At 54.4% G+C, this 108,834-nt stretch overlaps 4 protein-coding genes across 4 annotated transcripts; 2 read left to right on the top strand and 2 right to left on the bottom strand.

The window, feature by feature from the left end:
• Positions 1-10,420: 10,420 nt before the first annotated feature.
• On the bottom strand, positions 10,421-23,624 carry LOC150043321 (coiled-coil domain-containing protein 12-like). Its single transcript, XM_090323210.1, has 7 exons — positions 23,604-23,624; positions 23,529-23,536; positions 14,089-14,168; positions 13,082-13,143; positions 12,868-12,902; positions 10,896-10,972; positions 10,421-10,817 (listed from the first exon to the last, which is right to left on the bottom strand). Exons 1-7 carry the CDS (start codon positions 23,622-23,624, stop codon positions 10,735-10,737), a joined length of 366 nt encoding a protein of 121 aa, XP_090179336.1. The 3' UTR covers positions 10,421-10,734.
• A 2,992-nt stretch (positions 23,625-26,616) lies between these two features.
• Positions 26,617-69,288, top strand: Nbeal2 (neurobeachin like 2). The gene is made up of 54 exons (XM_090323504.1): positions 26,617-26,819; positions 36,240-36,328; positions 36,672-36,800; positions 36,891-36,972; positions 37,068-37,192; positions 37,379-37,461; positions 40,796-40,881; positions 40,981-41,254; positions 41,849-41,955; positions 42,322-42,402; positions 44,603-44,686; positions 45,458-45,556; positions 46,026-46,618; positions 46,699-46,831; positions 48,048-48,167; positions 48,279-48,600; positions 48,944-49,026; positions 49,115-49,207; positions 49,318-49,492; positions 49,588-49,721; positions 50,064-50,223; positions 50,434-50,536; positions 50,701-50,854; positions 50,960-51,118; positions 51,514-51,673; positions 51,873-51,958; positions 52,104-52,619; positions 54,873-55,051; positions 55,139-55,298; positions 56,258-56,395; positions 56,488-56,847; positions 56,945-57,094; positions 58,207-58,364; positions 58,458-58,582; positions 58,655-58,778; positions 58,976-59,136; positions 59,881-60,212; positions 65,206-65,301; positions 65,392-65,516; positions 65,597-65,737; positions 65,828-65,958; positions 66,051-66,160; positions 66,238-66,355; positions 66,440-66,537; positions 66,630-66,746; positions 66,833-66,922; positions 66,995-67,104; positions 67,192-67,364; positions 67,461-67,555; positions 67,648-67,764; positions 67,870-68,028; positions 68,595-68,743; positions 68,827-68,962; positions 69,066-69,288. The coding sequence occupies exons 1-54, from the start codon at positions 26,769-26,771 to the stop codon at positions 69,165-69,167; spliced, it is 8,235 nt and encodes a 2,744-aa protein (XP_090179630.1). The 5' UTR covers positions 26,617-26,768; the 3' UTR covers positions 69,168-69,288.
• A 5,749-nt stretch (positions 69,289-75,037) lies between these two features.
• Positions 75,038-88,102, top strand: Ccdc12 (coiled-coil domain containing 12). The gene is made up of 7 exons (XM_090323161.1): positions 75,038-75,176; positions 77,967-78,034; positions 84,387-84,466; positions 85,410-85,471; positions 85,647-85,681; positions 87,564-87,640; positions 87,719-88,102. The coding sequence occupies exons 1-7, from the start codon at positions 75,081-75,083 to the stop codon at positions 87,799-87,801; spliced, it is 501 nt and encodes a 166-aa protein (XP_090179287.1). The 5' UTR covers positions 75,038-75,080; the 3' UTR covers positions 87,802-88,102.
• Positions 88,103-92,530: 4,428 nt separating this feature from the next.
• Pth1r (parathyroid hormone 1 receptor) lies at positions 92,531-105,882 on the bottom strand. Its single transcript, XM_090323209.1, has 14 exons — positions 105,871-105,882; positions 104,724-104,904; positions 102,538-102,672; positions 100,532-100,642; positions 100,319-100,437; positions 100,117-100,211; positions 98,924-99,119; positions 98,343-98,496; positions 96,472-96,532; positions 96,144-96,210; positions 95,669-95,763; positions 94,099-94,240; positions 93,945-93,986; positions 92,531-93,053 (listed from the first exon to the last, which is right to left on the bottom strand). Exons 1-14 carry the CDS (start codon positions 105,880-105,882, stop codon positions 92,670-92,672), a joined length of 1,794 nt encoding a protein of 597 aa, XP_090179335.1. The 3' UTR covers positions 92,531-92,669.
• Between the last annotated feature and the right edge of the window lie 2,952 nt (positions 105,883-108,834).

Raw genomic sequence — 108,834 nt, 5'->3', positions numbered from 1 at the left:
AGGGACACAATACAAGCACGTGAACTCACAATCATGACACCACACACATGCACTCAAGATCAGGGCCACTACACACACATGGGCACTCATGATCAGGGACACCACACATGCACGTGTACTCACGATCAGGGACTCCACACGTGCACGTGCACTCATGATCAGGGTCACTGCACATGCAATTGCACTCACGATCACATACAGCACACACGCACGGGCACTCATGATCACGGACATGACACACGTACGTACACTCACGATCATGTACACCCCACACACGTGCACTCACGATCAGGGAAACCACATACACGTGCACTTATGATGAGTGACACCACACACGCACGTGCACTCACGATCATGCACACCACACATGCACGTGCACTCAGGATCAGGGACACACACATGCACATACACTCATGATCACATACACCACACATGCACAAGGATTCACGATCAGGTTCACAACACACTTACACTCACGATCAGAGACACCACAAATGCACGTGCACTCACGATCACGTACACCACACAGGCACGTGCACTCGAGATCAGGGACACCACACACACGTGCACTCGTGATCAGGGACATCACACATGCACGTGCATTCACAATCACGGACACACACGTACAGTGCACTCACAGTCACGGACACCACACATGTACGTGCATTCACAATCAGGGACACCACATATGCATGTTCTCTCACCATCAAGGACACCACACACACATCCGTGGACTCACGATCAGGGACACCACACACGCACCTGCACACGTGATCACATATGACACACACGCACGTGCACTCAGGATCAGGGACATATACATGCACGTACACTCACGATCACGTACACCACACATGCACAAGGATTCACGATCAGGTTCACAACACTCACACTTGCACTCACGATCAGAGACACCACAAATGCACGTGCACTCACAATCACATACACCACACATGCACGTGCACTCAAGATCAGGGACACCATACTCACACATGCACTCATGATCAGGGACACCACACATGCACATGCACTCACGATCAGGGACAGCACACACACGTGCACTCACGATCAGGACACCACACACACACGTGCACTCACGATTAGGGACACTACACATGCATGTTCCCTCACCATCAAGGACACCACACACACATCCATGGACTCATGATCAGGGACACTACACATGAAAGAGCACTCAGATACAGGGACACCACACACGCACGTGCTCTCACAATCAGGGAAACCACACACACACGTGCACTCACTAGCACGTACATCACACAGGCACGTGCACTCAAGATCAGGGACACCACACATGCACATGCACTCACGATCAGGGACACCACACATGCATGTGCACTCACGATCAGGGACAGCATATATGCACGTGCACTCACAATCACGGACACCACACATGCCCGTGCACTCACGATCAGGGACACCACACACACATGGACTCACGATCAGGGACACCACACACAAATGAGCACTCAGATACAGGGACACACGCGCGCACGTGCTCTCACAATCAGGGAAACCACACACACGTGCACTCACGATCAGGGATACCACACAGGCACGTGCACTCACGGTCATGGACACCACAAAGGCACGTGCACTCACAATCACGTACAACACACATGCACTCACGATCAGGGACATCACACACACGTGCACTCACAATCAGGGACACCGCACACCACTTGCACTCACGATCAGGCACACCACACACATGTACACTCACGATCACGGACACCACATATGCATCTGCACTCACAATCAGGGACACCGCACATCCACTTGCACTCACGATAAGGACACCACACACGCACATGCATTCACGATCAAGGACACCACACACACATGCACTCACGATCAGGGACACACACACACACACGTTCACTCACAATCAGGGACACCACACACACAGGTGGACTCACCATCAGGGACAACACGCCCGCAGGTGTACTCAAACAGGGCCACCACACACACGTGCACTCACAATCAGGGACACCACACATGCATGTTTACTCACTATCAGGAACACCACACACATGCACGTGCACTCACGATCAGAGAAACCACAAACGCACGTGTACTCATGATCACGGACACCACACATGCACGTGCACTCATGATCACGGAAACTACACATGCACCTGCACTCATGATAAGGGACACCACATATGAACAGGCAATCATGATCAGGGACAACACACACGCACCTGCACTCACGATCACGGACACACACATGCATATGCACTCATGATCACGTCCACCACACGTGCATGTGCACTCACAATCACGGACACCACACACACACACACACACACACACACATGCACTCACAATCAGGAACACAACACACACATGCACTCATGATCAGGGACACCACACACACACACAAGCACTCACCATCAGGGACACCATAATGCAAGTGCTCTCACGATCAGGTACAACACACACACGTGCACTCACGATCAGGGACACCACACACTCACGTGCACTCACAGTCACAGACATACACATGCACGTGCAATCGCAAACACAGACACCACACACGCACTTGCACTCACCATCACAGAAACCACACATGCACTTGCACTCACGATCACTGGCACACACATGCATGTGCAATCACGATCATGGACACCACACATGCACGTGCACTTACGATCACGGAGACTACACATGCACCTGGACTCACAATCAGGAAAACCACACATGACCAGGCAATCACGATCACGGATACCACAAATGAATGTGCACTCACAATCAGGGACACCACACACACACATGCACTCAGAGGGACACTACACACACACGTGCACTAACAATCAGGGATACCACACACACATGAACTTACGATCAGGGACACCACACACACACGTGCACCCACGATGAGGGAAACCACACACACACGTGCACTCAAATCAAGGACACCACACACACACACGTGGACCCACGATCAGGAACACCACACATGCACGAGCACTCAGATTCAGGGACACCACACATGCACCTGCACTCACAATCAGGGACAGCACACATACACATATGCACTCAAGATCAGGAATACCACACACACGCGGGCACTCATGATCACAGATACACACATGCACGTGCACTCACGATCTGGGACACCACACACACACTTGCACTCATGATCATGGACACACACATGCACGTGCACGCACAATCACGGACACCACACATGCCTGTGCACTCACAATCAGGGACACCACACACGCACGTGCACTAACAATCAGGGACACCACAGATGAACGCGCAATCACGATCAAGAACACCATACAGGCACGTGCACTCAAGATCAGGGACACCACACACACATGCGCACTCACTATCATGGACACACTGATGCACGTGCACTAATGATCAGGGGCACCACACACGCATGTGCACTCACAATCAGGGAAACCACACACGCACATACACTCACGATCACGGATACCACACACAAGTGCACTCACAATCTGGGACACCACACATACACGTGCACTCATAATCAGTTAAATGACACATGCATGTTCACTCGGGTACAGGGACATCACACATGAACATGCACTCACTATAACATACAACACATAAACATGTGCACTCACGATCAGGGACACCATACACACATGTGCACTCACGATCAGGGACACCACAGATGCAAGTATACTCACGATAAGAGACATCACACACGCACGTGCACTCATGATCATGGACACCACACATGCACCTGCCCGCACATACACATGCACATGCACTCATGATCATGTACACCACCCACATGTGCACTCACGATCAGGGACACCACACACACATGTGCACTCACAATCAGGGACATACACAAGCACGTGTACTCGCGAAAAGGGACACCACACACGTACGTGTACTCACGATCAAGGGCACCACACACGCACGTGTACTCACGATCAAGGGCACCAAACATGCATGTGCACTCACGATCATGGACACACAAACACACGTGCACTCACAATCACAGACACCACACACGCACATGCACTCACGATCAGAGACACCACACACACGTGCACTCACAATCATGTACACCACACATGCACGTGCACTCATGATCACATATAACACACATAGATGTGCACTCATGATCACATACAACACACACACACACGTGCACTCACGATCAGGGACACCACACACGAACGTGCATTCACGATCACGGACACCACACATAAATGTGCACTCACGTTCAGGGACACCACACATGCAAGTGCACTCAAAATCACGCACATACACATGTACATGCACTCACGATCACGTACACCACACATGCATGTGCACTCACGATTAACGACATACACAGGGAAATGCACTCATGATCAGGGACACCACAAATGCACGTGCACTCACGATTATGGATACCACACAGGCACGTGCACTCACGATCAGGGACACCACACACACATGCACTCACGATCACGGACACACACAAGAACGTGCACTCATGATCAGGGACACCACACATGCATGTACAGTCACGATCAGGGACACCAAACACACATGCACTCACGATCACGGACATCACACAGGAACGTACACTCACGATCAGGGACACCACACACGCACGTGCACTCACAATAATGGACACCACACACACGCACTCACAATCATGTACACCACACACACACGTGCACTCACGATCAGGGACACCACACACACGTGCACACACAATCAGGAACACCACAGAGGCCCGTGCGCTCACAATCAGGTACACCATGCAAACATTTGCACTCACGATCAGGGACACCACACACGCACGTGCACTCAAGATCACAGACACACACATGCATGTGCATTAATGATCACGGACACACATGTGCATGTGCACTCATGATCAGGGACACCACACATGCACGCGCACTCACAATCACAGACATACACATGCATGTGCCATCACGATCATGGACACCACACATGCACATGCACTCACGATCACGCAGACCACACATGCATGTGCACTCACGATCAGGGACACCACACACACACGTGTGTATACGATCAGGGACACCACACATGTACAAGCACTCACGATCAGGGACACCACACACACATGCACTCCCAATGAAGGACACAACACATGCACGTGCACTAACGTGTGTGACACCACACACACACGTGCACACATGATCACGTACACGCACGTACACGTGCGCTTACGATCAGGGACACCACACACGCAATTGCACTCACGATCAGGGACACCACACACGCACATGTACTCACGATCAGGGACACCACACACGCACATGTACTCACGATCAGGGACACCACACACACATGCACTCCCAATGAAGGACACAACACATGCACGTGCACTAACGTGTGTGACACCACACACACACGTGCACACATGATCACGGACACGCACGGACATGTGTGCTTACGATCAGGGACACCACACACGCAATTGCACTCACGATCAGGGACACCACACACGCACATGTACTCACGATCAGGGACACCACACACGCACATGTACTCACGATCAGGGACACCACACATGCATGCACAGACATTCACACACACTGATGCACGCACACACACAAAAAGGAGAAACAAGCTGTTTCAACGTGGCCTCTGGGAGCACAAAGGGGCCTCTGGGAAGACAGAGGCCTGTGGGAGTACACGGGGCCTCTGGGAGGACACGGGGCCTCTGGGAGGTCCCCTCGGCCCCCACTTCTGGCCTTGTCCCGGGCCCTCAGAGACCCCTGGCCTCCCCTCTCCCTTCTCGCCCACCGCCAACCTCCAGAGATGATGTGTGCACACAGATGTAACAAGAGTCAATACTGTATAACACACAAATGTACAATACTTATGTAATACACATACAAATATATGTAACAGTATAATCTAGACTAGACATCACGTATAATGTGCTGTATAAAAGAATATGTGATATAATACAAATTTAAATGTATACTAGAACATAATATAGATCAACCCATAGAATATATAATGTACATTGAATTAACGTAATAAATAATAGGTGGGGCAGGGAGAGTGGCCCAATGGTAGAGAGCTCGCCTAGCATGCTCTACGCCCTGGGTTTGAGTCCCTGATGCCATGAACATAGAAAAACCCAGGAGTGGCGCTAGGGCTCAGAGGCAGAGTGCTCACAAAGGACGGGGCTCAGGCCCTGAGGTCAAACCCCAGCGCGGCCACAAAAGGAAAGAAAGATGACGCAATATCGTATAGTATAAATTCATATACAATATGACAATATGTCAACAGGAAGGAAGCCACACACATAATGTAAAATAAATATATAACAATTAAAAACAACCATTTAAGAAAAATATCACAGCATATGATGATATGATGATGATGATGTGATGATGATGATGATGTGATGGTGATATGATGATATGATAGTGATGATGATATAGTGATGGTGATGATGATGGTGATGATAGAATGATGATGATGATGATGTAATGATGATATATGATGGTGATGATGATATGATGGTGATGATGATGATATGATGATGGTGATGATGATGATGATGGTAATGGTGAATAGTGATATGATGATGATGATGATGGTGATAATGATGATATATGATGATATGATGATGATGATGATATGATATGATGATATGATGATGATGATGGTGATATGATAATGATGATATGATGATGGTGATATGATGATGATGATATGATGATATGATGGTGATGATGATATACGATGATGGTGATATGACGATGATGATGATAATATGATGATATGATGGTGATGATGATGGTGATACGATGATGATGATGATAATATGATGATGATGATGGTGATGATGATGGTGATATGATGATGATGATAATATGATGATGATGATGGTGATATGATGATGATATGATGATGGTGATGATGGTGATGATGATATATGATGATGGTGATATGATGATTATGATATGATGGTGATGATGATATGATGATGGTGATGATGATGGTAATGGTGAATAGTGATATGATGATGATAATGATGATATATGATGATGGTGATGATGATGGTGATATGATGATGATATGATGATGGTGATGATGGTGATGATCATATATGATGATGGTGATATGATGATGATGGTGATATGATGATGATGATAATATGATGATGATGAAGATGATATGATGGTGATGATGGTGATGATGATATATGATGATGTGCCTCTGTTCACACTCTGCACCCCCATTCCCCTGCTCCACCCTCACCCTGGGCAGATTGACTTCTGCAGCCAGGCTCTGCTTCCCAGAGCCAAGGGGGCAGAGCAGGAGGCGGGGCGAGGCGGGGTAGTGGAGGCAGGGCAGAGGTGGGTGAGTCAGGCGGGGTGGGTGGGGCAGAGGCGGGGTGGGGTGGGGGCAGGGGCGGGGCGGGTGGAGGCAGGGCGGGGGCCAGTGGGTCTGGTTAGGTGGGAGAAGTTCGCCCTCTGCTGGTCACGGCTGGAACTGCGGCATCCGAGCCGCGGCGGGCGGGCGGCGACTCCACCGCGCCGCCTCGTGGACGGCCGCGGAATAGCAACGCCGCCACCGCTGCAGCTGGGGGAGGCCAGGGGCCTTTCTTTCTTTTTCTGCCAGTCCTGGTCTTGAACTCAGGGCCTGAGCACTGTCCTTGGGTTTTCTCAAGGCTAGAGCTCTACCACTTGAGCCTCAGCACCACTTGTGGCTTTTTGCTATGTAGGTGGGGTACTGAGGAATCGAACCCGGGTCTTCGTGCATGGTAGGCGAGCACTCTAGCACTAGGCCCCACTGCCTGGCTGCTGGGCTGGGAAGAGGCCTCACCCTCATCTGTCCAACTTCTCCTGGACTTGTTGACATCTGGGTTTCATTTTCTTAAATTGTACAAAGTGTCTTAGAAATGCTACAGGAAGGGAAAAGTTTGGAAAAAAACAATCAATTTCATGTTGTAGGCTGGAGATTCTTACCTGTCATCAAAACTCTGAGCAAGCTAGGATTCAAGGACAACATAGAAAAGCCCACAACACTCTTGTCTCTAACTAAAAGATGGGAAACGGAGCCCGCCATCATCCTTGAATGCCACATTTGTCGTGACAGAATAAGAAATGGCTTGTAATCCTAGCTACTCCAGAGGCTGAGCTCTGAGGATGGAGGTTCAAAGCCAGCCTGAGCACAGATCTTCAGGAAGGTGACTGCTGAAGATCTCAGTTCAAAACCTGACTGGGCAGGAAAGTCCAGGAGAGAGTCTAATGGACCAGCAAACAACTAGAAGTCGAGGTGTGAATGAACATTGGAGATCCCTAGTTTTGAGTGAGAAAGAAAACCAAGTAGGAATGCCAATGCAAGGCCCTTCCATGAGGGTCACAGGTGTGAGCCCGGCTTTATTTTTGAATGTAAAACGAAATGCCATTAAGTGACTCCGTCTTTATTATAGATTGTGCTATGAAGCTAATTTTTAAAGGTTTTTTTTTTTGCTAATTTAATATATTATAGGTTTTCTACTGCAAGTTTTGGGGTTTTTTTTTTTGTAGGTCATGGGGCTTGACAGGCCTGGGTGCTGTCCCTGAGCCCTTCAGCTCAAGGCTACTGCCCTAGCCTTGAGTCAAACCCCACTTCCCATTTTCTAGACGTGGATTGGAGATGAGTAGGTTGGCTTTGAACCTCGATCCTCAGATCTCAGCCTCTGGAGTAGCTAGGATTACAGGCGTGAGACTCCACACTCGGCTACTGTGAGTTTTTGTAAGCATCATAGACAGAAGAGACAATGAGGGCCTCCAGACACTAAATAGAACAATGACAGACTTTGAGATACGGCACCTGGAGGAGACTGTGCGACAAAGTCAAAGGAAACTCAAGTGTCACTTACGGACCAAGGAAAAAAGGGAAATGGATTTCATGACACAGCAATCACAAATTATCATCTTCTTCCTTGTGTAGATGTCTCACTAGAGAATGTTAAGACATGGAAATCCAGAGTTACTAGGGTACAGTGACCGAAAGGGTATTGATAATCTAGCTCCTGCTCTTGGGGGGTTGCTAGGGAAATGATGACAGTCGGGTTATCGGGACAGTGCAGAAGATACCTGGGGATAGAGGAAAATTATGTGGTCCTCCTTGAGTGGTGTGTGTGTGTTAGGAATTGTGGAAGGGATGAATTATGTACAAGGAGAATCGGATTCTGCTCCACCATCGCGAAACACCCACGGAGGATATGATCGACTGAGGCCATTTAGTGCACCCGTGCACACGTGAGACCCAGAGAGCCATCAGAGTGCCATTAGGTGCAGGAATGCACAGGCCTGTGTGGGGGGGGTGGGAGTTGGCACGGAGGTGTGTGTGTACACACACGAGGCATGTGGCCAAAGGCAGGACCGTGTGGCTTTTATTTCTGTCCTGGGGCCCGCTGGAGGCCTGAGTAACGGGAACGCTTAAAGAAAACCCGTAAATCCAGGCAGAACGGGACAGGCTGGCCGAGACTCGGCCCAGACACCCCGACCCAGCTCACGGCTGCTACAGCCAACACCCCCCTTCCTTCCCCACCCTAAACCCAGGAAGAATCCAGAACCCTAGCACACGCCTCCATCTATTCCAGGATGTCACTTGTGCCCATCCAAGCCCACCAGGAGGTGAGATACCCTATGCCACAGTATCTGTGGGTACTGGGCATCTTGAGAGCTTGGTTCCAAAATGCAGGTGTTGAGGGGGTGGCTGGGGAGGGTTTCTATGACACCCCCACACCTGGCCCACCCTGAAGTGCCTGGGACATCCTCAGGATATGCTGGGGTTTCCACTCATGGCTCATCTCCAGTGACTGGAGGAACGAGGGCCGTGGCCAGCGGGAGAGGGAAGGGGCTTCAAGTGCTGCCAGGAAGAGCAGGCGAAGGCGGAGACTCTTGTCTCTTGCTGCCATCTAGTGGCTAGAGGTGAGAACTGCAAGGGAATTTGATGTAGTTTATCCTTCATTTACTGGGTGGCGGGGCATGGGCATTGTCCCCGAGTTCTTTCTGGCCAGGCGGGCTTTGAACCGTGATCCTCACATCTCAGCCTCCTGAGTAAGTAGGTGGGAGCCACTGCTGGCAGCTGGTGAGATTTTGCCAGTCCTAGGGCTTGAAGTCAGGGTCTAGGCACTGTCCTTGGGCTTTCTCTGGGACAGTGCCCCAGCCCTGAATTCAAGCCCAGGACTAGCTCTCTACCACGTAGAGCTACAGTGCCACTTCTGGTTTTCTGGTGGTTCTCTGAGATGAGAGTCTCTCGGACTTTTTACGCCCCGGCTTGGCTTTGAACCATGATCCTCAGATCTCAGCCTCCCGAGGACCTAGAATGACAGACTCGAGACACCAGTGCTCGGCTCTTCTGTGGCTATCTCGTCTCGTTAGCCATTGCATCCTTGCAGCACCCCAGAAACCAGAACACAATTCACTGGTTTCTACCACACAGGTGGCTTTATTTTTCTCTAGGTCCAGAGATTAAAAAATATATATATACATATATCAGAGCATATACATATGTACAGATGTGCGTGTGCCCAGAGCTGTGGCCGGTTCTGGGTCACCGGGTATCTGGGGGTCCTCGGGAGAAGAGCTGACCTCGCTCCGGGAGGGTTCTTTCTTGCAGGGGCCGCTCAGTGCGGGATGAACGGAGGTAAGGGATGCACAGTTCCCGCTCCACGCGTGCGCACGACCTGCTTTCTACAGGCCTGCTCCCTGCTCGGATGGATGCAGCACAGAGCCCGGCTCAGTCGGAATCACAGGCCTCTTGTCCCGTGGTGGCATTCACTGCCGAAGCCAGGCTGTCCTCCTGGCCCTTTAGCCTCTCACCTGGAAGAGACAAGACAGACAGAGGTAAACAAGCGCCCTGGGCTCAGACCAAGGGCAGGACCACAGGGCGGCACTCACGGATGAGCTCAGCGATGGCTCTCTGCGTCCTCTTCTCGAGTTTCTCCAGTTTCTTGGCCACATCTCTCTTAAGGTCCCTGGAGCAGGAGGAGGGGAGGAGGCAGGCTGAAGGCTAGCCTGGGGGGGAGGGGGGCCTCGGCTCCCTCTCTGCACTGCTATCTGCCATTAGAGGTGCCACTTGCTGGCCCGGGAGTTTGGCCTAGTGGTGCAGTGCTTGCTTAGCTTGCACAAAGACCCAAGTTCGATTCCTCGGTACCACATACACAGAAAAGGCCAGAAGAGGGGCTGTGGCTCAAGGGGTAGAGGGCTAGTCTTGAGAAAGCCCAAGCAGAGTGCCCAGGCCCTGAGTTCAAACCCCAGGACTAGCAAAAAATAAAATAAAACAAAGGCCATTTTCCTGTTTGAGAGGTTACCTGCCTGCTCCCCTGTCCATCTGTCTGTCTCTTGAACCCCAGTTCCAGGCAGGGAGCAGGAGACAAGCATCACAGAACTGCCTCTCCAGAGGGGATACGTCAAGGTGTACAAGGGTTGGGACCGCCCCCATCAGAACCCCAGAGTCGCCATTCTGGGGTGACTGGCTCCTGTCCACTGTGGGTCACCCTCTCCTCAGGCCACAGGCTCAAGCTGGGTTATTCCACATTGCCCTCAGCCTGCTTGTCTGTGGCTCTGGAGTTTCTAGAACTCGCGCCTCAAGCTTGGTTTCACCAGAGTGGGTGCTTGGTCCCGGAAGCAGAGTGCGCAGAATCCTAGGGAGGAGAAAATGGCCCCTGGCTCTGGCCAAGGTCAGAGAGATGATGGCTTTCAGGTCCACAGCACCCTAGGCTTGGAGAAGGACCAGCCTTCCATCTCCACAGACAAATGGAGCCAGAGGGAGAGACAGAAGTAAGGTGGCTGAGCCTAGGCAAGGAAACGCAGTCACAGCCACGCCAGCACCTGCCCAGGTGTGGGGTTTCTAGTGAAGGAAATTAAATGGAGACGCCTGGTCTCAAGGTGAGCTGGGAGGGAGATTCTGCCAGTGAGAAAACAGTGGAGATTTGGGGTCTGGGTCAGGTTCTCCCAGTGTGTGTGTAGGGGTGAAGGTAAAGCCCCCCCACAGGTGATGGGTGGTGTCTGAATCTCTGGAGACAGGGGTGGGCACTTGGTTTGGTAGCTACTAGGCCTGTCAATGCAGTACCTGGACTGGGCGCTTCCTGTGCCCCTGCCCCAGATCTATTTACGTCTGAAGGACTTACGCCACTGTCACACCTCTCAGAGTTCAGTGCCGTGTCTGGTTTCCTGGTTGTTCTCTCATCACCATGGCGTCCCAATTCAGCTCTCCATGGGAGCTGAGTCTGCTTACGGGTATTATAGCTGTTGTTTCTGTCATCTCTGGCCTGTTTCCTGACTGTATCGAGCATGGTGTTCTGGCCGCTTGTGTTTGACACATGAGTTCACCACGCGGTCACTGGCCTTTTAATAAAGACTCCCAAGATTCGAACTGGCAAAGAGAGGCTTGTATATATCCCGTCAATTCTCGCCTTACAAGAGGGGTTGGTACTAAGGGACCGAACCCAGGGCTTCATGAGTGCTAAGCAAGGGCTCTCCACTAAACCACACTCTCAGCCCCGGAAGGGGTGTCTCCCCTCCCCGCTCCTGCATCGGTCCAGTGAAGGCTGCTATTCTACCTCTTGAGTCACACCTCCATATCTGTTTTGTTTTGTTTTTTGCCAGTCCTGGGACTTAACTCAGGGCCTGAGCCCTGTCCTGAAGTTTCTCAAGGTTAACACTCTACCACTTGAGCCACAGCGCCACTTCCAGCTTTTTTTCTGAGTATGTGGTACCGAGGAATCGAACCCAAGGCTTCATGCAAGCCAGGCCAGCACTCTACAGCTAGGCCACGCTCCTGGCCTGCTCAGCTCTTCTTTCCAATGCCTGGGACAGTTTTCCAATGGCCCGGCAGCCAGAGGCCTGTGCCTGGCATAGCCACACTTACCAATCAGGCTTCCGGGGTGCCAGGTTGGCCAGGTCCTGGGGAGGGAAAAAATATACCTGTCAGGGACAAGAGGGTCCCACTCCAGGGGAGATGGGGAGACAGGACAGAGCTGGGGCCGGGGAAGGGAGGGAGGGGGAGGAGGGACTCAAGGTGGAAAGGAAGAGAGAACGCGCAGAGGAAAAGGCCACCCCCCCCCCCCCCCAATAGCACTCACCACCTCTTCAACGACAGGCTCTGGCTTGGCGGCCTCCAGCTGCTCCTTCACCTTTTCTTCCACTAGAGGGCGCAAGAGGAACACGGGCTGAGGGGCTGACAGCCAGGTGACCCAGCCACAGGTGGTGGCAAGGTGGGTCTCTGGGTAGCCTCTGTGTAGGGAGATGTGACCTTCTCCCCACCTCTGCTACTGGGGGGCCCCACCAGTATCTTCCTGGTCTTGTTTCTTAGCCAGGGAGGCACATGGTGGCTCGCCATTTCTCTCCTAAGGTCTGCCTGGCCATCAATGTCACCGTGTCACCAGCCCAGGGGCCAAGTCACCTGGGAAGAGTGCGGCCCTCAAGTGAGGGAAGAGGAAGGAAGCAGGCCGAGAGCTGCATAAAGTTCTCTTTTTGCTTCTGTCAGTCCTGGGGCTTGAACTCTGGGCCTGGCTGCTGCCCTGAGCCTCTTTTGCTCAAGGCTAGTGCTCTACCACCTGAGCCACAGTGCCACTTCCCGCTTTTTCCGGTGGTTTAATGGAGAGATGAGACTCCTGGAGGGGCTGGCAATGTGGTTTAGTGGGTAGAGGGCTTGCCTAGAACGCATGAGGCCCTGGATTCAATGCCTCAGTACCACAGAAAGAGAAAAAAAATGGAGCTTGAATCTGGGCGTGGGGGCTCACACCTGTCATCCTGGCTACTCAGGAGGCTGAGGTCTGAGGAGCATGGTTCAAAGCCAGCCTGGGCACCAAAGTCCATGAGACTCTTATCTTAAAAAAAGAAAAAAAAAATGTCTCATGGACTTTCCTGCCTAAGCTGGCTTTGAACCGTGGAACCAGGATCCTCAGATCTCAGGCTCCTGAGTGGCTCCGATAACTGGGTCACCTGCACTTGCAGGGAGTCTTTTCCTGTCCCGATCCCCGGGCCTCTGCATCGTCCTCTGAGAAAGACAGCAGGCAGGCTGAGGTAGAAGGGGACCACTAGCTGTGATACAGATGTTGGAACTGGGGGTGGGGGGGCGTCCACTGACCTGCAACAGGTTTGGCCTGGGGCACCCTTCTCCATTTCAGGTCCTCATCTTCGGGGACATAATTGCGCAGCCTCAGTTCCCTGTGATTGGAGAACAAGGGGATGTGGAGGAGACCACGCCCCCTCCCAGGCTCCTCCCCTTCCCACCCCAACTCCTCCCTCACCTGCTGCTAAAGAGCCAGACTCACTGCTCATCCTCCCCACTCCGGCCCCAAGGCGCTGTCTGCAGGGGAATGGGGTTCCCCCAAAGCTGGGGGGTGGCTAAGAAAGGACATCAGTAACCATTCCCCTTTTCCACCCCACCACTCTTATTTGATATCTCCCCCTTTGGGCTCATCCTTCCACAAGAGGCAAAGGGGGGACAAGGAAACTGACGAGAGAGACGTTCTATCTGCGGATGGAGTGTGGTCTGCCCTTAGCTTAGACCTTTCTAGAAATTTCCTAGGTCAGAAGTTTGGCCTAGTGGTTAAAGTGCTTGCCTGGCATGCATGAAGACCCGGGTTCGATTCCTCGGTACCACATACATAGAAAAAAAAGCCGGAAGTGGTGCTGAGGCTCAAGTGGTAGAGCTCTAGCCTTGAGAAAGTCCAAGGACAGTGCTCAGGCCCTGAGCCCAAGCCCAGGACTGGCAAAAAAAAAAAAACCCACAAAAAAGTGGTGCTCTAGAGGCAAAAGCTTGAGCCTTCCCAGAAATGACTTGAGAAATCAGAAACCAGAGCTGGGCACTGGTGACTCACACCTGTAATCCAAGCTGTGCGGGAGGCTGGAATCTAGGGTCATGGTTTAAAGCCAGCCCAGACACCCAAGACTGCGAGATTCTTCTCTCCAACAAATCACCAAAAAGATGAAAGTGGAGCTGTGGCTCCAATGGTATAGTGCTAGCCTTGAGCCAAAAAGCTCAGGGGCCGGGCGCGGTGGCTCACGCCTGTCATCCTAGCGACTCGGGAGGCTGAGATCTGAGGATCGAGGTTCAAAGCCATCCTGGGCACCGAAGGACCTGAGACTCTTATCTCCTACTAACCTCTAGAAAAGGGGAAGGGGGGCTTGGTTCAAGGGTAGGGCAGTAGCCTTGAGCTGAAGAGCTCAGGGACAGGGCCCAGGCCCAGAGTTCAAGTCTAGGACTGGCACACAGAAAGAAACACAACCAGAAATCAGGAGCCTGAGAAGGAGCAAGAGGAAACTGACGGTGCTGAGTGAATCCGGCAGGTTCCTCAACTTCATCCAGTTCTGGGTACAGTGGCGGAGGGACTGCCCGCTGAATGTGGTGGCCCCGGGAGCTGTGTTCCGGGGCATTTAGGGGTTAGATATGCAGCCACCCAACTTTGACTCACCCTTCAGGATAAGCTCTGGGCTGGATGCCACCCTGCCTGGAACCAGAGACTTCAAGCTCTCTATGGCAGGAAGCGAGGGTGAAGATGACAAGAGGCCCTAACTTTTCCAGGATAAGGGGGCCTCATGCTCTGGACCCCGGCATTCCACCCTCCTGCTAGGATTTCCTGGCTTGTGCATCTGCTCTCTGTCCATCAAGTTATGAGATCTGGGGTTCTTTTTGGTTGGTCATGGGTCTTAAACTCCGGGCCTGGGTGTTGTCCCTGAGCTCTTCAGCTCAAAGCTAGTGCTCTACCATTTCTGGTTTTCTGGTGGTTCACTGTAGGTAAATCTCATGGTCTTTCTTGCCCAGACTGATGGTGAACTGAGATCCTCAGCTCTCAGCCCGCCCCGAGGAGCTAGAATGACAGGTGTGAGCCACCAGAGCCTGGATGAAGACAGGCCGTCTGACTCTTCGGTCAGGGCTTCTTGGCAAGGGAATGTCACAGGTGGGGACCATCTCACCCAAGTGGCGGGGGGACTAAGAGTAGCAGCTCTCTTGGGGTGCAGGCATTCCCTCGAGGCTGGTGAACAGAGGGAGCACTGAGCTGGGCTGGGAAACTGGAGATAAGGCCTAAGATAAATAAGGACCGGAACCGGGTCAGGTGGTGTGGTACAGGATGGGAGGCTGTGGTGACTCACTGGAAGAATGCAGGCGCCTCACACAAAAGGGTGCTGACGCTAAAGGGACAAAGACAGGGCAGGCCTGCTCTCAGGCACACCCGGGCTGAGGTCAGGTGCCTCTCTCCAACTCAGGGAGGCAAAAGCCGACCCAGTGCTGTCTTTCGTCCAACGACAGGCCAAATACTCTGGAAAGCCAACAGCCAATGGGGGTTTGTGCCAAGTGAATCCGTTTTAGAGGGCCTCCGTTTGTCCTCTGATAGAGTGCTTGCCTTGGTATCTTAAAGAGCTGGAAGTGGTGCTGTAGCTCAAGTGGTAGAGCTCTAGCCTTGAGAAAGCCCAAGGATGGGGTTTAGGCCCTGAGTTCAAACCCCAGGACTGGCAAAAAAAAAAAAACCAAAGTCTTCCCACCTGTGCCACGATTGGCTGACCACAGAGACAGAGGCTTCACAGACAAACTGAAAATCATGGGCTGATAAAGCCTAGGAAGTCCCACCACACAAAGAAAATCAGAGACTCTTATCTCCAATGCAGTAGCCAAAAAAAAAACCCCCAAAACAACAACAACAAAAAGCCAGAAGTGGAGACAGACAGGGTTCAAGTGGTAGAGACAGCACCAGCTTTCAGCTAAAAAGGTAAGGGATAGCTAGTACCCTGAGTTCAAGTCCCAAGTACAAACTAAACAAAACAAAAAACAAAACAAATTGGCTTATAAGAGCATTGTTACACAGGGGTGTCACTATCAGAGCTTTACCTGCCAAGATACAAGGAGGGACTGGGAATGTGGCTTAGTGGTTAGAGTACTTGCCTAGCATGCCTGAAGCCCTGGGGTTCCAGTCCTCCGTACCATATACACAGGAAAAGCTGGAAGTGGTGCTGTTGGCCAAATGGACAGTGCCCAGGCCCTGAATTCAAGCCCCAGGACTGGCAAAAAGAAAAAGAAAAAAGAAGATACACGGAAACAGTGCTACCCCTAATCGTGTCTCTTCACCTGCCACAGTCTCAGAACTAATTTGTCCACCATGATACTGAATTATGAGTTTACAGCAGTAAAGGTGGGTCAGTTAGGGCTGGAGTGTGAAAAAGATAAATGCCCTCAATCTGGAGGTCCCTAGCAAAATCAAGGATCTTGGCGGGGGGAGGAGTAGAAACAGCCTGGTACAGACTCCCCAGGCCAACAGGCTTCAACTGTGGACTTTGTTATCACATCAGAGGTTACTTCCAGAGAGAAGAGACTCTAGGTATCTTATCTACCCAGTGCAGGCAGCATCACACATCTGCCTAGGCTTTCCATTGATATGATGAAGCAAGGAGCTGCTGGATGCTGTAAAATTAACTCAGAGTAACTCAGACCTTACTTATCTTGCCCCCAGCCACTTACCCTGATTAAAAAGTCACTCAAGGACTGAGGTAGAGCACCTAGCTCATACAAAACCTACAATTCAATCCAAAGGGTCAATGTAAAGTAGCATACACCAGTAATCCCAGCTATTCAAGAGATAGATATCAAGGAAGACCAGAGAGGTAGGCAACTCAGTACTCAGATTATTCATTCATGCCTACAATTCCAGGTATACAGGAGATAAAAAAAGGTAAAGAAGGTTTTAGTCTTGCCCAGGCAAAAATATGAGACCTTATCTGAAAAGTAAAGTAAAGCAAAGAGGTAGAAGTATGACTTAAGTGGTAGAGTGCCTGCCTGGCAAGCAAGGGCTTAAATTCCAGTACTATCAGGGAAAATAAACAAACCACTACCACCAAAAACAAAACAAAACAAAACAAAACAAAACAAAACCCTGTTAAGAAGCAGGGTAAGACTGGGAGAAAAACATAGGAAGGAGTAACAATGTTCAAGAAGTAAGTTCTCTCTATATCACCCTAACAATAAAATAAACCTTTTTTTTTTTTTTTTTTGCCAGTCCTGGGCTTGAGCTCAGGGCCTGAGCACGGTCCTTGGACTTTCTCAAGGCTAGAGCTCTACCACTAGAGCCTCAGCACCACTTCCGGCTTTTTTCTATGTATATGGTACCAAGAAATCGAACCTGGGTCTTTCTGCATGCTAGGCAAAGCACTTTACCACTAGGCCAAACTCCCGGCCCAAAATAAACAAATTTTTAAAAGCAGAATGAGAACCAAGGGCCGGTGGCTCACGCCTGTCATCCTACATACTCAGGAGGCTGAGATCTGAGGATTGCAGTTCAAAGCCAGCCTAAGCACTAAAGTCCATGAGACTCTTATCTCCAATAAGCCACCAGAAAACTGGAAGTGGTGCTGTGGCTCAAAGTGGTAGAGGGCTATCCTGAAGCTGAAAAGCTCAGGGACAGTGCCCAGGCCCAGAGTTCAAGCCCCACAACTGACAAAAAAAGGAGGAGGAGGAGGAGGAGGAGGAGGAGGAGGAGGAGGAGGAGGAGAAGGAGGAGAAGGAGGAGAAGGAGGAGAAGGAGAAGAAGGAGAAGAAGGAGAAGAAGGAGAAGAAGGAGAAGAAGGAGAAGAAGGAGAAGAAGGAGAAGAAGGAGAAGGAGAAGGAGAAGGAGAAGAAGAAGAAGAAGAAGAAGAAGAAGAAGAAGAAGAAGAAGAAGAAGAAGAAGAAGAAGAAAGGAGCGGGCTGGGAGTTTGGTCTAGTGGTAGAGTGCTTGCCTAGCATACACAAAAACCCAGGTTCCATTCTTCAGTACCACATACATAGAAAAAGCTGAAAATGGTGCTGTGGCTCAAGTGGTAGAACTCGAGCCTTGGGGGGCGGGAGAAACAAGGACAGCACTCAGGCTCTGAATTCAAGCCCCAGGACTGGCAAAAGCAAGGTGTGGCGAGCAGGGAGTGTGGCCTATTGGTAGAGTGCTTGCCTAACATGCAGGAAGCCCTGGGTTCGCTTCCACAGTACCATATATACAGAAAAAGCCAAAAGTGGTACTGTATGGCTCTAGTGGCAGAGCGCTAGCCTTGAGCAAAAGGTATCCAAGGACAGTGCCCAGGTCCTGAGTTCAAGCTACAGGACTGGCAAAAAAAGAAAGAAAGGAAGGAAGGAAGAAGGGAGGAAGGAAGGGAGAGAGGGAGGGAGGGAGGAAGGGAGAGAGGGGGCGGGTGCACAGAGAAACTGGAAAAGGTGGGCTACCCTCATCAGTGCAAGGAGGGAAAAACGGGCTCTACAGGAGACAAAAATGTCTCCATATTGATCCTCCCTGAATTAATCACAAATAAAACTTATTCTATTTTAAGCATGCTCAGAACCCTTCCATTAGCGCATCGCGAAGACAAAGTCTATGCTGTAGCTGTTAAAAGATTTCAGAGGATCTGCCGATACCTGTATCTAGAAAGGAGTGGCTGGGCATGATAGCATACGCCTATAATCCCAAGAACAGTCATGACCTTTTTCGTTCCAGGAGCCTGGCTGAGCAGGACAGGCTGCTTGCAGCACAAAGCTAACCAGGAAACTACCCCAATTCAAAACCTGAGGTCTAGCCAGGCTTCAGCAGTTCATGTCTGTCATCCTAGCTACTGGGGAGGCTTAGCAGCCAGTCAGGGTAGGAAAGTGTGTGAGACTCTCTTACGTCTAACTAAAAAGTGTTGGCAAGCCAGGCACTGGTGGCTCATGTCTGTCATCCTAGCTACACATGAGGCTGAGATCTGAGGATCGGGGTTCAAAGCCAACCAAAAGTCCGTAAGTCTCTTATCTCCAATGAACCGCCAGAAAACAAAGTGGTGCCACGGCTCAAAGTGGTGGAGCACTAGCCTTGAGCTGCAGAGCTCAGGGACAGCACATAGGCCCGGGATTGAAGCCCCACAACCAACAGCAAAAGCAAACAAAAAAACCACAGACTGGATCGTTTTGACACCACAGCATAGTTAAAAGAAAAAAAAAATTAATCTAAGTGGCACTGGTAAACCAGGAACTATACTGGTTTTTGTTTTTGTTGTTTGTTTGATTTAAATCAGGAATCAGAGACATCTGGCTATTATGCACAAGACAAGGGCCTGATCCTAGCACCACCAAAGGAGAAAGGGAGGAAGGAAGGAAGGAGAGAGGGAGAGAGGGAGAGGGGGAGAGGGGGAGAGGGGGAAAAGGAGGGGGAGAGGGGGGAGGGGAGGGAGATGGAGGGAGGAGGAGGGAGAGGGAAAGGGAGGGAGGAAGAGGGAGAGGACCAACAGACAGAAGCTATATACCCAGTTTCTCACCAGCACCTCAGTAAGCACTTCAAGGTTGTATGCAAAAGTGTTAGCACATGCTGGGCACAGCAGGTTATTACCCTTGTTATCCTAGCTACTCTGGAAGCTGAGATCTGAGGATGACTGTTCAAAGCCAGCCCGGGACTACTAGATTCTTATCTCCAATTAATCATTAGAAAAGGGGATGTAGGGCTGTGGCTCAAGGGGTAGGGTGGTAGCCTTGAACTGAAGAGGTCAGGGACAGCGCCCAGGCGCAGAGTTCAAGCCCCAGGACCCACCAAAAAAAAAAAAAAAAAAAAGTATTACCACAAATTCTTAGCCCATAGTGCCAGCTTGTTACTGTGAGCAAGTAACAGGCCTGGGTGTTTCAATCTATAAATTAAGAGAAAAACCTTAGTTCCTCTGCTTATCAGGGCTATTATTCACAAGACTAGATAACTCAGGCTGGTGATACTTACTCAGTTCACTCTGAAAATGCTCCTCTTTACATTTTACCCCACATTTCAAATATACTGGGAAGAAGGGAAAAAAAGAAAAAAAGCAGCCCTACTCGCAACTTATTAAGAATTCTCTCTTTTAAGCCAGGCACTGGTGGCTCACACCTGTAATTCGAGCTACTCAAGAAGCTGAGACCTGAGGTTCACAGTTTAAAGCCAGCTGGGGCAGGAAAAATCCCTCACTCTTATCTTCACAAGACTCTTAGTTTCAATAAACCACCAGAAAACTGAAAGTAGAGTTGTGGTTCATAGTGGTCGAGAGGTAGGGCAGTTTGAGCTAAAGAGCTCAGGGATAGTGCCCCATACCCTGAATTCAAACTCCATCACAAACAGGCAGGCAGGCAGGCAGGCAGACACTCACACATGCGCACACAAGCACAGAATTCCTTTTTCTGCCAGTCTTGGGACTTGAACTCAGTGCCTAAGCACTGTCGTTGGGTTTTCTGAAGGCTAGAGCTCTACCAGTTGAGCCACAGCACCACATCTGGCATTTTCTATGTATGTGGTACCGAGGTATCCAACCCCAGTCTTTGTGCATGCTAGGCAAGCACTCTACCACTAGACCAAAATCCTGGCCCCAGAATTCCTCTTTCTTATTTGTTTGTTTGTTTTTGTCAATTGTGGGGCTTGAGCTCTGGGCTTGGGTGCTGTCTGCTAAGCTCTTCAGCTCAAGGCTACCACTCTGGGCCTGGGCGATGTCCCTAAGGTTTTCAGCTTACGGCACCTGCCCTACCCCTTGAGCCACAGCACCACTTCCAGTTTTCTAATGGTGAACTGAAGATGAGAATCTCAAGGACTTCAGTGCCTGGGCTGCCTTTTAAATCTCAGCTTCCTTTGCAGCTAGGATTACAGGCATGAGCCAGTGCACTGTGCCTGGCAGAATTCCTCTTTTTAAAGGTCAGTTCTTCTGAGAATCTGGCAAATCCATCCCATGGGGAATGGATGGTAAGAGCTGCCTTGTATTCAAACCCAACCCAATAATCTGGGCCTTAAAACTGTGGGAATAATTCCAAGGAACTAGCTACAGTTTAAAATGCAGAGCCTTTTAAAGGAAAGTGAACTAAGCAATCTGTAGGTAGAGGGGGAGGGGAGGAAATAGGTCAGAAGGAGGGAACAGTTGATACTTTGCAATAGAAGATGTACTTACTACCTGATGCATGTAAAGGTAACTCCACTGTATGTCACCTTTAAATTAAAAAAAAAAATTGGGGGGGGAGGCACAGCTTAGAGATTTCCTGAGCCAGGCAGTTTGATTGTAAATGTAGGATGGATTCACTCTAGAGGATGCCAAGAAACAAGAGCCCATGTGGCTGGCTTTATCATCCTTACATTATGCAAGGCAGCTATGCAGAAAAGAAAACTGAAACCAGCATGAGACTGGTTTGCTGTTTGTTGTTGTTGTTTGGGTTTGCTTTTTGTTTGCTTGTTTTTTACTTGAAAGTGGAATTTGTTTTCCTCTCACTTGGAACTGATCTAGAAATTTTATTTATTTAATTTTTGGTACTGGGTAGAGTGAAGGACACAGTTCTTGCACCTGAAACAACAAAACCTCCATCCTCTGTGGTCTCTGGAGTCATTTCCTACAGATTGTTTTATTGGATTCCAAAATAACGGTGAGAATGGGGTGTGTAGGAGTTGTTACTCCCCACTGGAGATAGAACAAACTTCCAGGTCTCAGCTGGGAGGCCCGGCTTAAGTGAAAGGGTGTCTGCTTTACCAAGTGCAAGGCCCAGAATTCAAACCTAAGGCTAATCTACCCACTCCCAGGTAAAGTTTTTTAAAAAAGGAGTTGGGTGGAGGACTGGGAATTTGGCTTGGTGGCCTGGCACGCATGAAGCATGAAGCCCTGGGTTTGATTCCTCAGTACCACATACACAGTAACAGCTGGAAGTGGCGCTGTGGCTCAAGTGGGAGAGCTCTAGCCTTGAACAAAACAAGCCCAGGGGGCCAGGAGTTTGGCCTAGTGGTTAAAGTGCTTGCCTAGCATGCATGAAGACCCGGGTTTGATTCCTCAGTACCACATACACAGTAACAGCTGGGAGTGGCGCTGTGGCTCAAGTGGGAGAGCTCTAGCCTTGAACAAAACAAGCCCAGGCCCTGAGTTCAAACCCCAGGACTGGCAAAAGGATGTGAGAGGGGATGGGGGGGGGGAGAGAAACCTGGGCTTAGAGATATGAAGCAGTTTGTTCCAAGCTCCATACTAAGTGACAGGGCCAAAGGTCCTGGGGCAACCCGAAAATTCTCCTTTCCTCTCCAGGACTCTGGACAACTCCATTGTGATGGACAGGAAACTCAGGAGAAATCAGTGAAGTGCCCTTCTCCTCCCGGGCAGCAGCACTCTGGGAAAGAAATAAGCCTCCTCTTCTCTCCCTGCAGTCCACCCTGACCCTTTTATTCGGATTCCTCCGTGCACACTCACCGGTCACGTCCAAGATGCCCAATGCACGCTGGCAGACGGGAAAAAAAAGTTCTGAAAATCCAACTTTTCTTTCGGGGGAACGGCCGGCGGGGCCAGCGGGGAAACGGAACCAATCTCGCCCACCCCAACCAGCATCCAGAAGACTGGAGGAGGACCAAGCACGCAACACCGCGGGGCCCGCGGCCGCGCGCATGCGCACCTCCCCCTTCACGGCCGGTAAACCCGGCGCCGCCGCTCCACGCGGGGCCCACCTTTCACGCATGCGCACTGAGGTGGCTTTCCTTCCCCTTCCCCCCTCCTTCATCTCCAGCCCTCCCGCCCGGGTCGCCGAACTCGGGCCTCGTGGCCTGCGTCTCTCACTTCCACGTTCCTTACCTTACGCCCTGTTTTCTCCCGTAGAGCCTTCAGCCGTTCTTTTCGCCGGAGCGCCTCCTCCTCTAGGCGGCCCACACCCGCCGCAGCGGCCGCCATCTTGCCCGCTGCTCCCTGTTTTCCTTTTCCCGGGTTCCGTAGGGCGCATGCCCGGAGGAGGAGGCGGGAGGAGAGATCTCACAACCAATGAAAAGACGAGAATGAGAGCCCGAGGCGCCCTGGCAGCCAATCGGTGATGACGTCTTCCGGGAGCGCCCGCCCCTCGGCCTTGAGCCTCCCGGCTGAGCAGCTGGCGAGGCGGCGTCCGGGAGGAGCGGGAGGACCGCGGCCGAGTGGAGGCCGGCCGGGCCGCGGGCAGGGGCGCTGTGGTGTGGGCTGAACGCGTTGGGCGCCGCCGGCCGCCGAGGTCGGAGCGGAGGGAGGAGCGCCCGAGGCGGGGGAGCCCCCCGAGAGGCCCCGCGCCGCCTTTCCCCGCCCGCCCGTCCTCCCCACTGCCCCCCGGCCGGCGTGGGAAATCCCTCGCCCCGCCTGGGCCTGTGGAGGTGGAGGCAGGGCCCTCCTCTGGGTGTCGTGGGGCCCCGGCCCCCACCCCGCCGCTCTTCGTCCCTCGGAAGCGCGGGCCAAGTCCTCCAGAGTGGGCGCGGTCAGCCGTCCACCACCTCCCAGGTGAGGGTTAGCCTGCCGAGTGCACCCCGCCCCCAGGACGCCGAGACCCTCCCCGCCTTCACCAGCCGGTTTTGAGAAGCGGAGCACCCACCCCTGTGGCTGAAGTCCATCGAGGGCCCCAAAGCCACCCCCCACTTCCATCCGGGGACTTGGTGCTGGCTCCCTCCCCACACCCTTCCTTCACCCTAGGAGGGCTTCCTGTAGGAGGCTGTCCCAAGTGAACCAATGAGCACACATTCCACACCTCCCTATCCCTTCAACTGCCCCCCCCTTGTCGCTACACATTTCCCTCCTTAGCCCAACTCTGCTGCCTACCTGCCCTGTGGCGAGGCCCTCTCCCCTCACCGTGGATCTGCAACCTGCCAGGGCCAGGTTATAGACAATGGGAGCTAGAATGAATGGGGAGGAAGGGAAAGCCAGATGGAAGGAGGTTACCCAAACCACAGGGGCAAGTCAGGTCAGGGATAGAATAAGAACTTTCCTCTTGACCACCCCAAGATGTAGGAGGCTTTGGGTTAATTTTTAGGACCAAGACACCGCTCTGGGGCTTGGCATGCTTCTTCCCCACCAGTAGAAGACTTAACCCCACCCCCACCGCAGTCATTCTGATCAGAGAGCCAGCCCCTCACTTCGAAAGTCATATCAAAGCCTGGCATAGTGGTTCAGGCCTGTAATCCTAGCTACTCAGGAGGCTGAGATGTGAGAATCAAGGTTCAAAGCCAGCCCCGGCACAAAAGGACCTGAGACTCTATCTCCAATTAACCTCCAGAAAACGGGAAGTGTGGATTGACTCAAGGGTAGGGTGGTAGCCTTGAGCTGAAGAGCTCAGGGACAGCGCCCTAGCCAAATTCAAGCCCCATGCCCCCCCCAAAAAAATATAATAAAGTAAGTGCTGGTATCTTTGGTGTCTATGTAGGATGTCTTGAGTGGAGCATCAAGGAGGGCTTCCTGAAGGAGGAGACTATCCCTTTGCCTCACTAAACCAAAGTCAACAGAAGTACACTGCTTTTCTGGAGCTATCTGGGGGTTTGTGGAGTTTGCCAAGTTGGCTAATTCTTTGCCACTCTGCCCTACCCATAGCAGGCTTTAAAGCCCCAGGCAGTCTGGTGTGGGTGACTCTGGCCTGTAATCCTAGCTACTCCGGAGGCTGAAATCTGAGGATCTTGATTCAAAACCAGCTCCCAGATAGTGCTTGGGCCCAGAGTTGAAGCCCCACAACAACAACAAAAACATAAGCCACAAGTGACAGAGCTCTGGCCTTGAGGAAAAAGTCCAAGGATCGTGCTCAAGCCCTGAGTTCAAGCCCCACGACTGCCCAAAACAAAACATAAGCCAGGTGAAATGGCTCACACTTATAATCCTAGCTACTCAGAAGGCTGAGATCTAAGGATAAAGGTTCAAAGCCAGCCTTGGCACAAAAGGACCTGAGACTCTACAGTTCACCACTAGAAAATGAAAAGCCGGCCTTGTTTCCAGGGTAGGGCAGTAACCCTGAGCTGAAGATCTCAAGGACAACAGGACAACCAGGCCCAGGGACAGGGCTGTAGTCTTGAGCTGAAGAGTTTAGGAACAGTGCCCAGGCCGAGTTCAAGGCCCATGACTCAAAAATAAAAAGAAAGAAAGCAGGGGCCAGGCATTTGGCCTAGTGGTAGAGTGCTTGCCTAGCATGCACAAAGACCCGGGTTCAATTCCTCGGTACCACATAACATAGAAAATGCCAGAAGTGGTGCTGTGGCTCAAGTGGTAGAGCTCTAGCCTTGAGAAAGTCCAAGGACAGTGCTCAGGCCCTGAGTTCAAGCCCCAGGACTGGCCACAAAACAAAACACCAACTTGTTCAAGGCTTTTGTCCATTCCCTCCCTAACTTGACATACCTCATGAAGACCTGTTGAAGGGGACCTGAAGTGTGGCCTAGTGGTAAAATGCTGGCCTAGCATGCACAAAGACCTATGTTGGATTCCTTGGTTCCACATACATAGAAAAAAGCCACAAGTGGTGCTGTGGCTCAGGTGGTGGAGCCCTGGCCTTGAGAAGTCCCCAGGCTTGCACTTGTTGCAGGCTCTTGTCCACCCCCACCGAACTTAACCCAGCAGTTGCAGACATACCCTCAAGTCAAGTCTGGAACCGCCAGGCCCCCCGCTTCTGCGTTCTTTCCCCCCCCCTCCCTGCACCCCAATAGCCCATGACTTAAATTCTAGAGGTGCCAGCGGTGGGGGCGGGGCGACCTCCCCAGGGCCTCTCTGACCCCAGGCTCCTCCCCCTCCTCCTCCTCCTCCTCCCTCTTGGCTCCCCGCCCTTTGCAAGGTCCCCGGGAGGCGGGGCTGTGAGCGGTGGTGGCAAGTGGCAGCCAGAAGTGCAGGAAGCCTGGGCGGTGGCCCCGGAGGAGGAGGAGGAGGAGGAGGGGCATGTAGACTTTAAGGTGGGGGGGGGCGCCCCGGGAGCGGCACGGATTTCCTCCAGCTCTACCACCGCCTCACTCCGCCCCATGGGCCTGGCCGGGGGCAACCGGCGGGCGGCGCGGAGGAGGAGGCGGCGGCGGCGACAGGTGGCGCACGGCGAGGCTGGAAGCGGGTCAGGCCATGGCCGCCTCAGAGCGGCTCTACGAGTTGTGGCTGCTTTACTACGCGCAGGTGAGTCCCGCCCCGCCCCGTGGCGCCCCCCCTGGGTCCCCCGGGACCCCGGTACCCGATCGATCGGGGGATCGATAGAGCCTTCGGTGTGTGTGTCACCCCCCCCCCAAAACCTGCCGAATGCCTCTGGCCCTTTATGCACTTTCTCCACCTGGGGATGAAGACACTCCTGGGAAAGGCTTCCAGTTGGGGAAACTGAGGCCAGGAGAGAGCCAAGCTGGGAGGAAAGCACTCAAGTAGGTGGTTCAGAGGTCCAGACAGGTGTATCTCTTCCTGCAGGTCTGACCCAGGTCACCTCCCCCTCCCCAAAGTGGGGGCAGGCAGTGTGTATGGGGTGGGGAGTCCTTGGGGTGAGTTACCACCAGTTCTTTTGAGGGGGGGGTCTTTTCCTCAAGTGCCCCCCCAAAGGTGAAGGGAGCCCTCTGACTAGTGGTTCTGATTTAGTGTTCCCTAACTGTGCCATGCGTTTCACCCCCACTTTCCTTCAGGGAGGGGTGGCAGGGTAACGCCTCCCTCCCCTGCCTGCCTCCCTGCACTTGCACCTGGCACCGGGCTGAGGTTCTGGCTCAGGTGTGCCCTAGGCACAATGGACTATTGTGTACCCCTCGAACAGCTTGACACCCCCCCCCCCCCCCCCCGCAAGTGCATGCTGCCCTCAGTGGCCCAGCTTAGCTGAAGCTGTCCTGGAGGCTTGAAGAGCAAGCCCCAAGGGCCACACGCAGCTTCTTTTTATCTCCTCGGGTTCTCAGAGGTCCCCCAGACCCCTGGGGAAGGCAGTGCCTGAAAATAAGAGTCCCTCTCCGTAGGACTCCAACAGTGGTGTTTGTATTTCTAAAGCTCTACTTCCCTCTCTGCGAAACTGACACTAGGAAAGGACCGGTCCAGAAAAGATTCCTGCTTGCTTCTCTGAACCAATCAAGTTCCCTCTCCTAGCCTCTCTGTTTGTACACCCAAGAGTTATTTCTTATGAATGAGCGAAATGATTGTGTGCGTTCCAGGATGCTGTCAGTTAGCTTCTTTGCTCAAGACTAGTGCTCTATTAGTTGAGCATCAGCTCCACGCCTGGCTTTTTTGCAGGTTGATTGTAGTTTAAAAGTCTCAAGGAGGTTCTGGAGTTTGGCCTAGTGGTAGAGTGCTTGTTTAGCATGCACAAATACCTGGGTTTGATTCCTCCGGTATCACATACATAGAAAAATCCAGAAATGGTGCTGTGGCTCAAGTGGTAGAGCTCTAGCCTTGAGAAAGCTCAAGGACAGTGCCCAGGCCCTGAGTTCAAGGCCCAGGGCTGGCAAAAAAAAAAAAAATGGTCTTAGGGAGGGGCCGGGAGTATGGCCTAATGGTAGATTACCTAGAATGCACAAAGCCTTGAATTCGAATTCTTGGTACCACACACAGAGGAAAAGTTGGAAGTGGTGCTGTGGCTCAAGTGGTAGAGCACCAGCTTGTGGACTTACTTTCTTGTCCAGGCGGGTTTCAAACTGTGATGGTCAGGTCTCAGCCTATGAGTAGCTGGGACGGCAGGCCTAAGCCACCAGCACCTGGGTCTGGATCTCTCAGTGGTCTTGGGTAATGGGTGCTTAGTTCTTTGTTTCTTCACCCTGTGACCCTGTGGTGCTACTGGTATTGTTGCTTCTTCCAGTAGCTGGTCACTCCCAACTCCCCGAGGTGTTTTGTCAGACACGGGGCTTGAACTCTGGGCGCTGTCCCTGAGCTCTTCAGCTCAAGGCTAGTGCTCTACCACTTGAACCACAGCGCCACTTCTGGTTTTGTAGTGGTTCATTGGAGATAAGAATCTCAGCGATAGGCTTTGAACACTGATCTTCAGATCTGAGCCTCCTGAGTAGCTAGGATTACGGGCGTGAGCCACCAGCGCTCTGCTTCCATGAGATACTTAGCACTGATTTCTGAGCCAGCTCATGTTATATTGTCATGTCTCTCCACCCCGTGCATATAAACACACACGCGCGCGCGCACACACACACACACACACACATTCACACTCCTCACCTCACAAGTCTAGTGCCACAGACTGGCCTTAGCCTGGGCAGCCAGGGGCAGCCTGGGACCAAGCCAACAAATCCAGGATGTGAGAGCAAACTAGGAGCTGGGTGGGGCCAAGCTGATTTAGAGAGAGGAAGCCAGACCTCTGGGTCCCTGTACTGCCTTCCTGCTTAGCTTACTGGTGCTAGGGGTACTAAGACTCCCTCCCCACCTGCTGTTCCACTTCCTGGGAGGGATGACAGGCAGGCATTGGGTCCCTGCTCAACCTCTCTTTACATGTATGCTTAGGACTAGGAGCTGTGAAGTAGCGCTGTGGCCCAAGGGGTAGGGCAGTAGCTTTGAGCTGAAGAGCTCAGGGACAGTGTCCAGGCCCAGAGTTCAAGTCCCACGACCAACCGAAAAAAGAATAGAGCTAAACTAATAGAGGACCCCCCCACACCCCATCAGTGGCTACCCAGCCAGTTACCCCTTGCCCCTCCCTTCAGCAGTGAAAGCTGACATCAGCTGGGAAACCTGTTTCACCAGTTGTGGGTCTGGGTGAGGAGAGAACAAGGTGTGTGTGTGTGTGTGTGTGTGTGTGTGTGTGTGTGTGCACTCACACACCACTTCCTGCCCTTCCCTTTTCCTTAGAGACCCTAGATGTAGGCTTGACTCAACCCTGTGGGCCCCTGCTTTACTAGGGCTTATGAGAGGGAAACAAAGGGAGGGATTCTCTAGGTATTTGTGGGGAAACCAAGTCAGGGGTCACTAAAGTCAAGAACAGGTTCTTTAGTCTTAAGAATAGGAAGCCCCTCAAGTGATGTTTACCTGCCATAACTTTGTGTGTGTGTGAGAGAGAGTACGTGTGTGTGTGTGTCCCTATGTACACACATGAATTCAGGCCCTAAGTGCATTTTTACCCAAGACTAGCTCTCTACCACATGAGTCACACTTTCAGGTTTTGGGTAGCTAATTGGAGACAAATATGTCATGCACTTTCTTGCCTGTGCTTGGCTTTTGAGCCAGGATCTTCAGATTATTTTTGTTGCTGTTGTTTGGCCAGTCATAGGGCTTGAACTCAGGGCCTGGGCACTGTCCTTAGGCTTTCTCAAGGCTAGCACTCTACCACTTGAGCCATAGCACCACTTCTGGCTTTTTCTATCGATGTGGTACTGAAGAATCGAACCCAGGGCTTTCTGGATGCTAGGCAAGCACTCTACCACTAGGCCACGCCCCCAGCCCCAGGATCCTCTGATCTTAAGCTTCCTGAGTAGCTAGGATGACAACCGTGAGCCACCAGTGCCTGGTCCTATTTCAACTTTCCTTTTTACATGTACAGCACCATTGCTTTCTTGTGTCTAATGCTTAGCAAGTGCTCCTCGGATGCTAGCTAGCTGAATGTCTGGATGAGGAGATGGGTGCCACCCTGGTGACCAATCAAGGAAGTCATCTCAGAGTAGGTGGAGTTGGAGGTGGGAGGGCAGAGGACAGTGGGAACTGCAGAAGTGAGCACATGGCCATGGGAAATGCAGGAACCTAGACAGGAATGGAGAGGGAGTGAGCCGAGGCTGAGCCAGCCCAGAAAATCTGCCGGATGGGTGGTAGCCCAACCACTGGGGCATCCCCAGAGAGGGTGTAGGGAGGGAATCAGGGGTACAAGGAGACCAGGGTGAGCCCCCGGCGAGCTGGCAGTTGGGCAGCATGTAAATATTAATGCAAAGTAGCTTGCAAATGAGCAGCCCCTTTATAGGTTGGTACTGTTGTACAGTCATTCTCTTTATGCCAGGGGAACACCAGGACCTGGCAATGGGGTTCACTCCGAATCAAAAGCAGGCTACAGGTGGAGAACCCAAGATGTACTTGTCTAGTGTATGCCACTGAGGTCTCAAGAATGTTCCAGAAGGCCAGGAACATCAAGCCCTCCAGCAAGCCCCTTATCCCTGAGTTCTGCAGCTTCAAGGAAACCTGGCTGGGCCCTCTGCTGGCCTCTAGGTTCTTAGCTAGGTTTTGGTTTTGTCCTGGGCCTCAGTTTTTCCTTCACCAAATGGACAAGTGGACAAAAATAGTAGTAGAATCACCTCTGACTGCCGGGTCCCCCTCAGACCTCAAAGTGGGGGCAAGTGGGGCTTCTTCCTCCTTGTCTCTGTTACTAAAGCAAGTGAATGGGAAAATGTATAAGGTGATAGGGAGATTGGAACACAGAGCTGAGGGTTGTGGGAGGAGCTGATAATCCTTCGGGTTGTTATGGCAACTGGGAAGCTGATGGGTAAGTGTAGGGTCCCCATGGAAACAAGGTCAGTTACCATGGGGACCCTGGGAGAAAAAAAAAATTCGTTTCCATAGCAATAGCACAAGGAGATGGTTAATCCCCAGGGGTTGATTATGGGGATCAGGAAGTCCACCCCTTATACTAGTGCTCTTCCTCCTCCAGGTAAAGGCCAGAGACTGACCACACAGGTCCCTGTCCTCCCTTAGCCCCTGGCAAAGTTCCTATCTTCCCATGAGCTGGGGTCTCTCAAGTCTGGCCTCTAGTCCTTGTGATGTAGGCATTGTCTTGCCTGTTCGCGGTGGGAGTTGGGGTACCTCAACTGTTTGAACAGATCCATCCCTTCTGTCCTATTCCTGTTTGCTTGTCCCTGCAGATGGAGCTCTCATTACCAAACAAGGCAGCTCGGACTTGAGAGGAATCCCTCAGCTCTCGAGCTATGATTGACTTCCCTTGCTGTTTGCAGCTCTTCCATGGGGTTCACTGGAAGCCCCCCCGCTACATTTCCTACCTAGGGTAGTCCATATGGGGAGGGCCCAGGAGGCCTCAGCTCTGCTACAGTGAGCAAAGGATGCCTGTTGCCTTTCTTTCTTTTTTGGCAGTGCTGGGGCTTGAACTCAGGACCTGGGTGCTGTCCCTGAGCTTTTCTGCTTAAGGCTAGGGCTCTATCACTTGAACCACAGCTCTACTTCTGGCTTTTTAGTGGTGAACTGGAGACAGGTGTCTCATATTTGTCTCTCTGGCTTGGCTTTCAACTGGGATCCTTAGATGTCAACTTCTGAGTAGCTAGGATTATAGGCATAAGCCTATAGTTAAGCCCAGCTTATTTTTCTTGTTGTTGTTCTTTTTTGGTGCTGCAGATGGAACCCAGAACGTCTTACATGCTAAGCTAGTGCTCTACCACTTGAGGCGCATTGCCAGCTCCAAAGGGATTTTTTTTTTAAATTAATTATCGTAAAGATGATACTTACATAAGTCAAGTGTAAAGAATGCATTTCTTGGGGCCAGGAGTTTGTCCTAGTGGTAGACTGTTTACTAGCATTCATGAAGACCTGGGTTCGATTCCTCAGTACCACATACACAGAAAAAGCCAGAAGTGGTGCTGTGGCTCAAGTGGTAGAGCTCCAGCCTTGAGTAAATCCGAGGACAGTGCTCAGGCCCTGAATTCAAGGCCCAGGACTGGCCACACGCGCGCACACACACACACACACACACACACACTAGTTCATTTTCCAAGGTAGTGTCCAAAGAGTCCTCTTGCTGCATTTGTTTACCCTTTCTCCCTCCACCTCCCTTTACACTCCCAAAGACATCTAAACAAATAAACAAACCAGACACAAAGAAAAGAAGGGGCTAGTGGTGGAGTGCTTGCCCCAAGACCCAGCTTTGATTCCTCGGTACCACATACATAGAAAACAAAAGACAGAAGAGATACTGTGGGTCAAGTTATAGAGCTCTAGCCTTGAGAAAGCCCAGGGACAGTGCTTAGGACCCAAGTTCAAGCCCCAGGACTGGCAAAAAAAAAAAAGAAAAAGAAAACATGGGGCTGGGAGTGTGGCCTAGTGATAGAGTGCTTACCTAGCATGCCTGAAGCCCTGAGTTTGATCCTGTAGTACCACATGCACAGAAAAAGCTGCAAGTGGTGCTGTGGCTCAAGTGGCATAATGCCAGCCTTGAGAAAGGCTCAAGGACAGTGCTCAGGTCCTGAGGTCAAAGCAAAAAGAAAAAAATGCAAAGAAAAGCAAACATGAACAGCCAAAAAAAAAAAAAAGAAGAAGAAGAAAGAAAGAGGAAAAAAAGAACCTTTTGTTTCCGTTTCTTGGAGTTCGTTTTGATAAATATTATTTTGTATGACCCATGGCACATGGGCATTGTACCTTTCTGTTCCTCTCCTAAAAGTATCCTCTAGCCCAGGGTCGGTGGCTCATGCCTATAATGCCTATTGAGGAGGCTGAGATCTGAGGATCGAGGTTCAAAGCCAGCCTGGGCACTGAAGTCTGTGAGACTCTTATCTCCATTTAACCACTAGAAAACTGGAACTGGTGCCGTGGCGTTCCTTTCCTTATTACAACAAAAGGAACTCAAAAGGAGATCAGGTTTATTTGGCTCCTGGTTTCAGGCCATGGTTAATTGGGCTCCATTGCTTTTAGGCCCATGGAAAGGCTGAAACATCATGGCAAAAAGGTATGCAGTTCACCCCATAACAGCCAGGAAGTAGAAGGGAAAGGGAAGGGGACGACCAGAAAAAAAAGGAAGGAGATACCAAGGCATTGGTGTGTTCCTGTAATCCTAGCTACTCAAGGTGGTTGAGGTCTGTGCTTCAAGAAAGTCAGGGCAGATAATCTTCCAGACTCATATCTTCAGTTTAACCAACAAAAATGCTAGACTGGATGTGGCTCAAATGGTAGAATGCCAGCCATGAGCAAAAGTGGTAGAGTGCTAGCCCTAGTACTGGCACACAAAAATATTAAAAAAAAAAAGGGGGGGGGGAGAAGGAGAGGGAGAGGAGCCCTCAGATCCAAAGCTTTACATCTGGGCTTTTTTTGCTGTTGGTCATGGAACTTGAACTCAGGGTCTGGCTCACATTCCACCACTTGAGCTACACTCCACTTCTGGGTTTTGTTTTGTTTTTCCCACTAGTCCTGGGGGTTGAACTCAGTGCCTGGATGCTGTCTTTGAGTTTTCTCAAGGCTAGCTACTCTACCACTTGAGGCACAGCACCACTTCTGGCCTTTTCTGTGTATGTGGTACCAAGGAATCAAACCTAGGGCTGCATGTATGCTAGGCAAGCACTCTACCAGTTGGCCTCACTTCTGGTTAATTAGAGATAAGAGTCTCGACCTTTCTTCCCTGGGTTAACTTTGAACCTCCATCCTTAGATCTCAGCCTCCCGAGTAGCTCAGATTACAGACATGAGCCACCAACGCCTGTCTTCTAAGACATTGTTACATTGGGGACATGAGCTTTTGGATGACATTCAAAATTGAAGGAAGCTATAACAGCTGGCTTCTGGTGTTTCAGGATCTGGGCATTTTGTTCTACTTACTGGCTTTAAAAGAGAGAGGTTGCCAGCAGCAGAAGAGGGTAGAGAGCTCAACACAGGTAAAACTGATTAACAATAACAACAGATAAGTCACAGCCTAGGAGTTTGGCCTAGTGGTAGAGTGCTTGCCTGGTATGCATGAAGACCCGGGTTCAATTCCTTAGTACCACATACATAGAAAAAGCTGGAAGTGGTGCTGTGACTCAAGTGGTAGAGCTAGTCTTGAGAAATCTTAATGACAGTGCCCAGGCCCTGAGTTCAAGCTCTAGGACTGGAGGGGAAAAAAAAGTGCTATTTTTACCTGAGGCAAGGAAAGGTTTGTGAAGTTTTCCCCTAAAGATAGGGAGGGACGCTTCATTTTGGGTCTTTGACTCTTGGGGCTTGAACTCTGGGCCTGGGCGCTGTCCCTGAGCTCTTCAGCTCAAGGCTAGCTCTCAACCACTTTGAGCCACAGTGCCACTTCTGGTTTTCTGATGGTTCATGGGAGATAAGTCTCATGGACTTTGGTACCTGGCTGGCCTTGAACCATAATCCTCAGATCTCAGCTTCCTGAGTAGCTTGGATGACAGGCGTGAGCCACTGGTGCCTGTCTCTACATGTGTTTTCTATGATGTCCTTTCTCAGTTTTTAGAGCACACTAATTTTTTCATGGGGCCAACAAGCAAGGTCAGATGGAGAAAGCTGCTTTTGCTCTTTTTTTTTTTTTTCCCTCCTTGTGTGCTAATACTTTATCTTATAAAGGAGTGCTAGGATTAAAACAAGCTAGTGCCAGATCTCTAAATATACTGTTTCTAAATTCATGGCTGGCATTCGCTTTATTTTTAATCACTCTGGTCTATCTTCAGTTTGGGTCTGCACCTAGATGACTAGAATTTCTTTCTGGGTTGCCTAAGCTTTGGGTTCCTGCTAAAATCTATAGTGCTTACCCCCAAGTTTGGCGGCCACTATGCACAGGTTTCTTTCTTTCTTTCTTTCTTTTCTTTGTTTGGCCAGTTCTGGGGCTTGAACTCAGGGCCTGGGCACAATCCTGAGCTTTCCTCAAGACTGGTGCTCTACCACTTGAGCCACAGCACCACTTTCAGCACACAGCACCACATACTGAGGAATAGAACCCAGGGCTTCATGCATGCTAGGCAAACACTCCACCACTAAGCCACACTGTCAGCCCTATGTATAGGTTTCTTGAAGGTTCACTGGGGTTCATAGCAGTCTGGCCCTGTAGTATGGGGATCCCTGGTAGCATAATTAAGTCATCCACGCCAGGTGTGACAGTGCCTCATCCTTAGCCACTCAGGAGGCTGAGATCTGAGGATCCATGGTTCAAAACCAACCCCAAGTAGGAAAGTCTATGAGACTCTATCTCCAATGAACCACCAGAAAACTGGCTCTGGGTGCTGGGCCTTCCCCCTCCCCCCTCCCCAACATCCCTGCGGTCTACCCGGAGGAAGCAGCCACCCTCCCCCACCGTGACTCTGCGCTTCCTGCCCCAACGCAGGGTGGGAGGATACAGTTTCCCTTTCACACCAAAGTTTCCTTAGTGACAACTCATATTTGGGCCCATCTGCTGCCCCCTCTTTGCTCATGGAACCATCTCTGGGGCCCGAGGTCCAGGTAAACCAGCACCACTTGGGTGGAGGTTCCCGAGACAAGGTGGGGTGGATCTGCTGGGATGCTGACCTGGGGAGGAACATGGAATGCCTGCCCAACCTCGCGCACGCTTGTCCTGGGATCCACGTTAGAGGTGGAAAGGATGGGAAGCATCTTAAAGATGGTGGCTGCCGAATGGGGAGAAGATGACAGACCCAGAACTCAAGTTCACGACTTTGGGAAGTGGGTGTTTGGGATCCTTCTTCACCTCAGCAGCCATGTGGATCGTAGTCACACCCCACTTAAGTCCCTCCCCTGTCTGTGTCAGTCCCTCAAAGTTAGGGAGCTGGATACAGAGACTGGGGATGGGGCTCAGAGAAGCAGATGGAGATGTTGTTGGAAAAGTGATAGATATGACCACAGCTCTCCCTCGCTGACCTTTCCAACTTCCTGTCCTTTCTCCTCCTGGCCCATCTTTCCCTCTCTTTCTCCACCCTTCATGGCTCTGTGTTTAACCTGCCCTTCTCCTTCTATGTCCCTGCAGAAGGACCTGGGCTACCTGCAGCAGTGGCTGAAAGCTTTTGTGGGGGCCTTTGAAAAGAGCATCTCACTGTCCTCCCTGGAACCACGAAGGTAAGGCCAAATCTGCAGAGAGGGGCAGGGCCATTGGGGGGGCTCACACCTGTCATCCTAGCTACTCAGGAGGCTGATCTGAGGATCAAGGTTCAAAGCCAGCCTGAGCAAGAAAGCCCTCGAGACTCTGATCTCCAATGAATCACCGGAAAACGAAGTGGTGCTGTGGTTCAAAGCGGTAGAGCACTAGCCTTGAGCTGAATTGTTCAGAGATAGCACACAGGCCCAGAGTTCAAGCCCCACGATTGACAAAGAGACAGAGACAGAGAACAGGGCCTGGGCCAGGGAGGTGAAAGGTGTGGGAGCTGTCCTCTGTACCCCAGCGATTCTTCCTCCCTTGCAGGCCCGAAGAGGTGGGTACAGAGGTCCCATTACTCCCTCTGGATGCCCTGCATGTGTTAGCTGAACAGCTGGAACAAGAGGATCTGGAGCAAGTCCTGTTGGTGCTCAAGCTCTTCATCATTCTCTGCAGGTACTCCCTTACTGTGTCCACTCCCCCGTGGGGCCTGGGATGAGTGGATGGCACCAGTGCATTCATCTGACCTCTCTTCATGCCTCCCAGGAACCTGGAGAATGTAGAGGCAGGCTGGGGGCAGGTACTGGTGCCCCGTGTGCTGGCATTGCTTACCAGACTGGTGGCTGAGGTGAGGTGGCTTTCTGGGGACAGATGGAGATTGGTAGTTGCCGGGTGACTATTAGCAAAACTAACCCTTCCTCTTTCCTCTCCCCACAACTGCAGCTCAAAGGACCTCCCGTCCCACAAGAGGCCCGTGGGACCCTGCTGGAGAATGTGGCCCAGCATGCCCTACTTCTCTGCGAGGGTCTCTTTGACCCCTACCAGACCTGGAGGCGACAGCATAGTGGGTGAGACCTAGCTTTCAGCCAAGGGACCCCTGAGGGAACTGAAGTGAGGATCAAATCCTATGGCTGAAGAGGTGGTGGTGGCGGGGACTGGGCCTGTGTATTGAGCATCAGGAATGATCTGGAAGAGCCAAGAGCCAGGCTGATGGAGTACCTGGCCTTAACCCTCTTCCCACCCTCACCCCTTAGGGAAGTCATCAGCGCCAAGGAGAAGAACAAATACAAGTTCCCTCCTGCAGTTTTGCCTCCTGAATTCAGCACTTTCTTCCAAGGTCAGTTGCTGTTGCCTCTTTCTCCATGCTCCTGCCCCACTAGGCCACGCCCACCAACCTAGGCCCCACCCTCCCGTTCCCTGAGCTATCCCCTGCTCTAGCCCCGCCCCCAAACCTAGGCCCCGCCATGGGGTTCCCTGAGCCATACCACTGGACAAGAACTAATCCGGTGGTGGCTGCAGGTCTCTGAGAGCCTTAGTTATTTTGGAATAGGAACATTCAAAAACGAAGCAGAGGGGCTAAGTGTGGCCTAGTGGTAGTGTGCTTGCCTAGCATGCATGAAGCCTGGGGTTCAATTCCTGGGCACCACATACGCAGAAGAAAAAAAAAAGCTGGAAGTAGTGCTGTGGCTCAAGTGGTAGAGTGCTAGCCTTGAGGGAAAACAAAAAAACAAAAAAAACAAACCAAGGCCAGTTCCCAGCCCCTGAGTTCAAGCCCAGGACTGGCAAAACAAAACAAACAACAAAAAAACCCAACCAAATAGGGGACTGAGGAGCAAAAAAGAGAAAGCAGAAGTTTGGGCAAAGTAATTTCTTTCCTAGGCTGCAATGAGGGCCTCTTTCAGGTGTATGGGGGGGGAGTGGGTGGAGCAGGGAGTCAGTAATGGCCTGCCCTCTGATTTCCCAATTTCCTTGTCCTCAAAGTCTCTACCCAGTCTCCACCCCGCCTCCTTAAGGCACTGAACTATATATACCAGCTATTAGCCATCTTTACCTGCTGGCTCTGTTCTAGCACAGCAGTGCCCAGAACACCTCCAGTCACTTGTCCTTGGTGTTTTCTTCTCCTGGAATCCCTCTCTCTCCTCTCATTAGAGGGACACTGCTGGTCAGGATATGAGATGAGCTCAGGGCAAGAAGAGGCCTTAGGCCGGGTGCAGTGGCTCACGCCTGTCATCCTAGCTACTCAGGGGGCTGAGATCTGAGGATCAAAGTTTAAAGCCAGCCCTGGGGACAAAAGAACCTAAGATTCTTATCTCCAATTAACCTCTAGAAAATGGGAAGTGGGCTTGGCTCAAGGCAGGGTGGTAGCCTTGAGATAAAATGCTCAGGAACAGCACCCAAGCTGAGTTCAAGCCCCACGACCCACAAAAATAAAATAAATGGTCTCAGCAGAGCTAGGCTGGGCTCTGGGTAAGCAGAGGCTTTGGGTATATTGTGTCTCAAGTCTCAAGTCTCTGGGATGCCCTTATAGCTGAAAACTTGAATGGGGTCAGCCATCCCAGATGGGAATTACCCTCTTGCCTCCATCCTCCATTTCCCAGACAATTTTTTTTTTTTTGGTCAGTTCTGGGGCTTGAACTCAGGGCCTGAGCACTGTCCCTATGTATGTGGTACCAAGGAATCGAACCTGGGTCTTCATGTATGCTAGGCAAGAACTCTACCACTAGGCCAAACCCCCAGCCCCTAGACAATTATTTTCATTTTTATTTACTTATTTTTCAGTCCTGGGACTTGAACTCAGGGCCTGGGCACTGTCCTTGTGCTTTCTCAAGGCCAGCCTACCACTTGAGCCACAGCACCATTTCTGTGTATGTGGTTTCAAGGAATGAAACCCAGGGTGATGTACGTACTTGACAAGCCCTCTACTGGTAGGCCATATCCTGGCCCAATTTTTATTTATGTTGCTCCTGTCATGGAGCTTGAACTCAGGGTCTGAGCACTGGTCCCGAGCTTTTTACCTGAAGGCTAGTGCTCTACCACTTCAGCCAAAAGCTCCACTACCAGATTTTTGGTGATTAATTGCAAATAAGAGTCTCACAGACTTGGGGCCAGGAATTTGGCCTAGAGGCACAAAGACCCAGGTTCGATTCCTCAGTACCACATACATAGAAAAAAAAGCCAGAAATGGTGCTGTGGCTCAAGTGGTAGATCTCTAGCCTTGAGAAAACCCAAGGACAGAGTGCTCAGGCCCAGAGTTCAAGCCCCAGGACTGGCAAAACAACAAAAAAAAAGTTTTACAAACTTTCTTGCCTAAGCTGGCTTCAAACCACGATCCTTACATTTCAGCCTCCTGCATAGGTAGGATTATAAGCCTGGTGTCAGGCACTTTTCTTTTTTCCTTCCTCCTTTTTTCCCTTCCCTCCTTCCTCCCCCTTCCCCTCTCTCTCTCTCTCTTTGCAATACGAGGGATTGAATTAGGGTCTTGTTCTTTATAGGCAAGTGTTCTAGCACTTGCACCATACTTCCCAGCCCTTTCATTTTTATTTTATTTTTTTCTAGTCTCACTAACTTTGCCTTGGCTAGCTGAAAACTTAATCCTGCCTCTGTCTCTCAAGTTGTGGGGACTGTAGGCATGAACTACCATGCCCAGCTTGAGCACTCTTCAAAACTTAAGTCGAACTCCTCCCCACAGCCTCTCTCTCTTTCTCTCTGCCACCATCCTCACTCCTGTCTCCATACCTAGCAGGAGCCTAGCTTACCCATCTTGGGGCACCTAACTCACACCCACGCCACTCCCCACATGTGACCCAGGGCTGGCTCTTCTGCTGTCTAGGTTTCAGTTCATTTTGGGGTGAAACGAGCCAGGTGGGCCTCCCACATGTGAGGCTGTGGAAACCCCTACAAATCCCCAGTGGGGTGCAGGAGAGGCCATCAGCATAGAAAAAAAAACTTAGGGTTCTCAGAGCATGGCAGGGGCACAGGGTGGCATCTGGCCGTTAAACTCTGGGTCGCCTTCGGAAAGCAAAGCTCCCACTTGCGGCTCAAGGATGTGGGGAGATGTGTAGGTTCCCAGGCCTGAGCCATGGGCCACACAAATTAGGCTATGTCCCAGCTCCTTTTTTTGGCCAGTCATGGGGTTTGAACTGTAGGCCAGGGCACTGTCCCTGAATGCTTCGGCTCCAGGCTAGCACTCTAGCATGTGTGTGGTGAGCCACAGCACCACTTGCAGGTTTCGAATGGTTCACTGGGGATAAGAGTCTCACAAACTGTTGTGCCAGGGTTGACTTTGAACTGTGATCCTCAGATCTCAGCCTCCTGAGTAGCTAGGATGACAGGCGGGAGCCAATGGTACCAGTCTCTCTTTTTCTGTTGTTGCTATTCCGGGGCTTGAACTGAGGGCCAGGGCACCGTCTCTTAGCTTTTTCTCCCCAAGTGGCACAGCTCTCCTTCCGGCTTTTTGTTTGTTTGTTTGTTTTGGCCGTTTAATGGACCTAAGAGTCTCACACACTAGCCCAGGCTAGTTTTGAACTACACTCCACAGATCTCAGCCTACTCTATAGCCAGGGTGACAGCCGCACCCGGCAGCTTGAGTCTTTTACTCGGCCCAGTCCCCAGTCCTTCGCCTCCTCATCTCTGTACCGTTAATGACCCTGTCCTGTTTTGCCACTACCCAGACAGCCTGCAGGCTGCCGACCGCCTGCCTGCCATGTTGCTGTTATGGCTTATCCATCTCTTTGGCGCTGTCCTGGCTGGAGGAAAGGTAAGTGGAGAGGTGAGCTAGGCCCATAGCTGTCTCAGGGCCTCACAGTCAGGGGATCCCCTTTGCCAGTGACCCCCTCTTTGCTCTTCTTACCTGCAGGAGAATGGGCAGTTGGCTGTGAGTGCTGGCACTGTGCAAGGCCTGCTGGGAGTGGTGTGGGGCTGGCCAGGCCGGGACTCTGGGCTAGTGCTCTCGGCACTGGAAGCACTGGTAGGCTCAGTTCACGTCCTCCATGCCAGCCGCACACCTCCCCGTGGGCCCGAGCTCCGGGCCCTGCTGGAAGGCTACTTCCACGTCCTCAACTCCGCCTGGCCACTTAGTCCAGGCTCAGGCCCCGAAGGAGCCCTCGTCATTCTGCGGGTCGGCATGTTGGGTGGGTATGGGCTTTCCCAGGCTCTTGGGGGAGGGAGCAATGACGTGGTGAGGCTCGCTGGGCGTGTCCTCCTAGCCACTCAGGAGGGTGTGATCTGAGGATCCTGGTTCAAAGCCAGTCCAGACCAAACAGTCCATGAGACTCTTATCTCAAACAAACCACTGTGGCTCCTCTGGTAGAGTGCCAGCTTCGAGTACATAGTTGCTCAGGGGCAGTGCTTGAACCATGAGTTCAAGCCGCAAGGCTGGTGCAGAGGCAGCAGTCAGGTTCTGAGTTCAAAAATGAATAAATAGGGGGATGGAGTTTTGGCCTCATGGTAGAGTGCTTGCCTAACATGTATGAAGTCCCGGGTTCGATTCCTCAGCACCACATACATAGAAAAAAACCAGAAGTGATGCTGTGGTTCAAGTGGTAGAGCTCTAACCTTGAGAAAGCCCAAGGACAGTGCTCAGGCCCTGAGTTCAAGCCCCAGGACTGGTCAAGAAAGAAAAAAAAAAAAAAAAGGAATGGCGAGGCTGGCCTAACTCCAGCCAGGAGACAGTTTAAGGCTGCCTGGAAGGGCTCGGGTACAGCCTGACTCTGAGCCTTAAACAGATGCTATTCCCCGGATGCTGGCGTGTGAGGACCGGCCAGTACTGCAGGCTACCTTCCTCAGCAACAATTGCTTCGAACACCTCGTCCGCCTTCTCCAGAACAGCAAGGTGGGTGAGGCAGGGGAGCCGAGTGGAGGCTGAGAAATCACGGGCCAGCCGTGAGTGGGGGGATGGGCGAGGCTTGGTCCCCTGGGTCTCTTTAACAGGGCTTGCCCTTGGTGCCCCCAACTCCAGAGGGGTTCAGCTGCTGTTGGATATGGTGCCTGCCCTCATCCATACCCGCCTCGGTTCACTGGCACAGAATCTGGGTACCTCCTCAGCCCTACTCAGTGCCTATGGGGGGCACTTTGCCTGTAATTCGGGGCACCACTGCCCTCTGAGGCAGAACCCTGGCAGCTGCCCCTAAGTCTTGCTCTAATCCTCCTATCTTCTCTACCCTGTGTTTCCTTCCCGCCCCCAACCCCCACCCCACAGCTGTACTTGCAGGCCCGGGCGCCCCCTGAAGGGGACAGTGACCTGGCTACCCGGTTACTGACTGAGCCCGATGTACAGAAGGTACCATTCTGGGGCTCCTGAGTCTGGCGCTCCCTCCTCCCAGTGTCTCAGAATCTTTCCTTTGCTATGGCAGGAGGTGAGGGGAAGATGAGGAGATTGAATGAAAGGCCTTCTCTGGCCTGGTGGCAAGTAGGGGAGAATCTCCCGAGCTGCCTCACTTCCCCCACCCCCTTCTTGAGCCCCCCCCTTCCTCGACATGGGGGGCAGGACACGCTCTGCTACCTGTGTGGTCTTAAAATTAAGCATGGGGTATGGCTGTGTCAAGCTGGAAAGAACCTTCGAATCTCTCACCCACCCACCTCTGTTCCTCCAAAGGGGAAACAAGCCTGGATACTCACGCAGGGAGGAAAGACGCTGCTTTTCCTGTGGATTCCTTTTTTTACCAGTCCTGGGGCTTGAACTCAGGGCTCATGCCCTGTCCCTGAGCCTTTTTGTGCTCCAGATTAGCCTTCTACCATTGGAGCCACTGTGCCACCTCTGTCTTTTTCTGAGTAGCTTATTGGAGATGAGAATCTCATGGAATTTCCTGCCTCGGCTGGCTTCAAACCTCCTCCTCAGATCTCAGCCTCCTGAGTAGTGAGGATGACAGATGTGAGCCACTAGTACCAAGCTTATTTATTTGTATTGATATATTGTGGCAGTACTGGGGCTTGAACTCATGTCCTCTTGCTCTCCCTATGCTTTTTTATTTTTTCCTCAAGGCTGGTACTCTACCATTTGAGCCATATCTCCACTTCCAGTTTTCCACTGGTGCAGTGGAGATTAAAAAAAAAAAAATCTCTTAGATTTATCTGCTTGGACGAATCTCAGCTTCCTGAGTAGCTAGGATTATAAGCATGACCTTCCAGTGCCTCGTAGAACATCATTATTTTTATGATATTTATTTTTTTATCTTTGCCGATCCTGGGTTTGAACAGTCCTGGGTTTGAGCTCAGGGCCTGAGCCCTGTCCTTGGACTTTCTCAAGGCTCTAGCTCTACCACTTGAGCCTCAGCACCACTTCTGGCTTTTTTTTTTTTTTTCTATGTATGGCACTGAGTGAACCCAGATCTTTGTGTATGCTAGGCAAGCACTCGACCACTAGGCCAAACTCCCAGCCCCTATTTTTTTTTTTTTTTTTTTGCCAGTCCTGGGCTTGAGCTCAGATCCTGAGCACTGTCCTTGGACTTTCTCAAGGCTAGAGCTCTACCACTTGAGCCTCAGCACCACTTCCGGCTTTTTTCTATGTATGTGGCAACGAGGAATCGAACCCGGGTCTTCGTTCATGCTATGCAAGCACTCTACCACTAGGCCAAACTCCTGGTCCCTGAGCTGCTTTTTTGTTCAAGGCTCACATGCTACCAGTTGAGCTACAGTGCCACTTTGGGCTTTTTTTTTTTTTTTTTTTTGGTGGGTCATGGGGCTTGACCTCTGAACCTGGGCGCTGTCCCTGAGCCCTTCAGTTCAAGGCTACCACCCTACCCTTAAGGGAGCCAAGCCCCACTTCCTGATTTCTAGAGGTTAATTAGAGATACGAGTGTCAGGTCCTTTTGTGCCTGGGCTGGCTTTGAACCTTGATCCTCAGATCTCAGCCTCCTGAGTAGCTAGGATGACAGGCGTGAGCCACCGTGCCCAGTTCCCATCTTTATTTTTATAGATTAAGGAAACTGGTACTTGAAGAGGGAAAGAAATTACCTGAAGTCACAGTTGGGGAATTGGATAGAGCCAGAACCAAATCATATCCCCCTTCTCCACACACAAACCTAAGGCCATAATATGGCTTCATATTGGGGGGAAGTCCCCCAAGCTTCTAATCTCTCTCAGTGAACAATCTGCCTTTAACTGTGACTAAGTCCCAGGGTCTCCAGGAACTACAGTCGCAAGGATCGGGTTGGATGTCAAGGTCTCGAAGGTTCTTCTGAGTCTAACTTCTTATGATTGAGTCTCTGACCCTCTGTCAATCATCTTGAGTGATGGGGCACTTGCTGGCCTGCTTTCACGTGTGTAGTTTGGGTAGGGATCAATGCGTGTTGAAGGGTGGGGGGAAATATGTTCATCAGACGGGGTACAGTGAGAAGATCTAACATTGATCTGTCTCAGGGAGGGCATCCATTCATAGATACATATAGTAGTGCCTAGCCTTACGTCCCTTTTACTGCAGAGTACTGCCAGCTGGCACACGCTGGCATCTGCCTCTCCTGACTGCCCCTCCCCACCTTAAGGTACTAGACCAAGAAACAGATGCTATTGCTGTCCACGTGGTCAGGGCGCTGACCTGCGTTATGAGCGGCTCCCCTTCAGCCAAGGTAAGGATGTCTTTTGGCGACAGTAAGAATCTGAGTTAGTGAACCGCAGCCCCAGGATTGGCCTGTAAGAACGCCACTGGCACCCAAGTCAGGAGTGGCTTTACTCCTGTCTTCCGAGCTACTCAGGAGGCTGAGATCTGAAGATCATAGTTGAAACCAGGCGCCAGTGACTCACACCTGTAACCCTAGCTACTCAGGTCCTGGGTTCAAGCCCCAGGACAAACATGGGTTCCCTCATCTCCTCCTCTGCCCTTCATGCCCACCAGCACAGTAACCCAGCAGCAGAGTCAGCCAGATCTTGGTGGCTTATGTAATGTCATCCTTGCAACTCTGGAGACTGAGATCTGAGGATCTCAACTCAAAACCAACCCAGGCAGGGAGATCTGTGAGACCCTCATCTCCAGTGAACCAGCAAATAAATAAATAAACAACTAGAAGTGGAGATGGTGCTGTGGCTCAAGTGGTAGAGCAGTAGCCATGAGCTGATGGGTTCAGGGACGGCACCCAGGCCCAGAGTTCAAGCCCCATAACTGACCAAAAAAAAAAAAACCAAACCAGCAAGTGAAGTAATGGCTCAAGTGGTAGAACACCAGCCTGAATAATAAACTCTTAAGTTCAAGCTTCAGGACAGGCACCAAAAAAAAAAAAAAAAAAGCAAAGCCAGACAAGGGTGGCCTAAAAGGGTGGCTGGTTCTCCTGGCTTCCTTCCTGTGGAGTGAACTTTCCTGGGGCCTGCACATGCACACTCTCTTCTTTCCCATGATTCCGTAGGAGGTGTTCAAGGAACGCATCGGCTACCAGCACCTGCAGGAGGTCCTTCAGAGCCACGGGCCCCCTACCCAGCGCCTTTTGCATGAGCTGCTGAATATGGTGAGATTGGGCTTAGAGCGCAGCTCCCGAAGCCCCGCCTCCCCACCAAGGGAAGGAGGAAGTCAGGCCCCAAACCTGTGTCCACAGAGGCCGGGAGGCTGTGTCCTGGAGGTCAGCCGATCCTAGAAACTGACCATCCTAGAATGGGCATAGATCCTAGAAACTGACCATCCTAGAATGGGCGTGCTGGGCTATGGTGAGGACCAGTAGAAGCTCTGACCTTGAGCGGGCTGAGGGTAGCACACACACCTCACTGTGGCCTAGAGGCAGAGCACCAGCCTAGCACACACAAAGTCCCGGGTTCGATTCCTCTGTACCACCTATGTGGAAAAAGCCAGAAGTGGTGCTGCGGCTCAAGCAGCAGAGCGCTGGCTTTGAGAAGGCTCAAGGACGGTGCTCAGGCCCTGAGTTCATGCCCCAGGACTGGCAAAAAAAAAAAAAAAGCCTGTCCCCTTCTCTCCACTCACAGGCAGCGGAGGGTGACCACAGCGCACGCCCGCCTCCACCTGTCCGCAACGAGCAGCCTGTGCTGCTGCTGCTGCAGTGGCTGCCGGCATTGCCCACGGCCGAGCTTCGGCTCTTCCTGGCTCGGCGCCTCCGGTGGCTCTGTGACAGCTGTCCTGCCAGCCGGGCCACCTGTGTGCAGGCAGGCCTGGTAGGTCACCTGCTGGAGACACTTAACACGAGCATGGCCCTGGGAGCCCGCTGTCAGGAGCAGCTGCTGGCACTGCTACAAGCTCTGGGCCATGTGTCCCTGAGACCCTCAGAGCTGCGTCGCCTGCTGTGTCCCCCACCGGGGCTGGACTCAGCATCCGAGGCTCAGGAGGCTCAACACGCCGGCTCCGTCATCCGAGCACTCTCGGGCATGGCCCGATCTCGGGGTCCCACACGTGCCCTGCGCTACTTTGATCTTACTCCCAGCATGGCAGGCATTATGGTTCCCCCAGTGCAGCGCTGGCCAGGGCCTGCCTTTACCTTCCACGCCTGGCTCTGTCTGCACCCCACCAATACAGCCTCTGCCTCCACTCCCACCCAGCCATTGCAGCGGAAGCAGCTCTACAGGTGGGTGACCCCCCTCTCCTGGGGATCCATTGCCGGAGCGGGAGGGAGGAAGCGGGTTTAACCCTCTTGCTTGTCCTCAGCTTTTTTACCAGCAGCGGCTCAGGGTTTGAGGCCTTTTTCACGGCAGCTGGGTCCCTGGTGGTGGCTGTGTGCACTCGGAAAGACTATATGACCGTGAGCTTACCCGAAGTGTCCTTTGCTGACTCTGCCTGGGTGAGTTCCTATGACTGTCTGTCTGTCTATCTGTCTGTCTTCCTCTCTCTTTTTCTCTCATATTTCACGAGGCTTGAACACAGGGCCTGGGCATTGTCCCTGAGCTCTTTTTGCTCAGGACCAGTGCTCTACCATATTGAATCACAGCTCTATTTCCGGTTTTTTGGTGGTGCTTCGTAGATCATTCTCACAGATATTCCAACCCAAGTGGGCTTTGAACCACAATCTTCGGAACTCAGGCTCCTGAGTAGTTTGGATTTTAGGATTATAGGTATGAAAAAGGTACCTGGCTCTTCTTCTTCTTCTCTTTTTTTTGGAGGGAGGGGTGGGGGTGCTGGTACTGGGGCCTGAACTCACGGTCTGGGTACTCTTAGATTTACTTGTTCAAGATTTGGGTGCTTTCCTACTGGAGCCACAGTTCCATTGATAGTTTTGTGCTAGTTAACTGGAGATAGAGATCTGGGCTACTTTTCTACCCAGACTGGCTTTGAACCACAGTTCTCAGATCTTATCATCCCAGATAGCCAGGAACCAGTGGTGCCTAGCTTCTCATGATTCACGTTTCTCATGTGGCCCAGTGTGGGAAGGGAGACCAGGTTCTAAGTGGTGGTGGTGGTGGTAGTTTGTGTGTGTGTACGTTGTGTTTTGTGTATTTTCTTTTTTGCCAGTCCTGGGCTTGAACTCATGGTCTGAGCACTGTCCTTGGACTTTCTCAAGGCTTGAGCTCTACCACTTGAGCCTCAGCACCACTTCCAGCTTTTTTCTATGTATGTGGTACCGAGGAATCGAACCTGGGTCTTCGTGCATGCTAGGCAAGCACTTTAACCACTAGGCCAAACTCCCGGCCTCTATCCTTGGGTTTTCTAAAGTCTAGAGTTCTACTACCCGTGCCAGTTTTTCTATGTATGTGATACCAAGGAATCGAACCCGGGTCTTTGTGCATGCCAAGCAAGCACTCTACCACTAGGCCAAACTCCCAGCCTTTTTTTTTGTTGTTGGTAGTGGGTCTTGAACTCAGATCCTGGGTGCTGTCCTTGAGCTTCATCAGGGCTAGTGCTCTACCGCTTGAGTCACAATACCACTTCTGGCTTTTTTTTTTCCTGTGTGTGCAGTACTGAGGACCCGAACCCAGGGCTTCATGCGTGCTAGGTGAGCACTTTACTGCCAGGCTACGCTCCTAATTCTCAGCTTGATGTTCTCACGGCTTCTCTTCCAGCACTCCGTGGCCGTCATCCATGTGCCTGGGCGCCGGCCTTTCAGCCAAAATCTGGTCCATGTGTACAAAGATGGCCATCTGATCAAAACGGCACCGCTTCGCTGCCCATCGCTGGGTGAGGTGTGTCCTGACGGGGGTGTGGGAAGGGGAGACGCCGTGAAGAACCGGATGTAGTCAGAGCTCCAGGCGGTACGGCCACCTGAGCTCCCGCCTCTACCCTCGACCCCACAGCCTTTCTCTTCCTGCTGCATTGGTTCTGCCGGTCACCGTACGACCACCACCACCACGGGGCCACCCTCACCACTGGTGCCTCCCACCCTCGCGCCCACTCACCCCTCTCTCACCCGCTCCTATTCCGTCCCTGCCTCCACGGGGCCAGGCTGGGGATCCGGGTCTGTAAGCTCCCCAGCAGAGGGCAGTGTCAGCGCCACCCTCGCAGGGACACAGGACACGAGGTGGGGCAGCCCCACATCCCTGGAGGGCGAGCTGGGCGTCGTGACCATCTTTCACGAAGCTCTCCAAGCGGCCACCTTGCGGAGTCTGTACGCACTGGGTATGTGGTCGTGTCTCCCCTCCCCCTCCAGCCCTCCCCCGTCTCAGATCAGGAGCATCATCCCCCCGGCCATATGCTGGTTTTGGTTTTTGTGCCGATCTTGGGGCTTGAACTCGGGGACCACTGGAGCCACAGCTCCACTGCTTCGGTGTCTCTAAAGAGCCCAGCCAGCCAGATAAGCTCACACCCACCTGCCAGGTGAATCGGGCTGGATTTGAATTGTGATCCTCGGATCTCAGCCTCCAGAGCAGCTAGCATGACCGACAGGTGGGGAGGCGGCAGGCCCTCAGGCCCTCAGGCCCTGGCTTGACGAGAGACCCGGGGCCTCTCTGTTCCTCTCCAGGACCCAATGAGCCTGCGCCCTTCAAGCCCGAGGGTGAACTCCAGGAACTCGGGGCCAAGCTCCTCTTGCATTACTCGCCTCAGGTATTGGGTGGGGTGCCGGCTCCCCCATTCTGTCTCTGATCCTCATCACCCAGCAGTTGACCTCGTCCCCCCAACCACCCTGCCCCAGGCCTGCAAAAACAATATCTGTCTGGACCTGTCCCCCAGCCAGGGACTGGATGGCCGCCTGACGGGTCACAGAGTGGAGACGTGGGACGTGAAGGTGTGTGGCCTGTGTGCGCCCCAGACCTAGCCATGCAGGGCAGGGGAGGAGGGGATGCCGGCTGGGAGCCGTTTCCTGAGTCATTTCCCCAACCGTTCCCTTCTCCCCAGGATGTGATCAACTGTGTTGGGGGCATAGGTGCCCTGCTGCCCCTCCTGGAACGAGTGGCTCCACAGCCCCAAGAGGCCGAGGCTGGTCCAGCCGAAACCCATGACCTCATAGGGCCTGAACTGACCTCTGGCCATGACATCCAGGGTCTGCTTCTCCCACTGGGCAAGTCTTCAGGTAAATGTCAGGGCCTGGGTCACAGAGGAAAAGCTCACAGCGGTGGCTGTCAGCAGGCCCTTGACCTACATCTGTCCCCTTCCCGTGGCTGGCAGAGGAGCGGATGGAGAGAAACGCGGTGGCTGCCTTCCTGCTGATGCTGCGGAACTTTCTGCAGGGCCACCCTGTGAACCAGGAGAGCCTGGTGCAGTGCCAGGGGCCTGCCATCCTCGGGGCTCTCCTACGAAAGGTGAGGCCCCCGGACGAGGAAAAGGTGGCGGAGAGGCGGCACCTCTGGAAATGATGCAGTGGGGTGGGATGGGCCGGGTGAAGGTGGCTCATGCCTGGAAATCCTAGCTTCTCAGGAGGCTGAGATCTGAGGATCTCGGTTCAGAGCCAGCCCCGGCACTAACCGTGAGACTCTTATCTCCAATTAATCACTGGAAAACTGGAAGTGGCGCCGTGGCTCAAGGGGTAGGGATGGTTGTGTTTGCGGCTATCCTTCCCTGCCGGGACAGGGGAGGGCTGAGTGGCTAGACCAGGGGGTCATCAGAGCCTGACATCTCAACCCAGCCCCCTTCTCCTCCCCCAGGTACCCAGCTGGGCTATGGACATGAACGTTCTCATGTCTGCCCAGCTGCTCATGGAGCAAGTGGCGGCTGAAAACAGCGGGCCCCTCTTATACCTCCTCTACCAGCATCTGCTCTTCAACTTTCACCTCTGGAGCCTCAGTGACTTTGCCGTGCGCCTCGGTAGGTGAGGGGGGGCAGGGACGCCTGGCTAGAGAGCCGATGCGGGGCGGGGAGGGGGGGTGGGGATGAGAAAGTGAAGAACCCTATCGTGGGTGATTACAAAGAAGAGGATGAAGATCTGGCTGTGTGCCATGGGGATTCAGCCTGGTCTCGGGAGAGCGGGCAAGGGGGCACGGCCCCACCCAGAGCCCTCTGCGCATGCCCATTCAGGCCATATCCAGTACATGTCCAGCATTTTCCGTGAGCGCCGACAGAAGCTTCGGAAGAAGTACGGGGTCCAGTTTATCCTGGACGCCCTGCGCACCCATTACAGGTGTGACGATGAGCGGGTGTGTGTGTGTGCAGGGGTGACATGGCAGCTCCTGGCTTCAGAGACCCCTGTGATGGATGTGCCACTCCAGCTCACCTGCCCCTTCTCACTCGCTCCCTCACTCTTCCCCTCCTCTCGGGACCTCTGGCTGGCCCTGGCCTGTCCAGCCCGCAACACGAGCGCCCCCTGGCGGCTGACGACCTGCGCATGGTGCAGACGTCTCTTCTGGGTCTGGCCCGGGAGGTCCTGGCGCGAAGCTTCTCTGAGGAGGACCTGCAGGCGGTGCTGAATTTCCTGGCAGCTGTCAGGGATGACAACCAGGTGAGCTGGTGGTGGGGATGCGGTGAGCCTTGAGCGAGCGAGGGGTGTGGATCGGAGAGGCGGGGGACGCTGCCCCATCCAGATGGAGATATCTGTCCACCCCAGGTGGTGGGTGCCCTGGACGTGCTGCTGGCTCTACTCCAGGGCTCCCCGGCACAAGAGGCCTTGGCTGTCTTCCTGTTGGAGCCAGGGAACCTTGAGGTGCTGCTCGCTCTGCTGGTGAGGCCGAGGTCTCCGTCTCCACTGCCCGATCCTGTCTGCAAGGTACACTGAGTGGTTTTTTGATTTAGGTTTTGGTTTTTGGCCAGTCTTGGGTCTTGAACTCAGGGCCTGAGCACCGTCCCTGAGCCTTCTCAAGGCTAGCACCTTACCACTTGAACCACGGCATCGCTCCTGGCCTTTTCTGTGCATGTAGTAGCGAGGAATCGAACTCAGGGTTTCACACGTGTTAGCCGAGCACTGTTACCACCAGGCCACGTACCCAGCCTGACGGATCTTTCCCTGATCCTGGCATTCCAATTTCTAAGTCCCTCGGCCAGGGTCAGTGGCCCCAAGAGGCCATTCTGGGAGCTACACGCCCGTACAGTGACTCTCTGGGCCCCTAGATGAAGTCCCCGAGTGTGATGCCGGTCCCCCAAATGACGCTACCCCCCCCCCAGATCCTGCGCAGGCTGCAACAGGATGAACGGTTGCCTGAACGGAGCCGCCAGCGCCTCCGGCTACGGGAAACTGGTCTCCGGGGTCTTGTCGCCTGCCTGCCCGAGGGTCCTGTCTCCCCTCAGCTCTGCAGGGGCCTTTATAAACTCTTCCTGGGGGCAGGTATGACCTGGATTGGGGAAAGGGGGGCTACGAGGCAGATCCGATTTGGGAACTGAAGGGAACGAGGCTAGTGGGAGGAGGGAGAGATCCATGTAAGGACTATTATTTTGCTTCGGGTAGTACTGGGGATCGAACTCAGGGCCTTGCCTTTGTTTGGCAAACACCCTATTGAGCTACCCCCACTCCACTGTCCTTCCAGATTGCCTGAACCTCTCAGATCTGCTGGCCATCATACAGTTGTCCCTGCGGGCTGACCTCGGCGTCCGCCTTGACCTCTGTCGCCAGGTTCGTGAGGCTAGAAGTGTTGGAAGGGGAGCGGGAGGTTAGCCTCCCTCTGGGAGGTATCTTTCCCCGCTGTGAGGAAGAGGTGTCTCCAGAGGCCCCTGGACATTCCGTGGACCTCTCTTCCTGCCATATCCAACCCTGACAGCTCTTCTACCTCATCTATGGACGGCCAGACGTGGTGCGACTCCTGGCCCGACAGGCTGGCTGGCAGGATGTGTTGACACGGCTCTACATCCTGGAGGCTCCCACGGCCGGTGGGCCCCAAGTCTTCTGTCCAGAGCCTCTCAGTTCCCCGGAGCTGGCCCCATCCCCACCGCCCGTCGAATCACCTCCTGAACCTCCGGATGTCTTCCTCCCCTCTGATGTCCCCAGCCCAGACTCAGATTCCTTTTATCATGCCCTCCCACCATTCTGCACACCCTTCGATCTGGGGCCTGATCGGGCCAGCGTGAGTTCGGGGGCTACAGCTGGTGGGGGCAGCGGCAGCGGGACAGTGACCCCAGCCAGCCAGCCTGGCACGCCTTCACCCCTGGACGGGCCCCGGCCCTTCCCTACCGCTCATGGCCACCACAGCTCCAGTCTCTCCAACGTCCTGGAGGACGGAAGCCTCCTGGAGCCCATCGTGGGCGGAGATGACGCCTCTAATGCCAGCAACCCTCAGGTGAGGTGCCCGCCCTCCACCACTACACTATACCCCTGGAGGGAAGTTGGACTGCCAGCTCTCAGCCATGCTTTTGGAACCATGGAGTCAGAGCAAGGGATTAAGGGAGGGAGAGAGAAAGAGAAACAGAGACAGACAGATAGAGAGAGGGATCGTTGTTCAAAGCCAACCCAAATCGTTAAGTCTATGAGACTTTACGTCTTTGGTGATTATGGGGCTTGAACACTGGACCCTGAGCTCCTCAGCTTAAGTAGAGCACTCGACCATATTGAGCCAGAGCACTGCTTCTGGTTTTCTGATGGGTCACTGAAGGGAAGAATTCTGAGGCCAGGAGCAAGGCCTAGTGATAGAGTGCTTGCTTAGCATGCATGAAGATCTGGGTTCGAATCCTCAGTACTACATACACGGAAAATGTTGGAAGTGGCGCCATGGCTCAAGTGGTAGAGCATCAGCCTTGTGAAAAAGCTAAGGGACAGTGCCCAGGCCTTGAGTTTGAGCCCCAATACACACACACACACACACAGCCCTTACAGGGCCCAATGGTAGCACAGTCTGGAAGGCCCTGCCTGCTGCTTGCTTCTGGACTGGGGATGGGCCATGGCTCTTTCAATGGCATTCTTCCAGAGAACTTCTTGACTGATTTTCTACCTTTTCTCACTCCCACCCCTCCTTACTTCCTCCACTTTTTTTTCCTTTTGAGAACTGAGATATGAACTCAGTACTTTCCATACTGAGATATAAACTCAGGGACTCAAATTTGCTGGATCTTGAGCCAGGAGCATGGCCTAGTGTTAAAGTGCTTCCCTAGCAGCATAACGCCTAGGGGTTTGAGTCTTCGGTACCACATACACAGAAAAAGCCAGAAGTGCTGGACGCGGTGGCTCACGCCTGTCATCCTAGCCACTCAGGAAGCTGAGATCTAAGGATCAAGGTTCAAAGCCAGCCCAGGCACAGAAGAACCTGAGGCTCTTACTCTAATGAACCTCTAGAAAACCGGAAGTGGGGCTTGACTCAGGGGTAGGGTGGGTAGCCTTGAGCTGAAGATCTCAGGGACAGTGCCCCTGCCAAGTTCAAGCCCCACGACCCACAAAAAACAAAACAACAAAACCCAGAAGTAGTGCTGTAGCTCAAGAGGCAGAATGCTTAGCCTTGAGCAAAAAAAAAAAAAAAATAGTACCCAAGGACAGTACCCAGGCTTTGAGTTCAAGCCCCAAGACTGGCAAAATGCTGGAAAAGAATTCTCCCTTCTTTTTTTTTTTTTCCAGTCCTGGGCTCGAGCTCAGGGGCTGAGCATTGTCCTTGGACTTTCTCAAGGTCAGAGCTCTATCACTTGAGCCTCAGCACCACTTGCGGCTTTTTTCTATATATGTGGTACCTAGGAATCGAACCCGGGTCTTTGTGCTTGCTAGGCAAGTACTCTACCACTAGGCCAAACTCTGGGCCCCCTGAATCCTCCCTTCTATATCTCCTTATACACCTGGGATCACAGTGTCCATCATCACACCTAACCTGTTAGTTGAGGCAAGGATCTTGTTAACTTTTTGTGGGGGGCTGGCTCAGACCCCAGTCCTCACTATCTCTACCTCCTGAATAGCGGATATTACAGCCATGCACCATCGTGTCTGGCAAACAGTCTTTTTTGTTGTTGTTTTTTTTTTTTCCTAGTCGTGGGGCTTGAACTCAGGACCTGGGCACTGTCCTTGAGCTTTCTCAAGGCTGGCGCTCTAACTCTTGAGCCATAATGCCACTTGTGGTTTTTTTTCTGCATTGGTGGTAATGAGGCATCACACATGCTGGTCAAGCACTCTACTGCCAGGCCAAACTCCTGGCCTAAAAGCCTAGATTTTTTTCTCTACGATTCAAGCAGTGTCTTGAGCTCCTCTACCTTTCTTCTGGACCTGTGGTGGTAGGCTAGCTCGGAGCTGAATGCTGTGCCTCCTGCCTTTCCTACCTACTGAATTTCAGGGCTGTGGTGGTGGTGGCGGCAGCCACCTGATTCCATTCTGAACATTCTTTTTTCCCTTTTGTCGGTCGTGGGGCTTGAACTCAGGGCCTGGGTGCTCTCTGAGCTCTTCAGCTCAAGACTAGCACTCTACCGCTTTGAGCCACAGCACCACTTCTGGTTTTCTAATGGTTCATTGGAGATCAGAGTCTCCTGGACTTTCCTGCCCGCGCTGACTTTGAACCTCTGATCTCATGCTCTGTCAGTAGCTAGGTTGACAGGCCTGAGCCCCAACCTTCTCATTCCCACAGCAGACCCCTGAAGAGGAGCTGTGCAACCTGCTCACCAACGTGCTCTTCTCTGTGATGTGGAGGGGCGTGGAGGGCCGTGACGAGGCGGCCTGGCGAGAGCGCGGCCAGGTCTTCTCTGCGCTCACCCAGCTGGGGGCTTCGGCCACTCTCGTGCGGCCCCCAGACTGCATCAAACGCAGGTGAGGGCGTGCAGAGGGGTGGAGGGGGTGGCTGGGAAGCACAGGTGAGAACAGGTATCCTTCCCAAGCCACGTCCTCTCGCCCCAGCCTCCTGGAGATGATGCTGGAGTCGGCCCTGAATGACATGAAGGAGGTCTCTGCCGGAGGCCTGGCCTCTCTTACCCAGCAGGCACTCTGGCTGCTTCGCCTGCTCCAAGACTTCCTGTGTGCAGAAGGCCACGGGAACCAGGAGCTGTGGAGCGAGAAGGTACGCCTCAAAGTGGGGACTTGAACTCAGGGCCTGGGCCCTGTTCTTTATTTTTTTTTTGCCAGTCCTGGGCTTGGGCTCAGGGCCTGAGCACTGTCCTTGGGCTTTCTCAAGGCCAGAGCTCTGCCATTTGAGCCTCAGCACCACTTCCGCCTTTTTGCTATGTATGTGGTACCGAGGAATTGAACCCGGGTCTTTGTGCATGCTAGGCAAGCACTCTACCACTAGGCCAAACTCTCGGCCCCATGGGCCCTGTTCTTGAGCTTTCTCAAGGCAAGTGTTCTGGCCTTTTCCATGTCTGCAGTACCTAGGTATCGACCCCAGGGCTTCATGCGTGCTGGGGGAGCTCTCTACTGCTAAGCCCGGAGCCCCATCTAGCTCATGCCTGTAATCATAGCTACTTGGGATGGGGTTGAGATCTGAGGATCCCAGTTCAGAACCAGCTGGGATCTGTTGAGACTTGAGATTGCCGACAAATCACCAAAAGGCCAGAAGTGGAGTCACGGATCTAGTGACAGAGCATAGAGCACTGCACTTGAACCATAGAAGAGGAAAAGTTAAGGGATACTGTCCCAGCTTTCAGTTCGAGCCCCGATAAGATCGCAAACTCAAAACAATACCACAACAGAGAATGAACCCCGAGCTGAGCGGCTCAGGCCTCTGATCCTAGCCACTTGAGGCTAAGATGTGAGGATGGGTGTTCAAAGCCCACCTAAGCACTAAAGTCCCTGAGACTTTTATCGGACCTACCACCAGAAAACCAAAAGTGGCTCTGTGGCTCAAGAGGTAGGGTGGTAGCCTTGAGCTGTAGAGCTCAGGGACAGCGCCCAGGCCCAGAGTTCAGGTCCCTTAACTGACAACAACAACAACAAAAACCCAGACCCACCCCACGTGGTCTATGGCCGAGTGTTTGCCCCCCACGGCTTTGTGTGGTGTCATGTGTGTTTTGTTCACGGCAGCTGTTCGAAGGCGTGTGTAGCCTGCTGGATCGCTTGGGGGCCTGGCCGCATCTGGCCAATGGTTTGGCTGACCTCCGCGAGCTGGCACAAATCGGTCTGCGTCTCGTGCTCGGCTACATCCTGCTGGAGGACCCGCAGGTGAGTGTGGCGGCGTGTGTGGAGCAGGGGCGGTCGGTGAGAACGGACAGATGATGTTCTCGTTTTTTTTTCCCCTTGCACCCCACCCACAGCTGCACGCCCAGGCCTACGTGAAACTGCACACGCTCCTGCAGACAACCGTGCCCGTCCGCCGGGAAGAGGCGTGCTATGTGCTGTCCAAGCTGGAGGCCGCCCTTGGCCGGGCTCTGAAGCCCCCGTCCCCGGAGCTCCTGGCCAGGTCTGGGCAGAGCCGGCCCACGGCCGCCTCGGCCTCTGAACGATGCTCCTGGCTTGTGCCCCTGGTGCGAACGCTGCTGGACCGCGCCTATGAGCCGCTGGGGCTCCAGTGGGGGCTGCCCTCCCTGCCCCCAACCAATGGCAGCCCCACATTCTTTGAGGACTTCCAGGCTTTCTGTGCTACCCCAGAATGGCGCCACTACATCGACAAGCAGGTAGCCACGCAGCGGGAGTGGGGAGACATGATGATGGGGTGTGGATCCCAGGCCTTGCATGCCACATTCTCTCTCTCTCTCTGCTCAATTCTCCCAGGTGCAGCCCACCATGTCCCAGTTTGAGATGGACACGTACGCCAAGAGCCACGACCTCATGTCAGGGTTCTGGAACACGTGTTATGACACCCTCATGAGCTGCGGCCTGCGACGCCAGCATGAACTGGCCCAGTGTCGTCGGGCCTTCCAGGTGTGTGGCCCACGGCCATGGGACAGGTCCCGTGGGGTGTGTGTGCCAGGGGGGAGATGGCCCCGTGACAGAGGCAGGCGGGGCCGGTGGCTCACCCCCTCATCCTCACTACTGGGGAGGCTGAGATCTTGAGTCTCGAGGTTGGAAGCCAGCCTGGAAAAGAAGACTGGTGAGACCCTCACCTCGGATGAATGCGGAGCTGTCCCCCCCCCCCCCGCGCCCCCCACTGCCCCGAGACACCGTAGAATGCCAGCCTTGAGCAGGAGGAACTTGGGGACAGTGCCCAGCCCTACCGGGACTGACCCTGCACATCCAGAACCCCCCCCCACCCCCGGGACTGACCCTGCACATCCAGAACCCCCCCCCCCGCCCCCGGGACTGACCCTGCACATCCAGAACCCCTCCCCCCCGGGACTGACCCTGCACATCCAGACCCCCCCCCACTCCCGGGACTGACCCTGCACATCCAGACCCCCCCCCTGGGACTGACCCTGCACATCCAGACCCCACCCCCCACCCCCGGGACTGACCCTGCACGCCCAGCCCCCTCCCCCCCGGGACTGACCCTGCACATCCAGAACCCCTCCCCCCCGGGACTGACCCTGCACATCCAGACCCCCCCCCCAACCCCCGGGACTGACCCTGCACATCCAGACCCCACCCCCCACCCCCGGGACTGACCCTGCACTCCCAGCCCCCTCCCCCCCGGGACTGACCCTGCACATCCAGAACCCCTCCCCCCGGGACTGACCCTGCACATCCAGACCCCCCCCCACCCCCGGGACTGACCCTGCACGCCCAGCCCCCTCCCCCCCGGAACTGACCCTGCACATCCAGAACCCCTCTCCTGCGACCCAGGGACTGACCCTGCACGCCCAGCCCCCTCCCCCCCGGGACTGACCCTGCACATCCAGAACCCCTCCCCCCGGGACTGACCCTGCACATCCAGACCCCCCCCACCCCCGGGACTGACCCTGCACACCCAGCCCCCTCCCCCCGGGACTGACCCTGCACATCCAGACCCCCCCCACCCCCGGGACTGACCCTGCACATCCAGCCCCCTCCCCCCGGAACTGACCCTGGAGCCCCCTCTTCCCCGCCCCCCCCCGCAGGAGCTGGTGTCGGAGCCCGCGCAGCGGCGCGCACGCGCGGAGGGGCTGCGCCACGGGACGTGGCTGAAGCAGCAGGCGGCGCAGCACGCCACGGCCTCGCTGCACTGGGGCGCACTGTGGCGCCAGCTGTCGGGGCCTCGCGGGGCCTGGGCGCTGAGGTAGAGGTGGGGGAGGGGCAGGGGGGCCGAGGGGAGGGCGGAGGAGGGTGGGGGGAGCCCCCTCCACCACCACCACCGGGGACTCGTCCGCAGGGACCCCCCCGTACCCCACTGGAAGCTGTCCTGCGCCGAGACGTATTCGCGCATGCGCCTGAAGCTGGTCCCCAACCATCACTTCGACCCGCACCTGGAGGCCAGCGCCCTGCGGGACAACCTGGGTGAGAGGAGGGGTCCGGGCCCGGGTCCGGGCGCCGCGGCCGGCCCGTGCTGAGCCCCCCGCCCTCCCCTAGGCGAGGTGCCCCCGACGCCCTCGGAGGAGGCCGCCATGCCCCTGGCCGTGACCAAAGAGGCCAAGGTCAGCGCCCCGCAAGAGGACCAGCTCGGCGAGGAGGAGCTGGCCGTGCTGGACGCGCCGTGAGTCCTTCCTTTCTCCTTCGGTCGCGGGGCTCGAACTCGCGGCCCGGGCGCTGCTGCCTCGCGCTCTCAGGAGCCGCGGCCCCCACCCGGGATTTTCAGACAGTCCCTTGGAGATGCGTGTCCGTGTGTGCACTCTCCCCCGAGGGGCCGGCAGGACGGCCGGGAGACCCCGACCCACGCAGCCCCCCCCCCAGGGTAGAGGTGGTGGACGCGGACGAGCAGCGGGAGAAGCTGGTCCTGTCGACTGAGTGCCAGCTGGTGACGGTGGTGGCCGTGGTCCCGGGTGTGCTGGAGGTCACCACCCAGAACCTGTACTTCTACGACGGCAGCGCGGAGCGCGTGGAGACGGAGGAGGGTGAGCGGGCGGGGAGAGGGGGCGGCGGGGGCAGCCCTGACCCGTCCCTCCCTCCGTCCATCCCTCCGTCCATCCCTCCATCCACCCATCCATCGGTCCATCCCTCCATCCCTCCCTCCATCCCTCCGTCCATCCCTCCCTCTGTCCATCCCTCCATCAACCCGTCCCTTCCTCTGTCCATCCGTCCATCCCTCCATCCACCCATTCGTCAGTCCATCCCTCCATCTATTCCTCCGTCCACCCGTCCATCCCTCCATCCACCCGTCCATCCCTCCATCCACCCGTCCATCGGTCCATCCCTCCATCCCTCCCTCTGTCCATCCCTCCATCAACCCGTCCCTTCCTCTGTCCATCCATCCATCCCTCCGTCCATCCCTCCATCCACCCATTCGTCGGTCCATCCCTCCATCCCTCCATCTATCCCTCCGTCCACCCGTCCATCCCTCCTTCCGTCCACCCGTCCATCTCTCCGTCCATTCCTCCGTCCATTCCTCCTTCTACCCGTCCATCCCTCCATCCATCCCTCCGTCTATCCCTCCGTCCACCCGTCCATCCCTCCGTCCGTCCACCCGTCCATCTCTCCGTCCACCCATCCCTCCATCCCTCCCTCCATCCATTCCTCCGTCCATTCCTCCTTCTACCCGTCCATCCCTCCATCCATCCCTCTGTCCATCCCTCCGTCCACCCGTCCATCCCTCCGTCCATCCCCCCGTCCATCCCTCCGACCTTCCGCCCGCCCCGCAGGCATCGGGCACGACTTCCGGCGACCCCTGGCCCAGCTGCGCGAGGTGCACCTGCGGCGGTTCAACCTGCGGCGCTCGGCCCTGGAGCTCTTCTTCCTGGACCAGTCCAACTACTTCCTCAACTTCCCGAGCCAGGCGGCGGGGGCCCGGGTCTCCACCCCCACCCCCAGCCCCACCGCGGCCCCCGCCCCGGACCCCCGCTCCCCGCCGCCGCCTCACTCGCACGTGCGGAACCAGGTGTACTCGTGGCTCCTGCGCCTGCGCCCGCCAGCCCAGGGCTACCTGAGCTGCCGCTCCCCGCCCGACATGCTGCGAGCCTCGGGCCTCACCCAGGTGGGGGATACTCTCCAGGTGGGGGATACTCACCAGGTGGGGGGATACTCTCCAGGTGGGGGATACTCTCCAGGTGGGGGGGATACTCACCAGGTGGGGGGATACTCTCCAGGTGGGGAGATACTCACCAGGTGGAGGGGATACTCTCCAGGTGGGGGGGATACTCACCAGGTGTGGGGATACTCTCCAGGTGGGGGATACTCTCCAGGTGGGGGGGATACTCTCCAGGTGGGGGATACTCTCCAGGTGGGGGATACTCTCCAGGTGGGGGGGATACTCTCCAGGTGGGGGGATACTCACCAGGTGGGGGATACTCACCAGGTGTGGGGATACTCACCAGGTGTGGGGATACTCTCCAGATGGGGGGAATACTCTCCAGGTGGGGGGGATACTCTCCAGGTGGGGGGGATACTCACCAGGTGGGGGGGATACTCTCCAGGTGGGGGGGATACTCTCCAGGTGGGGGGATACTCTCCAGGTGTGGGGATACTCTCCAGGTGGGGGATACTCACCAGGTGGGGGGATACTCACCAGGTGGGGGATACTCTCCAGGTGGGGGATACTCTCCAGGTGGGGGATACTCTCCAGGTGGGGGGATACTCACCAGGTGGGGGATACTCTCCAGGTGGGGGATACTCTCCAGGTGTGGGGATACTCTCCAGGTGGGGGGGATACTCTCCAGGTGGGGGGGATACTCTCCAGGTGGGGGATACTCTCCAGGTGTGGGGATACTCTCCAGGTGTGGGGATACTCTCCAGGTGGGGGATACTCACCCAGGTGGGGGGATACTCTCCAGGTGGGGGGGATACTCTCCAGGTGGGGGGGATACTCTCCAGGTGGGGGATACTCTCCAGGTGGGGGATACTCTCCAGGTGGGGGATACTCACCAGGTGGGGGATACTCACCAGGTGGGGGGATACTCACCAGGTGGGGGATACTCACCAGGTGGGGGGGATACTCTCCAGGTGGGGGGGATACTCTCCAGGTGGGGGGGATACTCTCCAGGTGGGGGATACTCTCCAGGTGGGGGATACTCTCCAGGTGGGGGATACTCACCAGGTGGGGGATACTCACCAGGTGGGGGGATACTCACCAGGTGGGGGATACTCACCAGGTGGGGGGGATACTCTCCAGGTGGGGGGGATACTCTCCAGGTGGGGGGGATACTCTCCAGGTGGGGGATACTCTCCAGGTGGGGGATACTCTCCAGGTGGGGGATACTCACCAGGTGGGGGATACTCACCAGGTGGGGGGATACTCACCAGGTGGGGGATACTCTCCAGGTGGGGGATACTCTCCAGGTGGGGGGGATACTCTCCAGGTGGGGGGGATACTCTCCAGGTGTGGGGATACTCTCCAGGTGGGGGATACTCACCCAGGTGGGGGGATACTCTCCAGGTGGGGGGATACTCTCCAGGTGGGGGGGATACTCTCCAGGTGTGGGGATACTCTCCAGGTGGGGGGGATACTCTCCAGGTTGGGGGATACTCTCCAGGTGTGGGGATACTCTCCAGGTGTGGGGATACTCTCCAGGTGGGGGATACTCACCCAGGTGGGGGGATACTCTCCAGGTGGGGGGGATACTCTCCAGGTGGGGGATACTCTCCAGGTGGGGGGATACTCTCCAGGTGGGGGGATACTCTCCAGGTGGGGGATACTCACCAGGTGTGGGGATACTCACCAGGTGTGGGGATACTCACCAGGTGGGGGATACTCACCAGGTGGGGGGGATACTCTCCAGGTGGGGGGGATACTCTCCAGGTGGGGGATACTCTCCAGGTGGGGGATACTCACCAGGTGGGGGATACTCACCAGGTGGGGGGATACTCACCAGGTGGGGGGGATACTCACCAGGTGGGGGGGATACTCTCCAGGTGGGGGATACTCTCCAGGTGGGGGATACTCACCAGGTGGGGGGATACTCACCAGGTGGGGGATACTCACCAGGTGGGGGATACTCACCAGGTGGGGGGGATACTCACCAGGTGGGAGATACTCACCAGGTGGGGGATACTCTCCAGGTGGGGGATACTCTCCAGGTGTGGGGATACTCTCCAGGTGGGGGGGATACTCTCCAGGTGGGGGGGATACTCTCCAGGTGGGGGGGATACTCTCCAGGTGGGGGATACTCACCAGGTGGGGGGATACTCACCAGGTGGGGGATACTCTCCAGGTGGGGGATACTCTCCAGGTGGGGGGGATACTCTCCAGGTGTGGGGATACTCTCCAGGTGGGGGATACTCACCCAGGTGGGGGGATACTCTCCAGGTGGGGGGATACTCTCCAGGTGGGGGGGATACTCACCAGGTGGGGGGATACTCACCAGGTGGGGGATACTCTCCAGGTGGGGGGATACTCTCCAGGTGGGGGATACTCTCCAGGTGGGGGGATACTCTCCAGGTGGGGGGATACTCTCCAGGTGGGGGATACTCACCCAGGTGGGGGGATACTCTCCAGGTGGGGGGGATACTCTCCAGGTGGGGGATACTCTCCAGGTGGGGGATACTCACCAGGTGGGGGATACTCACCAGGTGGGGGATACTCACCAGGTGTGGGGATACTCACCAGGTGGGGGGGATACTCTCCAGGTGGGGGAGATACTCTCCAGGTGGGGGAGATACTCTCCAGGTGGGGGGGATACTCTCCAGGTGGGGGGATACTCTCCAGGTGTGGGATACTCACCAGGTGGGGGATACTCACCAGGTGGGGGGATACTCACCAGGTGGGGGGGATACTCTCCAGGTGGGGGATACTCTCCAGGTGGGGGATACTCTCCAGGTGGGGGATACTCACCAGGTGGGGGGATACTCACCAGGTGGGGGATACTCACCAGGTGGGGGGGATACTCACCAGGTGGGGGATACTCTCCAGGTGGGGGGGATACTCTCCAGGTGGGGGGGATACTCTCCAGGTGGGGGGGATACTCTCCAGGTGGGGGGGATACTCTCCAGGTGGGGGGGATACTCACCAGGTGGGGGGGATACTCACCAGGTGGGAGATACTCACCAGGTGGGGGATACTCTCCAGGTGGGGGGGATACTCTCCAGGTGGGGGGGATACTCTCCAGGTGGGGGATACTCACCAGGTGGGGGATACTCACCAGGTGGGGGGATACTCACCAGGTGGGGGATACTCTCCAGGTGGGGGGATACTCTCCAGGTGGGGGATACTCACCAGGTGGGGGATACTCTCCAGGTGGGGGATACTCTCCAGGTGGGGGATACTCTCCAGGTGGGGGATACTCTCCAGGTGGGGGGGATACTCTCCAGGTGGGGGATACTCTCCAGGTGGGGGATACTCTCCAGGTGTGGGGATACTCTCCAGGTGGGGGATACTCACCCAGGTGGGGGATACTCACCCAGGTGGGGGGATACTCTCCAGGTGGGGGGGATACTCTCCAGGTGGGGGATACTCTCCAGGTGTGGGGATACTCTCCAGGTGGGGGATACTCACCCAGGTGGGGGGATACTCTCCAGGTGGGGGGGATACTCTCCAGGTGGGGGATACTCTCCAGGTGGGGGATACTCTCCAGGTGGGGGATACTCACCAGGTGGGGGATACTCACCAGGTGGGGGATACTCTCCAGGTGGGGGGATACTCACCAGGTGGGGGGATACTCAGCAGGTGGGGGATACTCACCAGGTGGGGGGGATAATCACCAGGTGGGGGGGATACTCTCCAGGTGGGGAATACTCACCAGGTGGGGGGATACTCACCAGGTGGGGGATACTCACCAGGTGGGGGGGATAATCACCAGGTGGGGGATACTCTCCAGGTGGGGGGGATACTCTCCAGGTGTGGGGATACTCTCCAGGTGTGGGGATACTCTCCAGGTGGGGGATACTCACCCAGGTGGGGGGATACTCTCCAGGTGGGGGATACTCTCCAGGTGGGGGATACTCTCCAGGTGGGGGATACTCACCAGGTGGGGGATACTCTCCATGTGGGGGGATACTCACCAGGTGGGGGATACTCACCAGGTGGGGGGATACTCACCAGGTGGGGGATACTCACCAGGTGGGGGGGATAATCACCAGGTGGGGGATACTCACCAGGTGGGGGGATACTCACCAGGTGGGGGGGATACTCTCCAGGTGGGGGATACTCACCAGGTGGGGGGATACTCACCAGGTGGGGGATACTCACCTGGTGGGGGGGATAATCACCAGGTGGGGGATACTCACCAGATGGGGGGATACTCTCCAGATGGGGGATACTCACCAGGTGGGGGATACTCTCCAGGTGGGGGATACTCTCCAGGTGGGGGATACTCTCCAGATGGGGGGATACTCTCCAGGTGGGGGATACTCTCCAGATGGGGGGATACTCTCCAGGTGGGGGATACTCACCAGGTGGGGGATACTCTCCAGGTGGGGGATACTCTCCAGGTGGGGGATACTCACCAGGTGGGGGGGATACTCTCCAGGTGGGGGATACTCACCAGATGGGGGGATACTCTCCAGGTGGGGGGATACTCTCCAGGTGGGGGATACTCTCCAGGTGGGGGGGATACTCTCCAGGTGGGGGGATACTCTCCAGGTGGGGGATACTCACCAGGTGGGGGATACTCTCCAGGTGGGGGGATACTCTCCAGGTGGGGGATACTCACCAGGTGGGGGATACTCTCCAGGTGGGGGGGATACTCTCCAGGTGGGGGGGATACTCTCCAGGTGGGGGGATACTCTCCAGGTGGGGGGATACTCTCCAGGTGGGGGGGATACTGTCCAGGTGGGGGGATACTCTCCAGGTGGGGGGATACTCTCCAGGTGGGGGATACTGTCCAGGTGGGGGGATACTCTCCAGGTGGGGGTGCTCCGGCGAGTGGCGGGGCCGACGGGCGATCCGCACAGGTAGACGCGGGGCGGGCTGGAAAGGGGGCTCCGTGGCCAAACGCCCGCCTCACAGGCCCGGAGCCCCGGGTTCGATTCCCGGGGCAGCATAGCAGAGAAAGAAAACGGGGTGGGTGGGGAACGGCGCTGCCTCTGCTCCCCAGAAATGGGTCCAGCGCGAGATCTCCAACTTCGAGTACCTGATGGGGCTGAACACCATGGCGGGGCGCACCTACAACGACCTGTCCCAGTACCCGGTGGTGAGCCCCGCCCTCCCCCCTCCCCCAGGGCGAGCCCCTCCCGGTGAGCCCCTCCCCCCTCACGCAGCCCCCCCTCCCCCGCCCGGCCAGTTCCCCTGGGTCCTGCAGGACTACGTGTCGCCCAGCCTGGACCTCAGCGACCCCGCTGTCTTCCGGGACCTGTCGAAGCCCATCGGGGTGGTGAACCCCAAGCACGCCCGGCTGGTGAGGGAGAAGTGAGTGCGGGCCCGCGGCGGGCGGGGGCCGGCGGGGCCGAGGCGGGCTCGCGTCCACCCCGTCGTCCCCCCCGCCCCAGGTTCGAGAGCTTCGAGGACCCGGCGGGCGCCATCGACAAGTTCCACTACGGCACCCACTACTCGAACGCGGCCGGCGTCATGCACTACCTCCTCCGCGTGGAGCCCTTCACCTCCCTGCACGTGCAGCTGCAGAGCGGCCGGTAGGGGGGCCCAGCTCAGCCTCCCGGAGGCCGGGGATCCCCCCCCCCCCCCCCCGCCCGGCCGCGCCCTCACCGCCCGCCCTCCGCCAGCTTCGACTGCTCCGACCGGCAGTTCCACTCGGTGGCCGCGGCCTGGCAGGCGCGCCTGGAGAGCCCCGCCGATGTCAAGGAGCTCATCCCCGAGTTCTTCTACTTCCCCGACTTCCTGGAGAACCAGAACGGTGCGGGGGGCGGGGGGGGGGGGGCGCGCAGGGCGGGCGGAGGGGGGCGGAGCTGGGGAGGGGGCGCGGCGGCTGACCCCGCCTCCCGCCAGGCTTCGACCTGGGCTGCCTGCAGCTGACGGATGAGAAGGTGGGCGACGTGGTGCTGCCCCCGTGGGCCCGCTCCCCCGAGGACTTCATCCGACAGCACCGCCGCGCCCTGGTGAGCGGGGGACGGGGGGGGGGGCGCGGGGGGACTGGGGAGGGGGCGGGGCTCAGCCAGCGCCCCGCCCCCATCAGGAGTCGGAGCACGTGTCCGCGCACCTGCACGAGTGGATCGACCTCATCTTCGGCTACAAGCAGCGGGGGCCCGCGGCGGAGGAGGCCCTCAACGTCTTCTACTACTGCACCTACGAAGGTGGGGCCGGGGCCGGGGGGGGGGGGGGGGTCGGGGGGCGGACGGGGGCGGACGGCGGTGTCTGAGCGCCCCGCCTCCCTCCAGGGGCCGTGGACCTGGACCACGTGGCGGACGAGCGGGAACGGAAGGCCCTGGAAGGCATCATCAGCAATTTCGGGCAGACGCCCTGCCAGCTGCTGAAGGTGAGCCGGGCTGGGCGGACCCCAGGGACCCCGGGGACCCCGGGGATGGCCGGGGAGCCGCGCCCCGGGCGCTGAGCCGCCCCGTCCCGCAGGAGCCGCACCCGGCCCGGCTCTCGGCCGAGGAGGCCGCCCGCCACCTGGCGCGCCTGGACACGCACTCGCCCAGCCTCTTCCCGCACCTGGGTCGGCTCAAGGCCTTCTTCGCGGAGGTGAGCGGGGGTCGGGCGTCCCGCGAGCCTGGGCGGCGGCGGCGTTGGCGCGGGTTCAGTGCCGCAGCCCCGCGTCCTCCCCGCAGGTGGTCAGCGAGGGCGTCCCCGTGGTGCTGGCCCAGGTCCCCCACCGGCAGCCGCACTCCTTCCTCATCCAGGGCTCCTCCGACTTGCTGGTGAGTCCCCGGCCCAGGCCCCCCCCCCCCCAGGCCTAGACCCTCCCCCGACCCCCGCGTCCCCTCCCGCAGGTGACCGTGAGCGCCAGCGGCCTGCTGGGCACCCACAGCTGGCTGCCCTACGACCGCAGCATCCACAACTACTTCAGCTTCAGCAAAGACCCCTCGCTGGGCAACCCCAAGTAGGTGGGGTGGGGTCCCCCGGGGCTCCCTCCACCCTCCCCTCCTCCCCCTCCTCCTCCCCCTCCTCATCTCCCTCTCCGGGTCAGGACGCGCCGAGCGCTGAGCGGCCCGTGGGTGCCGGGCGGCGGCGTGAGTGGACGGGCGCTGGCCGTGGCCCCCGACGGAAAGCTGCTCTTCAGCGGTGGCCACTGGGACGGCAGCCTGCGGGTGACCGCGCTCCCTCGCGGCAAGCTCCTGAGCCAGCTGGGCCGCCATCTGGGTAGGCGCGGGGAGGACGGGGCGGGGGGGGGGGGGTCGGGGGGGCCGAGCCCGTCCGGAGGTGACCCCCCGTCCGTGTGTCGTCCTCCCCACGAAGACGTCGTCACGTGCTTGGCGCTGGACGCCTTGGGCCTCCACCTCATCTCGGGCTCCAGGGACACCACGTGCATGGTGTGGCGGGTCCTGCAGCAGGTAGGCCGCCCCGGGCGCCGTGGGGTCCCCGGTTCCCCCCCCCCCTCCACGTTGGGGTCCGGCCGGGCCCCAGCCAGAGCGCTCCCTTGCAGGGCGGCGTGTCGGCGGGGCTGGCGCCCAGGCCCGTGCAGGTGCTCTACGGGCACAAGGCCGCCGTGAGCTGCGTGGCCATCGGCACCGAGCTGGACGTGGCGGTGTCCGGCTCTGAGGTGCGTGGACTCGGGGACCCCGCCCCGCCGGAAGCCGTGAGCGAGGGGGGGGCGCCCCCGCCCCACCCGCGTCCTAAGGCGCCTCGTCCTCCTCCTCCTCCTCAGGACGGCACGGTGATCGTGCACACCGTCCGCCGAGGCCAGTTTGTGGCCGAGCTACGGCCGCCAGGCGCCACCCTGCCGGGCCCCGTGTCCCACCTGGCTCTGGGCTCCGAAGGACAGATCGTTGTGCAGAGCTCGGCCCGGGAGCGTCCGGGGGCGCAGGTACGAGCGGAGGAGGGGTCCTGGCCCGGTGGGGGGGTCGGAGGTGGGGTCCTGGCCCGGTTGGGAGGGTCGGAGGTGGGGTCCTGGCCCGGTTGGGGGGGTCGGAGGAGGGGTCCTGGCCCGGTTGGGGGGGTCGGAGGAGGGGTCCTGGCCCGGTTGGGGGGGTCGGAGGAGGGGTCCTGGCCCGGTGGGGGGGTCGGAGGAGGGGTCCTGGCCCGGTTGGGAGGGTCGGAGGAGGGGTCCTGGCCTGGTTGGGGAGGTCGGAGGTGGGGTCCTGGCCCGGTTGGGGGGGGTCGGAGGAGGGGTCCTGGCGGGGGGGGGGGTCAAAGGAGGGGTCCTGGCCGGGGGGGGGGCGGGGGGGGATCGGAGGAGGGGTCCTGGCCGGGGGGGGGGGGGGGGGGGGTCGGAGGAGGGGTCCTGGCCGGGGGGGGGGGTCGGAGGAGGAGTCCTGGCCGGGGGGGGGGGGGGGGGGTCGGAGGAGGGGTCCTGCCGGGGGGCGGGTCGGAGGAGGGGTCCTGCCGGGGGGCGGGTCGGCGATCGCCCACCCGGCGCGTCCCACCCCGCAGCCGGTCGATTCCTTGCACCTGTACTCGGTGAACGGGCGGCTGCGCGCCTCGCGGGCCCTGGCGGAGCAGCCCACCGCCCTGACGGTGACGGAGGACTTCGTGGTGCTGGGCACGGCTCAGTGCGCCCTGCACTTCCTCCACCTGGACGGGTGAGCCCCGGGGCGGGGGAGGACGCAGGAGGAGGAGGAGGAGGAGGCGGGATGCTGAGCCGCCCTCCTCCCCCACGCCCCAGACTGCACCCGGCCGCGCCGCCCTTGCCCATGAGGGTGCCCGTGCGCAGCGTCGCCGTGACCAAGGAGCGCAGCCACGTGCTGGTGGGCCTGGACGATGGCAAGCTGATCGTGGTGGGCGCCGGGCAGCCCTCCGAGGTAAGAGAGGGGCGGGGCGGGGGGGGGGCGCCGCCCGGCCCGGCGGGGGTGCGGCCGCCCGACCCACCCCGCGGCCCTGCCGCCCACCCTGCCCCCCCACCAGGTGCGGGGCGGCCAGTTCGCCCGGAAGTTGTGGCGATCATCCAGGCGCGTGTCCCGGGTGTCGTCGGGGGAGACAGAGTACAACCCGGGGGAGGCGCGCTGACCGCCCCGAGGCCCCGCCCTGCCCGCTGCCGGCCCCGCCCCCGGAAGGCGGAGCCTCGCTCAGGGATGGGGGCGTGGCGTCACCAGGAAGTCCCGCCCCTCGCCGGCCGAGGCGCAGAGACCGGGCGCCGTGTTCTGTGGCCTCCGGAGTGTGCCCTCCACTCGGGGTGCCGTTCGGCGGGGGCCTCGCCTCCCCAGCGGGGCCCAAAAGGACCTTCGTCCCCACAGGCGCCCTCGCCCGTTCGTGCTCAAGCAATAAACCCGCCCCGGTTTTGTTTTTTAATGATTTTGGGTCCACTCGTAAGCTCGAATCGCCTCCTCTCCAAGTCCCGTCCCCCCCCCCCCACCGCCCCAGAGTCTGGCCGGGGTCCCGGATCTCAGGCTGGGATCAGAGGGGCCTCGGGCCACTAAGGAACACCGGACCCGAGAACGAAAGGCCAAGGCGGTGTCCAGTGAGGTCGGCGAGCGCAGCCTGACCACCGACCCCCGTGCCGAGGCAGCCGGACAACGGGAGGTGGAACGCGGTGTCGGCTAGGACCCCGGGCCGCGCCGCGTGGGGCGCTGTTACGGTGTAGGGCGGTTGGTATGATCTGCAGCACGCCGTCTTTAATCCACCCTGCCGTAGAAGGAGGGCGCGTAGTCCAGATCGGCTAGGACAGAGCCCCGCATCCCCTCCACGGCTGGCACGGCAGAGGACAGGGGAGACAGTCCCGATAGGACGGTCCTGGAACAGCTGGTCGGAGCCCACTTCTCTTTTTCCTTTCTTAATAGTTACATTTTGGTTTTGAGCTATTTCCTTAACCTCTTTCCAGTGTGTTAGAGTCAAGTCCAAGGGCTAGATGAAGTATTTACCCATGGTTTTCAGTCTCCTCAGTCATTCAGTCCACAAAATAACAATAGGCAACACAAATATCAAGAAGAGACAAAACACACAGGCCTGAGCTTTACAAGACTCACTAGCTGGAGATCTCCCATGTTGGTCTGCTGACTCCTGTGGAGAGACAGAAGGAGCAGACCCAAGATCAAGATGGGCCAGTTGAGTCTCGGTTAGGAGACTTCCCGCTCAGTGCCGGTCAAAAACCAGACTGACTTACGCCCTACGAGTACTAGGAAGGGGTTCCAGGGACCCCCTTCTACGAGCAGAGGGTGTGGGACGTCTCCCAGTCCCTCCAGGGTTGCCGTACAAGCGCGTCTGCTTGGGCAATCACTTCGAGAAATACGAGTTGGAGCGGTCATCCTCAAGCGAGAGTGAGACAGACAGATGACAAGAAAAGACAAATCAGCAGCGCTGTTTCCTCACCTTCGGGGTCTGGGGTCTTGGGGGTCTTTGGGGGTATCCCGGACGAGCCCCCAACTGTTATGCCCAAGTCTCAGGATGACCACCAAGAGACCACCGAGAGTCAGATGTTCCGAAATGCAAAAGCAAGGCTTTATTCAGGCGGGCTGTCAGCTCGGGCTTGGTCCTACACTCCCATACAGCGGGAGCCTAGGAGAAGCCCTGAACAGCTTTTCTACAGGGTTTTTAAAGGCAAAGACTACAGATTTACATCAACACAGCGATCAGCTATTGGAGTGAGATAAGGTAGGGGTTAGGGACAGTTCAGGGCAGTGGGAGCTAAGGGGGATTCCTATACCAGTAGAGTCCTAATTAGCTGTCTGAGGGTAGTTTTATGGCTTTAGAAAACAAATGATATCCTTGAATTTACACCAGTTCTGGTTAATTTTAACACAGACAGGTCAGTTCCTGGGACTTGATGGCACCACAATTCTGTTTCTTTAATTTTGTGCACTTTTGGGTCACTCACAGTTCACATAAACAACAAGATGGTTGCTGCTTCAGAATGGGGGCGCTTTTTTCTATTTCTTCAAGGGCTCCATCAGCTGGAAGCCTCTCATGGACACACAGTGTTTCCAGGTGTCTTTGCTGGCCAGCTGCATCTGGTAGCAGGCTGAGAGCTTTTAAAGCTGGCTTATCTCCTCCCTGGGCAGGCCATGCCGAGGTTAGGCCTCTGATTTGTGGTTATTTGCCATCTCTCTTGTGGTCCTGCCAGGTCGGGCTCTAGGGAGTGATTGGGCTCTAGGGAGTGACTGGGTCCAGGTCCCGCCCCCATGCATGACATTTGACCTATCCTGTGGAGTGATCGGGTCCAGGTCCCGCCCCCAGCCCCGCATGCCGTCCTATCCTCAGAGTGATTGGCCCAAGGTCCCGCCCCTAATCTCCCCATCTGCCGCCTACCAGCTTCATGGCCAGGGAGATATGTGCCCTTGCCGGCAGGCTCCCGGGAGGGATCAGGGAATTGAAGACCGGAAAGTCCCATCCCCATCCCTGCCGGCTCCAGATTCAAGGAGTGTGGGTCCGGACATCCCGGCACCATTCTTGCTGCTACTGCTGCTGTTGCTTCTTCCTTCTGCCTCTGCTGCTCAACTGCCAGCCCACCAGGGGCTCACCCTGGTCTCCTTTTACCCCTGATTTCCTCCCTACACCCTCTCTGGGGATGCCCCAGTGGTTGGGCTACCACTCATCCAGCAGGTTTTCTGGGCTGGCTCGGCCTCAGCTCCTTCCCTCTCCATTCCTGACTATGTTTCTGCATTTCCCACGGCCATGTGCTCACTTCTGCAGTTCCCACTGTCCTCTGCCCTCCCAGCTCCAGCTCTGCCCACTCTGAGATGACTTCCTTGACTGGTCACCCGGGTGGCACCCATCTCCTCATCCAGTCATTCAGCTAGCATCTGAGGAGCACTTGCTAAACATTAGGCACAAGAAAGCAAATGGCACAAGTTCAGGGACAGCACCCAAGCCTAGAGTTCAAGCCCCATGACCCACAGAAACAAAAACAAAACCTTGGGCTGGGAGTTTGGCTTAGTGGCAGAGTGCTTGTCTAGTGAGCAGAAAGACCGGGGTTTGATTCCTCAGTACCACATTCATTAAAAAAAAAAAGCCGGAAGTGCTGCTATGGCTCAAGAAGTAGAGCTCTGGCCTTGAGAAAGTCCAAGGACAGTGCTCAGACCCTGAGCTCAAGCCCCAGGACTTGGAAGAAACCCCCCCGCCCCAAAGAAACCAAAGACTTGAAGAGTTGAGAGGACTAGGTACTAGGAGAAGCAATCACATCAGCAGCTTGCCATCTAGCCTCAAGTCCAACAACTAATCTGGCGACTGGGTAAAGAAACAAAGAACTAAGCACCCACTACCCAGGTGCTGGTGGCTTAGGCCTGCCGTCCCAGCTACTCATAGGCTGAGACCTGACCATCACAGTTTGAAACCCACCTGGACAAGAAAGTAAGTCCACGAGCTATCTCAAGGTTAGTGCTCTACCACTTGAGCCGCAGCACCATTTCCAACTTTTCCTCTGTGTGTGGTACCAAGAAATCAAATCCAAGGCTTTGTGCATTCTAGGTAATCTACCACTAGGCCACTCCCAGCCCTTCCTGAGACATTTAACCTGCAAAAAATCCAGGTGTGGAGCTGACATTCAAGTGATAGAGCACTACTCTTGAAGAAACAAGCTAAGGGACAGCATCCTGGCCCCAAGTTCAAGCCCCAGTACTGGAGCACACAATCATTTCACTCAATCATAAGAAATAACTCTTGGGTGTACAAGCAGAGAAGCTGGGAGAGGGAACTTCATTGGGGAATCTTTTCTGGCCTGAATCTTCCCTAGTGCCAGCTTGATAGATGCATGCCAGTCCAGTCCTGGGCCTTGAATTCAGGGCCTGAGCTTGGGCTTTCTCAAGGTGAGCTCTACCACTTGAGCCGCAGCATCACTTCTGTTTTTCTATGTATGTGGTACCAGGAATCAGACTCTGGTCTTTGTGCATGTTAGGCACCATTACATCAAACTCCCAGACAACTTTGATATATACTTTTTTATTTTTTGTTGGTCATGGGACTTGAACTCTGGGCCTGGGTGTTGTCCCTGAGATCTTCAGCTCAAGGCTACCGCCCTACCCTTGAGCCAAGACCCATTTTCCATTTTTTAAAGGACAATTGGAGATGAGAGTCTCAGGTCACTTTGTGCCTGGCCTGGCTTTGAACCTTGATCGTCAGATCTCAGCCTCCTGAGTAGATAGGATGACAGGTGTGAGCCACCTCGCCCAGTGGGACTCTTATTTTCAGGCACTGCCTTCCCCAGGGGTCTGGGGGACCTCTGAGAACCCGAGGAGATGAAAAGAAGCTGCGTGTGGCCCGTGGGGCTTGCTCTTCAAGCCTCCAGGACAGCTTCAGCTAAGCTGGGCCACTGAGGGCAGCATGCACTTGCGGGGGGGGGGGGATCAAGCTGTTCGAGGGGTACACAATAATCCATTGTGCCTGTGGTGTACCTGCCTGGACCTCTGAACCACCTACTTGAGTGCTCCCCCTCAACTTATCCCCACAGCCCAGCTCTCCCCTGTCCTCAGTTTCTCCAACTGGAAGCCTTCCCAGGAGTGTCCCCATAGCCAGGTAGAGAATGTGCATAAAGGGCCAGAGGCATTTGGCAAGTCTTGGGGGTGGGGAGGGGAGTGGGAGAGATTGAAGGTTCTCCAACCCAGGGCTTTGTGCATGCTAGGCAAACAGTCTTACCACTAGGCCACCCTCTTGGCCCGAATCTCACTGTCTTTTGTGTTTTGTGTCTGGGCTGGTTTTGAACCCAGATTCTCATATCTCAGCCTCCTGAGTAGCTAGGATTACAAGCCATAGTCACCCATCCTGGCTGCCTGGGGCTTTAAAGCCTGCTGTAGGTATGACAGAGTGGGAAAGAATTAGCCAACTTGGCAAACTCCACAAGCCCCCAGATAGCTCCCGAAAAGCAGTGTACTTCTGTTGACTTTAGTTTAGATGAGGCAAAGGGATAGTCTCGTCCTTCAGGAAGCCCTCCTTGATGCTCCACTCAAGACATCCTACATAGACACCAAAGATCCCACACTTACTTTATTATTTGGGGGTGGGGGGGGTCATGGAGCTTGAACCTGGCCAGGGTGCTGTCCTGAGCTCTTCAGCTCAAAGCTGCCACCTTTGTGCCAAGCTCCACTTTCTGTTTTTCTAGAGGTTAACTGGAGATAAGAGTCTCAGGTCCTTTTGTGCCTGGTCTGGCTTTAAACCTTGATCCTCAGACCTCAGCCTCCTGAGTAGCTAGGATGACAGGCGTGAGCCACCATGCCCGGCTTTGACTGCTTTCGAAGTGAGGGGGGGGGGGGCTGGCTCACTGATCAAGAATGACTGGGGTGGGTGTGGGGAAGAAGTGTGCCAAGCCCCAGAGTGGTGGTGTCTTGGTCTTAAAATTTAACCAATCTAAGAGTCTCCTACTGAGGAGTTAACAAGGTGCCCCCATTCTGAGGCAGCAACCATCTTGTTGTTTATACAAACTGTGCGTGACCCCAAAAGCGCACATAAATTAAAGAAACAGAATTGTGGTGCCATCAAGTCCCAGGAACTGACCGGTCTGATTAAAACTGATCAGAACTTGCATTTGTTTTCTAAGCCATAAAACTACCCTCAGATAGCTAATTAGGACCCTACTGGTATGGAGGGCGGGCGGGGAAAGGCGGCGCGGGGCCTGGGGCGGGGTGGCCCCGGCAGGCCGCGAGCTCCCGCAGCTCCCCCGCCTCGGGCGCTCCTCCCTCCGCTCGGACCTCGGCGGCCGGCGGCGCCCAACGCGTTCAGCCCACACCACAGCGCCCCTGCCCGCGGCCCGGCCGGCCTCCACTCAGCCGCGGTCCTCCCGCTCCTCCCGGATGCCGCCTCGCCAGCTGCTCAGCCAGGAGGTTCAAGGCCGGGGGGCGGGCGCTCCCGGAAGACGTCATCACCGATTGGCTGCCAGGGCGCCTCGGGCTCTCATTCTCGTCTTTTCATTGGTTGTGAGATCTCTCCTCCCGCCTCCTCCTCCGGGCATGCGCCCTACGGAACCCGGGAAAAGGAAAACAGGGAGCAGCGGGCAAGATGGCGGCCGCTGCGGCGGGTGTGGGCCGCCTAGAGGAGGAGGCGCTGCGGCGAAAAGAACGGCTGAAGGCTCTACGGGAGAAAACAGGGCGTAAGGTAAGGAACGTGGAAGTGAGAGACGCAGGCCACGAGGCCCGAGTTCGGCGACCCGGGCGGGAGGGCTGGAGATGAAGGAGGGGGGGAGGGGAAGGAAAGCCACCTCAGTGCGCATGCGTGAAAGGTGGGCCCCGCGTGGAGCGGCGGCGCCGGATTTACCGGCCGTGAAGGGGGAGGTGCGCATGCGCGCGGCCGCGGGCCCCGCGGTGTTGCGTGCTTGGTCCTCCTCCAGTCTTCTGGATGCTGGTTGGGGTGGGCGACATTGGTTCCGTTTCCCCGCTGGCCCCGCCGGCCGTTCCTCCGAAAGAAAAGTTGGATTTTCAGAACTTTTTTTTCCCGTCTGCCAGCGTGCATTGGGCATCTTGGACGTGACCGGTGAGTGTGCACGGAGGAATCCGAATAAAAGGGTCAGGGTGGACTGCAGGGAGAGAAGAGGAGGCTTATGTCTTTCCCAGCCTGCTGCTGCCCGGGAGGAGAAGGGCACTTCACTGATTTCTCCTGAGTTTCCTGTCCATCACAATGGAGTTGTCCAGAGTCCTGGAGAGGAAAGGAGAATTTTCGGGTTGCCCCAGGACCTTTGGCCCTGTCACTTAGTATGGAGCTTGGAACAAACTGCTTCATATCTCTAAGCCCAAGTTTCTTCCACCTCCCTGCCCCCCCCCCTCCATCCCCTCTCACATCCTTTTGCCAGTCCTGGGATTTGAACTCAGGGCCTGGGCTTGTTTTGTTCAAGGCTAGAGCTCTCCCACTTGAGCCACAGCGCCACTCCCAGCTGTTACTGTGTATGTGGTACTGAGGAATCAAACCCAGGGCTTCATGCTTCAGGCATGCCAGGCCACCAAGCCACATTCCCAGTCCTCCACCCAACTCCTTTTTTAAAAAACTTTACCTGGGGGTGGGTAGATTAGCCTTAGGTTTGAATTCTGGGCCTTGCACTTGGTAAAGCAGACACCCTTTCACTTAAGCCGGGCCTCCCAGCTGAGACCTGGAAGTTTGTTCTATCTCCAGTGGGGAGTAACAACTCCTACACGCCCCATTCTCACCGTTATTTTGGGATCCAATAAAACAATCTGTAGGAAATGACTCCAGAGACCACAGAGGATGGAGGTCTTGTTGTTTCAGGTGCAAGAACTGTGACCTTCACTCTACCCAGTACCAAAAATTAAATAAAATTTCTAGATCAGTTCCAAGTGAGAGGAAAACAAATTCCACTTTCAAGTAAAAAACAAGCAAACAAAAAGCAAACCCAAACAACAACAACAAACAGCAAACCAGTCTCATGCTGGTTTCAGTTTTCTTTTCTGCATAGCTGCCTTCCATAAAGCTAGCCACATGGGCTCTTGTTTCTTGGCATCCTCTAGAGTGAATCCATCCTGCATTTACCATCAAACTGCCTGGCTCAGGAAGTCTCTAAGCTCTGCCCCCCATTTTTGTTTATTTAAAGGTGACATACAGTGGGGTTACCCTTACATGCTTCAGGTAGTAAGTACATCTTCTATTGCAAAGTATCTTATGTTCCCTCCTTATCTATTTCCTCGCCTCCTTCTCTACCCACAGATTGCTTAGTTCACTGTCCTTTAAAAGGCTTTGCCATCTTTTTTTTTTTTTTTTTTTTTTTTGCCAGTGCTGGGCCTTGAACTCAGGGCCTGAGCACTGTGCTTGGGCTTTCTCAAGGCTAGAGCACTACCACCTGAGCCTCAGCACTACTTCTGGCTTTTTTTGTATGTATGTGGTGCCAAGGAATTGAACCCAGGTCTTCGTGCATGCTAGGCAAGCTCTCTACCACTAGGCCAAACTGCCGGCCCCAGCCCCAGCTTTTAAACCATAGCTTGTTCCTTGGAATTTTTCCTGCAGATTTAAGGCTCAGATTATTGGGGTTGCGTTTGAATACAGGGCATCTCTGAGCTATTTCCCGTAGGATGGATGTGCGAGGTTCTTAGAAGAACTGATCTTTAAATAGAGGAATTCAGTGTGTCTGGGTGTGTGTCTGTCTGCCTGCTTCTCTGTGTCTGTTGGTCTGTCTGTTGTGGGGCTTCAACTCCTTCTTTAGATACATGGAAAGATTGGGCCTGAGGGAAGAGGCAGATCCTTCTCCCTCCCTCCCTCCCTTCCTCCCCCCTTCCCTCCCTCCCTCTCCCCTCCTTCCCTCTCCCCCTCCCTCCCTTCCTCCCCCCTTCCCTCCATCACCCCCTTTGAACCACAATCCTCACATCTCAGCAACCTGAGAAGCTCTGATCACCTAGCTGGGAAGGGGGGGTTCACATTTTAACTGAAGGGCTGTGGAGTGTACCTCTGTCCCCACTGGTGGGGTCTGCCCTGCCTCCCCTATCTAGACTCTGCACAGTGCCCCAGCACTTAACCTTGGGCTGTCCATAGAGTCAGGCCGCTCCTACCTGCCTGCCCGACCATTGAGTTTGCAATGTCATTCAGCTATGTGGTTGTTTTCTCACTTATTAATCAATCACTGGGCATTTGAGTGTCTGCGGTGCCCTCAGGAGACCAAGGCGGGGTTGGCTAAATGTTGGGGAAAGGGACGTGTGTTGTCTGATCCCTTTGGCAAAGTTTCACCCTCTCCTTCCAGGTACACAAGCTTCGCTTCCTGTAGGCTGGCATTGCTTTCTCTCCACCTGCCTCACAGAGGAGGGCAGCTTTTCCCCTTTCCCTTCCCTTTCTCTCTCTCAAGATGGGTCTGACCCCTGAGTTGTCCTGTTCTTCACTCATGTCCCCAGTGGCAGGGCCTGGAAGGAGGAGTGGCATGCCAGCCCGGTGGCTTTCTCCTTTTCTTTGCAGGACAAGGAAGATGGGGAACCAGAGACCAAGCAGCTCAGAGAAGAGGAGGAGGAAGGCGAGAAGCACAGGTAGTGTTTGATGCAGTCTTCCCTGCTGGAGAGGAAAAAAACAGAGTCTCAGTTCTCCCAGTAGACAGGGCCTTCCTGTATCCTGTTTAGTCTCTGGCTCGTGGCCACCAGCATTTTGCTTTCTTACTTCACATCGCTTTTTTTTTCTTCTTCTTGTCAGTCGTGGGGCTTGAACTCGGGGCTTGTGGAGAGCATCCGGGCACCAGTGGCTCTGTCTGTCTTCCCAGCTGCTCCGGAGGCTGAGGGCCGAGGATCGTTCAAAAGCCAACCTGGAGGCCGAGAGTTTGTCCTAGTGGTAGAGTGCTTGCCTAGCATGCATGAAGACCCAGGTTCGATTCCTCAGTACCACATATATAGAAAAAAGCTGGAAGTGGTGCTGTGGCTCAAGTGGTAGAGCTCTAGCCTTGAGGAAAAGCCCAAGGACAGCGCTCAGACCCTGAGTTCAAGCCAAGGACTGGGCCCCCCCCCCCCCCAAAAAAAAAAAGACAACCTGGGCAGGAAAGTCTGTGAGACTCTTTATATTGCCATTGAGCACTCAGAAAGCAGGAGGAGGTAAAGTGCTAGTCTTATCGACAAAGCTCTGGGACAGTACCTAGACCCCATGACCACCACCACCAAAAAAAAAAAAAAAAACAAAACCCAAAGAAATAGGAGGAATATGGTCCAGAGCTGGTCCCACTTTTATCACAAAATAAACAAACACATAAATAAATAAAGGGAGGGCTGGAATGGATGGCTCATGTGGCAGAACTCCAGTCATTTTAAATCGTGAGTTCAAAAGCCCTTACAGTTTACACCCAATAAATTCCTTTTTTTTTTTTTTTTTTTTTTTTTGCCAGTCCTGGGTTTGAACTCAGGGCCTGAGCAATGTCCTTGGACTTTCCTAAGGCTAGAACTCTACCACTTGAGCCAGGCTACCATTTTGGGGCTTTTTCTGTGTATGTGGTACCGAGGAATAGAACCCAGGGCTTTGTGCTAGGCAAGTACTCTACCACTTGGCCACACTCCTGGTCCAATAAATTCCTTTTGAGAATTTTCTTTTTTTCTTTTTCTTTGGCAGTCCTGGGCTTGAGCTCAGGCCCTGAGCACTGTCCTTGGGCTTTCTCAAGGCTAGAGCTCTGCCACTTGAGTCACAGCACTATTTCCAGCTTTTTTCTATGTATGTGGTACTGAGGAATTGAACCCGGGTCTTTGTGCATGCTAGGCAAGCACTCTACCACTAGGCCAAACTCCCCCCCCCCATCTTTTTCTTTTTTTGTGGATTGTGGGACTTGAACTCTGGGCCAAGATCCTCAGATCTCAGCCTCCTTGAGTAGATAGGATTACTGGCTTGAGCCACCAGTGCCCAGTGGAACCGAGGAATTGAACCCAGGGCTTCATGTATGCTAGGCAAACACGCTACCACTAAGGCACATTCCCCAGCCCCAAGGAGAGAGCTTTTATCACCCTTTACCTGTCCCCTCTCCCAAACACAGCCAGAGCGGCCTTGTTGGAGACGGCTAAATGAGTAATCGCCTATGCCTAGAAGCCAGGACGCCGCTGGGCTCTTTTTAAAAATTCTCTTGGCTGCTAAGCCAGCTATTTAATGTCCTAAAGGAAAATATTAAGCAACTGCCAAACAAAAACATCCTTCCGTGGCCTTTTTCCAAGCGTCTGTATTCTCTCCTGACCTTGTACTATACTTGAACTGACTTTTTTTGGAGGGGGGGGGTCCCTTTCTTTTTTTTTTTTTTTTTTTTTGCCAGTCCTGGGCTTGAGCTCAGGGCCTGAGCACTGTCCTTGGACTTTCTCAAGGCTAGAGCTCTACCACTTGAGCCTCAGCACCACTTCTGGCTTTTTTTCTATATGTGGTACCGAGGAATCAAACCCGGGTCTTCATGCATGCTAGGCAAGCACTTTAACCACTAGGCCAAACTCCCGGCCCCCGGGGGGGTCCCTTTCTAGCCAGGTTCTGTGGTCTGGTAGGGTGCTGGCAGCCAGCTTGGAGGGGTAGGGGGGCTGTCTCAACAGCTGTTTCTCCTTACAGGGCCAGAAATATTTGCATGTGGAACATTTTTGTTTTGCCTCTCTGTTTTGTGACTATTTCCACTGAATGATCTTCCCCCTGCAGTGGGAATATTGGGGTCAGAGGGGTTTGAACACTAGCTAATCTTTGAAGAAACCACCAGATGGGCCTCTGGAAAGAGGCTCAAGATCCTCAATTCGTAGTTCTCCTGGTTTAGCCACTGGCCAGCTTTGTCTTGTTACTTATTCCCATTAGATTTCCATGTGTAGAGCCTAAAGTAACAGGATTATTGGGGTGGAGAGGATGATTTCTGGGAGCTTTATATCTCTATGAAAGGCTGCAGGTCGGGCACAGTGGCTGTTACTTTGAATCGCAGCTACTGTAGAGTATAGATTGAGAGGACGAGAGGATGCTGGCTTGAGGCCAGCCCAGACACAAAATCAGTGAGATCACATCTCTGTTTTCTTTTTTGCCAGCCCTGGGGCTTGAACTCAGGGCCTGAGCACTATCCTTGGGTTTTCTCAAGAGCTCTAACACTTGAGCCACCGCACCACTTCTGGCTTTTTCTACGTATGTGGTACCGAGGAATTGAACCTGGGTCTTGGCGCATGCTAGGTAAGCACTCTTAACACTAGGCCAAACTCCCAGCCCTAGTATGTCACATTTTAAAGAAACCCCAAGTCTTCTGTGGTCTGATCACTAGAGCCACACACTCACTCTGGCCTAGGCGTGCTGGGGTGAGACAGGAAGGGGGAGGGGGGTATGAGACCCCCCCCCCCCCATCACTCAGCGTTCTTTCTCTGAGGATCCTTGCCAGTGACAAAGCTTCCTTTCCATCCTAGAACAGGACTTCTCACTCCTTCATGCCTTGCAGAGGACATCAGCTTTCTGACGTGCAGTGTCCACCCCTGGGCTTGAAAAGGACCTGCGGTCAGCAGACCTGCTACAGGGCTGGGCAGGTGTCTTCCCAGACACTCACTCAGCAGGAAGTAGAGTAGAGCCCCAATCTAGAAGAAAACTCAGTCGAGTGTGAACTCGAATACTTTCCTGGGTGGCTTTGCTACAGAGACCAGCAAACTGCTGACCCGGCCACGTGGAGGGGAGATGGACCTTGTTTTCTCCTTGAATCCAGGTTTGGCCCAGCTCAGCCACATACTCGGTTCTGAGGAGAAAATGCTGCAGAGATGAGGGAGATTAGATAGAACTCTTGCCTGGCCTGGTTTCCAGAACTCACTGGTAACTGACTGTAATGGTGGCTGGAAAGACAGGGTTTGGGAGACAGGAAGAAAGGAGGCTCTTTTAGACTAGCTTTTTTGAAGGCCTTCAATGTAGCAAGATTTAGAATTCTGGTGTGACTCTGGTTCCACCAGTTTTAAGTTAACATTCCGTTGTCATCTGTTCAATTTGTTAGTCCTGAGGCTTGAGCTCAGGGCCAGTGTTCTACCTCTTGACGTCTGCTGTAGGTTTCTCTTTCTTTGACGGTTGGGTGTCCTTAATTTTTTCCTCTTTATTATTCATTTTCAATTTGGCGGTGATTTGCCTACGTTGACCTTCCTTCCTTCCTTTCCTTCCTTCTTTTTTTTTTTTTTTTTTGCCAGTCTTGGGCTTTAGCTCAGGGCCTGAGCACTGTCCTTGGACTTTCTCAAGGTTAGAGCTCTACCACTTGAGCCTCAGCACCACTTTCAAGCTTTTTTCTATGCATGTGGTACCAAGGAATTGAACCCGGGTCTTTGTACATGCTAGGCAAGCACTCTACCACTAGACCAAACTCCCGGCCCCCTTTCCTTCCTTCTTTTCCCTCCCTCCCTTCCCTATTTTTTTTTTTTTTTATTCTCCCCCTTCTAGCACTGGGGACTAAATACAGGTACCGATACATGCTGAGCAAGTGATTTACCGTCTGCCTTTCTTAGATCTTGTTTTTGTGTTTGTTGACCGTGGGGCTTGAACTCAGGGACTTTGTGTTGTCCTTGAGCTCTTTTACTCAAAGCTAGCACTCTACTACTTTGAGCCACAGTTCTACTTCTGGTTTCCTGGTGCTTCTTAGAAGAGTCTCACTGACTTTCTTACCCAAGTTAGCTTTGAACCACAATCCTGAGATCTCAGCCTCCAGCATAGCAAGGGTGACAGTGGTGAGCCACCAGCCCCTAGCTCATACATTGTTTTTGAAATAAGTCTTATGAACTTTTTCCTGGTGGGTCTCAAATTGAAGATCTTCCTGCTTCTACCTCCAATTATAGGCACGCACTATGATTCTTGACTCTTTTTGTTGGCGTGCATAAATTTTCTTTCAGTCTATGGTTTGGTAACTATTTCATTAATTCGATGCTTCTTCAATGCATTGTGTAAAAAATTCAGTCATCATTTTATTATTTTGACACTCTGCTTATGTGCATGTAGACTGTATTTTGTTGGTGGTGGTCCTGGGCCTTGAACTCTCGGCCTGGGCTCTGTCCCTGAGCTCTTCAGCTCAATGCTAGTGCTCTATCACTTGAACCACAAAGGCACTTCTAGTTTTTTGGTGGTTAATTGAAGAGATTTTGGTTCCTGGGCTGGCTTTGAACCTTGATCCTCAGATCCCAGCTTCCTGAGTAGCTAGGATGACAGGCGTGAGCCAGCAGCACCCAGCAAGACCTTTTTATCATATGCAAACGTCTCATGTGTTTTACAGTTACCCCTGTTCCTCAAACTAGATATTTTCTGGCCTATCTTAAAAGACACTATGCCTTCTTTACTCAAATTATGGCTGTTTATTCTTCACTTGTAGAATGGCTTCTACTGTGGCCTCTGCTGAAATGAACCTCGGTAGTCTCCTTTTATGAATTGCAATTATTTTACATTTCATTTCTGATCATTCCAGCATGTGTCTCTCCTATGAGATCATTTCTAGATTCTTTTTCCCTGAATTTCAGGGTTTTGCTTGAATTTGAAATGTTGTATATCAAATACTCTGGAGTTAATTGGAGGTTCTGGGTAGTTTATTTTCTTCTAGCAAGAAGTCATTCTCCTTCTGGCAGGCATCTGGACTTGGGGGTTCAGGGCAGATGGAGAAATTTTCTATAACCAGTCTCGGTGACTTCACCCCAGCCCAGGGGGGGGCTGGTTGTCAGCTGTGGGGGCCCTGGCTGTCTCAGTCTGTGGGAAGAGTGATCTGTTTCAGGCCGGCCTCTGCTCTTAGCATGGGGCCTTTTGAGGAGGGGCCCAGTTTTCTCTCTAGCCCCATGAAATTGCAGGAAGCTTGGCATTTTTTTTTTTTAGTCACTCTGTTTACGGAGACAGATGTTCAAGAAGAAAAAGGTGCTCGGGCAGGTTCTTGGATTGCCATTCTGTCTCTGTGTTTATAGCCCTTGAAATCCTCACTCTGACATTTCTCTAAGGTCAGTACATAGATATTTCAAATATGTCTGTGGCGCCAGGCGCCAGTGGCTTGCATCATCATCCTAGCTACTCAGGAGATCTGAAGATCACAGTTCCAAGCCAGCCTGGGCAGACAAACACAAGATACTCCCCCCCCCGCCCCCGCCACCCCCAGTCATGGGGCTTGAACACAAGGGCCTGGAAGCTTGGAAGCTATCCCTGAACACTTTAGGTCAAGGCTAGTGCTTTACCATTTGAGCCACAGAGCCATTTCCAGTTTTCTGGGAGTTCATTGGAGATAAGAGTCTCATGGACTTTGGTTCCCTGGCTGGCTTTGACCCTCGATCCTCAGATCTCAGCCTCCCGAGTAGTTAAGATGACAGATGCGAGCCAGTGGCGCCTGGTTCCTGAGAGACTCGTATTTCTAGTTAACCACTACAAAGCCAGAAGTGAAGGTATGGCTCAAATGCTAGAGGACCAGTTTTGAGCAGAAAAGCCAAGCGAGAGGCATTGCACTGAGATCGAGCCCTACTACTGGCACATACAAAAGCAGGACCGAACCTGGCCGTGGAGCTGGGTGTGCCTGGCAGAGCTTCCACGACACAGACTCAGGCCTTCTATATGGACCCCTGCCGAATAAAAACACCTTCCCTTTTAAGAGTGACTCGACCCCAAAACTGGGGCTCTGTTGAGAATCACACCAACCTTTGGTCCTAGTGGTGCGGTCACTGGATGACTCACGATAGAGGGTGACTCTGAACCCCCACTCCCCCAGTTAGGGGACATAATTCAGGAGAAATACTGATATCTGTTCTCAGCCACCCCCCCCCAGCTTTGGGGGAACCCCGTTCCCACAGGGCAGACACAGGACCTTGGGAGGGGAGAGCAGTGAGTCTGGCTCTTTAGTAGCAGGTGAGGGAGGAGCTGGGGGCAGGGAGGGGAGGAGCCTGGGAGGGGGCGTGGTCTCCACATCCCCTTGTTCTCCAATCACAGGGAACTGAGGCTGCGCAATTATGTCCCCGAAGATGAGGACCTGAAACGGAGAAGGGTGCCCCAGGCCAAACCTGTTGCAGGTCAGTGGACGCCCCCCCACCCCCACTTCCAACATCTGTATCACAGCTAGTGGTCCCCTTCTACCTCAGCCTGCCTGCTGTCTTTCTCAGAGGACGATGCAGTGGCCCGGCGATCGGGACAGGAAAAGACCCTGCAGGTGCAGGTGACCCAGTTATCGGAGCCACTCAGGAGGTTGAGATCTGAGGATCCTGGTTCCACGGTTCAAAGCCAGCTTAGGCAGGAAAGTCCATGAGACATTTTTTTTTTCTTTTTTTAAGATAAGAGTCTCATGGACTTTGGTGCCCAGGCTGGCTTTGAACCATGCTCCTCAGACCTCAGCCTCCTGAGTAGCCAGGATGACAGGTGTGAGCCCCCACGCCCAGATTCAAGCTCCATTTTTTTTCTCTTTCTGTGGTACTGAGGCATTGAATCCAGGGCCTCATGCGTTCTAGGCAAGCCCTCTACCCACTAAACCACATTCCCAGCCCCTCCAGGAGTCTTATCTCTCCATTAAACCACTGGAAAAAGCGGGAAGTGGCACGGTGGCTCAGGTGGTAGAGCACTAGCCTTGAGCAAAAGAGGCTCAGGGCAGCAGCCAGGCCCAGAGTTCAAGCCCCAGGCCTGACAGAAGCAAAAAGAGAACTTTATTCAGCTCTTGGCCTGCTTCCTTCCTCTTCCCTCACTTGAGGGCCGCACTCTTCCCAGGTGACTTGGCCCCTGGGCTGGTGACACGGTGACATTGATGGCCAGGCAGACCTTAGGAGAGAAATGGCGAGCCACCATGTGCCTCCCTGGCTAAGAAACAAGACCAGGAAGATACTGGTGGGGCCCCCCAGTAGCAGAGGTGGGGAGAAGGTCACATCTCCCTACACAGAGGCTACCCAGAGACCCACCTTGCCACCACCTGTGGCTGGGTCACCTGGCTGTCAGCCCCTCAGCCCGTGTTCCTCTTGCGCCCTCTAGTGGAAGAAAAGGTGAAGGAGCAGCTGGAGGCCGCCAAGCCAGAGCCTGTCATTGAAGAGGTGGTGAGTGCTATTGGGGGGGGGGGTGGCCTTTTCCTCTGCGCGTTCTCTCTTCCTTTCCACCTTGAGTCCCTCCTCCCCCTCCCTCCCTTCCCCGGCCCCAGCTCTGTCCTGTCTCCCCATCTCCCCTGGAGTGGGACCCTCTTGTCCCTGACAGGTATATTTTTTCCCTCCCCAGGACCTGGCCAACCTGGCACCCCGGAAGCCTGATTGGTAAGTGTGGCTATGCCAGGCACAGGCCTCTGGCTGCCGGGCCATTGGAAAACTGTCCCAGGCATTGGAAAGAAGAGCTGAGCAGGCCGGGAGCGTGGCCTAGCTGTAGAGTGCTGGCCTGGCTTGCATGAAGCCTTGGGTTCGATTCCTCGGTACCACATACTCAGAAAAAAAGCTGGAAGTGGCGCTGTGGCTCAAGTGGTAGAGTGTTAACCTTGAGAAACTTCAGGACAGGGCCCAGGCCCTGAGTTAAGTCCCAGGACTGGCAAAAAACAAAACAAAACAGATGTGGAGGTGTGACTCAAGAGGTAGAATAGCAGCCTTCACTGGACCGATGCGGGAGCGGGGAGGGGAGACACCCCTCCCGGGGCTGAGAGTGTGGTTTAGTGGAGAGCCCTTGCTTAGCACTCATGAAGCCCTGGGTTCGGTCCCTTAGTACCAACCCCTCTTGTAAGGCGAGAATTGACGGGATATATACAAGCCCCTCTTTGCCAGTTCGAATCTTGGGAGTCTTTATTAAAAGGCCAGTGACCGCGTGGTGAACTCATGTGTCAAACACAAGCGGCCAGAACACCATGCTCGATACAGTCAGGAAACAGGCCAGAGACGACAGAAACAACAGCTATAATACCCATAAGCCGACTCAGCTCCTATGGAGAGCTGAATTGGGACGCCATGGTGATGAGAGAACAACCAGGAAACCAGACACGGCACTGAACTCTGAGAGGTGTGACAGTGGCGTAAGTCCTTCAGACGTAAATAGATCTGGGGCAGGGGCACAGGAAGCGCCCAGTCCAGGTACTGGATTGACAGGCCTAGTAGCTACCAAACCAAGTGCCCACCCCTGTCTCCAGAGATTCAGACACCACCCATCACCTGTGGGGGGCTTTACCTTCACCCCCACACACTGGGAGAACCTGACCCAGACCCCAAATCTCCACTGTTTTCTCACTGGCAGACTCTCCCTCCCAGCTCACCTTGAGACCAGGCGTCTCCATTTAATTTCCTTCACTAGAAACCCCACACCTGGGCAGGTGCTGGCGTGGCTGTGACTGCGTTTCCTTGCTTAGGCTCAGCCACCTTATTTCTGTCTCTCCCTCTGGCTCCATTTCTCTATGGAGATGGAAGGCTGGTCCTTCTCCAAGCCTAGGATGCTGTGGACCTGAAAGCCATCATCTCTCTGACCTTGGCCAGAGCCAGGGGCCATTTTCTCCTCCCTAGGATTCTGCGCACTCTGCTTCCGGGACCAAGCACCCACTCTGGTGAAACCAAGCTTGAGGCGCGAGTTCTAGAAACTCCAGAGCCACAGACAAGCAGGCTGAGTGCAATGTGGAATAACCCAGCTTGAGCCTGTGGCCTGAGGAGGGGGTGACCCACAGTGGACAGGAGCCGGTCACCCCAGAATGGCGACTCCGGGGTTCTGATGGGGGCGGTCCCAACCCTTGTACACCTTGACGTATCCCCTCTGGAGAGGCAGTTGTGATGCTTGTCTTCTGCTCCCTGCCTGGAACTGGGGTTCAAGAGACAGACAGATGGACAGGGGAGCAGGCAGGCAACCTCTCAAATAGGAAAATGGCCTTTATTTTATTTTTTGCTAGTCCTGGGGTTTGAACTCAGGGCCTGGGCACTGTACTTGGGCTTTCTCAAGACTAGCCCTCTACCACTTGAGCCACAGCCCCTCTTCTGGCCTTTTCTGTGTATGTGGTACCAAGGAATCGAACTTGGGTCTTTGTGCAAGCTAAGCAAGCACTGCACCACTAGGCCAAACTCCAGGGCCAGCAAGTGGCATCTCTAATGGCAGATAGCAGTGCAGAGAGGGAGCCAAGGCCCCCCTCCCCCCAGGCTAGCCTTCAGCCTGCCTCCTCCCCTCCTCCTGCTCCAGGGACCTTAAGAGAGATGTGGCCAAAAAACTGGAGAAACTCGAGAAGAGGACGCAGAGAGCCATCGCTGAGCTCATCCGTGAGTGCCGCCCTGTGGTCCTGCCCTTGGTCTGAGCCCAGGGCGCTTGTTTACCTCTGTCTGTCTTGTCTCTTCCAGGTGAGAGGCTAAAGGGCCAGGAGGACAGCCTGGCTTCGGCAGTGAATGCCACCACGGGACAAGAGGCCTGTGATTCCGACTGAGCCGGGCTCTGTGCTGCATCCATCCGAGCAGGGAGCAGGCCTGTCCCGTAGAAAGCAGGTCGTGCGCACGCGTGGAGCGGGAACTGCTCATCCCTTACCTCCACTCATCCCGCACTGAGCGGCCCCTGCAAGAAAGAACCCTCCCGGAGCGAGGTCAGCTCGTCTCCCGAGGACCCCAGATACCCGGGTGACCCAGAACCGGCCACAGCTCTGGGCACACACACATTTATACATATGTATATGCTCTGATATATTTATATATATATATTTTAATCTCTGGACCTAGAGAAAAATAAAGCCACCTGTGTGGTAGAAACCAGTGAATTATGTTCTGGTTTCTGGGGTGCTGCAAGGATGCAATGGCTAACGAGACGAGATAGCCACAGAAGAGCCGGGCATTGGTGTCTCGAGTCTGTCATTCTAGGTACTCGGGAGGCTGAGATCTGAGGATCGTGGTTCAAAGCCAAGCCGGGGCGTAAAAAGTCCCAGAGACTCTCATCTCAGAGAACCACCAGAAAACCAGAAGTGGCACTGTAGCTCTACGTGGTAGAGAGCTAGTCCTGGGCTTGAATTCAGGGCTGGGGCACTGTCCCAGAGAAAGCCCAAGGACAGTGCCTAGACCCTGACTTCAAGCCCTAGGACTGGCAAAATCTCACCAGATGCCAGTGGCTCCCACCTACTTACTCAGGAGGCTGAGATGTGAGGATCACGGTTCAAAGCCTGCCTGGCCAGAAAGAACTCGGGGACAATGCCCATGCCCACCACCCAGTAAATGAAGGATAAACTACATCAAATTCCCTTGCAGTTCTCAGCTCTAGCCACTAGATGGCAGCAAGAGACAAGAGTCTCCGCCTTCGCCTGCTCTTCCTGGCAGCAGTTGAAGCCCCTTCCCTCTCCCGCCGGCCACGGCCCTCGTTCCTCCAGTCACTGGAGATGAGCCATGAGTGGAAACCCCAGCATATCCTGAGGATGTCCCCGTCACTTCAGGGTGGGCCAGGTGTGGGGGTGTCATAGAAACCCTCCCCAGCTATCCCATCAACACCTGCATTTTGGAACCAAGCTCTCAGGGTGCCCAGTACCCACAGATACTGTGGCATAGGGTATCTCACCTCCTGGTGGGCTTGGATGGGCACAAGTGACATCTTGGAATAGATGGAGGCGTGTGCTAGGGTTCTGGATTCTTCCTGGGTTTAGGGTGGAGAAGGAAGGGGGGTGTTGGCTGTAGCAGCCGTGAGCTGGGTCGGGGTGTCTGGCCCGAGTCTCGGCCAGCCTGTCCCCTTCTGCCTGGATTTACGGGTTTTCTTTAAGCGTTCCCGTTACTCAGGCCTCCAGCGGGCCCCAGGACAGAAATAAATCCCACAAGGCGGCTCAGCCAGCATCCAGTTCCCCCTCAGAGGCCGGAAGAGGCCCTGCAAAGAGTGTGCCAGACCGCATGGCGGCCCACACAACGCCACAGGCCCCGTGCGTGTGTGCACACCTCAGCACACACACACAGGCCTGTGCATTCCTGCACCTACTGGTGCTCTCGTCAGCCTTGGGGTCTCCTGTGTGCACAGGAGACCCCAACAAAGCCCCCAGAAAGCCAGGGCTGCATCTTACACTGACCTCACAGTCGTGGTCTCGAACTCAGCCACTGTCCGGGATCTGATGGGTAAGGCGTTCAATGGGTGTTCAATTCCTGGGTACCACATACAGAGAAAAAAAGCCAGAAGTGGTACTGTGGCTCAAGTGGTAGAGTGCTAGCCTGGAGAAAGCTCAAAGACAGTGCTCAAGCCAGGAGCGGTGGCTCTTATCTCCAGAAAACTGGAAGCAGCGCTGTGTCTCAAAGAGATAGAGTGCTGGCCTTGAGCTGACAAGCTCAGGGACTGCGCACGCGCGTGTGCACACACACACACACACACACACACACACACACGCACACACACACAGAATCAGAAGGACAGAAGAAAGCGGCCAGTCCTGTGCAACTCAGGAGGAGAATAATCTCCTGGGAATTGCTGGCTTCGGGGCTGCCAGAGCTTCTGAATTTTTTAAGAGAAGCTGGAAAGCTGAATTTTTATGTGAAATATCCTGATTTTTTTTTTTTTTTAATGTTGGCTCAAGATGTTGAAAATACTGTGAGAGCCAAACAAAACATGGTCGGGAGCCAAATTCCACCCACAGGCGGCATTCGCAGACCACGGGTCTACACACACACACACACACACACACAAATAGACACACATATGCCTGCAGACACACATGAGCAAAAATAGACACACTGGCGCATACACATGGGCACACACACAAAGACACATCAGACATATACAGACTCAGTTGTATAAATATACACAGACACAAGTCTACCTCATGAGGGGAACTACAGACAGACACAGATATAAATAAATACACACCTTCCAACAGACCCTCATAGAAACTTGCATATAATGAACCCCTCTATCTTGTTATAGTGAGTGAGTTTGGTGGGGGGGCTGGGAATGTGACACCCTTAAAGACCGGCTGATATGGCCCAAATCAACATTATCGCCTGATTTACGAAGGCCACAGGCTGGAGAAGACTTTGGGTTCTTGGCTGACCAGTGCACAGATTTATAAAAAGAGAATGAGAATCTGATGATTGTGGCTCAAGCCTGTAATCCCAGCTATTCAGAAGGTTGAGAAGCTCCAGCACACACAAACATGTACACACACACACACACACACACACACACACACACACACACATACAAACTGGGTGCCGGTGGCTCACGCCTGTCATCTTAGCTACTCAGGAGGCTGAGATCTGAGGATCAAAGTTCAAAGCCAGCCCAGACCATGAGACTCCTATCTCCAATGAACCACCAGAAAACTAGAAGTGGTGCTGTGGTTCAAGTGGTAGAGTGCCTTGAGCTGAAGAGCTCAGGGACAGCGCCCAGGCCCAGAGTTCAAGCCTCAGGACCAAAACAAAACAAGAGCTGGCAAAGGATATTATGCCAAGCCACAAGGAGATTCTAAGGAAGGAGTTTTGGGTACCCACAGCCAACTCTCTTATGACCCACGACTTTGTTCTCCATCCTGGATTTGAACCCTCCTTCCTGTCACTGGCAAGCAAAGCCAGCAAGAATCTGGCCCATGTATACAACTCCCAATCCAGGGTCTCCATCCAATCCTTCCAAGGGATCTGTCTACAGCTCTCCATCCCCCCCAAAAAGCTGGAGGCCTCCAGCCTGACTTTCTAGTCCTCTTCCTCATGGCTCTCCAGGTTTGTTTCAGTTGGCCATAGTGAGGTACCCTGGGCTGGATGAAGCTCTATGGGAGTTGGCTGGGGGCAGACACGGAGACCCGGATGTGGTGTTACCCAGCAAACCCTATATTCCTCTAGTGTACCCTAGTTTACCATCAAACCTGTGTGGCCTGAGGGTGGACGGAGTTCCAATGGTGTTTACCCGTTCCCTGAGGTTCATGTTGCAGGCCCTTGAAGGGGGAAAATGACCGCTCAACACAAACCCAGACCTGATCATTTGCCAGGCTACCACTGAAGACTATTCCACTTCCTCTACAGACACCTGGATGGATGGTTCAGGCAAGCTTTGGGGGTGTCAGGGGGGGAGGTAGAGACCAACTCAAGCCCAGTGTGAAAGAAAAAACCCAAGTCCTCATCTGCAGTCTTGAACCCGTGGTGAGAGGTTTAGCCCACTCACCTCAACATTGAGGATGGATGGATGGTTCCCCAGTCTAAAGTGGGGGTGAAGGCTGGCACTGTCCTAGAGACAAATTGGGAGTTGGGGGGGGGGTAGGAGAGGAGGAGGGGAGAATCTGGTTTGGGAGCCTCAGATATCAAATGAGTCTGGACTCTAGATGGGGGAAAAAGTCAACATTCCCTAGGGAGGGAAATTGGCGTCTGTCTGTCCTGCCCAGGTCTCCTTTCCTTAGACGACACCTCACTTGAGAAAGGGGGGGATTCCCTTCATTCCAACAGCACCTCTCATCATCTCCCCGACCCTTGTGGAAGCCTTCCACACCAAAGTGGGGACTTCTCCCATAACCCCTAGCGGCTGCAACCCCTCCCTTAGCTGTCCTTCCCCCCCCCCAAAATGGGGGTCTTGAAGGAAAGACTTTTGCTAGTTGCTGGACTTCTGGGGGGGGGTGGGGAGAAGCGTTCTGGTTCTGTCAGAACCGAAATGAGAAGGGAAAAGTCAAGTAAGGACGCCATATATATATATATTTTTTATACATAAAAGACTTGAAGTCAGGATTGTCTCCCAGGTTTGGATGAGACACCATTTTGGCCAGCCTACCATGGCGGACTGAGGGGATTGTGTCATGGTAGGGGCCATATAGGACTTAAAAACCAGGTGCTGGTGGCTTCTGGCTGTCATCCTAGCTACTCAGGTGGCTGAGATCTGAAGATCACGGTTTGAAGTCAGTCCGGACAGAAACGTCCGTGGGACTCAGTGCCAGTGAATCATCAGAGAACCAGAAGTGGAGAGTTGTGGCTCCAGTGCTTGGATACCAGCTAGCCTTGAGTCAAGAGAGTTCAGGGACAAGCACCCAGGGCCCTGAGTTCAAGCCCCACCTGGCACACACACACACACACACACACACACACACACACACACACACACACACACACACACACACACCTAACGATCTCCCAACTCCTGAGATCACGACCCCAGACTCTTGCAAGGCCTCTGAACTCCTCCTCGCGTGACTCCTCTGTTGAAAACCACAGGAAGCCACACGTTGCTCCCTTTTCCCTTTTTTTTTTCTCTTTTTTTCCCTTTTTTCCTTCTCCCCATCCCAGGTTTCGTCCACGCCATTCAACCAGCAGTCATCATTGTGGTCCATCTGTCCATCCACCCGTGAGAGAGCAGTCCAGCCTCGAGTCACATGACGGTCTCCCACTCTTCTGGCAACAGTGGTGGTGGTTGCGTGGATCCTGTGGCCTCTTCATCCGGTCCCGAGCAAGAGCCATTGAGAAAGCCATCGTCTTTGGGGATGGCCACGGTGACTGGAGTGGATTCAGTCTCAAAAGCTGGGGGTCCTGGTTTGGCACGGCCCGGTGGCTGGGAGTGGCCGTTGGCAGTGGTGGCTGGCAGCAGGCGGGGGCTGAGGGGTAAACTGAGTCCCGCACGAGGGCCTACGTTGGTGACACTCGTGTGTGACACCATGGGGCCATAGCTGTAGCTGCTGCTCCCGCTGCGTGCTTTCCGCTTAAAGTCCAGAGCCAGTGACCAGCGGTTCCAAGATTTCTTCACCTCAGCCTGTACCTTGGGGGGGAGACAGAAAGATGGAGGCCCAGGTATGGCTTGAATCCCTCCGTCCTGTGTCTACCCAGCCCCCCAAACCCAACCCCGTCCCAGATCTCTTAATACCCTGCTCCATACCCTCCATCAATAAGGAAACACATGGAAGATTCCAAGGCCATTTCAAACCTCACTGTTACCCAACATGGGGTTTGATAACTGACACCCCTTAGAATCCACGAGATTCCAAGGGCACCCCCACAGGGAACCCTGGCTTTCCGGCTGGGGTTTAAGCGCTGAATTCTGAAGATCATGGTTCAAAGCCAGCCCCAGGCTGGAAAGTCCATGAGCCTTTTTTTTTTTTCCCAAGTCCTGGGCCTTGAACTCAGCACCTGGGCACTGTCCTGGAGCTTCTTTTTTGCTCCAGGCTGGCGCTCTACCACTTGAGCCACAGTGCCATTCTAGCTTTTTCTTAAGGCTCTAGCCTTGAGAAAGTCCAAGGACAGTGCTCAGGCCTTGAGTTCAAGGCCCAGGACTGGCCAAAAAATAAAAAAATAAAACAAAAACAAAACAACAACAACAAAGAGATGAGGCTGGGAGTGTGGCCTAGTGGTTAAAGTGCTTGTCTAGCATGCTTGGAGACCTGGGTTCGATTCCTTGGCACCACATACATAGAAAAAAGCCGGAAGTGGTGCTGAGGCTCAAGGGATAGAGCGCTAGCCTTGAGCTGAAGAGCTCAGAGACAGTGCCCAGGTTCAGAGTTCAAGTCCCACGTCTGACCAGAAATGCATAAATAAATAAAAAAGGAAGAATAGTAGAGGAAGAGACTTGAGGGTCCCCCCCCCACCCCAACACTGCCATTACCTCCACTTTCCCCCAGCAGCCCCCCCTCTCCCGACCTGGCTTATAGCTTACCTCGCCATTACAGAAACAATAGATGATGGCAACAAAAAATCCCTGTAGGGAGAGATGAGTGAGATCAGGGCTGCCCTCCCTCCCCCGGCCCCTCCCCCGGCCCCCCCACTTCCCCCAGCCCCTCTCCCCACCATCTCCTGGCAGGCCTGCATACCTGGAATGAGTTGAACAGCATTTCGTAGTGCATCTGGATTTGCCATAGGGTCCCGGAGACCTCGGTGTATGGCAAGGCCATAAACACAGTGTAATGGACGCCGAAGAGAGGCATGAGAACCAAAGTGGATTTGAGCAGCTTCCTGGCCAAGAGGGCAGGCAGATCAGGCTACCCGTTCAGCCACCACTGTACCCCCCTGTGTCCCACCCGTGCCAGCCCCCAGCCTCCAACACTATGGAGGGACCCGAAGCTGTGACAGAACCCTGTGGCGGCAACCACCTCCTCCTCCTCCTCCTCCTCCTCCTCCTCCTCCAACCCCAGAGAGCACCTGGATTTTGAGAGGTGTTTTAGAGTGGACCACAAACCACAGGCCCTTTGCACCTCCTGGGCCCTCTAACCAGCATGCAACTCTTCTTCTGTGGTCCCATCCCCCCCTTCACCCCCCCTCACTGGTTTCAGCCCTGTTTCCATATACAAGAATACACACACACACACACACACATGCAATCAATTGTGCCGGGCACGATGGCTCACGCTTGTCATCCTAGCTACTCAGGAGGCTGCGATTTGAGGATCCAGGTTCAAAGCCAGCCCAGGCAATGCAAAGTCCAGAGACTCTTATCTCCAATTAATCATTAGAAAACTGGAAGTCGGGCTGTGGCCCAAAGCTAGGACGTTAGCCTTGAGCTGAAGAGCTCAGGGACAACCCCCAGGCCAGAGTTCAAGCCCCATGACCCCCCCTTTCCCCCCAAAAAAGAAAAATCAATTATGTTATATCATTTTATAACATGAATTGTATATTAATTTGATAATAATATTTATATTCATTACTATGATATATAATATGCATATGCATTTTGGTAAGTTGTGGGACTTGAACTCTAGGCCTGGGGACTGTTCCTAAGCTCTTTAGCTCAAAGCTAGCGCCTTTACCCCTTGAGCCATACCCCACTTCTGGTTTTCTGGTGGTTCACTGGAGATAGGAGTCTCACAGGGAGGAGGGGGAGGCAGCGAGAGTTTTGCCTAGGGGTAAGAGTGCTTGCCTAGCATGCACGAAGACCCGGGTTCGATTCCTCAGTACCATATACATAGAAAAAAGCTGGAAGTGGTGCTGAGGCTCAAGTGGTAGAGCTCCAGCCTTGAGAAAGTCCAAGGACAGTGCTCAGGCCCTGAGCTCAAGCCCAGGACTGCAAAAAAAAAAAATAAATTCTCATGGACTTTTGTGTCCAGGCTGGCTTTGAACCACGATCTTCAGATCGCAGCCTCCTGAGTAGCTAGGAGGACAGGTGGGCGCTGCCAGCACAGGGCTTATTTTTTGTTTCTTTTTTTAAGAGGGGGTATCTGAATGTTTTCTACGCTAGTGAACCCCAGATCCAACGGGAGGCTTGTTCTCAGGGTCCCCACTGGATCTGACGGGGAAACAGCAACCATTGCTGGGTAGGCAGAGACTGGGGTGAGACCCCAGAAGGCAACCACGGAGCCCCTCCCCTCCTTGCAACAGGCTCAACCCAAGACGTCCGCCTCTCCTGACACACAGGACACCCCATTGCCAACGCCGGGCAAGGCTCACCGGTACTGCTGGCGTGTGTCACATCGGCCTGCGTTGGTCTCTCTTAGCTTGGTGGCAAGGACCCGGATGATGTTAATGAAGAGAATGAAGTTGAGCTGTGGAAAGAGGAGGGCTGGACTCGAACCCAGGGCCCGAGGCACCATGCTTGGGCTTTCTCAAGGCTAGTGCTCTACCACTTGAGTCACGGCACCACTTCCAGCTTGGATTACGGTACCGAGGAATCGAACCCAGGGCTTCATGCATGCTAGGCGAGCACTCTACCACTAAGCCACACTCCTGCCACCCCCCCCCGCCCCCATACTTTCTTGATCGGCATCTAGCATCTCTCCATTTCTCCATCTAGATCTGAAATTAGGGATCAGCTGAGGTTCTCAGAGCTTTGGGGCTCTGGCTTTCCCCATAGGGTGCAGGAAAGTCCCCTCTCCTCCCAAATATGTTAGGAGCTGGGCATAAACACTGCCCACCCCTCACTCACCACCACAGAAGCCAAGATAGGTACTTGAATAATCCACTTCTTGTGCCCAGAGCTCAAATCCCAGCACCTGGAGTAGGTACACAGGCTCAGGATTGTGTGTGTGTGTGTGTGTGTGTGTGTGTGCATGGCCAAGCCAGAGGCCACTCGTTCAGCCCTTTTTGAAGATGGCATCCTGTCACAGAGGGTTTGGCTTAGAACTCCCATAGCTGGAGTTGACCCAGAGGCCACAACAGACCAGAGAATCTACCCCGTGCATCTTGGAAAAACCAAGGCCGTTTCATGGCTTGGATCAGAATTCCCCTAAGCCCCTTCTGCCGGCTCAACCTACCCAGTGTTGGCAAGAGTTGCTCGGACACCGACCCACACGCCCACAAACACGACAGGTACACCTGTGGGTGCAAAAATGACACGTGAAGGGCTGTGTATACCATCTCCTTATCCCTAATGGTTCATTTGTGTCCTGCTGCTTTCACTCTAAAACTGCTTGACAATCGCCATCTTGCAGCCTGGGCTGAAACCAAACACGTCCAGTCTTTAATTCCCTGTCCTATTTTGCTTGTATATCATCTCCTTTCCCCATCTACACAATCATTCACCCATCTACAAAATCCACTGTCCTTCTGCCCTCGGGTCAGAGGAAACAACCTATGACCAGCAATTTTATTTCTGTTCCATCTCAAGCAGGTTCAAACATTGTATTCCTGGGGCCGGGAGTTTGGCCTAGTGGTAGAGTGCTTGCTTTCGCATGCATGAAGACATAGGTTCGATTCCTCAGTACCACATACATAGAAAAAGCCAGAAGTGGTGCTGTGGTTCAAGTGGTAGGGCTCTAGCCTTGAGGAAAGCCCAATGCTTTCTTCAAGTGCTCAGGCCCTGAGTTCAAGCCCCACAACTGACAAAAAAAAAAAAGGTTTATTCCTTATGAATGCACTGAAGAGTTGTCATGTCAGGCTGAGCAAAAGGCCAGAGCATAGACACCAAGTGTTCTGGCCTGGGGTTGGTTTTTGGTTTTGTTTGGTCACTTGTGGGGCTTGAACTCAGGGCCTCGGCACTGTCCCTGAGCTCTACAGCTCACAGCTAGAGCTCTACCATTTGAGCCACAGCACCCACTTCTGACCTTTTTCTATGTATGTGGTACCAAGGAATCGAACCCAGGGCTTTGTGCATGCTAGGCAAGCACTCTACCACTAGGCCCCACTCCCAGCCCTCCCTGAGTTCTTTTGCTTAAGACCGCTAAAGTACTCTGCCACTTTGTGCCACAGCACCACTTTTGGTTTGCTTGGAGATAAGAATCACAAGGATTTTCCTGTCCCAGGGGCTGGCTTTGAACCTCTTACAGATAACAGCTTCCTGAGTTACGACGACGACAGGATGTGAGCCATCAGTGCTCAAGTGGAGACAAGGGTTATAGTAAGAAAAAGTTATGCCATTCCTAAGACACGAGATTCTGTCTGGCTCCCTGATTTCTGTGTTTTCCAATCCATCCCCCCTGGATACCTCCTAGCCTCAGAGCCTGTCAGTTCTTGGAACGAAGCCCAGGCCTCCCCAGACCAGAGGCTCTGCCATGGTGAGGCCAGGACTAGAGTGTGTGCCAAGGGGTTATGGAAGCCATGGCTAGTGACCCGAGGGGCTTTTGGGTGCTGTGTAAAGAGAGAGCTCGAGCCACCAGAGCCACCCCCTCTGAAGTCTGGCCAGCTGCCTTGGAGCCCAGCCAAGCACTCCAGCTGCCAACAATAATGAACAATTATCAGTAACTGGATACCACGACCCGAGGGGAGGTGGAGGAATGGGGGGGGGTGGAGGGTGGCCTGGGAGGATTGAGTAGAAATCCCAGGAACCCATTCTGCAAAGGAATGCTGCAGCTGAGCTGGCGCTGGAATGCCCGAGTCCAGGCTCTGCTGGGGTGACCACCTCTGCCAGATTAACACACCCCAAAAGTGATGGAGGTAGAATGAGGGTTCCAGACTCCCCAGGCAGATCTCTGATTCTGCTGAAATCTTGGCTAAAAGATTGGCCACTGGCTCACCGCCTGTCACGTTAGCTACTGGGGAGGCTGAAATCTGGAGGATCGAAGTTCAAAGCCATCCTTGGGGAACAAAAGTAGGCAGGTCTTTCTCCACCCCTCACCCCTCCCCTCCTCTTGCAATCCTACAGAGGAAGCGTCTTCTTAACTCTATCGACCAACCCTGGTCCACGTACCCCAGCCGAAGATGGTGAAACCCCACAGATACTTCTTCTCTGAGAAAAAGGCCATGAAGATGAGACTGTGTAAATACAACCCCTCCACCAGGATCCAGTAGTAGTTGGTGGCCAGGAAATAAAGGAAGAAGGTCACAGCCACCCGGCAGCCCGCCTAGGAGAGGAGCAAGTGTTAGCCGGAGGGGCAGGGCCAGCATTGGGGGTGAGCAGGGGGGGTGGGAGGAGGGGGCAGGGGGGTGGGAGGAGGGGATGGGGGGTTGCACTGTTGCAAGGATGGGGTTGCCTCAGGCTGGGAGTCTCTGGAGGAAGGTGGTTTGTGTGGCAGGTGCTGGATTTAGTAGACCTGGTGCAGGAATGGAAGGCTTGGAGTCTCTGGAAAGTGGGTTTTGTTGTTGATGGGGGTGGTGGTTTTGGTTTTCTGCCTGGCAGGCGTGGCAGCCCCACTTTCCTGCTGGCTCATGGCACGGAAGAGTCTCACAGCCTTTCTTATCTTGGGGAGGGGAGGGATGCGAACCTTGATCCTCAGATCGCAGCCTCAGGATGACAGCGGGTGGGGGGGAGGGAGAGGGCGCGGGACTCACGTAGCCCACGGCGGTGGCGGCGGGAGGCGGGGGCGCCTGCGCGATGATGTGCAGCTCCTGCTCGGTGAGGCGCTCAGCCTCGTCCAGGGTGAAGCCGGAGTAGAGCACCGCGTCCTTCACGAAGATGCTGGCGGCGCGCAGCATGAACGACAGGAACATGTGCATGTGGATGTAGTTCCGAGTGCAGTGCAGCCGCCTGCCCGAGGAGGGGGGTTGTGGTGAGGGGGGATCACGGGGACCCACAGGCAGGGGTGTGCAGGAAGCTGGGCGACGTCAAGGGTGAGAGGTCTACTCTAACCCGCCCAGGCCCCGCCCTGGCCCCGCCCCCAGGCAGCCCACCGAGCCAGGCCTGCAGGGCCACGCCCACTGGCCCGCCCACCGAGCCAGGCCTGCAGGGCCACGCCCACTGGCCCGCCCACCGAGCCAGGCCTGCACAGACCACGCCCACTGGCCCGCCCACCGAGCCAGGCCTGCACAGACCACGCCCACTGGCCCGCCCACCGAGCCAGGCCTGCAGGGACCACGCCCACTGGTCCACCCACCGAGCCAGGCCTGCAGGGACCACGCCCACTGGCCCGCCCACCGAGCCAGGATTACTGTCGCCACGCCCATTGGCCCGCCCACCGAGCCCGGTCTGCACATGCCACGCCCACTGGCCCGCCCATCGAGCCAGGCCTACACGGACCACGCCCATTGGCCCGCCCACTGAGCCAGGTCTGCTCTCACCACGCCCACTGGCCCGCCCACCCAGCCAGGCCTGCTGGACCACGCCCACTGGCCCGCCCACCGAGCCAGGCCTGCATGGACCACGCCCATTGGTCTGCCCAATGCCCGGCCCAGATCTGCCCCACAGGCTTGCCTTATCCCCGCCCACCGAACCTGGCCGGCACTCGCCACGCCTACGGGAGTCAGTCAGAGACCCGCCCTTGGGCAAGGCCCGCCCTTACCCCGCCCATTGGCCCACCCACAAATCAAGGCCTAAGATCACCCCGCCCAGTGCCCGCCCACCACGCCAGGCACCTATCCGCCCCCAGTACGCCGGCCCTAGCCCCGCCCAGTGCCCGCCCACCACGCCAGGCACCTATCCGCCCCCAGCACGCCGTTGCCCTAGCCCCGCCCAGTGCCCGCCCACCACACCAGGCACAGAGCGAGCCCCGCCCCCGTTTGCTCCGCCCCCTCTTCGCCCCACCCACCTGAAGTAGGCCAAGATGAGCACAGCCACGGTGAGAGAGGCCAGGGACATGGAGTAGCCCACGGTGTAGATCATACCTAGGCGGTCAAACACTTCCTGTGCAGACGGGAGACAAGGTCAGAACAACTGGGGGCCTCGAGGAGGCTGCCAGGGTCAAGGGCAGGCCTGGGGTCCCCCCCAGGGGAGGGAGGGGCGGGCCTCACCCGTTCCCGCGTCTCATTGGTCATGAACTTGAGACACTCGCTGTAATTGGCCCAGGTCCGGTTGTGCCCAGGCACCACCTCCCAGCTGCCATTGCGGTCACATCGACGGTAGGCCTGACCTGTGGGTCCAGAGGAGGGGGTCCAGGTCAGGGCCGCCGAGGAAGGGGTGACACCCCCGCCTTCCAGCTCTCCACCCCCTCCTGCCAGCCTTACCTTTGTGATTGAAGTCATAAATGTAGTCGGGACAGGGCACAGCCACCACCTCGCCTGGTGTCCCCAGCGGCCAGCACACGATATTGTCCCATTCAGGAAGGCAGGGACGTCCTGTGTGAGGGACAGGCAAAGGAAGAGAGGCGAAAGGAGAGTCAGATCCATGGTTAAGAGCCAGTGTCGTCATTCGATGTGCATGTATACAGATATAGAAAAATTATAGGGCTGGGAGTGTGGCCTAGTGGTTAAAGTGCTTGCCTAGCATGCATGAAGACCCGGGTTCGATTCCTTGGTACCACATACATAGAAAAAAGCCGGAAGTGGGGCTGAGGCTCAAGTGGTAGAGCGTTAGCCTTGAGCAAAAGCAGCTCGGGAACAGTGCCCAGGCCTCGAGTTCAAGCCCTAGGATGGGCAAAAAGTTTAAAAAAAAAAAAAAAAAAGAAGAGAATGACTTGCTGGAATCATATGATACAGGGTCTTGTCCTTCTCAGGGGCTTATCCAGGGCTGTCCCCTTTTCCTTCTGCTCTTGACCCCACCTCTCAGAGGATCTCCCAAGAAAACTACTTTTTTTTTTTTGCTCGTCATGGGACTTGAACTCTTGGCCTGGGCGCTTTCCCTAAGCTCTTCATTTGAAGGCTATAATGCCTTGAGCCACAGAGCCATTTCTGATTTTCTGGTGGTTCCTTGGAGATAAGAGCCTCATGGACTTTTGTGCCCGGGCTGGCTTTGAACCCTGATCCCCAGATCTCAGCTTCTTGAGTAGCTAGGATGAGCCACGGACGCCTGGTTTAAAAAAATGACATTTGAAACGGGATGCCACGTCTCTCTTTGGAGTCTTGATCTCACAGCCGAAATGCAAGTGACCCTGGGGAGTCCCCAGATGTCTGGGGCTTCACTTCCACATTCCACCTCTACCTCACAGCCCCCCCCTCTTCTCTCCAACAACTCCCCCTTCCCCTACCCCCCTTCCTTTCAAGGCTCCAACCACAAACCTCTCTCTAGCCTCCCTGGAAATCTGCCTTGATGGCTGGGCCCGCCTAACTTGGTGAAAGGCTCTCTGTCCTGGGCGCCCTATTTCTCAGCCCCAGCCTGGCCAGGCCCACAATTCCCTCTGGTCCCTGGAGAGCCACAGGGTGACCACAGGGCTCCAGATGTGGCCCATCTGGGATCTCCCGTCCCACCAGGCCAGTTCTAACTGGTCCTGTGGCCACAGCCTGGACTCTGTGTGCTATGTCTCCCCACACCTCTCCACGTGGAAAGCAGGCGACCCTGTTTCTCACTGCCCCCTCCTTGTCACACTGTCTCTGTCGCCTGTACCTCCTGTGACAAACTGAGCTCTCAGATCTTAGTTTTGTACCTCCTGGATCACGGTGTGGGGGTGTGGATGGAAGCTTTGAACTCAGGGCCTCACAAAGCTCTGATCTGGCCTTTTCACTCAAGGCTGGCACGACCACTGGAGCCACACGTCCACTTCTAGGGCTCTTTTGGACCTAAGACTCTCACTGGCTTTCCTGCCTGAGCTGGCTTTGAACTGCTACCCTCAGATCTCAGCCTTCTGAGATGACAGACATGAGCCACGGCTCCTGGCTCTCTCATTTGGTCTCTTGTTTTCTGTGAATTCCTGAATATTTCTCAGTAATCTCTTCCTTGTCCTGGGGCTTGAACTCAGGGTCTGGGTACTGTCCCTAAGCTTCTTTTGTTCACAGCTAGTGCTCTACTACTTTGAGTCATAGCTCCACTTCCAGTTTTTTTTGAGTGGTACATGAGAGCTAGTCTCATGGATATTCCTGTCCAAGGATGGCTTTGAACTTCAGTCCTCAAGATCTCAGCCTTCTGGATAGCTAGGATGACAGGCGTGAGCCATCGGGACCCAAGTTGTCCCTGGACTGTCTTTCCAGGGCTTCCCCTAGGAACTAACAGGATGGGGATAGGGGAAACAGGAAGCTGGTGGGTCCAAACCCACGTGAACAACACACACACACACACACACACACATGCGCGTGCATACCTCGGCGCCGGGGGCCAGGGGCTACTTCCTTGTTCTCTTTAGACTCAGGGTAGAGCTTGCCAGGAGCCTTCTCTTTCTTGGGTTTCCCGGATGTAGATGCAGAAGCCCATCCTTTGTCTGATTCCATTATGTCAGCTGGAGAAATTGGGAGAATGGCGAGTTCTGGTTGTTAGTCGTGGACATGCGTCACCAGATCTGGGGGGGGGGGGGATACACCCTCTATCTCTCATGCTTCCCATCCCCTTTGTTCAACACCCAGATGGCTTTTTTTTTGTCAGTCATGGGACTTGAACTCTGGGCCTGGGTGCTCTCCCTGAGCTCTTCAGCTCAAGGATACCGCTCTACCCCTTGAGCAACAGCCCTACTTCCGGTTTTCTAGAGGTTCATTGGAGATAAGAGGCTCAGGTACTTTTGTGCCCGGCTGGCTTTGAACCGTGATCCTCAGATCTCAGCCTCCTGAGTAGCTAGGATGACAGACATGAGCCATGGCGCCAGGCCCAGATAGATGGCTTTTGACCCTGCCTAGGTTACTGATATCCAGCCAGGTTGTGAGGAGATCTGAGATACAGGATGAATTTCTTGAGCCACAGCCCAGGATTTGGAGCTGGTCTTGCAAGGTTTCATGGGAATAAATACTATGGGATGTGTGGGGATGAGCTAAGGGTTCTCAAGCATGGAAGCCATACAAGAAGGAAATGGCCACTAGAGGGCGAAGGACAAAAGCAGACAGGTGTCCAGGAAATGGGGACTGTCCCATCTATAAAAATCAAGGGGAGCCAGGCGCCTGTGCATCTCAGGTGAACCACCAGAAAACCGGAAGTGGTGCTGTGGCTCAAAGTGGCAGAGCACTAAGCCTTGAGCTGAAGAGCTCAGGGACAGTGCCCAGGCCCTGAGTTCAAGGCCCAGGACTGGCAAAAAAAAAAAAAAAAAAAAGAGTGGATAGCCAAGTCTCTCTACCATATCTGTGGCCCTAAGCATACTTCAGTGAGGGGTATAGAGCTTCTAAAAAATAATAAAATACCACTTGAGCTGGACTTTCTACTGGACAAATGCTGGTGGGGTGGGGTCATTTCTGGAAATGTGGCTTAGTGGTAGAGTGCTTGCTTAGCATGCATGAGGCCCTGGGTTCGATTCCTCAGTACCACATAAAACATAATAAAATTATATTTAAAAAAAAAATAAAAAGAAATCCAAGGAAAGTGCCCAGGCCCTGAGTTCCAGCCCCAGAGTTGACAGTAAATAATCATAATCATAATCATAATAAAATAAAATCCTCCCATCTGACTGCGTGCCTTGAGTTATAGCTCAAGTGAAACCGTCTCCCTCTCCTGACTGTCTCAGTAAGGTTCTGGAGGTTGGGGTGTGGAAACTTAGTGCAGGTGACCTGGATGTTGATTTTCTTGCCTCTTATGAGATGTAAGGTTGGGTGCCCTTTCTGGAGAGTGACGTATGGATGACAGGTGACTAAGCCTCAAACATCTCTCTACTTGCCTCCCATCCCATCATACCCCATGGGTCCTCTGCTTTTGCCCTTTTGCCCAAGTGGCTTGTCCAAAAGGTCTCTGGGTTTAGTTTGTGGTTAGCCTATCCTGAAAGAAGCTGCTTCAGGCTACTCTTTTGGGAGTGGTCTAGAGCCTTCATCAAAGACTCTGATCCTGGATCCCTTCTCCTCGGAGACTGAACTCAGGACCTGGGCACTGTCCCTGAGCTTTCTCAAGGCCACTTGAGCCACACCACCACTTCTGGCTTTTTCTGGGTATGTGGTACTGAAGAATTGAACCCAGGGCTTCATGCATGCTAGGCAAGCACTCTACCACTAGGCCATATTCCCAGCCCTCTTTCTTTTTCTTCTTTTACTTAGGTCTACCCTTAATTTTTTTTTGGTGGGTCATGGGGGCTTGAACTCAGCCTCGGTGCTGTCCCTGAGCTCTTCAGCTCAAGGCTACCACCCTACCCTTGAGCCAAGCCCCATTTCCTGTTTTCTAGAGGTTCATTGGAGATAAGAGTCTCAGTTCCTTTTGTGCCCAGGCTGGCTTTGAACCTGGATCCTTAGATCTCAGCCTCCTGAGTAGCTAGGATGACAGACGTGAGCCACCGTGCCTGGCTTACCCCCACTTTTTTTTTTTTAATAGCATGTTCAAGCCCACCACAGCCTGGCCTGGTCTCTCTCTTAGCTCTACTCTTACCTGCTGTACGCAAGACTTCCTTCAACAACTTGTCACACTGGGCCTGGGCGCGGTGTAACAGGAAAATCTGCTCCTCTTTTGTGAAGACGTCATCTGAGTCCACCTGCCAAACCAATAAACACACATGAGCACACACACACACACACACACACACACACACACACACACACACACCCCAAGACTACAGGTGAGGCAGCTGGTCCTTAAGACACAGCCAACCTCCCTGAAGGCTTCTTTCTCAAGACCCTGGCTCTAGAGGGAATGGAGAAAATGTCAAAAAATGGAGAGGCTGTGGCTCAAAGGCTCCCATCTGCTTCCCTCTGAGGAAAAAAGGGAAGAGAGGTCCCATGCCTGCCTTACCCAGCAAACCCTGCTGAATGTCACCGAAGCCAGCGACATTCTCTGCTCTATCTATCCCCTTGAGGAATGTAGAAATGGCTGGAATGTTCCGGACATGGAGGATGAGGGATGGCCAAGGAGTAATAAACTCAAAGAGGACGAGTCTGAATCCCTTCTTGGGAGTTGCAGAGACTGTAAGAGTCGCCACTTTCCATCGTGGCCCAGTATTCTTTTTTTTTTTTGCCAGTCCTGGGCTTGAGCTCAGGGTCTGAGCACTGTCCTTGGACTTTCTCAAGGCTAGCACTCTACCACTTGAGCCTCAGCACCACTTCCGGCTTTTTGCTATGTATGTGGGGTACCGAGGAATCGAACCCGGGTCTTCGTGCATGCTAGGCAAGCACTCTACCACTAGGCCAAACTCCCGGCCCGTGGCCCAGTATTCTATTCAGACATTTTCCCCAGTCACAGATGAGACTTTCTTAGCTTGGTGCCAGTGGCTCACGCCTGTAATCCTAGTTACTCAGGAGCCTGAGATCTGAGGATCCTGGTTCAAAGCCAGCCCGGGCACTAAAGTCCATGGGACTCTTATCTCCAATGTATCACCAGAAAACTGGAAGTGGGGCTGTGGCTCAAGGGGTAGGGCGGTAGCCTTGAGCTGAAGAGCTCAGGGACAGTACCCAGGCCCTGAGTTCAAGCCCCATGACCAACCAAGAAGACCTCAAGTTCTCCTTTTGCCTTTGACATTGGGGATTGGGTTGTTGAGGTGCGGCCCCCCACTCCCAGTCACCCCTGAGCCATGTCCACTCACGAATGTGTCCATCTATACCAGCAATGCAAGACTCTGCCCCCCCATATCACCACCACTGCCATGCTTAGTCATGGGAACGCTCTTATTGCCATCATGGTAATTGCCAGGGACGTCATTCACGTGGTCACATGATACAGCCATCACCATCATCATCATCATCATCACCATATCATCATCATCATCATCATCACATCATCATCACGTCATCATCATCACCACCATCTTCCCCATTATTATTATTATTATTATTAATATTATTTTGATTGGTTGTGGGATTTGAACTCTGGCCTGGGCGCTGTCCCTGAGTTCTTCAACCCAAGGCTACCGCCCTACCCCTTGAGCCACAGCGGCACTTCTGGATTCTGGTAACTCCTTGAGAGAAGAGTCTCACAGTCTTTTGTGCCCAGGTTGGCTTTGATCCTCAGATCTCAGCCACCTGAGAAGCTAGGTTGACAGGTGTGAGCCACTGGTGCCCGGCTCAGTTTATTTTGTCTCCCCAAGTGACTGATAGAGCCTCCCCTCAATCCACCAGGACCGGATTAGACCATGGAGGCCTCTGGCTTGGAGAGTGGCCTCAACTGAGATCTAGACAGACTATAGGCTGTCAAGAGTTAAATACAAATTGACCACGCCAGACCTCTGGAGGCTCTCGCCCTGTCACCTTAGCCACTCCAAGAGACTAAGATTAGGGGATCATGATTTGAGGCCGGCTCAGGGAGATAAATCAAATCAGAAACATCCCTATCTCCAACTAAACAGCCCAAAGCCATAAGTGGAGGTTTGACTCAAGTGGTAAAGCGCCGGACTGGAATGAAAAAGCTAAGACCACAATCTGCTGAATTCAGACACAAAGTTCAAGCAAAGCAAAACTACCAAAATGGATTGAGCAGGAGGGTGGGAGTGTGGCCTAGTGGTGGAGTGCTTGCCTAGCATGCATGAAGCCCTGGGTTCGATTCCTCAGTACCACATACATAGAAAAAAGCTGGAAGTGGTGCTGAGGCTCAAGTGGTAGAGTTCTAGCCTTGAGAAAAGCTCAAGGACAGTGCTCAGGCCCTGAGTTCAAGCCCCAGGACTGGCCAAAAAAAAAAATTTAATTGGGACCACTAGGGCTTGAACTCAGGGCCCTGACTTCTGGTTTTCTAGTGTCATCCTAGCTACTCAGGATCACAGCTCAAGGCCAGCTCAGACAGGAAAGTCTGCAATGGACTCTCCAGTGGAAGCAGCCGACGGCCCGATCTCTGAGGTCAAGCCCCAGGATGGGGACAATAAACAAACGGGACTCCACAGATGATCTCAAGGGTCTGAAAAAAAAAATAATTCCTGTCCTATCTTCCATTATTCTTGAATTTCTCCTCCCCCCTGTCTTTGTCTGTCTGTTGTGGCGGGGGAAGAGGGAAGGAATAGTACAGGATGTGTTTAAGCAGAGGTGATATAAAAAGCTTCAACCAATCAATACACACCAGATACATCCCCCACAGAAAGATGGGTAATGGCTCTGAGAGAGCCGCTTTTAGAAACAGACAGTAAACAATTGTGCAAAGACCACTGACAAGAGACGTCTGTGTTTTGCTGCTGCTGCTGCTGTTGTTATTTTGTGTAGGGTTTGTTTTTTTTTTTTTTTTGGTCAGTAATGGGACTTGATCTCGGGGCCTGGGCGCTGTCCCTGAGCTCTTTCAGCTCAAGGCAACCACCCTACCCCTTGAGCCACAGCACCACTTCCAGTTTTCTGGTGGTTCACTGGAGATAAGAGTCTCACGGACTTTCATGCCCAGGCTGGCTTTGAACCTCGATCCTCAGATCTGAGCCTTCTCAGTAGCTAGGATGACAGGCGTGAGCCACCACACCCAGTATATTTTGTTTTTTGAAAACAAATCCCACCAGACTGAGAATGTGGTGTTGGTTTAGGGGGGGGGGAGGTTGTGGTTAGCCTGGGTATTAAAACAGGCACCGCTTCATGTAAAGAGCAATTTGGCCATGTCTTTTTAAAAATTAAAAAAAAAAAATAAAAGAAAGCAAAGTGCAGGTTTGCAGAGCCAACCAAGACAAAAATCTAGACATATCCTACTACGAAACAGTTACCTGGGAACACATACGGACATTTCAAAGAGCTTCACAAGCCACCATTTAGAGCTCTCTCTCCCTCTCACACCCACGAAAGTGACAAATAATTTGAGTATACATTCATTCCTAGAAACTGCTTAAGGAGTCTCGTGTCTTATGATATTTACACAGCATTAAAAAGAATTTATGCCAGGTGCGGGTGGCTCACGCCTGGCATCCTAGCTACTCAGGAGGCTGAGATCTGAGGATCAAGGTTCAAAGCCAGCCCAGGGATAAAAATCCATGAGACTCTTATCTCCCATAAACCACCAGAAAACCGGAAGTGGCGCTGTGGCTCAAGGGGTAGGGCAGAAGCCTGGAGCTGAAAGAGCTCAGAGACAGCGCCCAGGCCCTGAGTTCAAGCCCCACCACTGGAAAAAAAAAATTAAAACAAACCTACGGTGGAATTCTTCTTCATATTTTATCCTCAGCCTTGGTAAGAGAGCCAAGCTTATATATCAGCTTTCACACAGCAAAATTATGGGGCTCTGGGGACCTGTACCCCTACACTTCCATGGTAAAGGAGATAAGCAATAGTGATTGTGTCATTGGGGTCAGTTTTGGGGGAAAAAAAATAATAGTAATAATAAAATAAGGACAATCACCTTTCTCAGAGAGTTGCTGAGAAGATTAAACGAGTTAATCCTTGTAAAGTGCTCAGGATAAAGTGAGGCAAGGACAAAGTGCAGAAGCATTTGTTGAATACAAATAAGAAAACAATAGAATGGAGGGGAGGGGGTACACGGGGGGGGGGGGTAAAAAATCCTAAGTCCAGAACACACGAGTGGATTCACACGTGGGCTAAGACACACACGTTCCGACAGAGGTCAGATTAGAGCATGCTGGGAGTCTGAGTTCTATTCT

The sequence above is a fragment of the Megascapheus bottae genome, chromosome 32, assembly GCF_031878675.1.
Source record: "Megascapheus bottae isolate mThoBot1 chromosome 32, mThoBot2.hap1, whole genome shotgun sequence".
In the NCBI taxonomy this organism is placed as follows: Eukaryota; Metazoa; Chordata; class Mammalia; order Rodentia; family Geomyidae; genus Megascapheus; species Megascapheus bottae.
Note: the sequence above shows the minus strand (reverse complement) of the source record. Positions and strands in the feature narration are given on the sequence as shown.

Bases quoted from the DNA above. Each gene is read 5' to 3' on its own strand.
- LOC150043321 (XM_090323210.1), bottom strand. From the start codon at position 23,624: ATGGCGGCCGCTGCGGCGGGT. The intron at 13,144-14,088 runs GTCAGTGGACGC...TGCGCCCTCTAG, and splicing joins CCAGGCCAAACCTGTTGCAG to TGGAAGAAAAGGTGAAGGAG. The intron at 12,903-13,081 runs GTGAGTGCTATT...TTCCCTCCCCAG, and splicing joins AGCCTGTCGTTGAAGAGGTG to GACCTGGCCAACCTGGCACC.
- Nbeal2 (XM_090323504.1), top strand. From the start codon at position 26,769: ATGGCCGCCTCAGAGCGGCTCTACGAGTTGTGGCTGCTTTACTACGCG. The intron at 67,556-67,647 runs GTAGGCCGCCCC...GCTCCCTTGCAG, and splicing joins TGTGGCGGGTCCTGCAGCAG to GGCGGCGTGTCGGCGGGGCT. The intron at 68,029-68,594 runs GTACGAGCGGAG...CCCACCCCGCAG, and splicing joins GGGAGCGTCCGGGGGCGCAG to CCGGTCGATTCCTTGCACCT.
- Ccdc12 (XM_090323161.1), top strand. From the start codon at position 75,081: ATGGCGGCCGCTGCGGCGGGTGTGGGCCGCCTAGAGGAGGAGGCGCTG. The intron at 84,467-85,409 runs GTCAGTGGACGC...TGCGCCCTCTAG, and splicing joins CCAGGCCAAACCTGTTGCAG to TGGAAGAAAAGGTGAAGGAG. The intron at 85,682-87,563 runs GTAAGTGTGGCT...CTCCTGCTCCAG, and splicing joins GCACCCCGGAAGCCTGATTG to GGACCTTAAGAGAGATGTGG.
- Pth1r (XM_090323209.1), bottom strand. The intron at 99,120-100,116 runs GTGGGTGGGGCG...CTCCTCGGGCAG, and splicing joins CTCATCTTGGCCTACTTCAG to GCGGCTGCACTGCACTCGGA. The intron at 93,054-93,944 runs GTAAGCTATAAG...CTCCCCCCCAAG, and splicing joins ATTGTTTCTGTAATGGCGAG to GTACAGGCTGAGGTGAAGAA.